Here is a 144,179-nt window from a genome sequence, read left to right as displayed (position 1 = left end):
TGTCCATGGAATTTTCTAAGCAAGTGTACTGGAGTGGGTTGCCATTCTGGCCTTTGAATCCCCATGTTTTCATGATGCCTCAAAAACCTTTACCAATATGATTTTTGTTGTAACATTCATATACTGTCTGGGAGAAAATGAGCAGCATAACAAGGAATGTCTGGTTTAATGACAATGTTGTCTGTTATTATGAAAGGTTTTTAACTTTCCATACTGGCAGCAAGTCAAGTTTCCAGTAAATTTCCAATATAGATGTAGATTTACAGAAATGTGATACAGTTTTTCTTCCTACAGTTAGGGCTGCCATTTTCCCATTATGGTTCTTCTTTGGGGTGTATTTTAGGATGTGACAGTCTTGTATTTTGTTGTCATATCCTTTTGACAATCCTTAGTCCATAAAGGCATCACTCCCAGCTTCAGTGTGATAAGGTCAACTTTAGAGGAACCTGGTTCCCAAGGATGTAAAGGCCATGGTTCATCTTTTAATGGACATAGTTTGCTCACTAATTGGGCTTTTTTTTTTTTTTAATCAGAGATCAACTGCTTAACAATATTTTCTTTGCAAAGATGCTATGCTATCAAGCGTAACTCTTGCTGTGGGGTCTTCTAACAAAGAGCCAGGTGTTCCTTCTCTTCCCCAAGCCCTGAGCAGCACCCGGGCTACCTATGCCTCAGCCCAGTGTGGACTAAAAAATACAGTCACAACCTGAAAGTAGAGAGTTATTTTATTTGGTGGGAATGTTTAGGACTCTGAGTCAGGCAGACAGCATCTCAGTAGCTCTGAGAAAACTGCTCCAAGGAGGCAGGAGGGGACTCAGGTTATATACAAGTTTGCAACAAAGGGAGCAGGCGGTCTAAACATCAAAGATCAGGTTATCAAGTTAAGGAATTCAGCATTCTGTGTATGGGAAGATGCGAGCCTCTGGGCTTGCTGAATTCATTCCTTTCTCATGCACTTCAGCTATCTGGTCTGGTCCTGTTTCCCTGCTCACCTTCCTTCATCCCCCAGCTCCACAGCAATCACCGTGGGCGGTGGCCGCATACTCTGAATCAGTTTTTGGAGCCCTCATTCATATTTGGAGGCCAGAAATTGCTGACATCTGTGACATTTCTTGTTTATTGATATGGAAGGAGATATTTTCATTTCACATCAGCATCTGTGCACTGGTCTGCATTGGCAACCTCCAACCAGGCATCCTGTGGTGGGAGAGGTGTCTTTCTGAGACACTTTGAGGCATCCCACCACTCTGTTTTCAGGGCTCCTCTGCCAAGGGCCAGACATCCGTGAGCTATTCAACCAATGATCTGCTGGTTAGAACTTATTCCTCTTGCTTAACTGAAATTTTGTGCCCCTTAAGTTCTCATTAAGTCCTCGGACGCTACCTCTCGTCCGAGGTCGGGGTGGAGGCCGGGAGGAGCTACCCTACGCCCAAAGAGCAGTGGCTGCGCGGGCGCAGGAGGGCCTAGAGGAGCTACTCCACGTTCAAGGTCAGGAGGGGCGGCTGTGAGGAGATACCCCTCGTCCAAGGTAAGGAGCAGCGGCTGCGCTTTGCTGGAGCAGCCCTGAAGAGATACCTCACGTCCAAGGTAAGAGAAACCCAAGTTGGAAGAGGGCATCAGAGGGCAGACACACTGAAACCATAATCGCAGAAAACTAGTCAATCTGATCACACTAGGACCACAGCCTTGTCCTAGTGTGACAAACCTTTTAGAACTAACACCCCAAAACTCAATGAAACTAAGCCATGCCCTGTGGGGCCACCCAAGATGGGCGGGTCATGGTGGAGAGATCTGACAGAATGTGGTCCACTGGAGAAGGGAATGGCAAACCACTTCAGTATTTTTGCCTTGAGAACCCCAAGAACAGTATGAAAAGGCAAAATGATAGGATACTGAAAGAGGAACTCCCCAGGTCAGTAGGTGCCCAATATGCTATTGAAGATCAGTGGAGAAATAACTCCAGAAAGAATGAAGGGATGGCAGAAACAATACCCAGTTGTGGAAGTGACTGGTGATAGAAGCAAGGCCCGATGCTGTAAAGAGCAATATTGCATAGGAATCTGGAATGTTAGGTCCATGAATCAAGGCAAGTTGGAAGTGGTCAAACAGGAGATGGCAAGAGTGAACGTTGACATTCTAGGAATCAGCGAACTAAAATGGACCGGAATGGGTGAATTTAACTCAGATAACCATTATATCTACTACTGCGGGCAGGAATCCCTTAGAAGAAATGGAGTAGCCCTCATGGTCAACAAAAGAGTCCAAAATGTGGTACTTGGATGCAATCTCAAAAACGACAGAATGATCTCTGTTCATTCCAAGGCAAGCCATTCAATATCACAATAATCCAAGTCTATGCCCCAACCAGTAATGCTGAAGAAGCTGAAGTTGAATGATTCTATGAAGACCTACAAGACCTTTTAGAACTAACACCAAAAAAAAAAGATGTCCTTTTCATTATAGGGGACTGGAATGCAAAAGTAGGATGTCAAGAAACACCTGCAGTAACAGGCAAATTTGGCCTTGGAACACGGAATGAAGAGGGCAAAGGCTAATAGAGTTTTGCCAAGAGAACGCACTAGTCATAGCAAACACCCTCTTCCAACAACACAAGAGAAGACTGTACACATGGACATCACCAGATGGTCAACACCGAAATCAGACTGATTATATTCTTTGCAGCAAAGATGGAGAAGCTCTATACAGTTAGCAAAAACAAGACCGGGAGCAGACTGTGGCTCAGATCATGAACTCCTTATTGCCAAATTCAGACTTAAATTGAAGAAAGTAGGGAAAACCACTAGATCATTCAGGTATGACCTAAATCAAATCCCTTATGATTATACAGTGGAAGAGAGAAATAGATTTAAGGTACTAGATCTGATAGATAGAGTGCTTGAGGAACTATGGACTGAGGTTCATGACATTGTACAGGAGACAGGGATCAAGACTATTCCAATGGAAAATAAATGCAAAAAGGCAAAATGGCTGTTTGGGGAGGCCTTACAAATAGCTGTGAAAAGAAGAGAAGTGAAAAGAAAAGGAGGAAAGGAAAGGTATAAGCATCTGAATGCAGAGTTCCAAAGAATAGCAAGAAGAGATAAGAAAGCCTTCCTCAGCGATCAATGCAAAGAAATAGAGGAAAACAACAGAATGAGAAAGACTAGAGATCTCTTCAAGAAAATTAGAGATACCAAGGGAACCTTTCATGCAAAGATGGGCACAATAAAGGACAGAAATGGTATGGACCTAACAGAAGCAGAAGATATTAAGAAGATATGGCAAGAATACACAGAAGAACTGTACAAAAAAGATCTTCACGACCCAGATAATCACAATGGTGTGATCACTCACCTAGAGCCTGAAATGTGAAGTCAAGTGGGCCTTAGAAAGCATCACTATGAACAAAGCTAGTGGAGGTGATGGCATTCCAGTTGAGCTATTTCAAATCCTGAAAGATGATGCTGTGAAAGTGCTGCACTCAATAGGCCAGCAAATTTGGAAAACTCAGCAGTGGCCACAGGACTAGCAAAGGTCAGTTTTCATTCTAATCCCAAGGAAAGGCAAAGCCGAAGAATGCTCAAACTACCGCACAATTGCACTCATCTCACATGCTAGTAAAGTAATGCTCAAAATTCTCCAAGCCAGGCTTCAGTAATACGTGAACCGTGAACTTCCTGATGTTCAAGCTGGTTTTAGAAAAGGCAGAGGAACCAGAGATCAAATTGCCAACATCCACTGGATCATGGAAAAAGCAAGAGAGTTCCAGAAAAACATCTATTTCTGCTTTATTGACTATTCCAAAGCCTTTGACTGTGTGGATCACAGTAAACTGTGGAAAATTCTGAAAGAGATGGGAATACCAGACCACCTGACCTGCCTCTTGAGAAACCTATATGCAGGTCAGGAAGCAACAGTTAGAACTGGACATGGAACAACAGACTGGTTCCAAATAGGAAAAGGAGTACATCAAGGCTGTATACTGTCACCCTGCTTATTTAACTTATATGCAGAGTACATCATGAGAAATGCTGGGCTGGAAGAAGCACAAGCTGGAATCAAGATTGCTGGGAGAAATATCAATAACCTCAGATATGCAGATGACACCACCCTTATGGCAGAAAGTGAAGAGGAATTAAAAAGCCTCTTGATGAAAGTGAAAGTGGAGAGTGAAAAGGTTGGCTTAAAGCTCAACATTCAGAAAATGAAGATCATGGCATCTGGTCCCATCACTTCATGCGAAATAGATGGGGAAACAGTGGAAACAGTGTCAGACTTTATTTTTGTGGGCTCCAAAATCACTGCAGATGGTGACTGCAGCCATGAAATTAAAAGATGCTTACTCCTTGGAGGGAAAGTTATGATCAACCTAGATAGCATATTCAAAAGCAGAGACATTACTTTGCCAGCAAAGGTCCATCTAGTCAAGGCTATGGTTTTTCTTGTGGTCATGTATGGATGTGAGAGTTGGACTGTGAAGAAGGTTGAGTGCCGAAGAATTGATGCTTTTGAACTGTGGTGTTGGAGAAGACTCTTGAGAGTCCCTTGGACTGCAAGGAGATCCAACCAGTCCATTCTAAAGGAGATCAGTCCTGGGTGTTCTTTGGAAGGAATGATGCTAAAGCTGAAACTCCAGTACTTTGACCACCTCATGTGAAGAGTTGACTCATTGGAAAAGGCTCTGATGTTGGGAGGGAATGGGGGCAGGAGGAAAAGGGGATGACGGAGGATGAGATGGCTGGATGGCATCACCGACTCGATGGACATAAGTTTGCGTGAACTCCAGGAGTTGGTGATGGACAGGGAGGCCTGGTGTGCTGCGATTCATGGGGTCGCAAAGAGTCGGACATGACTGAGTGACTGAACTCAACTGAACTAAGTCCTCATTTCCCTCACCCCCCAGCCCTTCACCATTCCATTCTTTGATTTTATGAATTTGACTATTTTTGATACCTGTTATAGGTGGAATTATGCAGTCATCTGTCTATGATTGGCTGATTTCACTTAAAATAATGTCCTCAAGATTCATGTATCTTATTGCATATTGCAGAATTTCTTTCTTTTTAAAGGTGGAACATCCATTGTGTTTGTGTGTATATATCAATCACATTTTCTTTATCCATTTAGCTGTCACTGGACATTTGTTTTCACATCTTTGCCATTGTGAATAGTGCTACAATGAACATAGAAGTGCTAAGATATTTAAGATCCTGATTTCAGTTCTTTCAGAAATGGGATTGCTGAATCATATGGTAGTTCTATTTTTAATTTTTTAAGGAACCTCCATGACTGTGTGTGTGGAATAGAGCCCAATAACCTGATGACTTCCATAGGCTGTATGGTGAAGGGGGAACATTTATTTACTTGAGACGTAAGAGACTTTAGGGTGTATCTGTTACCTTAACTAGTATGGGTATTTTTAAATGCCTCTGCTATAATTGTTTACCAGCTGGTAGAATCATTAGTATTGACTCCTTCAAGTAATTACATTTTTTGTTTCATTTTTAGTAAGCTAATTTTAGGGGTCCTGCTGGCATTTTAGAATTTTGAAAGAAAAATTTCACTGGCTTGTCAAAGCTAAAGCTTTATAGTATCTATATATAAAGTAAAACAAAGCTTTGAATTATAACATATCTTAAAAATAGGGCTGTTAGTAATTACTGCAGCTGTTATATTTTGGGGAGTGCCTGTACATATGTTCACATGTATGTGTTTTTAATTGAACTATTCCCTGCTTCTGATAATAAGAAAGCCTAAGTGAAAAGGCTTTGTTATATGCAATAAGTGGTATTTCAAACAAGATAAATGTGGCTTTGTTCATTGCTCCATTAAAAGTGATAACTTCAAAAAAATAGGGCTTTTAGTGTTGGTGTAGAGTAGATACTAGTGTGTTCTCCAGGGTAAGACAGTCAAGTCTTCCATCATTTAGCATGATCTGTATAATCATTATAAAAATTATGTACTCAATATGTGCTTATTGTTTAGTTGTGTTGTTTGGTTGTGTTGGACTCTTTGGGACTCCATGGACTGGAGCATGCCAGGCTTCCCTGTCCTTCACCACCTCCCAGAGCTCAGATTCATATCCATTGAGTCAGTGATGCCATTCATCCAATATGTGCTTAGACATTGGGAACCCAAGGATAAATGAGACAGACTTACTTCTTTTAACCATGGCATTTGTAATCACATATTTACCTGGCTGACTATGGGCAAGCTACTAATCTCTGTGAGCTTTAGTTATTCCATTTGTAAAATAAAAGCAATATTACTGTTACATTCCTTCTAGGATTCTGGTGGAGACTTGTTCACTTGCTAAGTTGTGTCAGACTCCTTGCAACCCCATGGACTGCAGCACAACAGGCTTTCCTGTCTTTCACTATCTCCCTGAGTTTGCTTAAACTCATGTCCATTGAGTCAGTGATGCCATCCAACCATCTCATCCTCTGTTGTTCCCTTCTCCTCTTGCCCTCAATCTTTCCCAGCATCAGGGTCTTTCCTAAGGAGTTAGTCCTGCATCAGGTGGCCAAAGTACTGGAGCTTCAACTTCACCATCAGTCCTTCCAATGAATAGTCAGGACTGATTTCCTTTAGGATTGACTGGTTTGATATTCTTGCAGTCCAAGGGACTTTCAAGAGTCTTCTCTAGCACTACAGTTTGAAAGCATCAATTCTTCGATGCTCAGCCTTCTTTATGGCCCAACTCTCACATCCATATGTAACTACTGGAAAAATCATAGCTTTGACTAGATGGACCTTTGTTGGCAAAGTGACGTCTCTGCTTTTTAATACGCTGTCTAGGTTTGTCATAGATTTTCTTCCACGAAACAAGTGCCTTTTACTTTCATGGCTGCAGTCACCATCCTCATTGATTTTGGAGCCCAATAAAATGAAATCTGACACTGTTTCCATTGTTTCCCTACTATTTGCAATGAAGTGATGGGACCAGATGCCATGATCTTAGTTTTCTGAATGTTGAATTTTAAGCCAGCTTTTTCACTCTCCTCTTTCACCTTCATCAGGAGGCTCTTTAGTTTTTTACTTTCTGCCATTAAAGTGGTATCATCTGTATATCTGAGGTTACTGACGTTTCTCCCAGCAATCTTGATTCCAGCTTGTGTTTCATCCAGCGCAGCATTTCGCATGATATACTCTGCATATAAATTAAATAATCAAGGTGATAATATACAGCCTTGTCATATTCTTTTCCCAGTTTTGAACCAGTCCACTGTTACATGTCCAGTTCTAACTGTTTCTTCTTGACCTGCATACAGGATTCTCAGGAGGCAGGTAATGTGGTCTGGTATTCCCATCTCTTTAAGATATTCCACAGTTTGTTGTAATCCACACAGTCAAAGGCTTTAGTGAGGTCAATAAAGCAGAAGTAGATGATTTTTTGGAATTAATTTGCTTTTTCTGTGATCCAGCATATGTTAGCACTTTGATATCTGGTTCCTCTGCCTTTTCTAAGTCCAATTTGTTCATTTGGGAAGTCTTGTTTCAAGTACTGCTGAAGCCTAGCTTGAAGGATTTTGAGCATAATCTTGCTGGAATGTGAAATAGGCACAAAAGGAGATTAAACATGTAACACAGTGCCTGTTGTATACCAAGTACTCAGTAAATATCAGTTTGTCTTTTTTAAAAGATTTACTAATCATTCGTGATAGTTGGTAGTGAAAGATTTCCAAAGAGTAATTCTTAGGTTTAACTCTGCCCCTGAATCAGCTACAGTCCATGGAGTCACAAAGAGTCAGACACGACTGAGCAACTAACACACTCACTTTCACACTGAATCAGCAGCACCAGAACTTTACATCATCTTGGTGAGGAACTTCCTTACCCTGGGGCTACTGAGTCAACACTGTTCTCCACGAAAAAAATTTTATAAGAATATTCATTTGTTGTCGTTGTTTAGTTGGTAAGTCATGTTTGACTCTTTTGCAATTTTGACTAATTCCAATTTATTTTTCTTTGTTTTTGGCTTGTGTTTTGGTGTCATATCTAGAAATCCCCTTGCCTAGTCCAAAGTCATAAATATTTACACCCTTGTTTCTGTTTTGTAGCTTTAGCTCTTACATACAGGTCTATAATCCACTTTGACTTAATTTTTGTGTATGGTATGAGATAAGGGTCCAAAGTGATTCTTTTGTATATGAATATTCAGATGTCCAAGCATCATTTGTTGAAAATTATTCTTGGCATTGAACTATCTTGGTCCTGTTGTGGAAAAACAGTTGAACACAAATTAGTTTTCATTCCAATCCCAAAGAAAGGCAATGCCAAAGAATGTTCAAACTACAGCAGAATTACACTCATCTCACATGCTAGCAAAGTAATGCTCAAAATTCTCCAAGTGAGGCTTCAACAGTATGTGAACTGAGAACTTCCAGATGTTCAAGCTGGTTTTAGAAAAGGTGAAGGAACCACAAATCAAATTGCCAACATCCATTGGATCATAGAAAAGGCAAAGAGAATTCCAGAAAAACATCTACATCTACTTCACTGAATACGCTAAAGCCTTTGACTGTGTGGGTCACAACAAACTGTGGAAAATTCTTAAAGAAATGGGAATACCAGACCACCTGACCTGCCTCCTGAGAAATGTGTATGCAGGTCAAGAAGCAACAGTTAGAATCGGACATGGAACAGAGGACTGGTTCCAAAGTGGGAAAGGAGTACGTGAAGGCTGTATATTGTCACCCTGCTTATTTACCTTATATGCAGATTACATCATGAGAAACGCTGGGCTGGATGAAGCACAAGCTGGAATCAAGATTGCCGGGAGAAATATAAATAACCTCAGATAACACCAGCCTTATGGCAGAAAGCAAAAAGGAACTGAAGAGCCTCTTGATGAAAGTGAAAGAGGAGAGTGAAAAAGCTGGCTTAAAGGTCAACATTCAGAAAACGAAGATCATGGCATTTTGTCCCATCACTTCATGGCAAATAGGTGGGGAAACAATGGAATCAGTGAGAGGCTCTATTTTGGGGGGCTTCAAAATCACTGCAGATGGTGACTTCAGCCATTAAATTAAAAGATGCTTGCTCCTTGGAAGAAAAGCTATGGTAAACCTAGACAGCATATTTAAAAGCAGAGACATTACTTTACCGACAAAGGCCTGTCTAGTCAAAGCTATGGTTTTTCCAGTAGTCATGTATGGATGTGAGAGTTAGACCATAAAGAAGGCTGAACATCGAAGAATTGATGCTTTCAAACTGTAGTGCTGGAGAAGACTCTCGAGAGTCCCTTGGACTGCAAGGAGATCAAACCAGTCAATCCTAAAGGAAACCAGTCCTGAATATTCGCTGGAAAGACTGATGCTGAAGCTGAAGCTCCAATATTTTGGCCACCTGATGTGAAGAACTGACTCCTTAGAAAAGACCCTGATGCTGGGAGAGATTGAAGGCAAGAGGAGAAGGGGACAACAGAGGATGAATTGGTTGGATGGCATCACCAGCTCGATGGCCATCAGTTTGAGCAAGCTTCGGGAGATGATGAAGGACAGGGAAGCCTGGCGAGGTGCTGTCCATGGGTCGCAAAGAGTTGGACATGACCAAACAACTGAACAACAAAAAGAAACATATGGGTTTATTTCTGGACTCTCAATTCTATTCCATCAATCTGTACACCTGTCCTTCTGCATAGTTTTCAGTGTAGTTCTAACTTGCATTTGTGTTTTCCTGATGACTAATAATTGCCCTAGAAGTTCTTTTTTGCCCTTTCCTATCAATCCCTTTCCTTACTCCTTAGAACTGACCACTGTTTTGATAAGTTGTTGTTGTTTTTTTTTTTTTACCATACATCAGTCTTTGCTGTTCTAGAACTTTATATAAAAGGAACCACACAGTATGCACCTATTTAGTATAGGCTTCTTTCACTCAACATAATGTTTTTGAGATTCACCTTTTGGGGTGATGCATCAAGATGAGCATCAAGAGGGGGGAATGTTGGGGCCAGTGTGAGGAAAGCAGGAGAGACTCCATCTTGAAGCCTGTCATCCATCTTAAAGACAGGATGTGAACTGGGCCTGAAACCTGCCCAAGAGTGAGGAACCTGTTGCTAGTGAAAACCAGGTCTCCTGGAGACTTCCCTCCCCTATAGATGACAACCGGAGATTGTAGTTGAGGTCAGGCCACCCCTGTTAGATTAACCATGGAGATATCCCCCCTTGATGTATAATCATTGTTCCCTGCCTTTAACCTTAATTGTTTGTTCTCCTAGCACCTACTTATTGTAAAACTCAACCATATACAACAAAGAGGTTGCTAACATGTAATCAGTCATGTAGTGGGGAGTATAAAACTGGGCCTTTTGGAAACATCAGGGTCCTTGTTGGGAGCGGCTTCCCCTGGACCCGCTGGCATAATAAACTGTACTCCACTGTCTTGAGTGTCCTTTGCAACACTCAAGTGTGTTTTGCGACTGCGGTTTCCACATTTCTGGTGCATTGGCTGGGAAGCCCTTGGCGAGACAGGTCCGTTGAGCCTCTGCCTGTAACTTGCTGGGACGAGAGCCTCTGGGAAAGGAAGGTGCCTCCCCTTCCAGATTGGCTCTTGTTTTAGTGACTCGTCCTTCCAGGTGGACTTCACAAGACTGTGGACGACAGAAGGGAAGTGCGCAGGTAGGTCTCGCTGTAATAGTGGAAAAAGGGGCCTGATCAACCTCTTGGGGCTGGATGAGTCTATGGTGGCTGTGTCCTCACAGGCTCAGTGAGAAATTGTTTATTGAAATAACTGGTACTCTGTTAACCATGCCTGTACTGATTGTCAACGTATCTTTTGGTTTCCAAAGGACTGTCCCCTTTGCCGTGACACCCTCCCATTCTCCTTAAGGACTCAGGGACCTCCTGAGCATTGCTTGGGGTCAGATTGGGAACTGTGGCTTTGGACACGTGTTTGCCTACATCAGTGATGAGACCGTCTTGGATTTTGGAAGGATCAGACTTGTGCAGAGAAGAGTACGTGGAAGCCTTAATTGATTGGATCTGGTTGGCGGCTGACAGAGCAAGAAAAGCATGAGAGGTACTACCATTGAAAGACTTAGCAGGTAAAGCCCTTTTCACCCCGGTCATAGCTGAGGTAAAGTGGCAGATGTCTTGTTTCTCTGAGTGGAGACATTGGCAGTGGCTGGGATATAAGACCCTGGCAAAGGAGCGACGAAATAGAAGTTGGACTTGCCATAAGTGATAAAAGGAAAGTAAAAACAGGATGAGTGGTGGAGAATCTAAGCCGACCATTTTTGAATGCATGATTAAAGACTTCAGAAAGGGCTTTGGAGGAGACTGTGGCATAAAGTTAACCCCAAACAAGCTTAAAACCTTTTGTGGATAGACTGGCCATCCTTTGGGGTAGGATGACCTTCAGAGGGAACCCTAAAATTGGACAAAGTTCAGGCTGTGTACTCTGTGATAACCAGGCAGCCAGGCCACCCAGATCAGTTTCTGTACATTGACTCATGGCTGCTAATTGTGCAAAACCCACTTCCCTGGGCCTGGGTATGTTACCTTAAAAAAAAGAGAAAGCGAGATTTTTCTGGCTCAGGCAGAACCCAGGCAAGAAAAGCTGAAAAAATATATATCATGATCCAGAGGAAGAGGAGCTCCCACTTCCTCCCCCACACGACAGGGACTCCCAGGCGTCTGAGGTCTACAAAGAAACCTCAAGAGAGAAAGGGTTTGCAGATACCTCTTAGGAAAGTCCAGGTGGCACTGCAGACCGGCATATTCATCCTGGCCCCACTGCTCTTTACTACCAGCTGTTCTCCATATATAAGGAAAGGGGGCTATTAACTGCAACTGACAAAGAGATGAAAAATACAGATAAAATTCTGCTGCTGTTGGAAGCAGTGTGGGAAACTGCTGCAGTGACAGTAATGCACTTGTAGGGGCCACCAGTGGTTGGACACACCTCAAAAGAAAAGGAACTGTCTGGCCAACTGAGCGGCAAAACAGGCAGCTTCCCCAAACAATACAGCAACCAAACTTACGGTGACACCTGGGGTGTCTAGACTACCAACCGCCCAAGTGGCCCCAATCTAAACAAGGCAAAAAACAACACCTGGGCACGAACTGAGTGAGATTTTAGCTTAATATTTTGCCATACCATATCTAATAGCCTTGAGTGCAGATGTAAGCCTCTGATGCCTAACCTGTGCCAAGAATAACCCATCTCTCAAGGAGACTGGGCCTCTTGGAATACAATTAAAGGGGACAGCTTCATTTAAACATCTAGAAGTGGACTTCACTGAGGTAAAGCCATGCCAAGGATATAAATATTTGCTGATGATGATATGTGCTTTTACCAGATGGGTAGAAGCTTATCCCACCAAGACTGAAAAAGCGAAGGAAGTGGCCCGATTCTTGCTGAGAGACATTATTTCTAGGTTTGGGTTCCCTCTGAGTATAGAATCAGATAATGGACCCACATTTGTGGCTGAATTTTTCTAACTGGTCTGCAAAGCAGTAAATATTCAATGGAAACTATGTACAGCGTATAGGCCACAAAGCTCGAGAATCGTTGAGAATGAACTGGACCATCAAGGTGACTTTGGCAAAATGGGTGCAAGAAACTGGCGCCCCCCTGGATGGACATGCAGTCATTAGTGTTAGTGAGGATCAGAATGACCCCCTGGTCGCACGGGTATTCCCCCATGAGATAATGTTCGGTGCCTCCCCCACTTATTCGGGAAGTAAAGCGAAATTTATTACAAAGAGAAGGGATGGAGGTATTGCAGCAACTGGAACAGTTGGGGAAGGTGATCTTTGACATCACCCTTTATGTTAAAAAAGAATTCCATTTTCCCTAGACACTACTGTACACCTATACTCACCAGGAGATTTAGTATGGGTAAAGGATTGGAAGCAACAGACGCTGTCCCGACTCACCTGGAAAGGGCCATACACAGTTGTACTAACCACTCGCACTGCAGTTAAAGTTGCAGGTATCACTCCCTAGATTCACCATACCCAGTTCAAGACAGCAGCAGAGGAAAAGGGACCTTGGACTGCCCATTCCAACCCAGAGGAACCACTGAAGACCTGACTTGTCTTCCATCGGCGACCACAGATTGAGGATGGAGCCACTGCGAATAATTCTGCTGTTCCTGATCAGCACGATGATCCTACCGGGACTGCAAGCTCAGGATAATGTGTTCCTGTCCTGGGCCCACTTGTATACAAACTTCCATAGTACTTCTAACTGTTAGGTTTGTGGGGCCATGCCTTTGCCAGTGATGGATGTACTCTCTTGGTGGGTATCTCCTCTATGCAAAGGGGACTTCAGCTCCCTCTGCTCATTTTTGAGACAGCAACGAGAGGTGTTTGCTTCCTCGGTAACTCACAACCTGTCACTTCTTATTTGGTGTAACCTGGACTTTAGCCAAATTGATCAAGGCCATGGGATAATATTTGAGATAAATGCAAGCCTTACAAAAGTGACCAAAGCCTATACCTTTTACTTAAAAAATAAAAGGGATGAGAACTCAATGGCCAGTAAGAAGGGACAGTCCATCAGGTAACTTGATTAATTTTACAAGATATGGGATGAATATTTTTGAATGACCCCAGAAAAAGGCCAACCTATTGTCCCAGCCCATATCTGTTGGGAACAAAGGGAACAAGAAGTTGGATTTGGTGACCATCCCATAGATGGAAAAGGACTAAAATATGTGGGATACTTGTCCTCTGAGCAATGTGAACAAATATTAAAGGTCACCTTTTGCCCAGATTTACCAGCTCGCTGCCCTGGCTCAGACTGGAAGTACAACCCTGGGATCAGATGGGTGGCCCCTAATGGCACCCAGTGACTGTGTGGGTCAAATTTATGGCCTTGGCTTCCAGTCAGTTGGGCTGGCTGCTGTACATTAGGATTTGCCTTTGCTCATGGAAGTATTAGCCATCCTTACAACAAACCCCAGTAAATTTGCCTTATTTACACGTGCAGTGGGCAAGGTCTGTGATGATTAAAATAAAAGCTCGAACTAACTTCACAAAACAGGCCCTCCTGGACAATGCAAAGGCAATCCAATCTTTAAATGAAGAACAGATACAAATGAGAAAGGCAGTCATTCAAAATCAAATGGCTTTAGACATACTTATGGTCACCCAAGGAGGGACCTGTGCTATAATTAAAATAGAATGTTGTGTATATATCTCTGATTTATCTGGCAATATATCAGCCACTCTAGACAACGTGAAAAACCAGGTAAAAGCTATATCTAATGATAATCCTTTTTAGATGTTGATATTTTCTTGGATCAAAGGTGATTGGTGGAAAATCTTTTTGTAATTATTTTGTTAATCATTATATTATTAATTTTGGGGCCTTGTATTCTCCAGTGTATAACTCAATATGTAACGTCCAGACTGACAGCCCTGCCGCAGTTACTTAGTCCCTGTGTGCTGTACTTACCCATGACTGATGCCCATCGTTAAAGATAAGATGAGCATCAAGAGGGGGAATGTTGGGGCCAGTGTGAGGAAAGCAGGAGAGACTCCATCTTGAAGCTTTTCATCCATCTTAAAGACAGGATGTGAACTGGTCCTGAACTCTGCCCAAGAATGAGGAACCTGTTGCTAGTGAAAACCAGGTCTCCTGGAGACTTCCCTCCCCTACAGATGACAACCAGAGATTGTAGTTGAGGTCAGGCTGCCTCGGTCAGATTAACCATGGAGACATCCCCTCCTTGGTGTATAATCATTGTTCCCTGCCTTTAACCTTAATTGTTTGTTCTTCTAGCACCTACTGGTTGTAAAACTCAATCATATACAACAAAGAGGTTGCCAATATGTAACCAATCACATAGTGGGGGGTATAAAACTGGGTCTCTCAGAAACATCAGGGTCCTTGTTGGAAACTGATTCCCCTTGGACCCACTGGCGTAATAAGCTGTACTCCACTGTCTTGAGTGTCCTCCAAGGCGTGTTTTGTGACTCTGGATTCCACAACACACCCATGTTATTATTTGTGTCAGTCATTTGTTTCTTTTAAAAGAAATTTTTATTATGAAGATTTTCTAATTTATTTCAACTTCTTTATTTTTCATGTAATTTCTATGTGAAAAATTCTAGACTACTAGCTAATTTTTTACATTTCTCATCCAGTAGCTGATTCCTTTAATTTTGGTACAGTTTTAAATCTGTTCAGTTTTGAGTCTCTAACTTTTCATTTATTCCTGTTTTTTTTTTTTTAATCATGCCTATGTAGTTTCCTTTTTAGAGTCCCTTGAAGGCTATACCATTTTTTCTTCCTTTCAATGTTCATATTGACATCTTTTTACTAACTTGCTTATTTAAGTATGTATTTATCCAAACATTTTATTTTTTCCAACTTAGATTTTATTTTTCCTCTTGAGTTATTCAAATACATTCTTAGTTTAGGATGCCTACTAATTTCTAGAAAATTTGCCAGTATAATTTGTGATATTTGGGGAAACCCTGTACATGTAGAAGGAACCCAATTCCCTCCCTGCTCTTTTTCTTTTTTTCAGGTGCATTTTTGCAGATGAGTCTGGAAGCATTAGTTGCAAAGATATGCATTTGCCTCTCTGGTTACATGAAAGAAGAGAAATGTACAACAATGCTAAAGTGAGCTTGTGCTGTTAGGAGAAAGAGCTTTCACGGTATTGGCAGATACCTTGGTCCCATTAGAAGAAAGTCAATGGTGCCTCTCTACTCCCACTGCTGCCAATAACTAAAGCTGCTGAAGAAGAGTGAGTTCGTGGTGTGGTTGCCCCACCTTTTCTACCTTTCTTTACTTTGAACTCTCAGTGTCCTTTGAGAGTTTTCTGTCCATTCTTTTCTTTTCCCAAACAAAGACTTCCTTGGGCAGAATTGTCAAATCAACTCCCCTGTCAGCATTCCCTTTTGCTGCTTGCTCCTCTTCCTTTATTTCTCTGTGCAGGCCTCTCCCCTCTTTCTGCCCAGCCCCTCAGTCAGAGTTCAGCCGGAGAAGAAGAACCAACAGGAGATAAATTTAGAAATGTATTGCATAGAATTGGCTTACATAACTGTGGTGGCTGTGAGGGGACAGTGGTAGGGTGGACCATCAGAAAGGGCAGAATGGGACACTTGGGCATCAGTTAAAACTGTTATCCACAGAGGAATTTCTTCTGCTGAGAAACCTCAGTTCTACTCTTAAAAACCTTTTAGCTGACTGAATCAGGCCCACCAGATTATCTAGGAGAATCTTCCTTAAAGTCAACTGATTACAGATTTAATTCACATGTACAAAATATCTTCACTGTAACACCTGAATTAGGGTTTGATTAAATAAGTGGAGACTATGTCTAGCCAGTCGACTTATAGGACTGACCAGCACACCCCATTTCTTTTAAAATTTGGCTTTTATATAGTGGCTTAATTAGTGGTTATTAATGGAAAGAGGGAAGTGGGGAGGGGCAAAATTGTGATAGGGGATTAAGAGACAGAGACTACCATAAATAAAATAATATATAAGGATATAGCTTAAAACATAAAATAAACTACAAGGATATATTATACAGCACAGGGACTATAGTCAATATTTTATTATGACTTGAAATTGAGTATAATCTAGAAAAATTTTGAGTCATTATGTTGCACATCTGAAACTGATATAATTTTTAATCAACTATGCCTTGGGACTTCCCTGGTAATTTAGCAGTTAAGACTCTTTGCTTCCAATGCAGGGGGCATGGATTCCGTCCCTGGTCAGGGAACTAAGATCCCACATGCTATGCTGTGTGGGGTGAGGGGCCCCCTCAAAAATACCTCAATTAATTAAAAAATAGATTTCAGTTCATCACAGTGAAGAACCTCCTAACAATTATAAATCCTCAAAAACAATAGGCCATTTAGTGAAATAATGGATTTTTCATCACCAAAAGCTATTCAAAAAGAGATTGGCTGTAATTAAAGATTTCTGTATTGAAAATGAAATACAGTAACACTTATAGACACAGAGAACAAATGGTGGTTGCCAAAGGGGAGCAGGTGGTTGGAGGGTAGAAATAGGCAAGAAAGATAAGAGGTACAGACTTTCAGGTCAGAATAAATGAGTCACAGGATGAAATGTAGTGTGTGGAATATAGTCAATAATTATGTAATATTTTTGTATGATGACATGGTAACTAGACTTATGGTGGTGATGATTTTGAAATGTACAGTAATATAAGATCACTGTGTTGTATAACAGGAACTATTGTAGTATTGTAGATCAAAAATACTTCAAAAGCAAATAAATAAATAAACTCACAGGAAAAGAGATCAGATATGTGGTTACCAGAGGCGATGGTTGGGGGAACTGGATGAAGGCTGTCAAAAGGTACAAACTTTCAGTTATAAGATAAATAAGTACCAGGATTATAAGGTACAACACTACTGTATGTTATATATGAAAGTTGTTAAGAGCGTAAATCCTATTTATTTAATGTCTTACCTATGTGAGATGATGGTGTTTACATTTATTGTGATAATAATTTCATGCTGCGCATTCATGCTGCACATCTTAAACTTACACAGTGTTATGTGTCAATTATATCTCAATAAAACTGTAAGAGGAAGAAACATTGTTTAAGAGAGCCTTTGGAGGGGGAGACATTGCAAAAGCAGCCTCTATTTGTTGAGAGTGGTCCTTAGTCAGCAGTCAACAAAAAAACAGACTTCAGTCCTCTACCTGCAAGGAACTGAATTATATAAACACTCTGAATGATTGCTTCTTCCATAAGCCTCCAGATGAGGATGCCGCTAGCTGACACTTTGATTTCAGCCTTGCGAGACCCTGAGCAGAGAGCCTAGACAAAATATGCCAGACTCCTAGCTAGCAGAAGCTGTGAGATAATACATGTGTGTTGTTTAAGTTACTAAATTTATGCTAATACATTATGCAGATAGAGCAAACTAAACCAGGCCTTGTTTCTGGATTAGTTTCTCCCTCCAAATGTTTCTCCTTTGTCAGTTGGCATGATACTAAGCTTTGTCAGTTGGCCTGATATTAAGCTTTGTCAGTAGGAGGTGCTGGAAAGACATTGCAAGAGGAGGGATTTTCTCCTCTCTCTCAACTCCCGGGTACTTTTCTCACTGGCGCTCCTGAAGTCTGCACTGCTTCTGCAGGGCCCGGCTCTTGCAGTGCTTGCAGCTTCTGTACCGTCTGCTACTGTGTGCCAGTAACTCACAGTACTTCCCTGTGGGCAGCTTCCTCCAGCATCTTCCAGAGTGGTCTTGCAGTTCTGAGGTAGGGGCTGGTTTCCCTCGGCAAGTTCTGCTGGTGTGATACCATAGCAAATGTCTCCACCATTTAGTGAAAGAAAGAAAGTGAAAGTAAAGTTGCTCAGTCGTGTCCTCTTTGCAACTCCATGGACTGTAGCCCACCAGGCTTCTCTGTCCATGGGGTTTTCCAGGCAAGAATACTGGAATGGATTGCCATTTCCTTCTCCAGGGGAGCTTCCCCACCCAGGCATTGAACCCAGGTCTCCCGCATTGCAGGCAGATGCTTTACCCTCTGAGCCACCAGGGAAGCCCACCATTCAGTGAGCCATGGCTATTCTGTTTCCACCACGATCTGGATCTTAGTTTTGGTGAGGTAGGGAAGGATGGTACTTGCTCTCTAAGCACCAGAGTTGTAACTACTTCTTATATTTGCTATCCTTTATTATTATTATTTTTTAATATTTGTTTTTGGCTGTGCTAGGTCTTTGTTGCCGCTCTTGGGCTTTCTCTAGTGATGGTGAGCAGGGGCTACTCTTCGTTGTGGTGTGCAGGCTTCTTATTACAGTGGCTTCTCTTGTGGAGCACAGGCTCTAGGGCCCAAGGGCTTCAGTAGTTATGGCATGTAGGCTCAGTAGTTGTGGCACACAAGCTTAGTTGCTTCACAGCACGTGGGATCTTCCCGGACTAGGGATCAAACCCCTGTCCCCTGCATTGGCAGGTGGATTCTCAACAACGGGACCACCAGAGGAGTCCTATACTTGCTATTCTTGTGTTCTTTAGATTTCTCTTCATTTCTTATTGGCCAATCCTGCCTTACTCCTGTGTCTATTATAGTGAATAATTCTTTATATTAAGCCTTCTTCATTGACATTACTGCATGGATTTTCTCTCCTGAGTGGACCCTGACTGACAAAGCTGAAATCCTGATAGGATTCTGCAGTGGCGAGCTAGGACCAGACAGGAGAGCCAGTTGTTGCTCCAGTTGCCTCTCAAGGCAGAGAGGGACAAAGACTGGGATTTTCTCTACTTTCTCCTTTCAATCTCCCAGCCTCCAGTCTCTACCAGTGCCCCCAACTGGCCAAACCCATCTGGAAGTCAGTTGACACAGGGGCCAGGAACATAGGAGCCTGTGATACAGAGCAGAAAAAGGAAAGGTAGGGAGTGGATCTGAGGGCCACCAGGGCTGGAAAAGTCCTTCACAATCACTGACATTAAGGAATTAGTTTTACTAGGCTAATGGTGAAATATACACAGATTTTATTTATCTCTCTAAGTAAATTAAATGAATGTATTTTTCTCCTGGGAATGCATAATTAAGACTTTTATGAAATCTTAAAAAGAAAAATGACATTTTAAAACCTTTTGAAATCTTTAGCTTTGAAATCTTTAAAAATAATGCTTTTAGGATTTACCTGGTAGCTCAGTGGTAAAGAATCTGTGTGCCAGTGCAGGAGACACAGGTTCAATCCCTGATCCTGGAATATCCCACATGCTGTGGAGCAACTAAGCCCTTGCACCACAACTATTGAGCCTGTGCTCTGAGCCCAGGAACTGCAACCACTGAGCCCAGGAGCTGCAACCACTGAAGCCAGGGCGCTCTACAGCCCACGCTGTGCAACAGAAGAAGCCACCGCAGTGAGAAGCCAGTGCAACTGCAACTAGAGAGTAGCTCCCGCTAGCCACAATTAGAGAAAAGCCTGTGCAGCACTGAAGACCCAGCACAATCAAATCAATCAATAAATAAAATTATTTAAAAAATAATGCTTCTAAATGTGCTCTTTCATTTAGTAAATCAGGTAAGCAGTGCAGAAAAAATACTAGATGAAGATGAAAGTAAGTGAATAATTAAAGGCAGCACTTTCATAAAGTAGTTCAAAAGACACTGACAAGAAATTTATAAGAAGGCCAAAGACTAGAGCAATAATTTAAAACTAAGGTGATCCACTGGAATTTTTAAATTGAAAAAGGAATTGGAGACTCTGAACTTTCTGTGTTACTGACCTCATCATATTACAAGAAACTGAATTTTTATATATCATATCACCATCTGGTCTGAAGACTCTTTGGAAATTATTTATATCTAGCAACAGAAATACTTTGAAGAGAATATTTAAAGTAACAAATAAGAACTGTTTTGGAAAGCTATTGCATGTACTACTTTTAGTAATTTTGATTAAAGCATGATTAATATTATCTTAGCAAATTAGCTAAGATAATATTATTATTATTATTAGCTAAGAGAATTTATTATTAGCAAATGAATCTATCCTAAAAAGAAAGCTGAGTTCTGGAATAAGTTATGTTGCCTATAGTCATTGAAATTCCACTTTATGCATTATATAGAAAGAGAATATGGTTGGTGGCCACTTTGATATCTACATACTAAGATAAATGAATTTTGTGAAAACTCTAAAGTGGAAGAATTATTGCCTTTTGAATCAATATAAGCATATTAAAAGAGAATTTTAAGATGTAAAGCTCTTGAATGAATAACATTTTTACAACTAGTTTCACTAATAGTCCAAAAACACTGATGATATTTTAAGTGATTTCCACTCAATATTATGAATATTCCTTTACTCATGAATAACACATCATAATGCTAAAAAGAAGAAGAAAATAAGACACTTTGTCCTCCCCTTTTACACCAATAGAAGCAGAATACTGACAGTGGTATTGAGAGTAAGGAAAGTCTTGGGTGTTGGTAGTTCATACATGAGTGTGTGTGTGTGTGTGTGTATACACACATTATCTAGATATTTTTCCATTATATTTCCCATAGTTTTTCCATTATAGTTCTATAATGGAACTATATACGGTGTATCTATATCTATATTCTTTTATCTTGGATTTTTTCCATTATCCTTTATTATCAATACCACTGTCAGTATTCTGTTTCTATTGGTGTGGCGGGGGGACGAATTTTATCTATTTTTTATATGGTATTGTGTATCTGTTAATTCCATACTCCCAATTCATCCCTGCCACCCTTTCCCTTTGGTAGCCATAAGTTTGTTTTCTATGTATCTAAATTTTATTTCTGTTCTGTACATAAGTACATTTGTTCTGCTTTTTAGATTTCACATATTAGTGATATCATATATTTGCCTTTCTCTGTCCGACTGACTTCACTTAGTATGATAATCTCTAGGCTCATCCATGTTGCTGCAGATGGCATTATTTTGTTCTTTTTTAACGGCTGAGTAATATTCCACCACATATAGATGTAGGGCTTCCCTGGTGGCTCAGAGGTTAAAGCATCTGCCTGCAATGCGGGAGACCTGGGTTTTATCCCTGGGTCAGGAAGATCCCCTGGAGAAGGAAATGGCAATCCACTCCAGTATTCTTGCCTGGAGAATCCCATGGACGGAGGAGCCTGGTGGGCTACAGTCCATGGGGTCACATATATATGTATGTACCACATCTTCTTTATCCATTCCTCTGTCAATGGACATTTAGGTTGCTTCCACATTCTATTTTAGATAGTGCTTCAGTGAACAATGAAGTGAAAGTATCTCTTCAAATTATGGTTTTCTCTGGATATATGCCCATGAGTGGTATTGCTGGATCATTTGGTAGCTCTATTTTTAGCTTTTTAAGGAACCTCCATACTGTTCTCCATAGTGACTGTATCAATTTCCATTTCCACCAACAGTGCAGGAGGGTTCCTTTTTTTCCACACCCTCTTCAACGTTTAAGATTTGTAGACGTTTTGATAATGGCCATTCTGACTGGCTTGAGGTGGTACCTCATTGTAGTTTTGATCTGCATTTCTCTAATAATTAGTGATATTGAGCATCTTCACATGTACCTGTTGGCCATCTGTATGTCTTCTTTGGAGAACTGTTTGCTTAGGTCTGTTGGGCATTTTTTATTGTTTTGATTTGTTATTGTTATTGAGTTGCATGAGCTGTTTGTATGTTTTGGAAATTAAGCCCTTGTTGGTTGCATCATTGCAAATATTTTCTCCCATTTTGTGGATTGTCTTTTTGTTTTGTTTATAGTTTCCTTTGTTGTGCAATGTTGCCTCTACTAATGTTCTGTAAAACTTAATCCCTCAGTGTACAAAAGGATCTGAACTCCCCCTAATCCATGATTATCTTCTCTTGAATAAAGGACATCAAACTTGTTACTAAATTGTTTTAGTTTTGTCATTTGACATAAATGAGGTACTAATTAGAGAAATAATACTGCTTCTTCTGACAAATAATATGTACTTAGGGACTGCTGTTATTTGCAATAGTGCTTCACAGCTTACAGATCTTTTCATATGTTTTATTGAATGTTTGTTTCTCACAAGAACTATGTCCAGTAGTGGGGTCTGGTATTATTATTTCCCTGACTTATGAAAAAAAAAACAAAACCCAGAGACGAAGTGACTTGACTAAAACCTCACAACTGATATAGTTGATATCTGTTCCTTTTGTTGGGCCAGCTTACTTTCTCATTTTGGTAATATGACTTTGGTTTTCCTTTAAGGAACTGTTCTTGTGTCTTTCTGTAACCCCTAGCAGGACTGTCTAAGGGACTTTGCCTATCTCTGTTACATATGACCCACACTAGCCTATCAGATCCCACTATATCCCACTGAATGCAGAGACTGAGGTACACGTTGGCATATGGTCCAAGTAATTTGAGGTTTATTAAAAAAAGAGAGAAATAAATGAATTCTAGTAATGAGTTGGCTTCACTTGGGAGCTGTAAGGACTATGAAAACCTAAAGCTATTGTCTAGAAAAAGCTGCTAGAGGGAAGCCAATACAGAGGAAAGCCAAGTGGAGAACCAGAAAGAGAGAGAGATAAAGAAAGAAAGAAATTCCTGATTTTATTTGAAGAAATGAATATAGCTATCTCTGCAGCTGGATTAGCTCCTCATTTTTAAGTTCTTTGAGTCACTATGTTCCTTGTTTTTCTTAAGCAGGTTTGGACTTTTTCACTTGAAACCAAAAAGCTCCTAACTAATTCACCTAATAACTGTCTTAGCTATGATTGAACCATGTCTTTTGACATTAAATCCTTTGTTAATTCCACTGCTGCATACTTCAGAAAGATGTTCCTATCTATAAATGTCAAAACTGATAGGCTGTCTTTGTGGGAGATTTGAGAATCTGCCCTCTTTACATGAAGACATTCTGCCGTGGGCTCCTTTCAAGTTTTCATTTAAAAAATTCTATTAAGAGAATGAGAAGACAAACCACAGACTGCAAGGAAATATTTGCAAAAGACATATCTGATAAAGGACTGTTACCCAATGTATACAAAGAGCTAAACAACAAGAAAACAAGCAATCTGATTTAGAAATGGGCAAGAGATCAGAACAGATGTTTCACCCAAGAAGATATACAAATGGAAAATAAGCATATAAAAAGATGTTCTACATCATATGTCATCAGGAAATACAAATTAAAGCAACTAAAGAATACTACTACACACTTATAAGAAGGCCAAAATTCAGAATACTGACAACTCCATAAGCTTGCAAGTATATGGAGCAAGAGGAACTCTCTTTCATTGCTGGTGGGAATGCAAGTGGTACAGCCAATTTGGAAGATAGTTTGGCAGTTTCTTCCAAAACTAAACACACTTTTACCATATGATGCAATGATCTTGCTCCTTGGTATTTACCCAAAAGGGTTGAAAATGTATGTATGCACAAAAATCTACACCTGGATGTATACAGCAGCTTTGTACATAATTGCCAAATACTGGAAATAACAATGATGTCCTAGAGTGGTGAAAGAATGAGTAAACTGTGTGGTACATCTGGACAATGGATTATTACTCTGTGCCAATAAGAGATGAGCCATCAATCCATAGAAAGACTTGGAGGAACCTTAAATGCATATTGCTGAGTGAAAGAAACCAATCTGAAAAGGCTACATACTATATGAGTTCAAATATATGACATTTTGGAAAAGGCAAAAATATGAAGTAAAAAGATGAGTGGTTGACAGGAATTAGAAGGGTGGGAGAAATAAATAGGCAGTGCACAGAGGACTTTCGGGACAGTGAAACCATTCTGCATGATCCTCTAGTGGTGGATACGTTATTTTACTTGTCCAGTTACAAAGAATATACAACATGAAGAGTGGCTCCTAATGTAGACTATCAACTTTGGGTGATAATGATAGGTTCTTTTTTAAAAAAAATTTATTTTGCACTGCTGCTGCTGCTGCTGCTGCTAAGTCGCTTCAGTCGTGTCTGACTCTGTGTGACCCCAGAGATGGCAGCCCACCAGGCTCCTCTGTCCCTGGGATTCTTCAGGCAAGAACACTGGAGTGGGTTGCCATTTCCTTCTCCAATGCATGAAAGTGAAAAGTGAAAGTGAAGTCGCTCAGTCGTGTCTGACTCTTCGCAACCCCATGGACCGTAGCCTACCAGGCTCCTCCGTCCATAGGATTTTCCTGGCAAGGGTACTAGAGTGGAGTGCCATTGCCTTCTCCGATTTTGTACTGGGGTGTAGCCTATTAACAAACAATGTTGTGATAGTTTCAGGTGATCAGTGAAGGGACTCAGCCATACATGTACATGTATGATAATTATATGTTAATGCATATTCATCAATCATAATGAATGCAGCACTCTAGTGAGGGATGTTGATAATGTATGTGCAGGAGTAGAAGATATCTGTACGTCCCTCTTAATTTTACTGTGAACCTAAAACTGCTGTTAAAAAAAAAATCTATTTTGGACTGGTGGTCCAGTGCTTAAGAGTCGATCTATCATTGCAGGAAACAGAGGTTTGATCCCTGGTCTGGGAAGATTCCACATGCCACAGGGAATCTAAGCCCGTGTGCCACAACTCCTCCATGCTGTAAGTCGTGAGCCACAGCAAGAGAAGTCACTGCAATGAAAAGCCTTCGCACCGCAACTACAGAGTAGTTCCTGCTCGTTACAACCAGAGAAAGCCTCTGAGCAGCAGTGAAGACCCAGTGTAGCCAAAAAAAAAAAAAAATTTTTTTTGTGAGTCTATTTTAAAATGTCAGAGGCCATTGCTTTTGACCTCTGCATATATTTTACAAACTTTCTGGCGGCAAGGTTAGAAGAATGGGTTGGTGAAATAATCCATGGAAGAGTATGTTTTCTGGATAAGGCAAGAAAGGAGTGATGGAAATGTAGCAGAGTTACCATGGGTGGAAGAATTTTAGTACTTTGCTGATGTGAAAGAATATTTCTCAAGTAAATATAAGAAAAGTGGTTAAAACTGCTTAAGACACCTTTTCAGATTGGTTCACCATAGACAAAATGGTAAACTGTTTTGCTTTAATGTCCCAACTTCTCTGATTTTCTACCTCCAATTCCCTTCTTTCCTTTTTATTATTTTGCAAGCACAGCACGCTATATGAATGTTTTCAAATTTTCAACACTTTATCCACTAGAAGGAAAGGTCACGGGCTGTAACATCTCTCTCTTATATACCTTCCTCCTTTCCACCCCTTTTCTTCTGCAGCCCCTGGTCCCTGCATTTTTCTCACTTGAATCTTTTTGTCCTCCCACCTCCATTCTTTCTTTCATTTTTACAAAAGAATGGGGAGCGATGAAGGGAAGGGACAAGCAAATCCTGTGAGAGAATTAGGTCAAATTAGGACAGTTTAAAAAAAAATTGAATCAGCGTATCCTAAATATAGGACACCCTGATCAATAAAAGGAATAGAAAATATTCATGTATTAACATTTTTTTCCTTGACTCTGATATCTAGCTACTCCCCTTATGTTAGCAAAAATGATGTAGTAAAATTTAAGGAAAATGGCAAAACTGAAAAATAGAAAAAAGATTTTGTGTATTTATTGCAATAGGTTTGCTTTCCCTCTTTTGGAGTTCAAGTTTCTTGAAATCCAATGAATTTCTTTTCCTTTTGCTATGAATATATACAGCATTTAGCTCTTTCTGGATATCATTTCTTTGGACTAACTTCTCCAGAGCAATATGACCACACTTTGTGTTATTTTTTGTCTTTGTAAGTTCTTTTGATCTAAAGAATTATACAACACCTTTCTCTTTTTCTTTTTCTTTAATCTATGTTATTTTTGTTTTCCCCAAAAGTCAGCATCTTGAGGTCTTTGAGCCTTAAGTATATTCTTGTTACTTATGGTGTTTTTGTTTTTCCTGTTAGAAGGTTTAAGTAATATTTGCTCTGCATATTACATTGACCTGTCCTTCAAGATATAGCTTGGATTAATTTCCTGTATTAAGTTTTAAAATTTTCTCTGGTTATCTTCCATTCATGCACTATACAACTGCACACCTGTGGCTGGCTGAATAATGCCTTCCCCTCCCCTGCAAGTGTGTTCACTTTCAATTCCCCAGAATCTGTGAATATTACCTTACATGGTGACAGGAACTTTGCTGATGTGTTTAAAAAGAACCATGATGAGATGGGGAGACTATTCTGAGTTATGCAGGCAAGTTCAATGTGATCACAGGTCCTTATGAGGACCAGAGGATCAGAATAGAGGAGGAGACGATGCAACAATGGCAGTGGAGGGAGAAAAGGCAGTGTGAGGTGGGGTCATGAGCCAAGCAATGTGGCTACCCTCCAAAAGCTAAAAAAGATAAGAGAGAGGATTCTTTCTCAGAGCCTGCAGAAGTAAGTAGCCCTGCCAAAACCTTGATTTTTAGCCCACAAAGGCTTATTTTGGACATTTGACTTCCAGAATTGTAAGGTAATAAATTTGTGTTGAGTTAAGCCACCAAGTCTGTGTTAATTTGTTACAACAGCAGTGGGAAACCAATATGACATCATGATGTATTTTATATTCTTCTAGGTCTGTCCACATAATTTAGTACTTTACCATCATGCTCTCTAATTCTACTATGTAAATGCTAGAATATAAATTCCTGGTGAACAGCAAGAAGAATTTTTGCCTTTTTTTTTTTTTTTAAATGGCACCCTACAGTGCCTAGTCCAATCTCAGGTACTCAGTTACTTTAAGTGGATTATAACTTGGTGCATAAAAGAGAATGGCCACTACCACTGGGGAAATTAAAGGTACTTCAAAAGATGTATATAACTCAATGAACTGTTTACTTCTTTGGTATCAAATTCCAACCTTTTGGTTTTGAGAGGTGTTACATGCAGTACTCAGAGAAGGCAATGGCACCCCACTCCAGTACTCTTGCCTGGAAAATCCCATGGATGGAGGGGCCTGCTAGGCTGCAGTCCATGGGGTCGCTAGGAGGTGGACACGACTGAGCGACTTCACTTTCACTTTTCACTTTCATGCATCGGAGAAGGAAATGGCAACCCACTCCAGTGTTCTTGCCTGGAGAATCCCAGGGACGGGGGAACCTGGTGGGCTGCCATCTATGGGGTCGCACAGAGTCGGACACGACTGAAGTGACTTAGCAGCAGCAGCAGCACATGCAGTACTAAGTGCACAGTATTTGATTAATGGAGGCTGGAACACAGAGTGTCCTCAAGAAGGACTACATGCATTGAGTTGAAATCTGTGGGGATAAAGAAGAAAAAGAAAAGAAAAGCAACATGGGTCTGGCATAAAGTCCTCCTTGTCATTTTTGTCACACTAAGTAAAGTTAAAATGCTTTAAAAGAACATTACTTCTTTTAAATGTTCTTTTAAAAAAACATTTTAATGAAAAAAACATTTTAATGTTTAATTAATTTCATCTATTAAACTTAAATATCTAGTATTTTAAAACCCAAGTAATATGCTTAATACTGTGCTAAGAGATAAAGAGGTTACAGACAATTCATTGAACAAGGGTCTGTTCCAAAAGGTTTTAGTATCTGGTTAGGAGATAATGGTGACAATCAACTAAGGTTACCAGGATTTATTAAGTGCCATCTCATGTAATTCAGAATTTGGAGATTACAGATACTTAGAATCTGGGGCTGGAGAATCAATACTTAATTCAGTAAATATTCATTTAGAACCTATTTGGTGCTCTGTGAATAAGTTTCTGTTTGGAGTTTGCAATCTGATACAGGAAGTCAACAGAAGCAACTAATACAAGAATGGATTAAGTGCTAAATAGCAGGAGGATGCTTTGTATTTGGGAAAAGGTTATTACTGTAATTCCTGAAAGCAGAGTTGAAAGGGGAGGAAGAATTGTGAATGATTTTACAGTAGTTATTATTTTGGCCAAGCCTTGAAAGATGAGTAAGACTTTGAAAATAATAAAATATTCCATGCATGAAAGGGCATAGTTTTGGGGAGTATGCTCAGATGAAACAAAGGATGTTTGAAAGTGCATTATTTTATTATTCCTATTCCTATTACTTTCCAAATGTTATTATTAACAAATAACCACAAACTTAAGGCAATACAAATTTATGTATTATCTTAGAGTTCTGTAGGTGAGCAGTCCAATACAGATCCCACTGGGGTAAAACTGAGACATGGCTGAGTTCCATTCTAGAGGCTCTAGTGGTGAATCCACTTCCTTCAATTTTCCAGCTTCTAGAGGTCACCGCAATTCTGGCCAGTAACCCTCATCCTTTACTTTTGAAGCCAACATTGCATCTCTCTAGTCATTCTTCATAGTCACATCTCCTCCCTGACTCTCTTCTCCTGCCTCCCTTTTCCAGGATTGAAGCCCCCTGTGATTACCTTAGGTCCACTCAATAACCTCGGGTAATCCATTTTACAGTCGCTGGGACTAGCAACCTTAATTACGCTTTTGTAGTGAAACAACATATTCACAGGTTCTGGGGATGAAGTCTGTGGACATCTTTGGTGAGGGCATTGTTCTGCTTACCACAGGTAGTAAGGAGACCTAACCCTGAGAGGAGAGAAGGCCAAAAGGGGAAGGGGTGTAAATGCACTGATAAGGTAATTGGGGAGCAAGTTTCTGAGGCTTGATATAAATTCTCATTTTTTTTTTTTTTAACAGATTTGCCTGTTGAATAGAAAATTGTTTGGACAGGCAATTTGGAGGTGCAACATTAGGAGGCCACTATTACAGTTTAAGTGAGGGTGACTAAAGTAAGGAGGTAATCATTTTATTGGTCTGAGGCAGGTTCTGCCCATTTCTGTTTTTCATAAAAATTCATGACATCATCCCATAGGATCTCAGTAAGTGCAATTTACGGTAATTTGGCTGAATTTGTTCAGTAGATATTAATAGATGTTACAAGCCAGGCCGTACATCGTTCACCTACAATCAACAAGAGGAGAGATGAATCTTGACAAACTCCTAGTTAGCAAGGCTGAAGAGAGCTAAACGTGAATTTTTAATGGGTTCAAATTGCAGTCCTTAAGGTATTTCCTTAATAAGGACACAAAACTGAAAAGCTGCGCCTGGTCTACTGATCAAAGTCCGACTGCTGGCCCAGGCTCAACACACAGCTCGCTGGTCTTGGAGACCAACCTAGCCTCTTCCAGACACCGCCTTTTTCATCCCGCCCCCCGACCACCAGAGTCAGTGACAGGAGCCCCGAGGCTGCTGACTGATTTATCAGACTCCCAGTCCCCACCCCACTAGCACTTCAGCTGGAACTCCTAGAATCCCCGGAGGCGGGGGAGGGGAGGATAAAAGGCTGTGGGGGCGCAGGCCCGCGGTCACGTGACCCTAGCCTGCCATCTTCCGCTGTCGTCACTTCCGGGTGCGACCGTCGCTTCTGTCCGGGTGGGCTCTGCACGCATTCGGTGCTTCCTCACTGCGTCTGACAGTCTGTGCAACTGCCCCTTCCCTGTTCCCAGCGGGAGGGACATGAGTGTCCCTGGGCCACCTTCCCCGGACGGGGTCCTGGCAGGGCCACCCGAAGGCCTGGAGGCCGGGGACCTGACGCCGGGTAAGTGCTATTGAGCGGGGCGGCGGTCTCACCCAAGTGGGTGGGTCTCAGGGCTGCCCAGCGGGAGTAAGTTGCTTTCAGCAGTTGCTGACCCGAGACTCTGGCCGCGGCGCGGTATAAGGGAACCTTGCCCTGCCGGCCTTCCTACCCAGAGGAAGGGGCGGGAAACGAGATCTTGTGGGTGGAGGGGAGTGGGAAAAGATGGCGTTTGGGGTGCTGTTCGTGGGGGTTGAAAGTGAAGCAGTTCTGAATTTGCTTATTGACTCTAGCACACTGTTGGCTATTTGTTACAAGTTAGTGGTTGAAGATGGATTTGCCAGGATGATTTGTTTGTTATTCAGAGAGCTGAGGTATCCGATATTACTGACCACTCACTCATGAAATGCTTGTCTTGCTTGTTGACCTTATTGCATCCCTGTTTCATCCAGCAGTCTTTCTCAACCCGAATTCAAGGAAAGATTTAAACCTGAATGACCTAAGGCATCTGTTGAATGTAATGAATCGACTTGTACTGCATCCGTAATGGTACTATGTATGTGTATGCACCATCCTGGGGGGAACTGAGAAACAGTTTCTGTGTTCTGTGGTTCAGATGAGGAACCCTAGATAAGAAAGGCTGCAGGACTTTGGACGTGCCTTTACTTGTACTTCCTGTTCCAGAAATATAGAACTTACCGCGAAATAGTGCTCTTAGGTCTTTCTTGGTCATGCTTTTCCTCAGTGATCTCCCTCTTCACACACACCTTCATAAGTTGCTTCTATAAATTTGTATGTAAATGCAGATTGGGTCTCTCTGCTGCTTGCTCCTGCATCTGCTTTCTGGGTACTTTAACACGGTCATTTTGCACTAATCTTACCCTACAGCATGTACTTAAATAAATGTAGATGTCTGATGCTATTAATGGTGCCAAGTCATGAGCTCTTGAAACTTTGACATTATTCTTAACTCTTTCCTCCCACCCCTATCTATTCCAAGGGATTCTACCCTACAAGTTCCTTCTCCCCTTTGTATTTTCACCCTTTAACAATAACAGTTGTAAGGCTAGTCCACCTCCAGTCTCTTACTCTTCCATCCCATCTATCACACTGTCACATCACTGCCCCAAGATATAGGCCCCATCATGTCATTTACTTGCTTGGAAACCATAAATGGCTCCTTACTAAATTAAGGGCCAAACACATTAGCTTGGCACTCAAGGGTCGTCATCGCTGGCCGCATAGTCTTAGAGCTCACTACTGAACATCTCTCATGCTCCAGACACCCCAAACTAACCTCTCTTTCCAGAGCAATCCTATGCTTCTTCCTTTACTCTTGTTGCATCCTTTCTTCTCCAGTCTTAGAATTCTTCCCCATTTGGAGATAGCCCTCTGTAGGTTGTTGGTGGAAGTGTAAATTGGTGCCATCTCTTAGGAAGGTAGTTTTCCAATGTCTGTTAACAAATGCATAAACCCCTTGTCCCATTAACCTAGTTCTAAGAATTTATTCTACAGAAACAGTGACATGAATATGCAAAGACAAGCACAGCTCACTGCAACATTGTTTGAAATAGCAAAAAATGAAATAGATGTCTTACTTTCTGTAGTGCTGTAACAAAATAACATAGACTGAGTGGCTTAAACAGACATTTATTCCTTGAAGTTCTGGAGGCTGTGAAGTCCAAGGTGTAGGTGTGAGCAAAATACGTTCCTCGTGAGGACACTCTTCAGATCTTGCAGATGGCTGCCTTCCACTGTGCTGTCACAGGGTGGAAGGAGAGAGTACTGGTCTCTCTTCCTCTTATTTTAAGGCCAGTAATCCCATCATGGGGGCCCTATACTCACACCCCATCTAAACTTAATTATTTCCCAAAGACGCCCACCTCCAAATACCTTTACACTGCAGGTTAGGACTTCAATGTATACATTTTGGGGGAGGACATAAACATTCAGTCCATAACAGCAGGGAACTGGTTAAACAAAATATGGTGGAGTTGTATTATGTTGAAAACAATGGAGTAAATTCATATATGTTGATACAGACGATACCTGAGATACATATTTATGAGAAAAGTTACAGTATAAGCAGTATTTCATTTGTGATAAAAACAGGGTTTAAGCCTGAGTTTGCAAAGACGATTTCTTGAAGGCTATTTAAGAAAACTCCAGAGTGACTCTGTCTGGAATAAGATAGCGAGAAGGCATATTTTTACTATTCAGGTTATGCCCTCTTCTATTGTATTTTAAGTTTTTTTTACAATGAGTAACATTTAAAAAGAAAGAAAAAAGAAAGAAATGAAAATTCTATCCCATTCTTCAAGCTTCAGCTCAAATGCCCACACCTCCTTTAGAATTGTTCCCCAATATCCCTGGTGAAAGTAGTCTTTCTCTCATCCAAGGGCACCTCTCACATTCTCTGATTGCCCTGTATTGAGCCCTTTCACGGAAGGGGACTTGCTTCATTATTGTTGTGACCTCAGAAACTAGTGCATACAGTACACGTGGAGCAAAAGTTTCTTGTCTCTGACAGTAAAGTACCTTGAACTTAGGGAATAAATGTGTGTAAAAAGACAAGTAACTTAGACTCTTCCAAATACTAACCAGAAGTCTGGGGTTGGGGTGGGGGGGGGGAGGGTAGTGTCTGTGAATTAAAATGTTTATATAGAGTAAGGAAGGTGTATTGGTTATTTTTCCTTAAGGTTGAAATATTCTTATTTGTTTCTGCTTATTTGTGATACTTTTGTTTTCTATATTTTTTTAAAGAGGGTTGCTGCTGTTTGCACTATTTTGTAAAGAAGGCTTTAGCAGTGGCATGAATCATCAGATATATTTTATTAGGTTCCCATCTGATGGTACATCAACGGCAATATCTGTACCTACTTCACTTTTCCCATTACATTTTTATTTCATTTGTGGAGTGCTTCAGTTTCTAGCCAGCTCTTGTTTTAATATTGCCTTGCAACCTAGGGAAATCCAGTTTGTTCATGTGTTTCTCAGGATCCAAATAAAAACCCTGCTATTTTATTTTGATCTCTAAAAGCTAATTTTGAATATATGACAGCATGTTGTTTTTCTCAGTCTTGCCAAAATTTAAATCTGTGGTAAAAACTATACTTGGAAAAGAGCTATAAACAGTGTATTGTGGTAAATGTATTCTATATGATGACCTAATTTGATATTATAGGTTATTACCAGATTATGATTAAAGATAGGTATTTCAGAGTTTAATATTAGTTTTAAAATGCTTTGGACTACAGTTTTAATAATGTGACCATTCACCATTTTTTTTTTTTTTTTCATTCTAGACCAGTGATTCTAAAATCTTACAATTCACTGAACCCTATTTAGAAAATGTTTTGTATCTTTCTTGGTACGAGTAGTGATTGATGGGTATTCATATTAGACATTTTTGAATGCCTGGCACAGTGCGTACACTGTTATTATTCAAAGGAAGAGTATGAAAAAAATATTTCCTGGCATCATGTCTGGATTTACACAGCAACGATTACTATACACTATTTTCTATGATAAATTAAGGTACTGAATCTCAAGAGAGGAGAAATTCTTAGAAAATCTCTCTCTTGCTGTCTGACAGCTGACAAAACAACTGTCCTTTTACATGTAAGTAATATATCAGGCTATCTGCAAAATAAATGTTCATCCGTTTCAATCCATTGAATTGAAAAAAATATTTTTAGGCATTGCATTTGAAATATGTATAATTTGAAAAAGAAGAATTTCTTGCTTCCATTCAGTGATTATTCCTTCCTTTTAGGACTCAGACTCCTTTAATAATTCATTGAAAACTCTAAATCCTCTACCCTGAAAAATACATAAACATGGAAATTGCATGTGTTAATGTTCTTTTAATCTAGACCTAACCTTGTGCTAGTAACTTAAAAATATTTTTTGAGTGTTCATAGCTTAATTTATTGAGGCTTCTCAGAAGGTAAAAATTAAAAAAAAAAAGATACAGTATCCTGTGTGTGTGTACTCTGAGCTCCACTGCCAGCTTCCTTCCCCCCATCCCTACTACTCTCTTATCCCTGTGTCAGTTTAAAAGCTTCCTAAATATGATTTTTTGCTCGGGGACAGGTTTAAGTGACACTTCTCCAGATGAAGGGTTAATAGAGGACTTGACCATAGAAGACAAAGCTGTGGAGCAACTGGCAGAAGGCTTGCTTTCTCACTACTTGCCAGATCTGCAGAGATCAAAACAAGCTCTCCAGGAACTCACGTGAGCTGACAAAAACCACTGATGCCCTCATCTCTCCTCTGGCATGGTCATAATTTACTGTAGAAGTAAAGTATATATCGTATTAGGCATAATACTTTATAGCATATAATACAATAGAGTATTTCTTTATCTTTTGTGATAGCAAATGGACATGGAGTAATTAAATTACACATATACTATACTGTAATTTAAATGTAAAAAGTGAAATGAATGCTCCTAGAGTATTTGGTGTCTTCTAAGAAGTGATTAGTTTTGGTTTCTCACCACTATTTTAGGAAAGTACTGTCTCTTGGGAATGTTGCAAATGGGTTTATATCTATTTCTGAGTAGAGTTGCAAAATTGTCTCCATGAGAGTCACATTTGTTTTCTATTGTTGGTTCACATGAGTTGCCAGAAATTTATAATTACCTCTTTTTGAGATGACCCATTTCAGTCCTAGTTAATGGAATGGAGCTGTACTAGCTAACTAAAAGACTGGGGAATAAGCTAAGAGAGGAACAGGATAAGGGAGAATGGAACCCGTAGTGTGTGATCAGAGTGTGAACCCAGAGTGTGATCAGTATGCAGAAATTACACTCTGACTTTATCAGTTCCCACCCAGAAACAAATAACCTGAGTTTCTAATTCCTCTTGGGTTAGGACCTCTCTGAATTGCCCACACTGGCCTATTATTTCTTTTTTGCGGTGGTCAGTTTTAAACTCGCCATGAACAGCTGCTGCTTACTCTTTGAAAACTGATCTCACAAGCCTTTATTAGGGCAAAAGGAGAGGAGTAATCAACAACTGTGTCCATTTTGTAAATATTAGTAACCAATGTTACAATCCTTGGGTTTGAAGATGATAAATGAGTACAAAGATGATACTGTGTTCTATTATACTGTGTTCTATTACATGTGGTACCCTGCTGTAGTTAAGGGAGTTTGTAACATTCTTAGTTTTCTGCTAGTTCCAAGTGAGATATTTTTTTATTCCTTGTGTGTGTTATGTCTTGTGTTTTAACACCAGTCAGTGCTTGTGGCAGAAAAGTCATAAAGATTTTGTGAGTGAGTTTGGATGATGTATGATAGACTGAAGGAGGGTAAGCAACTCTGCAAGCAAAGCACATCTAGATAACACTTTATGTATAAAAAGCTGGGAATCAAGTAAATGGAAAGTGTAATTGGTGAGGACATTGGCTGAAATTTAGTGTTTGAACACGACTGAGCGACTTCACTTGCACTTTTCACTTTCATGCATTGGAGAAGGAAATGGCAACCCACTCCAATGTTCTTGCCTGGAGAATCCCAGGGACGGGGGAGCCTGGTGGGCTGCCGTTTATGGGGTCACACAGAGTCGGACACGACTGAAGCAACTTAGCAGCAGCAGCAGCAGCCCCATTTATCTTCTTAGGCATCTGGACAATGATGATGAGGATGATAGTAATTTCAGCTACTATTTATAACAGTTGAATATGATAAATAAGCAGTTAGTAAAGTTCTTAAGTGTTAAGGAAAGATAAGCACTCAGTATGCCAGCAAATTTGGAAAACTCAGCAGTGGACACAGGACTGGAAAAGGTCTGTTTTCATTCTAATCCCAAAGAAAGGCAATGCCAAAGAATGTTCAAACTATCGCACAATTGCACTCATCTCCCATGCTAGCAAAGTAATGCTCAAAATTCTCCAAGCCAGGTTTCAACGGTACGTGAACCGTGAACTTGCAGATGTTCAAGCTGTATTTAGAAAAGGCAGAGAAACCAGAGATCAAATTGCCAACATCCGTTGGATCATCGAAAAAGGGAGAGAGATCCAGAAAAACATCTACTTCTGCTTTATTGACTATGCCAAAGCCTTGGACTGGGTGGATCACAACAAACTGTGGAAAATTCATAAAGAGATGGGAATCCCAGACCACCTGACTTGCCTCCTGAGAAATCTGTATGCCGGTCAAAAAGCAACAGTTAGAACTGGACATGGAGCAACAGAGTGGTTCCCAATCGGGAAAGGAGTACATCAAGGCTGTATATAGTCACCTTGCTTATTTAACTTATATGCAGAGTACATCATGAGAAATGCTGGGCTGGATGAATCAAGCTGGAATCAAGATTGCTGAGAGAAATATCAATAATCTCAGATATGCAGATGGCACCACCCTTATGGCAGAAAGCAAAGAAGAACTAAAGAGCCTCTTGATGAAAGTGAAAGAGGAGAGTGAAAAAGTTGGCTTACAACTCAGCATTCAGAAAACTAAGATCATGGCATCTGGTCCCATCACTTCATGGCAAATAGATGGGGAAACAATGGAAACAGTGAGAGACTTTATTTTTTGGGGCTTCAAAATCACTGCAGATGATAACTGCAGCCATGAAATTAAAAGACACTTGCTCCTTGGAAGAAAAACTATGACCAACCTAGACAGCATATTAAAAAGCAGAGACATTACTTTGCTGATAAAGGTCTGTTTAGTCAAAGCTATGGTTTTTCCAGTAGTCATGTATAGATGTGAGAGTTGGATTATAAAGAAAGCTGAGCACTGAAGAATTGATGCTTTTGAATTGTAGTGTTGGAGAAGACTCTTGAGAGTCCCTTGGACTGCAAGGAGATCAAACCAGTCAATCCTAAAGGAAATCAGTCCTAAATATTCATTGGAATATTCATTGGAAACTGATGTTGAAGCTGAAACTCCAATACTTAGGCCACCTGATGTGAAGAACTAACTCATTAGAAAAGACCCTGATGCTGGGAAAGATTGAAGGTGGGAGGAGAAGGGGACGACAGAGGATTGGATGGTTGGATGGCATCACCCACTTGATGAACATGAGTTTGAGTAACCTCCAGGAGTTGGTGATGGACAGGGAAGCCTGTTGTGCTGCAGTCCTTGGAGTCGCAAAGAGTTGTACATGACTGAGCTACTGAACTGAACTGAGCTGAAGCAAACTTCCGAGAAAGAAAAAAGAAATGTATGGGTCAAGTTAAGAGCTTTCTAGACCGTCCCATTGATCAGTGTTTCTGTTCTTTCAGTAATACCATGCTATCTTGATTTTTGTAGTTTCTGTAATGAAATTTGAAATTTGGTAATGTAAGTAATGTAAGTCTTCCAGTTTTATTTTTCTTCTGTATGTCTTGGCTAGTCTGGGTCTTTGGCTTTCCATGTGAATTTTAGAATCAGTTTGTTGACATCTACAAAATAACTTGCTGGGATTTAGATTGAGATTGCATTGACCCTGTGGATCAAGTTGGGAAGAATTGATATCTTAGCATGTTGAGTTTTTTATTCCATGTACTTAGAATATCTCTTCCATATTTAGATCTCATTTATTTCTTTCATTAGACTTTAATAGCTTTTGCATATAGAGCCTATATGTATTTTGTTAGATTTATACCAAAGTATATTTTATCTGACAGGGATTATTGTCAGTGGTATTGATTTTTTATTCTAAGTGCATTGCTGGTATGTATGAAAGCAGCTGATTTTTGTATATTAACTTTGTATTCTGAAACCTTGCTGTATTCATATTTTCATTCCTGATTTTCTTCTGTTGTTGATTCTTTGGGATTTTCCACATAGGCAATCATGTTTTCTGTGAATGAAGACAGTTTTATTTCTTCCTTTCTGATTGTGTATTTTTTATTTCCTTTTCTTGTCTTACTGCATTAGGACTTCTGATACAGTGTTGCCTAGGATTACTGAGAGTGGACATCCTGATATTTAGGTGGAAGCATCTAGTTTCTTACTGGATGCTGTGGCTATTTTTTTTTTTTTTTTTTAAGATATTGTTTATCAAGTTGAGGAAGTTTCTCTCTTCCCTATTTGATGAGAATGTTTTTAATCATGAATGTGTATTGGACTTTGTCAAATGCTTTTTCTGTATCTGATAAGACCATATGATTTTTCTTCTTTAACCAGGTGATGTGGTGGGTTTCATTGATTGATTTTCAAATGCTGAACCAGCTTTGTGTATTTGGAATAAATCCCACTTGGCTGTGGTATATAATTCTTTTTTATACATTGCTGGATTTGATTTGTTGATATTTTGTTGAGGATTTTTGCATCTATGTTTGTGAAGGATAATGTATAGTTTTCCTTTCTTGTAAACTTTTCCTTCCTTTCTTCCTTTAGTTTTCCTTCCTAAAGTTTTCCTCCCTTTCTTGTCTTTATCTGGGTTTGACTTTAGGATAATGCTGGCCTCATAGAATGAATTGGAAAGTGCCCCCTTTGCTTCCATTTCTAAGGGAGAGGGTGGAAAATTGGTATAATTTCCTCCTTAAATGTTTGGTAGAAACTGTCAGTGAAGTCATCTTTCCTGGTACTTTCATTTCTGGAAAGTTGCTAATTATAAGTATAGGCCTACTTAGATTATCTGTTTCTTCTTGTGTGAGTTTTGGTAGTTTGTGTCTTTCAAGGAATTAGTCATTTCCATTCTAAGTTATCAAATTTGTGGGCATAGAGCTATCTGTGGTATTCCTTTATTATCCTTTTTAACGTCCATGGGATAAGTAGTGACGACTCCTTTCCATAAATTATGTTAGTGAGTTGTGTCTCCTCTTTTTCTTTGTTAGTCTAGGTAGAAGGTTATCAATTTTATCAGTCTTTTCGGAAGAACCCACTTTTGATTTCTTTCTGTTTCTGTTTTCCAGTTGTAACACTGTGTTTTTGCTGTCCTACTTGTCTTGGATCATTGACTTGCTGAGTTCTCCTCTCATCCATTCAGTGTTTCACCCTCCGTTATCTCCAGTCAGAGCTGAAGGGATACTTATGACCTGTGGGGTTTGTGTGCTGAATGAGGAGATGTTATAACTGACCTTCAGTCTCTTCATTGCTATTTCTTTTTGTCATTATTGTTCTCTGTTTAACATAGTTTTGCAAGCACATCATGTCATACCGTTTGTCTATATTATTCTTCACAGTATTTAATTAAATGACCCCCCACCCCCACCCTGTGTCACTTATTCCTGTGATCCTAGCATTGGTTGATCTGGAGAAGAATATCAGAGAAGTTGGTTTCTCTTCCTTAATAGAAGTTTTTTTTTTTTTTTTTTTCAATAGAAAGTTTTGAATCAGATTTTAATGAGAAATCTTAGAAATTACCTAATGTGACCTTGTTACTTTGTAAATGAATTTAGGTCCAGAAAAACTAAATTTCCAAGATCACACAACTGGTTATTATCCCTTGATACTGCATTTTCCCAGCTCTAATCTGAAAATTCATGACTTCTTTTCCTTTATGGTAATGTTACAATTTTAATATATATAAAACATCAGATTCTTGGGCAAGATAGTATAAAAAACCTTTTTCAGGGATAATACAGAGAATTGCTAGAAATAAGTAATAAAGTTTATAAAGTAATAAAGTAATAAGTAATAAAGAAATAAGTAATAAAGTAAATAAGTCTGATGTTACTGGAATCTGAAATTGAGGCCAGAATAAAAGACATATTTACTTATCAGAATGTGGCTTTGGAATATTATTTTGAAAAAGATTATGTTAAACTAAATAAGCGTTGGAAAGTCAATAATTTCCAACTTAATCTACTTTTAACATTAACCAAGATGAATGTGATGCCTTTTACTGAACAGTCACTTAAAGTATATAGAGTTTATTTTGGCTGTATGCTTTTGTTTCAGACAGAACCAAGTTGTATTATTAGACACACTGGAACAAGAAATTTCAAAATTTAAAGAATGTCATTCTATGTTGGACATTAATGCTTTGGTAAGTATGATTTGGGGGTTTCCCAGGTGGCTCAGTGGTAAAGAATCACCTGCCGATGCAGGAGCCACAGAAGATGTGGGTTCAATCCCTGTGTCGGGAGGATCCATTGGAGGAGGAATTGGCAACACACTCCAGAATTCTTGCCTGGATAATCCTGTGGATAGAGGACCTTGATGGGTTACAGTCCATGGGATCACAGAGTCAGCACTTACTCTCAAGTATGATTTATTTGACAACAGCTTAGAGACAGATTGTTTTAGAAATAGTTTAATCCTCCCAATTTTGTACTTGGTATGTTTGAGATTTTTTTCTCTAATTTTTAAAATTTAGAATGTGTTGTTTAACAGTAAACCTTGATTTACTTTATTAGATCTTCTATTGTCTTGAATTGTTAACTTTCAAATGTTAAACTTGTGATAGGAAATTGAACTTGTATATGAAAGTCTGGAGTAGATCTGCTCTTAAGTAAAGACTAATAAAGGAAAGTAAACGTAAGGAATTTTTGGGGTGCTGTTTTTCCCCTTAAGGAAGACCATCTCTCTTTATCAAGTACATGGTTTTTAAAATTACCATTTATTTAATTGTATGGTATTTTTGTAATGCATCTGATCTGATAACAATGCTGAAAGAGACTGACTGTCCTTCATGGACCCTTTGTATCTTTGAATATAAGTGACAACAGTTGAATTTCACCAGAAGCTTTTTAGCTTTTTGATGAGAGGAACTGATACACTTTATTTTAAGAAATGGAGAATTGACAGAAATAAGGAACTTGTGGCTGCCTTTCTCTTTACCCTGAACATTAGAAATAGTGTAGTTTGCATGATTTTGTGGGCTTTCATATATATGTCAAAAAATGGACTTTTCATTGGAAAAATGTGGCTGATTAATGTTTTCCTTTTATAACAATCAAAAATCAAGTCCACCTTCTCTAGTGTTAGGCAGTGACGTGTGGTCATAAGTACAGTCTCCTAGTCAGTAGTCCCTGATTTGTGAAGGAAGTGGGCAAAACCCACCAACTTTTGTCTTTCCCACTGAGTTCATATAGCAGCAGAGCACATATTTGTTGAATGAATTAAGGATAAATGAAAGAACCAAGCAGATGTAATACTGTTGCTTCCATATGAAGGGGCAGAAACTAAGTCTTTTTCCTTCTCTCAGCCCAAGAGTGGTTTTGATTGTCATGTAGGAATTGATAATAGAAGGCCAGAGAGAGAAAGAGGGGGTCTGTAAGCTCTCGAGCTCATCAGACTCTGACTTTACTTGTAGCTATGTTAAGGCTGCTAAGCTCACTACTGACACACCTTTCGTTTTTGTTACCTGATCTTCTCTCTCTGTCATCTTGCTTCCTGAGAAAGAAGTGCTTTTTTCCTTCTCTCCTATCTCTGGCTAAAATGGAAAGTCTGTACATCATTCATTGGGAAGAAAAGTGTCCTTACAGAGGTTATTCTCCTTGGTCTGACTTCAGAAGCCCAAAGAACATGACCAAGCTTGTCCACAGCCTTCTCAGGGCTCTCTGGCCGCAGCTTGGTTTTTCCAGATGGGAACTGTCCTGTGTACCCTGCTCGGTCTTTCCCTTGTAAAGGCAGTACAGAGTGTTTTACTTTTCTTGAATGAAACTGGTAACCATTGTTGGATAGTCTTACTAAAATTTCAGGATTATACTGCATGTTTTTAAGGCAAAATGTTATTTGTACAGAATATAAATGTCTGTTTAGTAACTTTTTAATCAATCTGAACTGAATCCAGTATTCTCAAAAGCCCAACTAGGGGTTTAAATTAAATTTGAACTTTTGGAATTAAAATGTGGAGATAATTAAAGCTTCAAAAGTTTTGACTAATTTAGGAAGAATGAACTATAACTTAGATATTGGTTTATTTATCCATTTTGATATTTCAGTCTGTTTTAAGTTCACTTTTCATTTTACTTTTCCATCTTAAGTTCACTGAAGCTAAACACTATCATGCCAAGTTGGTGAATATAAGAAAAGAGATGCTGATGCTTCATGAAAAGACATCCAAGTTAAAAGTGAGTTGAAAATTCTTTTACAGTCTTTACAGAAGTAGAGGATTGTCTCTTTTTCTTCAGAATTCATTTTCTGACTTTTTATATATTCATATACAAGCACATATTTAATTCATGGTACATTAGTTTCTTTTAAAACACATTCTTATGAACCCCACTGGGCTTTTCTACTAATAGCTGGGCTAGTGGGCTCACATTCTCTGAATATGTCACTGTAATTGTCATTTAATAGGAGTTTTGAGTAACAAACTTTTTATATCAAGGAGACTTTAAATTACCCAGAACATTAAAAATTGTGAATCACTATATTGTATACCTATAACTTATATTGTACAGCAACTATACTTCAATAAAAAAATTGCCCAAGACGAATTTAAAAGTTAAATATGAAATTTATTACTATATAAAAGCACCATTACTTAAATTTTTAAAAAAAACTTTTAAAGGTTATTTTCCATTTACAGTTATTACTAAATACTGGCTGTATTCCCCCTGGGTACAGCACACCTTTGAGCCTGTCGTACACCCGGTAGTTCATACCTCCCAGTTGCCTCTCCCCATAACCACTAGCGCTACTGCTTTTAAACTAGGCCATAACCTACAAGCCTTTTGTTCTCTTGGCTTTTAATTTTTTTGACTTAGAAAAGAGCACTTAAACTGCAGCAGAAGAGGCAAAAAGAAGAGTTGGAAAGGGAGCAGCAACGAGAGAAGGAATTTGAAAGAGAAAAGCAGTTAACTGCCAAACCAGCTAAAAGGACGTGAGAAGTCAGATGTTTGTATCCTTCCTTTTCCTGTTCATGTTCTGGATTTAAGACGATCTGGTGTAGAATTAATGTTAAGGTAGTGCCTTATACCACTGTGTTCTGTTCTGAAATCCTTTTCCAGGAGTGCTGTTTCTCTTCATTTCAGCCATTCAAGAAGCTTTTTTTCTGAGTAGAAGACATAATGTTGCCTGGTTTGGGTATTTGTATATTTGGATATTTGTATTCAACTTTGTTTTGCTTAATTTTTAAATTCATTATTTTGGCCTTAGGTCATTTATAAACTGAAAAATGGTTTGATTGTTTTAATAGTCTAGACTCTTTAAATGGTTAAAATTTATTATGCATTGTTTAGCTTCTTAAAAACTGTGGATTTGAAAGTTTCAGTTTCTTATTTTATGAAATGATTTGCCTTTCTGACAATACAATACTGGGTTTTGGCAGTTGCCTTTTCATTGTTTGGTTAAGAAATGCCAACTGTTTAATCACATATGCCACTGGAAAAGAGGTGGTATAAGCCTTTGTGAAGAACATGATAGAAAAGTATGTACACAGGAAATATTAGCATCTTAGACATAGGATAAGTGAACAAGATGCCATAGAGGTTCCACTGACCATATACTTTTATCTGTTTCCTAGCTTTGTTGTTGCTGTTTAGTTGTTATGCAGTTCTTGGGTTCAAAGTAGATTATATCTATTCCTAAAGTTGGGTGAGGGTGGTGTAGCTTTCACACAAATGCACTTAAATATTCATAATTTTTAGTCATCACACCCTGTGAGATACAGTTGTGAAGTTGATAAGATAATGAACTTGACTTCCCAAGTGGAAAGTGTTACTGCTATTTCTAGCTATCCTCTGATTTGCTGTGTGGCCTTACGTGTGGTTACTTTTTTGTGCTTTAAAAAAAAATTCTTAAAGTAGAATTATACATGGCAACTATCCATTTTACAGATAGTGACAAAAATGGTAGAAAACTAGTAAATAGCTTCTTCGCAAAGGAGGCAGCATGATACCCTTGGTGTTTTCTAGATCCACCCCCTCCCCAGTATTAAATGTAGAAATTTATTATGTGAGGGAAATATTATGAAGTTTCATTATTTTAAATTGAGAGTGTATTATTCACTGTTTTAATATTGTTTAATATCCAACTGATGTCCAATCTCTGTTACACAGAGACTGTACAGAGTAGGTTGGGTTACAGATTATGCTTAGAATGTATGTCTCTCATAAACTACATTACATTTAGTGGGCTGGAAGCACCACCTCTAATCACATCCCAGGATGGAGAAAGCATTTAGATTTATGTTAAGTGCTAAGAACCAGTCTATTTAAAGATTTTTCCTTCTTTAGTGAATTATGATCTCACAGTTCACTTGACTTTGACCGTATGTGTAAGAGTAGAAATATATTTTATTTTTAAAGGCTAAGTGTTACCCTCAAAACACTAGTTAAAACTACAGGGGTGGCAGGATCATGAGTACTGGCAGGACGTCACCTAAACTGCGGAATGTGCTCATTCACAACCCGACAAATCTGTGCATTGTTTCTTAAGAGTGGTTTATGGTCCACCTGCAAAGATTATTTGAAATACTGGTTCTTGGATACCACTCTCAAACTACTGAAGCAAATCTGTTTGCTTTTCTTTTTTTTTCCCTGTTTTTTTAAAAAGTTTTGTCAAATGACTCAGATGTACTTTATAAGTTGAGAACCACTGGTCTGGTGATCCAGGGCAGAGTCTTCCAGTCTAGGCTGCATATTATCACCTGGAAGCTAAAAAAAAAAAAAAAAAAAAAATGTTTCTGGAAGATTTTTACTCATTAGTTCTTAGATAGGGCCCATGCACATTTTAAGGACCCTCCTAGATATAAGTCTGATTCAAGGAACCACTGGTTGAGACTTTGTAGTGATTTAGATTTATAAGGAATAAAATAATGTGAAAGCTACCCAGTAACTCTTGGGATTACTCTTATGAATGAATTCTTAAACTACTGCTTTTGATACAAAGTCAGATTTAAGACTGAAATAAATAGTCAGGAAATAGGTATAGAATTCTGGTAAACTGAATTTTTGTGATCTATTTTAAAACAGATCATGTTTATTGAATGAATGGCAAGGTACATGTATTTTTAGAAATGTATTTACATTTTGAGGATTTCTTAAAATGTCGAGAATATGTATTGGCATCCACTATTTTTGGGGCTTCCCAGGTGATGCAGCAGTGAAGAATCTGCTTGCCAATGCAGAAGACTTTTGTAAGAGACTTGGGTTTGATCCCTGGTTTGGGAAGATTCCCTGGAAAAGGAAATGGCAACCGACTCTGGTATTCTTGTCTGGAAAATTCCATGGACAGAGGAGCCTGGTGAGCCCCAGTCCTTGGGTTTTAAAGAGTCTGACACTACTGAATGACTGAGCACACAGCACTATTTTTAGGTCAATTGTAAAACAGAAGTACTTTTATCTTGGTAATTAAAATCTAAAACTTGCGCTGTATTTCAGTAGCATACATACATATCTTGTTGACTAAAACTGAGCAGAACCCTTAAATTAGTCTTGCTGTTTTTTGTACAAAATAATGAATTGGTACTTAAGTTGAAAAAAATTGCCTTTGGTGTTTTGTTTGAAAAAAACTGCCTTTGTTTTATGTTTGTATATGTTTCAGTACGTATATCATGTACGTACTAAAGTGATGGGAATTAATTTTGTATTTACTTTGCAGGAAATATCTTGTAAATATGCAAGATGTTGAATGTAGTATGGATTGTGTCCGCAGTGAGCTTTTTGGTGGGTATAGTTTATACATGCCAATTATATACCCTCATGTACTTGTCTGATTTTGAGCTTGTAAAAATGATAACTCGTTTTTACACATTTAATAAAGAAAAAAAGGTCTGTGAATTATCCAGTATCATCTCTCAAGCACTGGTGTGCACACAGCACTGTACACTTCACTTTATGTACTTTATTCAGACATTCTGTTCCTTTGCTTTCCTCTCCTGTCATCTTCCTCTCAGTGTTCTCTGTAGGTGTGTCACAGAATGACTGGTGTGCTCATGAGATCCTTTTCGAAAAGGTGATGGCAAGTGTTACGAAAAGATTCTAGCTGAAATAACCCAGCTTTATAAAATTCTTCTCTATTTGAGAATAAATTATACTTTCAGTGGTTTGGTAAAAAGTGCTTCATGAAGACCATATATAGCCTATGGAAACTCCAACTATGATAGAATATTTTAGGTCAGATTTTTTATTTTTTTAAGCTGGTAGTCCTTGGGCCTCTGGAGGAGGGATTTCTGTGGATGGCTTTTGAAAGAGACATGAATTCTCATAAATTTCTCACAGAGATTTGTATATATGAGTTTCTCAGGATTGAGTCTACAGATTTCATTAGATTCTTTTACAAATATATATATATATATATATATATATATATATATATATAGTTTCCTCTAAAGCAGTGATTTTTAATCATTAACATTCAGACCTCACTGTGTACATATTTTAAAAAGTAGTTTCTAGGCTTTGCTTTTGAAGAAGATTGTTCCTATGTTATATATTTGTTCAGAAATTATGCTTGTACAGGTGACTCAGACATTTAAGACTTGTTCTGGTTTAGCTCTGCTTGCATGTATGAGGCCAGGTGCCATCTAGTCTTCAGGTTAACATTTGAGTGAAGCTATTCAGTAGGTTTGTTTTCAGAGCCACTAAGAGTGTTTAAGGGAGTAGTCAAGGGAGACGGTTCTAATGACTAGTTTAAAAAGCACTTAAAGGAAAAATTCCAAAGAAATACAGGGTAAAGGAAGGGCAGTCAAAGAGAAGATAAGTAAAATTTGATATGGGTTGAGTATGGTAGTTGAGTAAGAGAAAAGGAAAGGCTAAGACTGAAATAGAAGGGAACAGTGATGTATCTTTTGTGAACCCTGAAATAAGGGAGGCTTATAGGCATGTGAAGAATAATAAATCAATAATATTCACCTGTTTTAGATTAACATCTCCCCCCCGTCCCTTCATCTTAAACTGAAGAAAAAGTTGTAGCTAGCTGTTCAGTCTGGTGTAGATCATGCATATTCCCAAAGTGCTTCAGGAGGCCTGCAAGGCTCAAATCTGGGTAAGTGTACAATAGGTGCTGCTCACTTTCATTCCAGATTTGGCTTTTATTAGGACTTTGAAAAAGAGAGTCAAAAAAGCATATTGAATTTGGTACAAGTGAATGAAAACAAAATCTTAAAATCTGATTTATATTTTAGTCTCATCTAGAAAATACTGTCACAGCAACATCTAGACTGGTATTTGTCCAAATAACTATATAACATGGTCTAGCCAAATTATCAGAGAAGGCAGTGGCACCCCACTCCAGTACTCTTGCCTGGAAAATCCCATGGATGGAGGAGCCTGGTAGGCTGCAGTCCATGGGGTCGCTAAGAGTCAGACACAGCTGAACGACTTCACTTTCACTTTTCACTTCCCACTTTCATGCGTTGGAGAAGGAAATGGCAACCCATTCCAGTATTCTTGCCTGGAGAATCTCAGGGACGGGGGACCCTGGTGGGCTGCCGTCTATGGGGTCGCACAGGGTCTGACATGACTGAAGCGACTTAGCAGCAGCAGCAGCAGCCAAATTACTGGGGCTTTCCTGGTGGCTCAGACGGTAAAGCATCTGCCTGCAATGTGGGAGACCTGTGTTTGATCCCTGGGTTGGGAAGATCCTCTGGGGAAGGAAATGGCAACCCACTCCAGTACTCTTGCCTGGAAAATCTGTGGACGGAGGAGCCTGGTAGGCTACAGTCCATGGGGTTGCAGAGTCAGACACAGCTGAGGCAATTTACCATGTAAAATTAGCCATCACAGTTGAGACTGAATTGAATCTAATAGAGATAAACGGATACTTAAAATGGCTATAATAAAAACCTGTATTACATAAATGCCAAATAGGGAATATTAAAAAGATTAAGTTCCTGAAATTGTAACATGGTTTAGGAGCCGGTAATCCTTGGATAATCCAAGCCATTGCTTCTATTCCTGATTACATACTCTACTAGATTTAACAAGATAGGCAGTCCCAAGATCTTGGGAGTAAAATGAGCTCAGAGATAATGTGTGTACTAGGCTGTAGAAGAATTGATGCCACATCTATTGTAGCATTATTCCTTCTGTATTAACTACGGGTCTGTTCAGTTTTCTTAAAAATGGCGTCAAGGAATAGGTAAAGTTTTAGAAAAGACTCAACGGATGAACACACCTTAGACTTAAAACCGGATGAAACACAGGGGACACTGCTGCCATCTTGTGGTACTGTGCTCCCCTAGTCTACTAATTCTGTATTGTCTCAACTAGTTTGATGAAGTTTGGCCTAAGCATTTTCAACTATAGTTTTTTTGTAAGTCAAGATTTTCTGTATGATCTGAATTTTTGTTTAAGCAGTGAAATGTTTGAAAGTGATCTGTGAAATATTTGATAAGGTTTAAAATTACATTTTTCTAACTTTTTGAATCTTTTAGTTTGATGTTAGGCTTGAAGTTTCTTTCTTTCTTTTTTTTTTTTTTCTTCTCCAATCATATAATTTGTCATCATCCACCATGCTTGGAATCCTGTTCTAAGAAAAGCATTCTAGGCCAAAAATAGATCTGATTGTGGGCAAAGATCCCAAGAGTTCTGTGCTTTGATTCACCTGACTCTTCCCCTTGGTCCTTTGTTGATAGGATCTGGGGTGAGCACCTGGCCCAAGGGCAACCAACCCGTGGGCTCAGAAGTGGAAAAATTAGTCTGGCAGTAAAAACTCTGGCTAGATGGGGACATAGAGAATCTCTTTGGCTTGGTCAGTTACTGTTTTGGGAACATGTAGATCAGAGTACTCACTTTTAGTACTTGAAGGAGAAATGAGAACATACATGGAAACAGAACAGCTGAGTGTTATGGGTGAGGGGAGGAGTAGGGGTCCATGAATTTCTGCTTCTGAAATGGGACAAGGTCTTAGGCCCCTCAAAATGTCTTGGATCCTGAGAGCTATTTTCCTGTAAAGGCTTTGTGCGACCTGGGTGCTGGGTTTTTCTTAGCTTCCTATGGACTTTGATTACTGGGCTAAGATTGCTATTTTCCACAGATATTTTACAGTACCACCCTTCTGTTCCCTACTTCCCTTATTTATGAGACAGCCTTAACAGTTCTCTATTTATTACAGCTTTAAGCATCTAACATTGTCATTGTCTCCTGGGTTGCTATAGCATATTATATTTTTCAAAATGTTTTAATGTGCATTATCTAGTTTCATAAGGAACTCTGGCTTCCCAGGTGGTACAGTGGTAAAGAATCCACCTGCCAATGCAGGAGACGCAAGAGACCTGGGTTTGATCCCTGGGTCAGGAAGATTCCCTGGAGAAGGAAATGGCAACCCACTCCAGTATTCTTGCCTGGAAAATTCCATGGACAGAGGAACCTGACGGGCTACAGTCCATGGGGTTGCAAAGAGTTGGACTGAGCACAAACGCATGATCTAATTTAATAATAAGGATGCTGTTTAGGAGATTATGTGTTTCCATGCCTGCTAATCCAGGAATTCAAGGCGGAAGGCAACACTGGCCAGCGCCCAGGTGAGTCCTGCCACTAGCCCACACTTGTTCTCATTGCTTGCAGCGTTTGTTTCTTGTTTTGTCCAATTTCTTAGAGAATTCTCATCTCTAGCTGGATCCATAATCCCATGTTCGCTTCCAGCTCATTCCCAAGCCTGAAGTTCAGAGCTCCAGCTCGGTTGAGCATCTGTCACATGCCAGGTGCTTTATACGCGTCAGCTTGTAACAGCAACCTTAGGAGTTGCCACCCAGCACCATATACTTACCCGCATTTTATCGATGAGGACATTTTGCAGTTGAGGACAGCTGAGACACACTGAGTCTGAGTAACTTCCCAGATCACACAACCACAGTTGGTGGAGTGAGATTTGATTCTGGGAAAAAGCCAAAGCTACCACATTGCTGGGGAGTTTTCCTGGGCCAGAGACCCTAGGAACAGAGATAGAAATAGGCTTAGGAGTTTTACTTTAAACCTTCTGATAAAACTATTCCAATGATAGGGAATCATGTGGACCCCCCATTTCATCTGCTAATTTGTTTAATCCAGTTTGATGATATCGGAAGAAATGGAGGAGGCATGTTTTCCTTGTTAGGAGAGAGCCTAGTGGGAAGAATGCACAGAACTCTTTGGTTTTCCTGCAAGGCTGTTTTAATTCTAGACTGACTGTAAAGCTCCACATTTACTCAATAGAAGCAAGCAATAGTGAGACCACCTGGCTGAGATGTGGCTCGGAAACCTTCCTTTCAGATGCTGGTGCTGCTGGAGTCAGGAAAGGCAGAGCTGCTGGGAGAAGTGAGCGACTCCAGAAGGGCCAGAGTGTTCCCTTTGCAGCTGCTTTTGGACATTTCACTACCACCACCACCTTGAGAAAGCTATCATGGATGTTGCCTTGCTGGGCCTGCATTGCTGGGTCTTCAGCCTATTGCCCAGTTTCATTTCTTTGTGCATCTTTATGGCTTTGGGGAAAGAACACAGGATGAGAAGCCAGGTTCTCTCACTGGAGGCTTCCAAGCAGTTCATTTCCTGTCAGGGGTAAACATGCAGATACGGGGTGATCCCTGACTCTTCCAGCATTAACATCATGAGATACCTTGTATCCCATGGCAGTCAATGAATGTAGGCTTATGGCTGTTGTTTTCACTTGATGATGGTACCAGTCCATCTGCTTGGTACAGTGGCAGCATTTAGGCAAAAGCATTCATCACAGATGAGATGTTTCTAGCCTTTAACTACCTCACAGCTTGGGCTCAGAAGAATCCTAAGGTCTGTGAATTTACCCTCGCACAGTGAGGGAGCTGGGAAGAGATCACTTCTGAATGAAGGCAGAGGATCCTTTTCTGTCTGGATTGCAAGAATAATGGTGAGGAGAGAGAAGGAGACACACATGTGAGTCACCCTGCCTTTGCAGTCTGTCCTGGAGCCTCTTACTCTATTGATCACTCTCCTCTTCTAAGGTGTCACTCTAATCGACAGCTTGTGCCCCCTTAGAAGTCAGACTTCTTACTAAAGATGCAGACTGGCATTTAAAGTGGGTTTTGTCACACACACCATAAACTTCATTCTGGGCCCCTATCGTAACCATGAGACTACATCTCACACACCTCTAACTAGAGGGGCCATAGTTGACCAAGGGCTCCAGCCACAGTGTTCTGAGGCCCACCTACATTTGTACTGGGGCATGTTTCCTACAGGCTGCTTCCAGCCAATGTCCACTCCTGGGAGACATGGGGTATCTCTGATGTCAGCTTTGGCTCAGGGACTCCACGTTGGCTTGGACGAAGCTCAGTAGTTTAGGATGCTTCCCCCATCCTTCTCTCCTTCACTCCAGAAGACCGTCCAGGAAGGAATAAAGTGGTTGAGGAAAGTGGACATGCTGGAAGGGCTCTATGTAAGCCAAAAGACCCAACTAGAGAATGCATCCCACGAGAGGATATACCAGTCCCCAAACCATTGAAATGCACTGATGAGAGGGACACCAGCATCACTAAGAAGTTGTGCAGGCTGGGGATGATGGAAGGAGAAATGCTTACAAACTGAGCTTGTTAGCATCTGCAGAAGTGATATAGGCCAGGAGGTGGCGCTTACCTGCCAGAAGCCAGGAGGCCATAATTACCTCACTCTTCAAAAGGTAAGGTCGGAGGGCAGTCAGTGGGCTTTATCTGCAGAGGGTTATGGAGAAGGTTAATGGGGTGACGTGTAGATTTGCACCTAGAGGCAAAATGGTTGGCAAAGATGCTGCTTAGCATCTCTTAACGGGATGAGCAGACTTTAAAGGTCCAGATAGTATTTTAGGCTTTGCAGGTCACATGCTCTCTGTCACAGCCGCTCAACTCAGCTGCTGTAGCACAAAAGCAGCCTTAAACAATATGTAAACAATTGTAAAGCTGTCTTTCAATAAAACTTTATTTACAAGAACAAGTGGTTGTCTGGATTTAGCCAGTGGAGCTGTATTTGCTAATCTTTTGCCTATTAAAAAAAAAAAAACAAAAAAAACCCAAACTAAAATTGGATTAAGAGGCTGAGAGCAGTCACTTTAATAAAAAATCATGATCTCATGCTCAGTTCCCAGACTTGAGTCAGTTTTCAGATCTGAAACCCATTGACTGTAGAAGTAGCAGGAGGAGGGACCTTGCAACACTATCACAAGTATATACTGTGGCAGTTGTTCCAGACTTTCCTCAAAAGAATCTGCTCATGGCCATTTAGTTACATGACTATACACTAATACTATTGGACAAAGGTTTGGAGTTGATGCCAATACCTGCAGACCCAAAAGGTGCATCCTGGCCATCCTGTTGGATTGGGGGGCCTTTGAGGGCTAGGTGAAAAATGAAGTCCTGTATAAAGTCCAGCTTAGAGTGGACCCACATGTACAGATTGATGCAGTATCTTCTCCCACCACCGACCCCTCCAACACCATGGGGTCAGCTAACAGGCCTACCTGCACTGGGCCCATTGGACCTGTTGCAACACTGTTTCCTGCTCCAGCCCCACTCACTGCTGGCAGCCTCTGTGTCACTTAGTATGTGGGCCAGAGAAATATCCCTGGGGAACACAAAGAGGCGGTGTACTTCCTTCTTTGAGACATGACTGTCAGGTGTAGTGTTTGTCTTCTGCTTTAAAAGGGGCTGTCCCATAATACCCTTGACCACTAGACTTTTAAAAACATCATTGAAATGGCCTCTTTCTGTCTGCCCATAAGGTTTATTTCCCATCTGAAGCACAAGTATCAGTACTAAGACCTGGAGCATTCTAGCTTACTCCCCTTGTTCTGTCCTGACAGGGTCATTGGTGTAATGGATCAGTGTGATATTCTCTTGGATGTCAGCACTGAAGAGTTCTCAGTCTATAGCATGAAAGAAGGTGGGAGAGTTAACATAACCCCGAGGCAAACTGTCAGTGAGGCAAACTGTCAGTGAACATTGTCTTTATCCTGCCTACAGATCCTCAACCAGCCCTTCTATCTGGAGGCTTACCGAATGTCTGATCCACAGGAATGGAATCCCATACAGCAGAGCATCCAAGCAGGGGCTGTACTTCAGATGCAGCTGGTGTGGAACCAGGGGCCCTCTGGCTGTGTCATGTACTGCACCACCCAGAGGTAATTTTGGGAGAGGGCCTTCTCAACTGGAAGGCCAGCTCTGAGAAAGCACTCTGAAAGGATGGAGTGCTGTCCTTCAGCACACAGTGTATTAAATCGCAGACCTCTGTGGTGCTGTGTCCTCAATAGGAAGAAATCAAGGGTCTGGAAACCAAGAGGTGGAAGCAGGGATGGGCTTGGTTACCGTCATTCTGAAGGACCCACTGTGGAGTTTTGTGCTGCTTTTCCCTGCAACTCGGCTCTAAATAATTGTAGTTTCTGGTCCCTAAAGAGAACACACTCTTGCCAGGGGCACCATAAACGTTCCAGTGATCTATATGGTAAAGCTACTGACGGGACACTGGGAAATTTCTGTGTCCGGGGAGCAGCAGGCAAGAGAGGAGTTGCCGTGCCGGCAGGTCTGATGGACCCTGGTCATCAGGAGGAGGAAGGCTGCTTTCACACGAGGGGAGCGAGGAGGAATGTGTGTGAGACTTGGGTTCAGGTGGGCACCTCCTGAACTCCTTGCCCTGATTTAACTGTGTGAATAGACATGGGCAGCCACCCAGCCTGAGGAGGGTTTGATTATCAAGTGTTCAGACCCCTCAGGAGTAAAGGTTTGGGTCACGCCATCGGGTAAGACACCAGGACCTGCCAAGACGAGAGCTGAGGGCGAAGGGGGTTGTAGAGTGGATAGTGGAGGGCAGGAAGGGGAGATGGTGAGAAAAATGTGGCCTTGGGATCAGCTCTGTGCTCTCAGAGGACAGTAATTTACCCAAATACTTCCTCTTCTCAGTTACCCCTCAAGGAAGGAAAGCCCACAGGTCCATGGGGAACTGCTCCCTGCACCTGTGAGGAGAAGTAGCTCTATATGACACAAGGGTGGCTGGTGGACAGGAGACTTGGTTCCTAGCCCCTCCAGGGAAGTGCTTGCTGCCAAGAACCTCACTGTGCAACTCCATGGTCTCCCAGTGCTCCATCATTAGATGAACTCTCCTGTCCTGTTCAAACATGCAGAGAAAAGACACAGATGAAGTAGTGGAAGAATTGCTACCTGCTCCTGGGATCAGGAAGGCCTCAGATCCTCACACGCTCTGCGACTCCTGAGTTTTTCACTGAATGCTATTTTCCATGTGCTTATCAAATGTGAGCGGTAAGTTTACTAGATTTCTGACAGTCCTTTGAGGCAGCTTGTTTTAACTTCTTTAGACACTTGTACTCTTACCTGGGAACCGTTCCATGGAACCCAATACACACTTTTGTTGGGAAAAAGACACTGCTAAGTCCTGGGGACAAACAGATGGAGAAGACACAGTTCCTGCCCTCAGTGGCTTCATGTTTCTCATGGAGAGACAGTGTGTCACTATGCATAACTTTGTTAAAGAGGGTAATAATTAACCATGACACCAAGTACCAGAGGAACAGAAACTGGGAACCATGGCGCTCACTGCCACGAAGGCAGGTTTGGGAAGAGATGTCTTGAAGGAACTGTCACTGACAGGGAGCCAGAGGAAGGTGAGTAGGAGGGGCTCTTTTGATTTTGAGGCAGAAGGAACACCCATAAGCATTTGCCCTGGATGATAGATTGAGACCTCCTCCACTCTGTTTCATCACTTGGGAATATCAGTTCCACTCTCAGATTCAATTTTATGTCTAAGGGGCACTTTGCAGTGCAGTCTATCTGCCTATACTGTAAATAGTTAGCTTTTCTACATCTCTGATCATTCTAATCTTTGAGAAATGAAGTCTACCGTTCTGATACTAAAGGACTTCCCTATAGCTCAGACGGTAAAGAATTTGCCTGCAATGCAGGAGACCCAGGTTAAACTTCTGGATCAGGAAGATCCTCCGGAGAAGGAAACGGCAACCCACTCCAGTATTCTTGCCTGGGAAATCCCATGGATAGAGGAGCCTGGTGGGCTACAGTCCGTGGGGTCACAAAGAGTTGGACATGATTGAGCGATGAACACTATTACTACTACTATTCTTATCAGTTCAGTTCAGTCACTCAGTTGTGTCCGACTCTTTGCGACCCCATGAACTGCAGCACGCTAGGCCTCCCTGTCCATCACCAACTCCTGGAATTTACCCAAACTCATGTCCTTTGAGTCGGTGGTGCCATCCAACCATCTCATCCTCTGTTTCTCCTCCTGCCCTCAATCTTTCCCAGCATCAGGGTCTTTTCAAATGAGTCAGCTCTTTGCATCAGGTGGACAAACTATTGGAGTTTCAACTTCAACATCCGTCCTTCCAACGAACACCCAGGACTGATCTCCTTTAGAATGGACTGGTTGGATATCCTTGCAGTCCAAGGGACTCTCAAGAGTCTTCTCCAACACCACAGTTCAAAAGCATCAATTCTTCAGCGCTCAGCTTTCTTTATAGTCCAAATCTCACATCCATACATGATACTGGAAAAACCATAGCCTTGACTAGATGGACCTTTGTTGGCAAAGTAATGACTCTGCTTTTTAATATTCTGTCTAGGTTGGTCATAACTGTCCTTCCAAAGAGTAAGCGTCTTTTAATTTCATGGCTGCAGTCACCATCTGCAGTGATTTGGGAGCCCAGAAAAATAAAGTCTGACACTATTTCCACTGTTTCCCCATCTATTTGCTATGAAGTGATGGGGCCAGATGTCATGATCTTTGTTTTCTGAATGTTGAGCTTTAAGCCAACATTTTCACTCTCTTTCACTTTCATCAAGAGGCTCTTTAGTTCTTCTTCACTTTCTGCCATAAGGGTGATGTCATCTGCATATCTGAGGTTATTGATATTTCTCCCGGCAATCTTGATTCCAGCTTGTGCTGCTTCCAGCCCAGCGTTTCTCATGATGTACTCTGCATATAAGTTAAATAAGCAGGGTGACAATATACAGCCTTGACGTACTCCTTTTCCTATGTGGAAACAGTCTTTTGTTCCATGTCCAGTTCTAACTGTTGCTTCCTGACCTGCATACAGGTTTGTCAAGAGGCAGGTCAGGTGGTCTGGTATTCTTATACTAGGCCCAATACTCATACTATTTCATTTGTCTTAAAGCAGGCCTGTTGAACTACTTTCTCTTCAACTCCTTATATAATGCCTATCCAAACACTGGATAACAGTAATATCTATAAAGCTATAGTTATTTTGGTGACTGTTGTTGTTTAGTTGCTAAGTCATGTCTGATTCTTTGCGACCCCATGGACTGCAGTACACTAGGGTTCCCTGTCCTTCCCTCTCTCCTGGAGTTTGCTCAAACTCATGTCCATTGAGTCGATGATACTCTCCAACCATCTCATCCTCTGTTGCCCCTCCTCCTTTTGCCCTCAGTCTTTACCAGCATCAGGTGTTTTTGCAGTAAGTAGGCTCTTTGCATCAGGTGGCCAAAGTACTGAAGCTTCAGCTTCATCATCAGTCCTTCCAGTGAATATTCAGGGTTGATTTCCTTACTGAATACTTATTCTATGCCAGATATGGTACCAATCACTTTCTATATATTAACTCTTAATTTTCATAAGGATACTATGAGGTGGGTATACCCATTTTACTGATACAGTTAACCAAGGCACACCAACTCATTCTCTCTGAGAGTGGTGGTGTATGAACCCAAAGATAACCTCTGGTCTTTGTAGTTCCACATACTCTGAGGGTTTTGTGGCCCAAAAGACATAATGTTTATTCTTCCAGAATATCCCTGAGGTAGGAGAACACATTTATTCCTATCATATAGATGAAGAAATTCAGGCAAACGTTTTCCATAACGAAGTTTAAAGCTAAGTTTCTTAGAAAGGCTTGATTCCAGATCCAGTCTTTCTCTTATGTCCTCAGAGACCCCTTTGGATGGAGAGTCTGAGCCTGCCCAAGCCATGCCTACATTCTCCAGCACTCTAATGTACGTGTATTTGGCAGAAGTCTTTGTTGCTCTAAGGCAGAGTATTTTTACTATCACACCACCTTGCTTATATAAGTACAAAACAATATATAATAAGATCTAATATTTACAGGGCCTAGAGTTGACATTTTCCTTTTTCCTTTTGGAAATTAGTGTCTGTTTACCAATTCCAAACTCCTAATTTATCCCTAATTTAACTCTTAATTCATTCCACTTTGGTAATCATAAATTTGTTTCCATAGTCTGTGAGTCTGTTTTGTAAATAAGTTCGTATGTATCATTTTTTTTTAGATTCCACATATAACTGATATCATATGATATTTTTCTTTCACTGACTTTTCTTAGTATGATAATCTCTAGGTCCATCAGTGTAGCTGCAAATGGCATTATTTCATGCTTTTTATGGCTGAGTAATATTCCATTTCATATATATGTACCACATCTTCTTTATCAGTTTCTCTGTTGATGGACATTTAGGTTGCTTCCGTGTCCTGCCTGTTATAAATAGTGCTACAGTGAACACTGTGAGGCAAGTATCTCTTTGAATTAAGGTCTTCTCTGGATATATGTCCAGGATTGGGATTGCTGGATCATATGGAAGTTCTGTTTTTAGTTTTTTAAGGAGTCTCCATACTGTTCTCCATAGTGGTTATACCAAATTACATTCTTACCAACACTGCCGGAGGGTTCCCTTCTCCACACACTCTCCAGCATTTATTGTTTCTAGATTTTTTAATGACGGCCATTCTGACCGGTGTGAGGTGATACCTCACTGTAGTTTTGATTTGCATTTCTCTAATAATTGGCAGTGTTTAGGCAATGGCACCCCACTCCAGTACTCTTGCCTGGAAAATCCCATGGATGGAGGAGCCCAGTAGGCTATAGTCCATGGGGTCGCTAAGAGTCGGACACGACTGAGCGACTTCTCTTTCACTTTTCACTTTCATGCATTGGAGAAGGAAATGGCAACCCACTCCAGTGCTCTTGCCTGGAGAATCCCAGAGATGGCAGAGCCTGGTGGGCTTCCGTCTATGGGGTCGCACAGAGTCGGACATGACTGAAGCGACTTAGCAGCAGCAGCAGCAGCATCTTTTTACGTTCCTGTTGACCATCTGTATGTCTTCTTTGGAGAAACATCTATTTAGATCTTCTGCCTATTTTTTTATTGTGTTTTTAGAAGAGCTGCATGAGGTGTTTGTATTTTTAGGGATTGATCCTTTGTCGGTTGTATCATTTGCAAATATTTTCTCCCATTCTGTGGGTTGTTGCTTATGATTTCCTTTACTGTGCAAAAGCTTCTAAGTTTAATTAAGTCTTATTTGCTTATTTGTTTTTATTTTCATTAGACGGTGGATCCAAAAAGATACTGCTGCAATTTATGTCAAAGAGTGTTCTGCTTATGTTTTTCTCTTAAGAGCTTTATAGTTATCTGGCCTTACATTGAGGTCTTTACTCCATTTTTAGTTTATTTTTGTGTATGGTGTTAGAGAATGTTCTAATGTCATTCAAATGGTGAGACTAGGAGGTGAGGTAGGGCATTTTGGAAACACTCAAGGACATTTTTGTCAAGATGACTGGGAAATAATCTATTGGTGTTTAGAGAGTGGGAGCCACGAATGCCAGTGTCCTGTGCTGTGTGGATAGTTCCACACACAGGTAATTTTCTTGCATGATTTCTGGTGTTCCCTCTTGCCCTAACATTAAGTATGAAAAAAAAAAAAAAAGGAAAAAAAGGTGGTTTGACTGTAACACAGAGAAAAGGTAGAACCGAGGTACCAGTGGAGTTGGTGCCTGTAATCCTGGCCTTCCAACCATGGAAGCTGAGACTGCAGCCCCAGAGAACCCACTAGTGGCAGCGGAGGCAGACACATGACTTGGGCTTCCTTGGCCATGGCAGTGCCTGCAGCACAAGAAGCTGGGCTGCAGTGGCAGTTGTACATGGGACACTGGCCCACCAGCTGCTGAGGTGCCTATGGCTCCAGCACCCTGGTCTACCCTGCGAACCTGACACCACCACATGGCAGATGCACCCGCCCATCCCCAGCCTGCTGCCACTGTCCGCCCCTCAGTGGTGATGGAGCCTGTGATTCAGGGGATCCTGGATGAAAAGAGGAGCCTACCATCCTGGTGCACAAGGCAGCCACACCAGCAACACTGACCCCAGAGGAACAGATGTGATAAGGAGGGCATAGGGCCACATCTCTGACAGAAGTGGTAGAGAGTGCAAAGTACTGATTCTTGAATATAATTTATCAGAAGCACTGCATGGAAAAGAAACCAAAAACTTATGCTGTAGTGCCACCTACAGGAAAACGAAAGAAAGGCCTTTAATTTCTAATCGGTTGAATTGTTAGAATCTGGCAGAAAGGTGTTGGCTACTTCAGGAATCCCCAACCCCCAGTACTGGTCCATAACCTCTTAGGAGGTGAGCAGTGGATGTGAGCAGTGGGCAAGCGAGTAAAGCTTCATCTGTATTTACAGCTGCAGGAAAACAAGTTCATTGATTCTGCATTATGGTGAGCTATATAATTATTTCATTATACATCACAATGTAATAATAGAAATAAAAGGTGGCAAAGTGGTATAAAGAGTCTGAGTGTCAATGCAAGAGATTCGGGTTTGATCTCTGGGTCAGGAAGATCCCTGGGAATAGGAAATGGCATCCCACTCCAGTATTCTTGCCTGGAAGATTACATAGACAGTGGAGCCCAGCAGGCTACAGTCCACGGGGTTGCAGAGTTGGACATGACTGAGCGACTGAGCACACACACACACAGAAAGTGCACAGTAAATGCTTGAATCATCCTGAAAGCATTCCTGCACCCCTGGCCAATGGAAAATGACCTATGGAACTGGTCCCTAATGCCAAAAAGGTTGGGGACCACTGGGCTACTTCAAATGCACTGGCAGAAGAACTTGCATCAAGCACCATATGACGAACCACAGTAACAACATACCACAAATTGAAAATGACATCTCCAGAAACCAAACTTAACGTCGTAGAATATTGCAGTCACACTGGTAGACAATTCAGTGAAGAAACTCAGTGAGCTAAAAGAAAACTCTGGCAGTTCAATGAGCTTACTAATAAAATTAATGAACAGAAGGAGTATTTCACCATAGACAGTGAAACTTTAACAAAAAAGAACCAAACAAATTCTGGAGCTGAATAACTCAATAAATGAGATTAAGAATGTATTAGACAAAGCATCAGAAATAGAGCAGACCGTATGAAAGAAAGAATTAGTGAGCTTGAGGACAAATCTAGAAATGATACAACTGGAAGAGGAAAGAGAAATGAGATATTTGAGGAAATTCTGTGAGAGTTATCTGACTCTCTTAGGAAGTGTGACATTAGGGTAATGACTATCTCAGAAAGAAAAGCTTGAGAAGGGAGCAGAGAATTTAAATAATACCTGAGAATTTCCCAAACCTGGGGAAGGAACTGGATGTACAAGTCTGTGAAGCTAAGAGAGCATCCAAGACACATGCCAAAAGACCTTCTTCAAGACACATTAAGGCTGTCAAAGTCAGTGACAAAGAATGAATTTTAGAGGGTCCCCTGGTGGCTCACTGGTAAAGAATCCACCTGCCAATGCAAGAGACACGGGTTTGATCCCCAGTCCAGGAAGATCCCACATGGATCAACAAAGCCTGTGCACTACAACTACTAAAGCCTGGTAGTCTAGAGCCTGTGCTCCACCACAGGAAACAACTGCGATGAGAGACCCATACACCACAATGGAGACTAGTGCCTGCAATTAGAGAAAGCACACTGGCAGCAACGAAGACCCAGCACAGCCAAAAATAAATAAAATTATTTTTAAAAAGAATGGATTTTAAAGGCAACTAGGGAAAAAAGGATGGTAACATACAAAGGAACCCCAATTAGGCTTTCAGCAGATTTCTCAGCAGAAACCCTGCAGGCCAGGAGGAAGTGGAATGACATTCTTATAATATTGAGAGATTAAACACTGTTGCCCAAGAATACTCTATACAGTAAAGTTATCATTCATATATAAAGGAGAAATAAACACTTTCCCAGGCAAACAAAAACTGAGGGAGTTCATCACTACTACACTTCCTTATAAGAAATCTTATAAGGAGCTCTTCTACCAGAAAACAGAAAGGCAAAATACATAAAACTTTGAGCAAGGTGATACATAGAACCTAGATAGCATATTCAAAAGCAGAGACATTACTTTGCCAACAAAGGTCCGTCTAGTCAAGGCTATGGTTTTTCCAGTGGTCTTGTATGGTTGTGAGAGTTGGACTGTGAAGAAAGCTGAGCGCCGAAGGATTGATGCTTTTTAACTGTGGTGTTGGAGAAGACTCTTGAGAGTCCCTTGACTACAAGGAGATCCAACCAGTCCATTCTAAAGATCAGTCCTGGGTGTTCTTTGGAAGGACTGATGCTAAAGCTGAAACTCCAGTACTTTGGCCACCTCATGCGAAGAGTTGACTCATTGGAAAAGACTGATGCTGGGAAGGATTGGGGGCAGGAGGAAAAGGGGATGACAGAGAATGAGATGGTTGGATGGCATCACCGACTCGATGGACATGAGTTTGAGTGAACTCCGGGAGTTGGTGATGGACAGGGAGGCCTGGAGTGCTGCAGTTCATGGGGTTGCAAAGAGTCGAACAGGACTGAGCAACTGAACTGAACTGAATACATAGAACCAGAAAATTGCAACTCTCAATAAGATTAGGTTTTAAACACTATTATAGCATAAAGGTTAAGGAGGAGAGCAGAAAAAAACACACACACACAAAACTAGTGTATACTTCAACTTTGTAACAACGTAAAGAGATAATGTGAGACAACAGAAATAAAAAAAAAAGGAAAGGAAAAGGAAGAAGCCTATGTAGGTAAATAAAGATAAGATACTACCAGTAGAAGGATTATTTTACCTATGAGACATTTTATACAAATCTCATGGTGACCAGAAAACAAAAATCTAGAGCAGAGACATGAAACATTAAAAAAAAAAAAAAAAAAAAGAGGAAATTGACAAAAATATCACAGAAAACCACCAAACTAAAATAGCAGACAGAAACAAAAGGAAAAGGAACAATGGAGATATAGAGCAACCAGAAACTAAAGGATAAAATGGCAATATTAAGTCCTCATTTATCAATAATCATCCTAAATGTAAATGGGTTGAATTCACACATTGAAAGACACAGAGTGTTGGATGGATTAAAAAATTAGATGGAAACAATTTTTGGTGGTAAGTGTGCTGTAGGGAGAAGGCGATGGCACCCCACTCCAGTACTCTTGCCTGGAAAATCCCGTGGACGGAGGAGCCCAGTAGGCTGCAGTCCATGGGGTCGCTCAGGGTCGGACAGGACTGAGCTACTTCACTTTCACTTTTCACCTTCATGCATTGGAGAAGGAAATGGCAACCCACTCCAGTATTCTTGCCTGGAGAATCCCAGGGACAGGGGAGCCTGGTGGGCTGCCGTCTATGGGGTCACACAGAGTCGGACACGACTGAGGCGACTTAGTAGCAGCAGTGCTGTAGGGTATACAGACAGAAGTGGAACACATAATATAAACCAGCGTTACCTCAAAAGATAAACCTAACAAGACAAAACCAGAGGGAGGAGCTCAGAAGTTCAACTTTATTAGGCTCCTACTTCTCTGTGATTGCCTCAATTTTTGGTTTGCTAGGATTTCACCTTAAAAAGTTGACTGAAACAAAAAATTCAAAAGAGATTATTCAAAATTCACAGAATGAAATGTAAAAGTAATAATTAAACTTTCAAGGCACTTTTTAAAGGAAAGTTTGTTAACTCACATCTGAAATTATTAAAGCTTAAAATTGCAGTAAGACTTCTGGACATCCTATATGTTATAAAAAGGCGTTCTAGATCTGACGTAGTGGAGAACTATTCACCTGCGTTTCACACCTACTTAGAAAGAGCAGCCAATTGAAAACGTCCATTCATGAAAGTAGGACCCAACGTTGCGTGGAGATCAGTGTCTGAAAGCCTGCTCACCGTGACCTCCATCCTGGGGTTGAGAGCGCTGCTCTGGCGCTTGCTTACCAAGGCAAGTTTGGGGGCTTCTCTCAGCCTCGGTTACCTTTTACGTGTTAAAGAAGCGCGGGAAAGCGGTCTCTCTGGACAGCCCTGGGGACCAGATGAGAAGCACAGGGCTCACTGGAGGACCCGACACAAACCGCCAGGCCTCTATTCCCCAGACCCGCCTTCACCTTTGTCCCTCCCAGTTACGCAACAATGTAGGCACACGGGATGGGGGGGGGGGGTAGGGGGTGGGCGACAGGTGGCCTCCGTGCCCTCCTCTGAGGCACCAAGGGGTCCCGCTGCACCGCACGGGGCACTGTGTAGGGGCGAGTCTGCCCTGCCGGCAGTGCCCCTAACCCGCTTAACCCGCGCCCCCGGCTGTCCCCCATGCGCCCGGGGAACCAAGGCCAAGTGCAGGCTACACCCGGGCTGTGGCGCCGGGCGGGGCAGCGGCGGGACCTTTCCGGAACTTTCCGGGGGTGGGGGGAGGCTCGCTCTCCCCGCCTCCAGCCTCCGCCCGGGGACCGCACGGGCCCCAGCAGAGGCCGCGAGCCCTTGCAGGAAGCGGCAGCTTTTACTGCGCCAACGCTGTGGCCCGAGGCTCCACGCACCTCTGGGTAAGAGGCATCCCGCGGCCGGTATGAGGCACTTGGCCAGGGAAAAGGGACCCGGCGGGAGAGAGGTCACCCCTAAAGCCGATTGTTAACCCAGCTCTGTCCCGCATCTGGGACAGCGCAGCCCCTGTGCATCGCGTTCCATTTCGCTTCCCACTTTTTTTCTCCACCCGCGGCATCCACAGCTCTTGCAGCCCCTGCTAGAACCCGGGTCTTGCGACGTGCTGGAGTCGTGGAGCTGCTGCCCTGCGAGGGGAGGTTGAAAACCAATGTATCCGTGGTCTTGTGTATGGGAATTTCTTGGTACCCTGGTGTGTAGGAATTTCTGGCATCTTTCACTTGTTGATTGTGTCACTCCGGCGTGGTCCCAGTGCGCAAGGGGTTCTCAGCCCCCGGGGGTAGGAGGTGACGTCTGCTGGTCTGCCCACAGTAGGGCGCGTTTATCCACACAGCCTGTGGGATGGAGGGGCGGGGGCTCAAGAAGTATCCTTCAGCTATGGCTGGAACCAGCCGTGGAGAGAGCATTTAGGGCCTGTGCTAAACAGGAACTGGTGGAAAGGGTTCTCTGGTGAAATTGGGGTGCTTTCCTTTCTCTTCGTTTCTCTCTTTTAATAATAAAAATCCCAACCTAGCCTCTTACTCAAAAACACAGGGAGCAGAGCTCTGGATTTGCCTGGGCTCCCCATTGCTGTGGTGTAGGGTTCTGACCCATTTTTGTGCCATGTACCACTTTGGCAGTTTTGGGGAGACTAAGGACCACTTTTAGGTTCAGTGCTTTTGAAGGTGTAAAATAAAAGGCAGAGTGTTATAAGGGAAACCTATTCCAAATCACTTGTCCAAATATTAAGAGAATTGATGTAGTAGTATATATGCCTTTTAAAAATAATGCATTAAGTAATATCATCTAGCAGTGGATCTAATAGCTATCATAATTTTGAAATAGTAACAAACATAAATAATATTTCAAGATTTGGGTAATACCTGTAATATAAGAAAATATCTGTGATTTCTATTGGTGATAAAGTCATAGGTACTGCATGTATCTGCTGGGGTTTGTTGCCTGAGAAGAAAGAAGTGTTTGTTACTCAGTTGTGTTAGACTCTTTGCAATGCCATGGACTGTAGCCTGCCTGGCTCCTCTGTCCATGGGATTCTTCAGGCAAGAATGCTGGAGTAGGTAGCTATTCCCTTCTCCAAGGGATCATCCCCACTGAGGGATCAAACCCAGGTCTTCTGCATTGCAGGTAGATTCTTTACCATCTGAGCCACTGTATAAAATTCAAGAAAGTGCTAAATTTCAGTTAGAAATTAGTGAAGATGTAAATGTTTATTTTCTACCCAAGTTCCTGGTTAAGTGGAAGGTCCTGCCCAGGAAGTCAGGTCACATGACTTCTGATCTTGATGCTTCCACTAACTAGCAGCATGAGCTTGTCTTTTGGACTTCTTTTCACCTTGACTTCTTCATTGTACCGTGGAGATAATCATACCTTCCCCTGTATTTAAGGTGTCCAGTGCTATACCTGGCACAAGGGAGTGAAATAAGTACTGTCTGCTAGAACTTGTGTCCCTCTCTGGACTCCAAGCCATTGCCATTATGTCCCCAGTCCTGGTACATAGAATGTGGTGGTGGTTCAGTTGCTGAGTCGAGTCCACCTCTTGCCATCCTATGGAATGTAGCCCTCCAGGCTCTTCTGTCCATGGGATTTCCCAGGCAAGATTACTGGTATGGGTAGCCATTTCCTTCTCCAAAAATTAGTCAATAAATATTTTTTGAATGAATAAGTACATTGGAAATTATTGCTTGTAACTACAACTAAAACACTCAGAATTTATCCAGGGGACAGCTGCTGGTTTGTGAAATGACTCTGCTTAAAATAATTTGGGTTTCTTTTTCCTAGTGGCTGAACACATCTGGAGCTGGAATGCTTGAAATGTCAGTCAGGGCCCTTGGGTCTATGTGGGTCTTTGTGTGGGTCTTTGTGACTAGTGTTCTGCCAGAGAAAATGAAATTTGATGTTTATAGGAAACTAGAACTCTTTTGCAGAACAGTTTCTCCTCCATCTTACATGTGTCTAGGCTCGTTAATTTGATGTGATGTAACACAGGAAGTTGTCTTATAGGGAGTGGAGACTGACCCATGATGAGGCATTTCTGGGCCCAGTGGCACATTTCTCTTTCCTCTTTTCTTTTCACCTTCCCCTGCCCCATTGAATATTACCTGACTCCTCTATGACCCTTAAAGATTTGATAAATAGGAGCAGTAGATGGAAGTTGCTACAGGCTGGCCAGATTAGACCTAAAGCCAGCTAGCTGCTTCTTAATGCCCGACCTTAAAAGTCTATGTAATCCAATAAATGTGGATGTTAATAGGAAGAAGAAAATCAGACTCAGCCAGGGACCCCTGTGATTTACTTTGTAAAATTGCTAAGTTGGGGTGGAAAGATGGGGAGATAACTTTGTAAAGAACAGTAAATTTAGAGCACGCTGGGGCTCTCTATGGCCGCAACTTCGGAAGGGGCAAATACTGGTATTATGGACTGAATTGCATCCCCTCAAAAATTCGTATGTTGAAATCCTAATCCCCATAGCTTAGAATCTGACTATTCAGAGAGAGGGCCTTTAAAAAGGGAATTAAGGTTAAATGAGATCATAAGGGTAGGACCCTAATCCATTATGACTAGTGTCTGTATGAAAAAAGAAAAAGACACCAGGGGTGCATGTAGAGACAAGACCACACGAGGACGTAAGGAGGCCCAGGCCTAGGAGAGAGGCCTCAGGAGAAACTATACATGCTGACACCTTGGTTTTGGACTTGCAGCTTCTAGAATAGTAAGAAAGAAATTTCTGCTGTTTGAGCAACCCAGTTTGTGGTATCTTGTTGTGAAAGCCTGAGCAGAATACTATACAGGCTGAGGAATGTTAGATGGAATAATGAGCTCTTTTTTCCTTCCAAGCTCTTTCTTGAAGGTTACACTGACCTTCAAGGCTCTGTGTTCCAAATGATGTTGCTAAAAGATGGAGGAGGAAGGCTCAGATCAAATAAGTTTTGTTTTGCCGAGCCACTGACATTTCTGGTTCAATTTTTGCTATAGGATAGCCTGATGAGGCAGACTAATTAAATCTGGACTTTGCCTTTGAAAACAAAAGCTTAAGCATCTGACCCTTTGGTTCTGCAGATCCATGGGATGAACCCTCTGTGCCACATGTCTGGTTGCCTGAGTGGGGTTGACTCTCAGGGTAACTAGGAATATCAAAGTGAAAAGAGTTGGTTAATATATCAAAATATTATACTGCTCCTTTTACATAGGGCCCCAAGGGACCCTGACCTTGAATTTCTAGCTTCCAGAACTGTTAGAACATAAATTTCTGTCGTTTAGCCTTTTTTTCTTTTTTTCTTGTTTGGTTTCGTTTTTAAGGGCAGCTCTAGCAAGTAAATGAATCTGGGCACTCTAAGTCATGATCCCAGAAGGTCCTTCAGTTTCTCTTAGGACCCCTCTCCCTTACCTACCCAAGAGAATCTCATATGCTCTTTCTAGAGATACTCTGTATTGTCCCTTGGATCCTGTCTGAGGTTGTTAAGACCTTCTTCCCCTTCATGATCCTGAAAGTTAAGAAAAAACAGAACTTGACATTTTAAGCAAATCACCAGCCTAGTCACTGAGCCATGTACAGAGCAGATGCTTTATAATTGCGTGGTGGGTGATGGGTTGATGCTGCCGGTGATGATTCTTAAGGACCATGGGGTAATTCCTTTCTAATCATAATGATTTTCCAAGTTTTGACCCTAGCTTGGTCCTCAGGGAGCTTTCATTTCATGCAGCAAGCTCAGGCCCTATCTACAGTAATGGAGAGGAGATACCTCTGTTTTTATCCTGGGACCAGTCTCTGACTTCTGGGGCCTATGGTGATTTCACTCGATGTACTTTCTCTTTTCCTTGGCAGTTTGCTTTAAGGCAGCCCATGATAATGGGTTTAAATAATCACCTTGCTTACAGTACAGAATGTGAGAGCATCCCAAGGAGGTTCTGGGTTTAGTAGATGTGGTTTTGCGTTTCTGTGAGCCTGTGAATGGTGCTCAAGGTGGAGGACTAGACAACTGGGTTTGGACAGTAATCATGAGCCTTTCAAGGTCTAGGTGGTCAAATCTAAGCTTGTTTTGAGTCACAGAGAAGGAGGGGCCTTTAAAGTCAGCTGGACACAGTGACTTATTTTACACCTGGAAATGGACTCAAAGTGGTTGTGACTTGCCCATGGCTCCACAATGTCTGTTTCCTTACTTATAAAACAGGGATAATAATACCAACCTCTCAGGTTGTTGTGAGAAATTACGTGAAAAACGTAGCCTGTCCTGTCACATAGAAAACCTTCGGTGATTTTTTTTTTCTGGTGTTTTCCTTGTGTCTGGGATAGTGCACAGTGACTCCCAGTGAATCATCGTCAGACTTGGGGGAACAGAAAGGGAGATATGGTTCCCATTCTGATTATGTTCAAGCCCTGGCAACAAACCCTTGTCATTCTTTGCTGCAATAATTCAGAGCCCAATCTGTTTAAAGAGTTAGTAGAACAAGTATTCCCATTTAAGTATCTGCTTGTGAACCTGTTTCCCTTTCCCCCTCATTTAGTGGGTCACAATGTTTAGAGAAGGAAGGGACCTTTGAACCTATGCAATTCAATCCTTTATTCCGTTGTTGAAGAAAACATGACCCAGAATAGTTAAGGACAAGCTCTACCTGGCACTACCTGGAAGGTGGATTTGGGTCTCTGACTGCTGACATGTCCTCATACAAGGCTTATGCAGTAATGGGGAACTGTGTCATTTATCTAGATGCAGGGAAGACATGAGCTTGAGGAACCTGGCACACCTGTTACCTGGCACCCCCTTGTTCTGTCCTAACCGTTAAAGGATTGAATTTGGCATCTCTTCAATCACATTCAAAGAACACTTGTATAACTTATATTTAAAGAGTCTCTTCTCATTGTGTTAAGACCTCACATGCTGGATTCCAGGCAACAGTATGCCTGACAAATTGGCCAGTCCCTATTTATAATCAAACTCCATTCCTCAGAGTCTTCTTGTATGTGAAACTCTGAGTGGGAATCACAACACTCCTGAGGCTGATGCATACTTTTATTGTGATCACTGAGTGGGTTCAGGAGATCAAGGCAAAGCTGGATCCTTGCTGTGTGACTGGAAGCAAATTAATTCTATGTTAGGCTCCCCCTCCCCTGTGTGTCTTGTTCTACAGTCTCAGGATGGACATGCACAGGCTTGTGCACATGTTGAAACCTTCAGTATACTTATTTGACTGAAGGCCAACTGTGAATGGTGGGGTTAAAGGGGAGCTAAATTGTGATGCTTTATGCACTAGAACTTAAGCGGTCAAGCTCCCATTGGCTAAAGCAAGCAAGGAAACAAGACACTTCCCCCCATATAATTCATTCAAAACCTGAAATTTTTCAGTTGCAATAATCCGATTGACTGACATTTTCCCCTTTTCTGGAGCTGCAATGTGAGCTAATTTCCCTCCCATGAACAGAGTTTCTGTTTTCTGCTTAGTTAATGTATGGTTTGGGGAAATCGTCAGTCCTTCCCTATTATAAGGCTTTCTGACTGTAAAATGTATGCTGCTGCTAAGTCACTTCAGTTGTGTCCGACTCTGTGTGACCCCATAGACGGCAGCCACCAGGCTCCCCCATCCCTGGGATTCTCCAGGCAAGAACACTGGAGTGGGTTGCCATTTCCTTCTCCAATGCATGAAAGTGAAAAGTGAAAGTGAAGTTGCTCAGTCGTGTCCGACTCTTAGCGACCCCATGGACTGCAGCCCACCAGGCTCCTCCATCCATGGGATTTTCCAGGCAAGAGTACTGGAGTGGGGTGCCATTGCCTTCTCTGGGAAAATGTATATAGGCTAGGAAAACTTGTAGGAAACTTCTCAGCAGCAAAGGGAGCCAGTGTTTCATTGCTGCGTCCTCATTAGTAACTCTTAATCAGCAATTCTTTAAAGAAAATTCCTATAGTTCCCTCCTAAAGAGTTAGGGAACCAAAGAACCCCAATGTGATTCTAAGCCCTGAATCATCAAGGAGCTGTGTGGAATTGTTTCCTGGATCTATTTGCTCCTGGTCCACTCCTAGAGCACTAGTCTCACAGCTTAATGTTTAAACAAACATTTGGCATTGCAACAGCTCTAGAGGTAGAGTTCTGACATGGCCCTGCAGGCCTAAATGAAGGTTGCTCCATTTTCTTTATTTGTTAAAATAGTAATCCAGTTCCTGAACACACAGGCGATGTCATTACTCAAGGGGAGGTGAGCCAAGAGGAAGGGTGCTGCTTGTGTAATACCTCCATGGGCTTCACTCCTTTGGTTCTCAAGGTTCTCAGAGGGTGTGGTTTCTTTCTCTCCCCTGGTGCTTTGGACCTTTGCTGCACTTTGCTGCACTTACACCCGCTCTTCCATATAGCCACCCAGAGCAAGGTCCCATTTCACATCCTTCCTTCTTTATCCCTTGTGCATAATTTGTCACAAAAATGGCTTCAATATTGGTTTTGCATTCACACCTTTATCTCTCTTCTCATGTCTATTCCAAACCCTGGCTGGTTCCTAAATTTCTGAATCAGCTGCTGAACGACCTTCATATCCCTGGTCTTACTCATCCCGGTGTGTCGTAGCACAGTGCCTGGCACATAGTGAACACTCAAAAATGCTGAATTCATCTATTGCCTAAGTCATCCTCTCAACTCCCCCGTGGGGGTCTTCTTCAGTTTCCTTAAGAACTTCCAAGGGCTCTCATTGCCTTTAGCAGGACCACAGCTCACACACAGCCAGGGCTGAGCGGTAACAAATACGAATCTTGGCTATGTGGGGCTGGGTGAGCTTTAACTTCGTTCAGGGTGTAGATTGTCAGTGACCAATCTATAGATGGGCAGTTCCAGCTGAGAGCTGACATGAGAGAATGTGGGCTTAGTGTTGTCAGAGAGGCCAGCGATCTGGAATTTTGAAGTTGTGTGCGTGCTCCTTTCAGTCGTGTCCGACTCTTTGTAACCCTATAGACTGTAGCCCTCCAGGCTCCTCTGTCCATGGAATTCTCCAGGCAACACTGGAGTGGGTTGCCATGCCCTCCTCCAGGGGATCTTCCCAACCCAGGGACTGAACCTGTGTCTTTTATGTCTCCTGCATTGGCAGGTTGGAGAAGGCAATGGCACCCCACTCCAGTACTCTTGCCTGGAAAATCCCATGGATGGAGGAGCCTGGGAGGCTGCAGTCCATGGGGTCGCTGAGGGTCGGACACGACTGAGCGACTTCACTTTCACTTTTCACTTTCCTGCATTGGAGAAGGAAATGGCAACCCACTCCAGTGTTCTTGCCTGGAGAATCTCAAGGACGGGGGAGCCTGGTGGGGTGCTGTCTGTGGGGTCGAAGAGTCGGACACGACTGAAACAACTTAGCAGCAGCAGCATTGGCAGGTGGGTTCTTTACCAGTAGCGCCACCTGGCATATTCAAATTTTTAATGTTGGGTTAGTAATGTTCTCACATTACTAATTCAGAATTTAGGCAGAATTTGTGAGTCAAACAAAACACAGCTCTGGTCTGCATTGGGCCTGCAAGTTGCTTCTTTGTGACCCTTAGATTAGATGACTATTGTTTAGGATTAAGCTTCCAACCCCAAACTTTACTTACGTATGCCCACCCAGTGTTCTTTCTCCCTTTTCCCAGCGGACTCTGGTTTAGACTCCCTTCCTCCTTGCCCACAGTTGTGCCATGCTTATTCTAGGTGATTCTGTTTCCTAAATCTCTTAACTGTCCCAGACTAGCTCAGACAGGCCCTTGCCTAGACTTCCCTGTTTCTGCCCAAACAATTCCTCTGTCTTCAGCTGCCTAGATATCAACTTTGGCTTTTGTTTTCCTGAAGGGGCCCTTCCTACCTCTCATTCAATCATTCTCTTTCCCTTTTCTCTGTCTTATCTAAATTTTTATTTGTATTTCTAATACTAACACTGTATTAGGCCCTTATCATTACACCTGGACCTCTGCACTAGTCTCCTGACTTCCAGACCTGGTTTTGCCTCTCCTTCGATTTAATTTCTCCCTGACACTAGATTCATTTTCTCAATGCTGCCTCCTCTGTTCTATCACTTCTTAAAACTTTTTTTTTGTTTTTCAGTATAAAGCCTCAGTTGCCTAGCATGGCCCTTTATAATTGGACTGTGGTGTTTCCTTATTATCTACTCCTCTCAATGTCAGTCAATTCTGGTTGGCCTTCCCAGCTTATTAGTCACGGTCTTGGGAAATACTTGGCATGCTCAAGGCTGTTAAGAGGGTTTAATGAAACAACTGTTTACAAAGGTGTGGGCAGGGTTAAGGGGAACCAGCAAGAGTAGTGAAGCAAATGTATTGATTTGGGGCATGAGGAAGCAAGCAGAGGGAGTGATTACTGGCACCTTGAGAAAAAGCTGTAGCTGAGGAGAGGGCCACCCCACAAGAGCCAAGGTCTTTGGCTAGAGCAATCCAGTATTGCTGAGCTGAAGCTTGGTTGGGAGGGGTCCGGGCAACAAATATACTAATTTCATTCTTTTCCCATCCTCTAATCTACTGGTGCCTCCCACTGACTGAATCCAACTGGAAGCCAGAGGACCAGGGAGGCCAGCTGATGCCCATCTCACAGTTTGGCTCTCAGAGCTTGGAGAGAGCAGAGAAGGCTGGGGAGAGGCCTGGAGGGTGGTATCCCACTCTTTTACTTACTTACGCTGTTCCATCCCCTTGGTGTACCCTTGCGTAGCATCTCCACTTGTCCAAATGCTGCTAGTCTTTTATCTCTTGCTCAGATCATGTCTGTTTCACCAAACTGTCATTGGTTATTTCTCTCCTCAAAACACCAGAGGTGTTTAGCTCCTACTGATTACATTGCATTTTGCTTCTTCAAGTTAAGTCTAAGAACTGGGATATAAACCCAGAGGTTTGGAAGCCAACCCCAACTTTCCTCCCCACTGATCCAGAGATGATGTAGGTGGTGAAAAATACAGATGCCTCATCTTTTGGCAGCTGTTCCTGAGAAGGTGGCTAGAGAGTGCTACACTCTTGGTAGGGTACAGAGGTTTTCTGCCTGCTTCCCCCAACTGTCTGGACCCAAGGGATGACAAGAAGGACTCAGATACTCTGTAAGTGTTGTGAAGATAGATGGGACCAGAGTCTTGAACCATTGAACCAGAGTCTCAAACCATCAGGCAATTTCAGACTCTCTGGGAAAACAGATGCATCAAAATGCCAACAAATAAATGATGACCACAAGAAAGTTCTAAGAAGGGCAGGATAGGTACCACAGTTTGTAGACTAGCCTGGCTGGAGGTACTACAGAAGCTGGGACTTGGGCTGGACTTTGGGCCATGGCTAAGATGAAGAAACGGGAGGAGGGAGCATTTCAGGAAGGTGTTATAGTAGTGGAGGGTGAGGGACTAATGTGTTCTCCATTCCACTAGAATGCAAGTTCTGTCAGCACAAGGACCTGATGTGACATGTTCACTATTGTATTCCCAGCATCCAGCACAGCTCCTGTCATAATGAAGGATAAGATCTCAGTCACTGCCTTAGTCCGCTTGGGCCCCTATAACAAATATAGCAGCCCCCTCTTATTGGTGGGGGAATATGTCCCAAGACCTCTTCAGTGAATGCCTGAAACCATGCATAGTACCGAATCCTGTATATACTGTTTTTCCCTCTACCTACACATCTGTGATAATGTTTAACTTATAAATTAGGTACAATAAGAGATTAACAATAAGAATAAAATAGAACAATTAGAACAATGTAGTATAATGAAAGTCGTGTGAATATTATCTCTCAAAATATCTTATTTATGAATTTAATATGAATTTAATTTTCCATCCCAGCTAGGCACATATCACTCTGGGGTTGTAACTTTTACAGTTTGAGGTGTGAAAGCAAACTAGCATGAATTTCTTTTTCTTCTTCACAGTTTCACGATAGGTTTGTTCTTACCATACCACTTACCAGTCTCAGCATAGGTTTTTTTTTTTTTTCCCCTTTATTGAAAACTTTCATCTTTTCATTTAAAGGAAGCACTTTATGGCTTTTTTTTTTTTTTCCTTATTCATATTGTCAGAATCACTACTCTTGTGTTTTGGGAACTTTATTAAGTAGAAGAAGGGTAACTTGCACACAAGCACTGCAATACAGTTCATCTGATAGCTGAGGTGGCCACTAGGTGACTAACTGGCGGAATAAGCTGGACGAAGGGATGTCATGTCCCAGGTGGGATGCAGCAGGATGGTATGAAATTTCATCACTCCACTCAGAGTAGCATGCAGGTTAGACTTTGTGGATTGTTTATTTCTGAAATTTTCCATTTAATATTTTTGGACTGCCATTCACTGTAGATAACTGAAACCACGGAAAGCCAAACTGTGAATAAGGGGAACTGTAGAACCACAGACTGCTGCTGCTGCTTAGCTGCTAAGTCATCTCTGACTCTTTTGTGACCCCATGGACTGTAGCTTGCCAGCTTCCTTTGTCCATGGCATTTCCCAGGCAAGAATACTGGAGTGGGTTGCCATTTCCTTCTCCAGAGTATCTTTCAGACCCAGGGATCAAACTGGTGTCTCCTGCATTGGCAGGTGGATTCTACCATTGAGCCACCTAGGAAGCCTGTACCAAAGACTAACTGGCTTATATACAACAGAAATTTATTTCTTGTAGTTCTAGAGCCTGGAAAGTCCAAGATCAAGGTACTTGCATGATTGGGTCAGGGCTGATGTCGTTTCTTTGTGTTCTCACATAGTAAAAGGGGTGAGGGATCTTTCTATGCTATACTATGCTATGCTAAGTCACTTCAGTCGTGTCCGACTCTGGGTGACCCCATAGACGGCAGCCCAACAGGCTCCCCCGTCCCTGGGGTTCTCCAGGCAAGAACACTGGAGCGGGTTGCCATTTCCTTCTCCAGTGCATGAAAGTGAAAAGTGAAAGTGAAGTTGTTCAGTCATGTCCGACTCCTAGCGACCCCATGGACTGCAGCCTACCAGGCTCCTCCATCCATGGGATTTTCCAGGCAAGAGTACTGGAGTGGGGTGCCATTGCCTTCTGGACCTTCTTTAAAAGGGCACTAATACCGTTCATGAAGGCTCCACCCTCAGGACCTAATCAACCCCAGAGGCCCCACCTCCTGACTAACACCATAACCTTTGGAAGTTAACATTTCAACATGTGGATTTTTTTTGGGACACAAATGTTCAGGCCATAGAGTGAATTAATAGATGGCTGGATTTATTTAGTACCTTTACATGTCAGATGTACACGTGATGAATGAAAGTAGAACTTCATTCAGAAAAACTGTATTGGGTGTGGAGGAAAACATTAACAGTTTCAAGCTAGGAAAAAAAAGATGTGCATACATCTCATTACCTTTACTTTTCCAATATTTAAATTAGATCTTCTAACATTAAAAAAACAAAACTTTCCCCTGAAATTTGGCTCACCTTGCTCTTGGCCTGCATTATCAGCAGCTGGCAAGCTCTGCTGTTCCGTTAGCATCTAAAGCTACTAGACTGGGAATGGGACCAGGGCGGATGGGGAAATTGCTGTGTGTCACAGGTCCTTGTGAGTAGCAAGTATGCAATGCATACTTGTGGAAGCACTCTTAGCTATAGCAGAACTGTGATGATGCAAATTTCATGTAACTCTTTCCATAAGGATATGCTTGCACATTTAGTGTTGCTAAATGTAATTTAATCTGAATACCTTTTGTGTAGGAGACAAATCTGTAAATAAAAATATAGCTTAGACAGTGTTTTTTGAGCACTTCTGATTGATGACATTTCCCTTTTTATTAAGGTTAAATGGGTAAAAAGGACGAGAGAACTTTCCTTGGTGGAGAAGATATCTTGTTTCGATACTGCAGGTGAAAGAGTGTGACAAAAGAAAGGAAGGCCCCATGCTGTATTCTTCAGGAGTAATTATTGCATTAAAAAATCACACCGTAGCTGTGTTATTTAATTGTAAAGTTTGGCCCACTCATTCACATAATTATAGCATTCAACAGTAATACGTAATTAAATTGCTTTTTAAATGCCACCTGACAGTTGAGCAGCTTTGTAAGGAGGAGCAGAGCAAAATTTGTTAAACATGTAAAATCTTCCATCTGACTGAATAGTAGTGAATGCATTTTAGTGTAAGTATATTAAAATGTACCTGAGATTTGTTTTCAATCAGGCATGGTGAGGCCAGCCCATCAGGAGATGACTGCCATGAAAGACGAAGCTTTGACTCCCAGTTCTGTAGGAACAGGAGGCCTGCTCCACCACACTGGGTCTGGTGGGGAAGCACCCAGATTGGTCAGGAGGCAGGCAAATTAAGAGGAAAGCATGGGCATAAACCTGGGTTTCCCTGGTGGCTCAGATGGTAAAGAATCAAGACCTGGGTTTGATCCCTGGGTTGGGAAGATCCCCTGCAAATGGGAATGGCTACCCACTCCAGTGTTCCTACCTGGAGAATCCCATGGACAGAAGAGCCTGGAGGGCTACGGTCCATGGGGTTGCAAAGACTTGGCCATGACTGGGTGACTAACACTTTCACTTTTCATGGGCAAAACCTATGGTGTGATTTTCATGAGGCAGGGGGAGCAGACTGACCAGGTTTGGTGCTGGCTAATTTGAATAATTTTAGTGGACTCTGGACTGTAGGGGCTGCACTTGTTGTCTTGATGTCTGGCCCTGGGATGATTAGGGGTGAGGAATATTGCCTTCTGGAATGTAAAATCCAGATAGAGGAAGTGGTTCAGGTTTGGGCTTGTTACCCAATTACCTAATTACCAAAGGTGTGCTTCCAGACTGAGGTGTTTACATTTTTAGAAGTTGGCTAGTCCTAGAAACAGCATTTCTTTGAGGTCTAATAAAGCCCCCAGATGTCAAACAATCATAAAATACAGAAATTAAAAACATGATTAATACAGTAGGATTCAGAATATCTCCAGGAAGGTTTCAGGAAGTGTCTTATCCAGTGCCACTGATAAATGCTGCAGATATGCCTACAGACTTGACTTGCATGTGCTTCAGATTGAGATGTGATCACATTAAGGAACCATAGCATTTTGAGCAGAGAAGGCAGTGGCAACCCACTCCAGTACTCTTGCCTGGAAAATCCCATGGACGGAGAAGCCTGGTAGGCTGCAGTCCATGGGGTTAAGAGTCGGACACGACTGAGCGACTTCACTTTCACTTTTCACTTTCCTGCATTGGAGAAGGAAATGGCAACTCACTCCAGTGTTCTTACCTGGAGAATCCCAGGGACTAGGGAGCCTGGTGGGGTGCTGTCTATGGGGTCACACAGAATCAGACACGACTGAAGCAACTTAGCAGCAGCAGCAGCAGCAGCAGCATTTTGAGGGGCACTGTGTGTCATTTTCATGACAATGCAATCATGGTGACAATTTCCCTTTGATAGTTTAAGTCAGAGGGTGTGATGGCTACTGTTATGTATCAACTTGACTGGGCCATAGGGTGCCCAGATATTTGGTTAAACATTATTCTGGATGTGTCTATGAGAGTGTTTCTGGAGGAATCAGTAGACAGGGTAAAGAAGGTTGCCCTACCCAATGTGGGTGGTGTCATACAATTAGCTGGAGGTCTGAATAGAACAAAAATGCTAACACTCCCATGAGTAACAGAGATCTCAGAAGAATCCTGAATCACCAAGGATCCAGACATTTATTGTGACTTATTTTCTCATTCAATATTATCTAATTTTGTATCTGTAAATTTGGTCCCCAAGTTGTATAGACGTCCCTGCCCAAAAAACTTGGATCTGCCTATAAGGCTGCGCTTCTGGGGCATGACATGTGAGGGCCAAGCAAAGAGGTCGTCCAGAGATCTAGAGCTGGAGAAGGTCCAGACTGGGAGCTTACCACCTCTGAATTGCTGGCTCCTTCTAATGCCTGCATTGCTGCTCCTAAGGGCATTCAGGAAAAGTTACTTTACACAGAAAGAACTCATTGTGGCTCTGGTCTCGCTGCAGATTCACGTGACTTTCGGGAGATCACCTTGGGTCTCTGAGCCTCAGTTTTCCTATCTGTAAACTGGTATCAATACCTCCAGTGTAGGCTCACGTATGGGCCTTGTGAATTGTAAAGTTCTGGGCACATGGGAAGGAAGTATGATTATAATTGTGTTGCTACTTGTATTTCCATTATCTTGCTATTACTTGAAATATTCATAGATGTAGCATTTCAGTGACTAAAGAGCAAAGCTAATGTCCATCCTGACACACAGTTTTTTGCTGTTTCATTTGTTCTAATTTTTTATTGTGGAAACTTTCCAGAATATACCAAAAAACCACAGATTACCACAAGGAATGCCCATATAAATCCATAAATTGGCTTCAAATTATCAACTCTGAAATAATGCCATTTGTAGCAACATGGATGGGCCTAGAGATTATTATATTAAGTGAAGTAAGTCAGACAGAGACAAATATCATATGATATCACTTATATGTAAAATCTGAAAAAAATGGTACAAATGAATTTATTTAAAAAACAGAAATAGACTCACATAGAAAACAAATTTATGGTTACCAAAGGGGAAAGGAGAAGCAGGGATAAATTTGAAATTTGGGATTAGCAGATACAGACTACTGTATATAAAACAGATAAACAACAAGGACCTACTATTGTACAGCACAGGGAACTATATTCAATATCTTACAGTAACCTATAAAGGAAAATAATCTGAAAAAGTATATATACATACATACACACATACATATATATCTGAATCACTTTGCTATATATTTGAAATGTAAATCAACTATACTTCAATAAAAAATTAAAATTTAAAAAATATTATCAACTCATGGCCAATCTTGTGTCATCTACACTCCTACCTACTTGCCATTTGTAATATTTGCAAGCAAATCTAAATGATTTCAACTGTAAGACTATCAGTATGTATTTTTAAATTTTAAGAGCCCTTAAAATTATATTAATATCAATACTATTATTCTACCTGGCTCATTCCCCCCAAAACTTAAATTTTTTCTTCCAATTTGCTTAGTAAGCTAAAATTTAATATATTCCCTCCCATATCACTCCATGGGGTATAATCTATATTATATCTGAATGTAAATAAAATTCAGCTGGTAGGCATTTTCCTTGAGTTATCTCTTAAGTCTAATGCTGTGAGACTCCTCAACGGAGGAGTCAGTTTGAATTAAACTCTCCTCTTCAATTAGTCATGTGACCTTAAGCAGGTACTCCACTTTACACTAAACTTCAATTTTCTTTTCTGTAAAATGGGGATACTAACACTGTCTTTACAAAGTTATTGTAAGGAGTCTGTCTCTGAGATACCATCAGAGCAGATCAGATCAGATCAGATCAGTCGCTCAGTCGTGTCCAACTCTTTGTGACCCCATGAATCGCAGCACTCCGGGCCTCCCTGTCCATCACCAACTCCCGGAGTTCACTCAAACTCACGTCCATTGAGTCAGTGATGCCATCCAGCCATCTCATCCTCTGTCATCCCCTTCTCCTCCTGCCCTCAATCCCTCCCAACATCAGAGATACCATAAGTACAACTAAAACTCTCAACAAATGTTAGCTGTTATGTTATGACAGTCTCTCCATACTTTTTTTTTTTTTATTGAATTCTGTCTTCTGGAAGTAATTTGGTGGAGAGATGTAAATAACTGATGATAGCCTTAGATAAAAGGTCCAGAAAGCCCAAGGGGGAGGAGCTAATGAAGGAGGCGGAGCCTTCCAGACATTTTGCCACCTGGGCACTAGGTGTAAGCCCAACCCATGCTGTGTGTAGATGAGGTTCACTTGTGTCTCAGAGACTGGGACCCACAGAGATCCAGAACTTCAGGACTTCACAGCTCTGTGTAAGCTTGATAGGGAAGCTGGAGGCCCAGAGTGCAGGTAGGAGAAATGGGGTAGGTGGTGAATGCTGGAGGCTGCCTGTTGTCTGTTTTTCCTCTTTGGTTTTGAAAGTTTATATGAAGGTGATATGTTAAAAAGATGGCCTTGTGGTTATTGAAACCCCAAGCAAAGAGGGCCCAGCCTATTGTGGGCTTGAGATAAAATACTAGTGACCCATACAAAGACCCCTCAGTTTCCTCAAGAGCAAAAATAACTGAAAGATTGACTGTAAGTCCTGTTGGCCTCTTGGATCTTTTGTTAAGATGCTCTGAATAATCCTTGTTTAGAGGCCAGCTCTGTTTGAACTCAGCCAAGTGTCCTAGCTGACACCCAGTGAGTGGCATGTCACATGGCCCAGGATTAGGGAACTCTCGACACTGGCAATCTGCACTGATTTTCCCAGAAGGGCTGGCTGTGGAAAGGTGTGGAGTTCCAAAGACTTGTCTGGACCAGGACCCCAGATCAGCAGCCAGAAATGTAAGTAGGAGGGGCCTAGCAGGCCGTCTTATCTTTCAGTTAGCAGGGGTTTTACTTCTTCAGTCAGACTACAGATATATCAGAGCATTTATTTTGATTCTTTGAAGGAAGCACTCAGCTGATTTAGGATTAATTGAGGAATTTTTATCTAACTTAAAAGTATGACATTATTTAATTAGAACATGTATTTGATAAATGAAATACATTAAATAAATGTGGCACTTGTTAAAAGAAAGTTAACTTTGCCTTACTGATTCTTTTAAAAAGAGTGTGTGTTTCACTTTGTAAGAGTGTAGAGAAAAAGCAGCTATGTTTCCTGCATTGTTGGTAATTCTGATTTCTTAACTTCAGGTACGTGTGTTTCAGACTACCTTTTAGGGAGACTCAGAGACTTAGATTTATGCTCCTTAGTTATTTTGTTGACAGATTTTTTATTTCTTTGCTGTTGACTTCAGGGTCAAGTTTGGCCTTTTTTTTCTGTTTTTTTTTTTTTTTTTCATTCTGGTTCAGATTATGTGACTTTCTTCCTTCAATTGTCTGTTTTTTTAATTGTTTCTCCAGTCTTGGTTTAGGTCAATGTTCCAACATTCCAAAGTGGGATCTAAATTATGATTTTGCATTATTGTTCTGGTTTCTTTCTGGTCTTTGACTTTGTATCATGCCCTACCTTCACTACCAATAACATTAGATTATGGTTCTGGTTTTTCTGATCTGAAAGTTAGGATGACATTATATTGTTAGAATGAGTGTGTTCCTGAGATTTTCAAGTGTTTTGAAACTTGGAACATTTCCTCTAACATGGTATTTGTGTTTGTGAAATTTTTGTTTATGGTTGAAATTTGACTGCAAAGGCCGGGACATTCTGCTTGATGATGATTATTAATGAAGTTGATAGAATTAGTGCAGAGGACTTTGTGTTTATTAATACAGAATCCAGAAATAAGCTGTGGGGAACTGATGAAATAAAATAGAACTTGCCTTCTTGGCTGAATAAGGGAGGTATTTGCATAAACTTTTCCTCTTTCAAGAGGAGAACCATGGGGTACTAGGCTGGAAGGCAATTAGGAGGTTGAAGGGCCTCAGATTGCATGGCTTGAAATCAGAAACTTAGCCAGGCCTCCTTTTAGGTCATTATTTTGTAACTCCATGGAGTTAAGGTTCTGTGTCAGGGGAATTGCCTGGCAGTCTAGTGATAAAGACTCTGCACTTCCACTGCTGAGGGCCTGGTTCAGTCCTGACTGGGGGACTAAGACCCCACAAGGCATGTGGCCAAAAAACCCCCCAAAAAGATGTTGTGTAGGGACCATGAAAAAGTGGTTTTCCTAAAAGTCAAGTGAGGAGATTTGCTGTCATATAGAAAGGCAGAATATGAGGACTGTCTATTCACCATAAAGTATCTTCTTCCCAACCAGAGAGTAACATTCTACTTGGTGATTTCCCCCACTCCTCAATCATTCAGTTCGGTTCAGTCGCTTAGTCTTGTCCGACTCTTTGCGACCCCATGGACTGCAGCACGCCAGGCCTCCCTGTCCATCACCAACTCCCGGAGTCCACTCAAACCCTTGTCCATCGAGTCGGTGATGCCATCCAACCATCTCATCCTCTGTTTTCCCCTTCTCCTCCTGCCTTCAATCTTTCCCAGTGTCAAGGTCTTTTCCAATGAGTCAGCTCTTCGCATGAGGTGGCCAAAGTATTGGAGTTTCAGCTTCAACATCAGTCCTTCCAATGAACACCCAGGACTGATCTCCTTTAGGATGGACTGGTTGCATCTCCTTGCAGTCCAAGGGACTCTCAAGAGTCTTCTCCAACACCACAGTTCAAAAGCATCAATTCTTCTGCACTCAGCTTTCTTTATAGTCCAACTCTCACATCCATACATGACTACTGGAAAAACCATAGCCTTGACTAGACGGACCTTTGTTGGCAAAGTAATGTCTCTGCTTTTGAATATGCTATCTAGGTTGGTCATAACTTTCCTTCCAAGGAGTAAGCATCTTTTAATTTCATGGCTGCAGTCACCATCTGCAGTGATTTTGGAGCCCAGAAAAATAAAGTCAGCCACTGTTTCCATTGTTTCCCCATCTATTTGCCATGAAGTGATGGGACCAGATGCCATGATCTTCGTTTTCTGAATGTTGAGCTTTAAGCCAACGTTTTCACTCTCCTCTTTCACTTTCATCAAGAGGCTCTTTAGTTCTTCTTCACTTTCTGCCATAAGGGTGATGTCATCTGCATATCTGAGGTTATTGATATTTCTCCCGGCAATCTTGATTCCAGCTTGTGCTTTCTCCAGTCCAGCGTTTCTCATGATGTACTACTCTGCGTATAAGTTAAATAAGCAGGGTGACAATATACAGCCTTGACGTACTCCTTTTCCTATCTGGAACCAGTCTGTTGTTCCATTCCAGTTCTAACTGTTGCTTCCTGACCTGCATACAGATTTCTTAGGAGGCAAATCAGGTGGTCTGGTATTCCTATCTCTTTCAGAATTTTCCACAGTTTATTGTGATCCACACAGTCAAAGGCTTTGGCATAGTCAATAAAGCAGAAATAGATGTGTTTCTGGAACTCTCTTGGTTTTTCAATGATCCAGTGGATGTTGGCAATTTGATCTCTGGTTCCTCTGCCTTTTCTAAAACCAGCTTGAACATCTGGAAGTTCATGCTTCATGTATTGCTGAAACCTGGCTTGGAGAATTTTAAGCATTACTTTACTAGCGTGTGAGATGAGAACAATTGTACAGTAGTTTGAACATTCTTTGGCATTGCCTTTCTTTGGGATTGGAATGAAAACTGACATTTTCCAGTCCTGTGGCCACTGCTGAGTTTTCCAAATTTGCTGGCATATTGAGTGCAGCACTTCCACAGCATCATCTTTCAGGATTTGAAATAGCTCAACTGGAATTCCATCACCTCCACTAGCTTTGTTTGTAGTGATGCTTCCTAAGGCCACATGATTTCACCTTCCAGGATATCTGGCTCTAGGTGAGTGATCACACCATAGTAATTATCTGGGTCATGAAGATCTTTTTTGTACAGTTCTTCTGTGTATTCTTGCCACCTCTTCTTAATATCTTCTGCTTCTGTTAGGTCCCTACCATTAGGAAACAAAAAAACAAAGAAAACTCAAACAAACAAAACCAAATTGACTGATTTTTAAAATTTAAAACTCATTGAAGAAAATGTGAGAAAAGCACATGAAAAGAAGAGGGAAAAAATCAGTTATAGCTATATCAAAACATTGCTACTATTTTAGGTATCAATACCGTGAAAAAAATGGTTTCCCTTTTGTGGAAAGTATGGAAAATATCTGGATTTTTTCATTTAAGATTTTCATGTTAGCACTGTTTGTTGTTGATAGAGATAGTAGGTATAGTGGTTTAAAGCAGACACCCTGGCACTAAAGTGCCCAGGTTCAAATCATAATCCACATGTGAGCTCTGCCTCAATTTTATCACCTGTAAAATGGTGATAATGATAGTCAGCTCACAGGTTAAATGTTTGTGTAAAGGACTGAGAACATGTTTGTTATTGTCATCAAAATAGTTTATTATTGTAATATTAATGTATGCATATAGTAGAGAATTTATAAGATACAGAAAAGCAGAAGAAATAAAAATCACCCATTATTCTAAAACCCAGAGAAAACCACCAGTGTTAACATCTTATTTTTTTTTAATGCATTTTTCTCTTACATAGTTAAACTTGTATTTCCAATTAATATTCTGATCACAACATAAGTATTTTATATGCTCTTTGTAAACATAATTTGAAAAAACTACATATAGACCATCTTGTGTAACAATATTTTATGTAACCTTTCCTCAAAGTTTGACAAGTGGATGGCTATCTCTGTTCCCCCTACCCATTTTAAATAGAAGCAATCATAAATTAGCCTTGGTTAGAACAGTCTGGAACCTGAGCCTTCCCTGGCCAGTCTAGAGCCTGCAGTTGTTTTTTCTGTAACCAGGATGAAATCAGATCCAATCCACAGGCCAGTTAACTCAGATTTGACTGTTTTATGAATGAATATGTGAGATCTATCTTTGTAGAGTCTTGTCTTCTTAAGTATTAGAGGTTATTTCTTTAGACCTGAGTCCCAGAAATGGAAGAGCAGAGTCAAAGGATGAGAAATGTTTTTGGTAAGAGTCATACTGACTTAAATTTGTGGCAACCACGAATGAGCCTTCCTCAGTTTCTGTAACCCCGTGTACCCTCCCCCAGATCTGGGTTGCCTGTCAGATCTGAAATACTGAGGAAATTGTCACAGGTGCCAAAACACTGGAACAGAGTTAATCCTAATTAAGATCATCACTGGCTCCTCCTCCTCACTCCTCCAGGGCCCTTCCGTCTTCCTTTCTTAGCCTTTCCCCCTCCCAGCTTTCTCTAATTCCCTTGTGTAGCCTTCCTCTTCTCCACTGGTGGGAAGTCATATAATTAAATTGTTCCCATTTAGAAGTTAGTGATCTTAGCAGCTAGAAGTGTAATTCCCCAGCTGGGTACTTGCTGGGTACCCCCAGCTGGGTACTTTTTATAAAGGGTTCGTGGAACATGGGAACCCACAGGATGGCGCTAGATGGTGAAATTTAGGGCTCTGTAATACACAAGGTGGGGGGTATTTTGGCCGGGGCCCCTCAACTTACATGATAGATCACATCCAAGATATAAAGCCTATCTGGGGATGGGATGAAGTCAAGGCCAGTTTCTGAGTAGCCTTCATTTCCTCACTGCCAAAGCACCAACTGCTGGAGCAGAAAGGTGAAGTACATCTCTTAGAAAACCTATCAAGGGGAGATTTTTACTGAATTGGATATAATAAAAGACTTGTCAGAAGGATATGCAGATTCTTTACACAAAATATAGCTTTATGATACTAGGGAAGGGCTCCTTTTATGGCTTTTTAATCATGTGGTTGACATTTCCAAAGGTGTGGAGGGCCTTTGCTCATGTATAGCCAGTGATCTGATTAAATTGCATGTCTCTGGCTCAGCAGATCCAGGTACTTCTGAGTGGGACCGAGGCTCTGATTTCTGTGACCTGAACCCTGAGCTGTAGAAGGTGGGTTTCTTGCTGAACTCTCTGTTTTCAGCAAGGTCTCAGGTGGCAAGGAATTGTAGACTCATACATCTCTGATGGACCAAAAAGCCAAAGAAAGAGTTGAAGAATGTGCCAGAGAGAAGAGGGTGACAGTGGGTTACCTTAGATGATGCCCTCGTTTTAGGGATGGACAAGGATGGGGACAGGCACGTTATGAGAGAGAACTTAAAAGGTGAGGTTTACCTGGTTCAAACAAAGCCTGCGATGTCCTGAAGGAAGGAGGAGAGGGAGAAATGGAAAGCTTAGCTGGTGGAGCATTCTCAAGAAGCTCTTGATCATGGCCAGGTGGGAGGGTGGCCTTGAAATGGTGGGAACCAGCTGGAGCCGGCCAGATGCCAGTCTCCCCTTCCTCCCTAAAAGAAAATGCTTCAGTCTCATAGTGGCTCTTGCCTTATTCGGAATCTTCTCTGTTCCTTTGTAGCCTGACCCGGCCTGAAGATGACATTGCTGGCCTCTGTGGTGTCCTGCTCCCGTGTCCGGCTCTTCGCCTGCTTCCTCAGGCTGGGCTCTCAGCAGGCCAGCCCCCTGCAGCTGCACACAGGGGCCAGCCTCGCAGCCAAGAGCTACTATGAGGTGCTGGTGCTGGGTGGGGGCAGTGGTGGGATCAGCATGGCCGCCCGCATGAAGAGGAAAGTAGGCGCGGAGAACGTGGCCATCGTTGAGCCCAGCGAGGTAAATCTCCCCCTTATGAGTGTGTGTGTGTGTGTGTGTGTGTATGTGTGTGTGTGTGTATGTGTGTTGTGCACAGGCACGTGCGGGTTAGGGGCTGAGGTGGGGATGACTGTCATGCCCTGGGCCTCCATGTTCCCAGGTTCATGCTTCTCTTTCTGGGCATAAAAAGCAGGTCGTCCAAAAGGATTGGGAGAAGGTGGGGGGAGGGAGAGAGCAAGGACAGATCTCTTGGCTTCTTATGATCTCCTCTGTGTTAGTTTCTTAGAAGTGCCATAACAAATGACCATAAACAGTGTGGCTTAAAACAGATACTTTATCCTCTCACAGTTCTGGAGGCTGGAAGTGCAAAACCAAGCTGTTAGCTGGGCCATGGTTCCTCTGAAGGCTGTTCAGGGCAAGGGGAGGCTGTCCCATGCCTCTGTTCTAGCTTCTGTGGTTGTGGACAGTCCTTGGTGTTCCTTGGCTTGTCGTGCATCACTTCAGTCTTCTGTGTGTGCCACTAGTGTCAGCACAAGACCTTTCTACAAGGACATCAGTCATTGGATTAGATTTTAGAGACAATCCAATGGATAAACATTAGAGAGTTGAGGACACTCTAATCTAGTATGTGTGCATGCTAAGTCATTTCAGTCATGTCTGACTCTTTGTGACCCTATGGACTGTAGCTTACCAGACTCCTCTGTCCATGGGTCTTGCCAGGCAAGAATATTGGAGTGGGTTGCTGTGCTCTCCTCCAGGGGATCTTCTGGATCCAGGGATCGAACCTATGTCTCTTACATCTCCTGGCAGGCAGGCTCTTTACCACTAGGGCCCCCTGGGCGTGCCCTAATCCAGTATGACCTCATCTTAAATTGATTACATCTGTAAAGACCCTATTTCCAAATAAGGTCACGATCACAGGTCCCAGGGTTTGGATGTCAGCATATATTTTGAAGAGAGACAGTTCAATTCACATCACCCTCTACCTTCAATCTCATGTCCAGAGGAAAATTGGTGGTCGTTGCACTTTCCTTTCCCTGTTTCAGTCTGGAGAAAAGATGATGAGTTGATGGGTGGGGAGGACTCTGAAAAGGTGTCAGTAAGTCTGAGAAATTTAAGTGTAAGGGATTATAAACAGGTTATGAAACAAAAAGGTAGCAGACACCAAAAGGCAAGTTGGGAAGTGTTTGTAAGGCACTAACATTTTGAGGTTGTCCAGAGCTTCAGAAACCCACTCCAGTACTGTTGCCCGGAAAATGCCATGGACAGAGGAGCCTGGTAGGCTGCAGCAACTTCACTTTCACTTTTCACTTTCATGCATTGGAGAAGGAAATGGCAACCCACTCCAGTATTCTTGCTTGGAGAATCCCAGGGACAGGGCAGCCTGGTGGGCTGCCGTCTATGGGGTTGCACAGAGTCGGACATGACTTAAGTGACTTAGCAGCAGCAGCAGAGCTTCAGAAGAATAGTCAAGATTTTTGATGGTTTGCCTAATATTTCCTAAGGAACCAGACGTGCACCAGTGAGGAGTTGTATCTTTGGGAGGTAAAATCAAAATGGACCTGATGCCTGTTTAGTGGAGAGGGTGGGGCAAGAAAGGCACACTTCTTTTCAGCAAGTCTTCCCTGTACCATATGAGGCTGCCCAGGGCTTTGCTGTATTCTCTGATTGGTATGCTGTGATCTGTGGGGAGATGGTAGGGCGCTCTCTGTCAATTTCCCCCCTTTTTAAATAGAAGAGCTAAGTTTAAGTTTCAGCTCTCCCCACCTTTTAAAAAATTATTTTTAAAAATTTTATTTATTTAGTTTTGGCTGCGCTGGGTCTTTGTTGCTGCACCCTGGCTTTCTCTAGTTGCGGTGAGTGGGGCTACTCTCTAGTTGCAGTGCAAGGGCTTCTCACGGCCGTGACTTCTCTTATTGCAGAGCGCAGGCTCTAGGGTGCTCAGGCTTCAGTAGTTGTGGCACATGGACTCAGTAGTTACGGCTCATAGGCTTAGTTGCTCCAAGGCATGTGGGATACCAACCTGTGTATCCTATATTGACAGGTGGATTCTTTACCACTGAGCCACCAGGGAAGCCCCAATTTCCTTTTTAAAGTGACTTTAATTCAGGGACAACATTTAAAATGACAGTGGTTTGAGAGCTGTATTAGGTGGCCTCTGGTGGATTGTAGTTATCCCATGGAAGGTCTCCCGTGGGGCTGCTCTTTGCAATGCGACAGGCTCCTCTGAGGCACTGGACACAATTCAAGAGACCAGGATGGAGTCTGCCTTGCTCCGTGAGGATGTGCATGACAGGGCTTCTGAGAGGAGCTGCCAGTGGCTCAGGTATTTGGTACTTTCCTTTCTGTGTCTGGTTTAGGGATTGCTGGAGCTCATGCTTGTTGGCAGTCTAAAAAAATGATCCGAGCTTGTATTTTCATTCCCTTTTCTGTTCAAGATGGACTTCACATCATTGAGCTCTCACAGCTGGTGACCTCTGCCCCCGTTTGATCCTATGCGTTATGGCTGTAGGGAGATTGCAAAGCTGGTCCTATGTCCTCTTCACTCTCTGGGGCTGTTGGCAATTCTGTCTGGCCAGTTTGAGGCGTTTTGATAATGTTGAGATCTCTTGGTCCTCCAGTCTGCTCCATGGATACATGGTAATTCTCAGAGGCCATTAAACCAATCTGCCCTTTGACCCTGAGTCTAGGACTTTCACAACTAACTGAGATCAAGAGTGGACCATCTAAAGCAAGAGAACTCCAGAAAATACTGAAAGTTTGGGTATCAGGGGGTACGATCTGATGCCTCCTGGCTTTGGGTGTAAAAACCTCTGAGAAAGGAGAAGAGGGACTCCAAGGACTGACTGGGGATATCTGCTGTCCTCCTCATGGGCTTGGGAAACACAGGGGGAAGTTAATAAAGTTCTGAGCATCCCCAAAGTGGCAGAAAACTTTTCAGACTCACCTCACAAACTTCTGAGTAACCACATTTAGCCTTCTGGACTTAATTTTTCTTTAATGGACTCATAATATGTGTGTGTACATGCTAAGCGCTAAGTCACTTCACTTGAGTCTGACTCTGTGACCCCATGGACTGTAGCCTGCCATGCTCCTCTGTCCATGGGATTCTCCAGGCAAGAACACTGGAGTGGGTTGCCATGCTCTCCTCCAGGCGATCGTCCCAACCCAGGGATCGAACCTATATCTCTTATGTCTCCTGCACTGGCAGGCAGGTGCTTTACCACTAGCCCCACCTGGGAAGCCCGTGTATGTATGTATGCTTGTTTATATAGCATGTGGGTTTTCCAGGTGGCTCAGTGGTAAAGAATACACCTGCAAATGCATAAGATGCAGGTTTGATCCCTGGAAGATCCAGTGAAGAAGGAAATGGCAACCCATTCCAGTATTCTTGCCTGAAGAATTGCATGGACAGAGGAGCCTGGCTGGCTACAGTCCACAGGGTTGCAAAGATTTGGATGTGACTTAGTGACTAATGCAACGAATATAGCATGTACATGTTAAACACCAGATCTATTTTATGTTAGTCGTTCAGTCGTGTCCGACTCTTTGTGACACCATGGTCTGTCCATGGAATTCTATAGGTAAGAATACTGAAGTGGGTTGCTATTCCCTTCTGCAGGGGATCTTCCTGACCCAGGGATCTAATCAAGGTCCCCTGCATTGCAGACAGAGTCTTTACCATCTGAGCTATCTTACCTACAAAAGAATTCAGCCAAGATCAGCAAAAAAAATCATAAACTATCTTTAGTGACCACTGTATTATCTATTGCTTAAAGTGAATTTAGGGTAACTGCCCTTCAGAATTTAACATAGTAGGAAACACCAGTGGAGTTGGTGGGGGAAGACTAACCTTTTGGAGACTTCTCTGTGATGCTTCAAGGGTCAGGAGGGAGGAATTGGGAGAGTCTAGCTCATGTACCTTTAGCTATGACTCTTTTGATCAGTCTCACCTTGTAATGAATCTCCAAATACTTTGTTTTTTAGACACATTTCTACCAGCCCATCTGGACCCTGGTGGGTGCTGGTGCCAAACCATTATCCTCATCTGGCCGTCCCACAGCAAATGTGATTCCATCTGGTGTGGAGTGGATCAAAGCTAGGGTGGTTGATCTGAATCCAGACAAGAACTGCATCCACACAGATGATGACAAGAAGGTAACCACTGGAGTCCTTTGGCTTTTGTTAACCTGAGGGTTTAAGTGAATGCACATTGTATCAAAATGGACAGCTTCTTGGTGAGAGGGTGGGGTATCTCTGTGTGTGTGTGTGTGTGTGTGTGTGTGTGTGTGTGTGTGTGTGTGTGTGCTGAATACTGTGTGAGATGGGACGGGTGTGGGGAAAGGAGGATGGGATAGATGGAAGGACTGAGTGAAGCTGAATTAATAAATGAACAATGAAGACAAGCATTCGTTGAAAACCAGTTTGCCCTGTTGCTTACTACAGTATCATGTACCTGAATTCTTATTGAACAGACACTATTGCTCTGTGTTAAAATACCAGGTACCTCACTCCTTTTTCCTTTGAAGCAGTGGGCCTCTCCACCTGACAGATGGCCCTGCAGAGGAAGGGGATGTTGGAGAGTATCCGTCTCGGTCACACTAGTGGGTGCTCTGCCGTGTGACTGCGGTTGGTGTTAGGGCTAAGAATTGCTGCTGCTGCAGCTTGAGGGTCACTATTGCTCAGCACCATAGACGTCTCCTCCCATCCCCACCATACTTCAATCCCAACTTTTCAGCAGCTGCAGCCCCTGGGTTTGACTGAGGGGATGAGGGCAGGATGGTGAGAAGACAGGCTCAGAAGCCATCCTGTTCCCTCATCTGCTGCTGAGCCCGGGACAGCCGCCATGCTGTCCCCGGCCTGTCCCAGGGTCTGGTGGCTCTTGGGCCCTCAGGGTGTTATTGGCCTTAATACTCTGATTCATATCCCTCCAAACTGGGCACTCCAGCATTTTCACAGAACTGTAGAATCAGAGTTGGTAGAAATCTTTCAGCTCTAATCTCTTGCTCTAAGCAGGGACCATTTGCTGCAGGCATTCTCAGCCTTTCCTTAGGTCATGGATCTTTCCAAGCAGGACTTTACCCTGCTCTACAGAATGCATATAAGTGCCTAATTTTGCATTAAATTTCAAGGAGTACAGAGATTTTTTGTAGCCTTTCCCTGAACCCTGATCAAGATTATCTGCCTAGCTTCTGTTCGTCCTTTCTTCCTTCCTCCCTCAGTATTTATTTATATTAAGCATTATTATAACCTGTGTATACAGTTTTAAGGATATACAAGTGAACCAAAACAGACAAATATCTTTATTGTTCAGGATTTTGTATTCTAGTGGAGGAAGACATACAATAAACAATAATCGTAATAAGTAAGTTATATAGTGTGTTAGAAGGTGATGAATGTTAATTAAAAAATAGAGCTGAGTTACTTGGACTTGGGCACAGGGGTCATGGGGTTGAATTTAAAGTGGGTTAGAGAAGGAAATGGCAACCCACTCCAGTACTCTTGCCTGGTAGAGGACGGAGGAGCCTGGTAGGCTATGGGGTTGTGAAGAGTCGGACACAACTCAGCGACTTCACTTTCACTTTTCACTTTCATGCATTGGAGAAAGAAATGGCAACCCACTCCAGTGTTCTTGCCTGGAGAATCCCAGGGACAGAGGAGCCTGGTGGGCTGCCGTCTATGGGGTCGCACTGAGTCGGACACGACTGAAGCGACTTAGCAGCAGCAGCAGCAGCAGTATTTACGTGTCCCACTTCTCTGAAAGTTAGCACTCTTCTTTCATTTTTTTAGGCAGACAGGTTATATGAAAGTTCTTCCTTTAATGAGTCAGAACCCACCTTCCTGTAACGTCTTTTCTGTTTTGTTTTTGGCCTCTAAGGTGTTAGTGGCCATAGTACTTTTCTTATTCCTTATTCTTCCTGTAGTGTGGGAGAGAAGGTCTTCTTTCTTTTCAGTGGAGAAACCCTCCAGCTATTTGAAAGTTGCTCTCAGATTCTGTGTCTGTCTTCTTCTCAGGTAGACTTTTCCTCCTGTCCCCACTTTCCTCAGATCTCATGGGCTCCAATCCCCTTCCTACCCTCTTTATCCTGCATTGGACATCATCTGGCTTGTTAGTACTCTGAGATCCATGGCCCCAGTAGGTGTCTGGGAGAGTAACCAATGCTACAGAACAGCCCAGAATAGTGTGGGACCATTCTCTTCAACAGCTGGCTAGAGCCCAAGCTAGCGTTTGCCAGTGACATTTCTCAGTGTTGATTCATGCTGGCCTAGAGACCATGGGCCTTTTATTCACATGATCTACTGTCGAGTCAGGCATCCCCCATCCTAAAATATAGACATATTTATATATATGTGTGTATATATAAATATGCAAATATATAAACATACATATTTATATGCATGTATATAAATATACAAACATACAAATATATATGTATATATAAATATAAATATATTTGTATATGTATATACAAATAAATATACATTTATTTACATTAAATTAAAAATTTTCTATATTCTTTATATATTGTTTTTCCCATGTTGATAAACTTCCTTATTTTCCCCAACATCTCCAGGAGAACAGACTGAATTAAACACAAGACTGTTTTCAGTTCACAAGATTTAGCTTTGGGGCTGCTTTTTCTCACCAGTCTGCTGCCAGTTCAAGGGACCAGCAGACCTGTATGTTTGAAGACACATCACCTCTTTGGTACAGCAGTGCCTGCCTCCTAGTCAGACCCCTCTGCACTGCAAGAGTAGCTCAGTACCTCTGTGATTGGCTTTGTTTGTATCTTAAGGAACATAAACTTGTCTCACCTCTTGAGAATGAGAGGTACTGGGAGGCGCCCTCACTTCTGAACCCTGCTTAGACTCTGGTCTAGACGCTTGGGAGAGTTGCAGTGCTTTGTTAGCGCTAAGGAATAAGGTGGTACATAAACTGGTGAGACTTTTGTCCAGGATTTTTTAAGCAAAAGTATTCCAGAACCAGGGCTTCCCTTGTGGCTCAGCTGGTAAAGAATCTGCCTGCAATGCGGGAGATCTGGGTTCAGTCCCTGGGTTGGGAAAATCCCCTGGAGAAGGGAAAGGCTACCCACTCCAGTATTCTGGCCTAGAGAATTCCGTGGACTGTATAGTCCATGGGGTTGCAAAGAGTCGGACATGACTGAGCGGCTTTCACTTTTCACTTTCTATTCCATAGCCAAGTATCAGAAATCTACATATCATGTCTCATCTTCTTGCTTTTGGTTCATCCTCCCAGCTTGCCTGGATCTTTTACATTTGTGATTCTGTCATCCAGTTAGCAGTTTTTCCTTGCCTTTATCCATGATGGGTTCATTTAAGTTCAAGGTTTGAATTCTTTAACATGTCCCTAGAGAACTTTTTTCCTAGCATACATGAATCAATCAGTATTCTTTTGAAATATTAAACAATTTACATACTCGTTTCCATCATTTGTTTACACTTTCCTATCCTGTCCACAATGCGAGGGCACTGCTGCAGTCCAGACCCAGTGTGTCTCCGACTCTTCCCGCCCCAGGGGTCTGTCTGTTTGGAGTGTGTTCCACAGGCCCAGTGTGTACATGGATCCTTGCTCCTTCTCCAGACTTAACCTGGTTCTGTTCCTTGTTCCTGCTCCAGCACACTGGCCTCTTCTCTCCTCAGACGCCTCAGCCGCCTTCTTCCCTGGTACATGTGCACAGGCTGCTTTAACCTCTTCCTCTGGCTAACTCCTACTGATCTTTATCTTAGACATGGCCTTCCCTCTAGACTTGCCATCCCAGCACTCTGTGGTTTAGTAATTGTCTGTGTGGCTATCTGTTGGCGTATGTCTTGCCCACTAGACTGAATTCCTGGAGGGGTAGGAACTGGGCCTTTCTTGTTCGGTGTTCTGTCTCCAGGACTTAGCATAATATCTGTCACATAGAAGGTGTTGAGTCAATCTTTGTGATCAAGTTGTACCTCAATTTCTTCATCTGTAAAGTGGTACTAATACCTACTTCACTGGGTTGTTGTGAGGCTTAAATGAATTAAAACATGTAAAATAGTCAGGACAGTGCCTTGTACAAAGTGAATGCTTAAGAAATGTGGCTGTTATTACTTTTTAAAGAATACATGAGGGACTTACCCAATGGTCCAGTGGTTAAGACTCCATGCCTCCACTGCAGGGGGTGTGGGCTTGATCTTTAATCAGGAAACTAAGATCTGACATGCTGTGTGGTGCAACCAAAAAGTTAATAAAAAAAAAAAAAAAAAGGAAAAACGAGTATATGGGAAAAAAAAGGAAAAGGAAATATTTATTGAGTATCCACTCTGCTCACAGAGTTCTTGACTGCCGACTGATGGGAAGCAGGTTTGCAGTCTGCAAACACTTGCTGATGTCCTTCTTTTTCTAAATTATTATGAGACATCATTTTGTTAGATGAGCCTGGAATTTTGAAGTGCATAAACATCTTGTTTACTAAATTATTAGTGTCATAATTTACCTCTCCCACCCCATCATGCTGCTGCTGCTGCTGCTAAGTCGCTTCAGTCGTGTCCGACTCTGTGCGACCCCATAGACGGCAGCCCACCAGGCTTCCCCGTCCCTGGGATTCTCCAGGCAAGAACACTGGAGTGGGTTGCCATTGCCTTCTCCAATGCATGAAAGTAAAAAGTGAAAGTGAAGTCACTCGGTCGTGTCCAACTCTAGCGACCCCGTGGACTGCAGCCTACCAGGCTCTTCCGTTCATGGGATTTTCCAGGCAAGAGTACTGGAGTGGGATGCCATTGCCTTCTCTGCCCACCCCCTCATATAAAATTACAAAACACTTGTCCATATTTAGCCTTTTGGCAAGGTCTGCACTGTTCTCTGAAACTGCTCAGAAGTTTTGTTTACAAGGTTTTGTAATTCCTTAGAGTTTAGATCATCTGGCCTAGAAGCTTGAACTCATTCAAAATACATGAAGTGTTCTTTTGTACTTTGCTACTTTAGGATTTATTCTCCCTTATTTTTTTCATAATCTTAAGCTTGTATATTATTAGTCCATAAAAATAATCAATATTATGCTCTAATAGAACCATCAATGCATGCACAAACCAAAAGCTTTTCTTTACAGTGCTCACATGTCTTACCTGTGGGTCAGGAACCCCAGATCCTATGCCATCTCTGACCTTACATCCTGAGGAGTTCACTTAACCATTTAATGAGCCTGGTACACTTTCCTACAGAACAAGGAATTTAAGGGCACTCGGTCTCTATGGGTGGGCAAATCATACAGTTGAAGATGTATCTATTATCTGTCCATTTTGATAGATTGTATTTTTCACAAGCAGCCGAAATCAACCATCTACCTATCCATTCATCCAACAAATATTACAGACTTCCTCACTTTAGTGTCTTGTGTTAGATTCTAGGACTATAAGGAATAAGATATAACCTTTATCCTCTAGGAGTGTTGAGTGTAGTGAGGAGGACATTGCTGCTGAATAACACAAGGGCTAAAAAGCATTCAGTCCACTGTGCTGAGGGAGCTGCCGGGAGGGGCCAGCAGGGAGGGGGACTGAGTCATAGGCAGGTCACACAGTGGAGGTGACCTTGGAGCCGAGTCTCCTAGGGCAGGACCTCTTCAGCGACTTGCTCCCCTTGGCTCCCCAGCCCAAGCCAAGCTCTTTCAGGTCTCGGAGGCCCCTCTCTTCCACTGTGATCTGCCAAGCTGGCCGCTCTGCTTCTCTACTTGTGTTTTTCACAAGCAACTGAAACCAACCATCCACCTCTTCACCTAGCCAGCCTTCTCTAAAAGGCTGTGGCAGTCACCACCTGTGGCCACAGGCTGGGCTCCCACATTCACTGCTGTCGTTCTCCAGTTCTGTAGGCAAGTCCCTTTACTTTATATCATTTTTGCTTACATTTTTGTACTTCAGTTTGTCTTCCTCCTGATCCAGAACCCACATTTCCATCATAATAAGTATGGATACTTTTGCCCTCAGCATGGATGAGCACAATGCCCATATTTAAAGAGAAGAGTTTTAAATTCCAAACAGCTCGTTCAGTAGGATCAGGTAGGTTCTATCACATCTTTTTCAGTGTCCCTCAAAAGAGCAGTTTCTCAGTTATGCTGTTGATCCAGTCTATACCAGTAGGACAGATTGGCCTGAGATTCACACATTACCCTATAGGTGGGACTTACAGGTTAACTTTTAAAGAAAGTTAATTGTCAGCCTTCAACATGAAACAGTCAGTTCAGTTGCTCAGTCATGTCCAACTCTTTGCGACCCCATGGACTGTAGCACGCCAGGCTTTCCTGTCCATCACCAACTCCCAGAGCTTGCTCAAACTCATATCCATCGAGTCAATGATGGCATGAAACAGTGTTAACACAAATAACTGTGGTCTCTTTTCTGTTGTGCTCCACTGTGTAAAAGTACAGGTATCTCAAGCTCCCAGAAGCCAGGCGTGTTATATATTTGTGAAGCACTGACATGTGAGGCGGCAGAGAACGGGCAGCAGAGAGGTGGGCATAATGGCACACTGGAGTGTTCATCCCTGCCCGCTGGCCTGCCCACCATCCGCAGCCCCACGTCATCATGTGACAAGATGGAGACGCAGTAGGGGCTACTGATGTCTGGGGTCTGAGTCAGTTCTGGGGCTGCCACTTTTTGGGTCTTGGTCTAAAATGTCATTGTTTGTGTTGCAGATCTCCTACAAATATCTTATCATTGCTCTTGGAATCCAGCTGGACTATGAGAAGGTACTTAAAAATTTTTTTTAATTTATTTTTGGCTCTGCTGGGTCTTTGTTGCTTTTGCACCGGCTTTCTCTAGTTATGATGAGCAGAGGCTACTCTCCAGTTGCAGCGCATGGGCTTCTCATCGCAGTGGCTTCTCTTATTGCGGAGCATGGGTTCTAGGGTGCACAGGTTTCAGTAGTTGTGGATCACAGACTCTAGAGCACAGGCTTGATAGTTGTGGTGCACAGGAATAGTTGCTCTGTGGTATGTGGAATCTTTCCAGACCAAGGATCAAACCCATGTCTCCTACATTGGCAGGTGGATTCCCATCTACTGTGCCACCAGGAAGTCTGAGAACGTACTGTTTTAAGCTACTTCTATTACTATGTCATGGGCTTCCCAGGTGGCTCAGTGGTAAAGAATCCACTGCCAGTGTGGAAGATGCATGAGATATGGGTTTGATTCCTGGGTTGGGAAGATCACCTGGAGTAGGAAATGGCAACCTCCTCCAGTGTTCTTGCCTGGAAAATGATATGGACGGAGGAGACTGGTGGGCTACAGTCCATGGGGGTCACAAAGAGTCAGACACAACTGAGCATGCGTACATAAGTATGTTATATTGGCCTACTTATGCTATGATCAAAACTGCATTTAGTTGTTTTATACTCATTTGAACAAGAAAGAGTATTAAGAAATCCTCTTTCAGTTTTATTTCTCAGCAGCCTTTTTATGGTTTTAAGAAAGTCTTCTCTAAGATTCTGTCAGTGATCATGATATGTTCTAGCTTTAGGCTTTAATCAGAGTTCAACATATCCAGGGCCTGATGGTAATTCTTAGAAAACAGCAGCCTTTCCCACACTTACAAGAAAACTACCTTTCTCTGTAGGACTGAGTTGGTTGTATTTCCTTAGAAAGTAAGATTTAGATTGTGAATTCTTAAGCAGACTTTAAGGGTAGAATACTGGCAGTTAGCTTATCAGGCGCTGAAGGGATGTCTAAGTTTTGTTGTATAGAGGCTGGGTTTTTGGTAAAAAGTGACTGACACAATATAAATGCTGCCCCAGCAGTTCCTTAGACCTCACTTTTCAGTGAGCTAGGGAGCCAGATGCCCTCTGACAGTTTGTGAGATTCAAATTTATTTTCCTAAAGCATAATAGAGTGAGTTAGTAATTATGATTTCCAGAAGCTTCTTGGGGAATATGAATAAGTAGTTGAAGCACATAAAGCATTGTGATAACCAGGTCAGAAATTTCAGGAAAGTGGTTTAGATGAGGGCCTCATCTGAGTTGCATCTGCAGGGTGTTTGATGTGTGTTTCTGGATTAAAAACCAGAATAGGGACATGCCCAGTGTAGGAAATAGAAGGAATGACATGGGACCTGGTCTGTGAAGGTTTAAACAAGCCATGGATTAGTGTGGAGGTTGTGATGAGTTTGGTGCCATGGGTCATGAGCCTCATATAAACAGTAAACCATGGAGGACTCTATGGAGAAAGGTGCCAGTGATAGTTTCTGGGAAGTCCATGCCTCTTCAAAAGGTCCACCAGAGTCGACTTAACAAAGGTAGCCTATCTCTATGGTCATGGCACCCTGATGGCTTGCTGTGTGAGAACTGTCTGAATACACCAGTGCTGAGAGTGTTTGCACCCTCTTGCAGTAAACCAAGAAACAATAATATTTAAAAGGAGCTGTTATTATGGAGTCTCTACCATGTGCCAGGGACTATGCTAAGAATCTAATATTGATTCCTCATGACTGCTTGCGAGGTAGAAATTTTTTATCTTCTCTTTGATAGATAAAGAAACCGAGGCTAAGAGGATATGAGTAATGTTTCCAGGGCTACTGTGTTACTTAGCAGTCTTGGAGATACTAGAAAACTACCCAGGTTAGTGTAAACAAAGGAGAGATGGCTTTGATGAGGATGCCAAGGTGTGTGGATCTCGGGGGCAGGATGCTGTTGGGCCTCCAGAAGGACTGATCTCTGATCTGGGTTTTGTTGAATGTGAGCAGCTTCTCTCTGACCACCTGCCTCTGCCTCTTCCCCCACTAGCTCCCGGTGAATCTCTGCAGTGCCATGTCCTGCTCTCTGGTCTTCTCAGTGTGGTAGGATGGTCCACAGCTCCCCACAGGGCGGGGGTCAGATCTCATCTCTTTCTTAGACTTTCCTGCTCCTTCTGCTTCTGGGTTCCCAGGGAAGCACCTTGGATTCAGTGGTGTCATAAACTGCCCTTTAGGAACAACTGTCCTTGAAAGGAACTTGGTTACTACTTTATGGCACCGTTTTCCTTGATAACGGCTTCTTCAGACTAGAGAAATATGATGAAGACAGATTGGCTATATATCTCCTGGATCCTGAGTTTTGCTTTGGGAGCTGGAAAGCAGGGAGGTCCTGTGGGAAGGGCCGCAGGCAGTGGGCGGGGCCTCAGTATCTAGTTGTATAAGAGTCTAGGTAGGTCTCTCAACCTTGTTTCCTCATCTTTGTCTGTGGGTCAGTAATATTCCATCCCCTCCCTCAGAGGGGCTGTAGTGAGTGGAGTGAATATTAACATAGATGTGAGACGGCAGAAACATTAAAATGCAGGGTGATTTTATAATAATAAGTGGTTACTGTTGTTGAGACTGCTAATATTACAGCTACTTAAACTGTAGCAGAAGATATGGTTAACAATCAGAGGAATACTTGGCTGTTAACATGTAATGGAGGAGACCACAGGACTCTTTCCCTGAGACTTGAGGAATAGGTGTTGGGTGATTCCATGAGTCACGAGTGGGTGCCCTTCAGCCTGGAGAGGTTTTGAAAGACTGCTCATCTTGAGACTGTTTTTGATGGTTCTCTGATCATCCTTGAGTCTCTTAACTCACTCATTCCCATCTCCATTGTGTTATATGAACCTTCTCACATTTAAGAGAAGGACCCAGTTAATCTTCCTGACAGGAATACGCTGACGTGTACAGAGCATGTACCATACACGTGCCATTTTTCTAGTCGTCTTATACCGTGGTCTCTTTATTCTTGCCAGCAATCCTACAGAGCAGTTACTTTTATCCCCATATCACAGATGATGAACATAAGCGTTTCAGTGAGCATCAGAATTACCTGGAGGGCCTGTTAAAACAGATTTCTGGGCTTGTCTCTGAGTTTCTGATCCAGTGAGTTTGAGCTAGGGTCTGGTAATCTGTATTTATAACAAGTTCCCATGTGGTGCTGTTTTGGGGACCACACTTGAGACCCACTACCTGATTTACTGGGCCATTTACTGGGGATCACAGTGCTTGTAAATGGAAGAGCTAGGACTCAAACTGGAGTCTGTAGGTTTTCAAGTCCATGCTTTTAATTTCCTGCCTTTGCTGCTTTTATTAAGCGCTTGGCCTGGTCCAACCTTATACAGGGTAATTTAATTTTGTTATTGCTGATAGTGTGGCTCTTGGTTCTGCCTGTTGTTCTTCTCCCTCCTAATAAGAAAACTTGTTCTCCACAAAGGAAGTAAGGCTGGCTTCTTGTCCTCACTCTGATGATGGGAAGAGAGGTTCAAATTCTGGTCTCCAGGCCACAGAGGCCCAGGGTTTCCCTTCAGCCTTGCCCGTTCTCCACTTTGGCAGATGACTGCAGGCCCCACAGCTCTGGGATTAGCAGACCCCTCACTCACCTGCTAGCACCACTGTGTGTGAGTCCAGGAGGCTCAAAATTGTGCTGAAATACATGAGAGGTGGTAGAAATGACAGCCAAGAAGGATTCTAAACACAGATTCCATTTTCACTTTTGTTAAATAATAATTTCTTTGTGTGCTTTGTTGCAGATCAAAGGCCTCCCTGAAGGTTTTGCCCATCCCAAAATAGGGTCCAATTACTCAGTGAGGACAGTGGAGAAGACATGGAAAGCTCTGCAGGACTTCAAGGAGGGCAATGCCATCTTTACCTTCCCTAACACTCCAGTGAAGTGCGCCGGGGCCCCGCAGAAGATCATGTACTTATCAGAAGCCTATTTCAGGAAGGTATGCTTCCTTTCCAGGGATGGGCAAGGAGGGCAGAAGTGATATTATTTTTATCCATGTCAAAATACCATTTTTGTTTCTAAATTTAGTAGTTCAGTTGCTAAGTCGTGTCCGACTCTGCAACCCCATGGACTGCAGCACACCAGGCTTCCCTGTCCTCCACTATCTCCTGGAGTTTGCTCAAATTCATATCCATGGAGTAAATGATGCTCTCTGACCATCTCTTCCTCTGCTGCTCACTTCTCCAAAGTATTGGAGCTTCAGCGTCAGCCTCAGTCCTTCCAGTAAATTTTCAGGGTTGATTTCTTTTAAGATTGACTGGTTTGATCTCCTTGCTGTCCAAGGGACTCTTGAGAGTCTTTTTCAGCACCACAATTGGAAAGCATCAATTTTTATTTTTTATTTCACATGTATAAATTTATGTAACTGAAAGTTTGCAAAATAGAAGAAAGATGTCATTCATAATCCAATTGCTTTGGTATAGCTACTGTTATCAATTTGATATGTACTTCCATTGTTTTCCCTATTTTTTAACATGGTTATAATCATACTATCAGTTCAGTCACTCAGTCATGTCCAACTCTTTGCTACCTCATGGACTGCAGCATGCTGGTCCTCCCTATCCATCACCAACTCCCAGAGCTTGCTCAAACTCATATCCATTGAGCCGGTGATGCCATCCAACCATCTCATCCTCTGTCGTCCCCTTCTCCTCCTGCCTTCAATCTTTCCCAGCATCAGGTTCTTTTCAAATGAGTCAGTTTTTCACATCATGGGGCCAAAGTATTGGAGCTTCAGCTTTAGCATCAGTACTTCCAATGAATATTCAGGACTGATTTCTTTTAGGATTGACTGGTTTGATCTCCTTGCAGTCCAAGGGACTCTCAAGAGTCTTTCCCAACACCACAGTTCAAAAGCATCAGTTCTTCGGCACTCAGCCTTCTTTATGGTCCACCTCTCATATCTGCACATGACCACTGGAAAACCATAGCTTTGACTAGAGGGACCTTTGTTGGCAAAGTAATGTCTCTGCTTTTTAATATGCTGTCTCAGTTGGTCATAGCTTTTCTTCCAAGGAATAAGCATCCTTTAATTTCATGACTGCAATCACCATCTGCAGTGATTTTGGAGCCCAGAAAAATAAAGTCAGCCACTGTTTCCATTGTTTCCCCATCTATTTGCAATGAAGTGATGAGACTGGGTGCCATGATCTTTGTTTTTTGAATGTTGAGTTTTAAGCCAGCTTTTTTACTCTCCTCTTTGACTTGCATCAAGAGGCTTTTTAGTTCCTCTTCACTTTCTGCCACAAGGGTGGTGTCATCTGTGTATCTGAGGTTATTGATATTTCTCCCAGCAATCTTGATTCCATCTTGTGCTTCATCCAGGCTGGCATTTCTCTTGATGTACTCTGCATATAAGTTAAATAAGCAGGGTGATAATATACAGCCCTGATGTACTCCTTTCCCAATTTGGAACCAGTCTGTTGTTCCATGTCCGGTTCTAACTGTTGCTTTTTGACCTGGATACAGATCTCTTAGGAGGCAGGTAAAGGTGGTCAGGTATTCCCATCTCTTGAAGAAAGGCTTTGGCATAGTCAATAAAGCAGAAGTAGGTGTTTTTCTGGAACTCTCTTGTGTTTTCTATGATCCAGCGAATGTGGAGCACTTAGAATAGTACCTCATTAAATGTTTAATTAAATAGGACCTCATTAAATGTTTACTGAGTGAATTAACAAATGAACACATGAATAAACAATTCAGGTATATGTTCCCTTGGACCTGACTTTCATCTCTGGACCTCACTGAACAGGGTCCACCTCAGCCCCTGAATCAAGTTGGACTGAGGTGCTGTGTCATTGATGGAAGATTAAAGGAGGAGGAGGCTGTGATCCACACCTCATCCCACCAGTGCATAGTGATGGAGAAAGCTGATGAGGTCTCTGGAGGGTTTTAAGGCTTGTCTAGGTTAAAAAAAAAGGGTGGTTGGAGTAAATGCTTTGATGTTGATTGTTTCTATGTTTTTCTTTTTTTCAGACTGGAAAGCGACCCAAGGCCAATATCATTTTCAACACTTCTCTTGGAGCCATTTTTGGGGTCAAGAAGTATGCAGATGCCCTACAGAAGATTATCCAGGAGAGGGCCCTCACCGTTAACTACAAGCAAAATCTCATTGAAGTCCGAGCTGATAAGCAAGAGGCTGTTTTTGAGAATCTGGACAAACCTGGAGAGACCCAAGTGATTTCAGTGAGTGTGGAGGCGAAGCTATCAGCTGAGCAGTGCCATGGACGCAGGCGACACTGAGGGCCCCACTTTTTTGTCCATCATTGTCCTGTGCTTGGGAGGCTGGTTACAATGAGCATCTTAAGGTTGTGATGGGAAAAGGTGGAGCCAAATGGGGAAGAGGAAGAGATAAGAGGTTGTGTCCATGGGAGATGAGGAGGGTTCATCTACTGTTGTTGTTAGTCTCTCAGTCGTGTCTGACTCTTTGTGACACATGCACTGTGGTTCACCAGGCTTCTCTGTCCATGGGATTTTCCAGGCAAGAATACTGGAGTGGGTTGTCATTTCCTTCTGCAGTGGATCATCCCGACCCAGGGATCAAACCCACATCTCCTACTTGGCAGGCAGATTCTTTACCACTGGGCCACCAGAGAAGCCTTCATATACTGGTACCAAGTGAATTTTTATCCTGTTTTGTGTCTGTATTTTTGGCACGGAGTCATTTGAGGCAGCCAGAAACATTTCACAACTTTAGTTGCCTAGAGTTCAGGAAGGGCTTCTTAAGTGCAGGATATAGTGATTGTCTCCATTCATGGTTTGTGACAGCCAGGCCTGCTTGTGGGTAGTTCAGGAATGATGGATATCTTTTACCTGTGAAAGAGGATGTCTTTAAACATCTCATACCTGTGCATCAAAGGAAATGCTTACAAATCCTTGAAAGATCTGGCAGAGCCACATCCTACTTGGAGAGATCTAGTCTTTGTATGTGGGCTTGGCTTCTGTGCATCTGTTTCTTCTGTGAAGTGGGAATAGTACATTAAGAACAAGATGTAAAGGCATCCAAAGAAGATGCAGAGAAGCATCATTTGTTTATATCATTTTGGCAAGAGCTGTTAGCAGTGAGGAAACAGTACACAGTCACATTTCATTCATCCAGCCTTTTTAGAGGAATGAAGGATTCCATAAATGGAAATTTTGAAGTGAGCCAAAGATTAATTTTCTAAACATCAGAACTTCACAGTTTAAGCTTTTTATTGGAAGCTCTCTCTAAAATGTATTGCCTACATCTTTCCATTCTTAAATGGTATGTCAGTTCAGTTCAGTTCAGTTCATTTGCTCAGTCATGTCCGACTCTTTGTGACCCCATGAATCGCAGCACGCCAGGCCTCCCTGTCCATCACCAACACCAGGAGTTCACTCAGACTCATGTCCATCAAGTCAGTGATGCCATCCAGCCATCTCATCCTCTGTCGTCCCCTTCTCCTCCTGCCCCCAATCCCTCCCAGCGTCAGGGTCTTTTCCAATGAGTCATCTCTTTGCATGAGGTGGCCAAAGTATTGGAGTTTCAGCTTTAGCATCATTCCTTCCAATGAACACCCAGGACTGATCTCCTTCAGAATGGACTGGTTGGATCTCCTTGCAGTCCAAGGGACTCTCAAGAGTCTTCTCCAACACCACAGTTCAAAAGCATCAACTCTTCGGCATTCAGCTTTCTTCACAGTCCAACTCTCACATTCATACATGACCACTGGAAAAACCATACCCTTGACTAGATGGACCTTTGTTGGCAAAGTAATGTCTCTGCTTTTGAATATGCTATCTAGGTTGGTCATAACTTTCCTTCCAAGGAGTAAGCATCTTTTAATTTCATGGCTGCAATCACTATCTGCAGTGATTTTGGAGCCCCCCCAAAAATAAAGTCTGACACTGTTTCCACTGTTTCCCCATCTATTTCGCATGAAGTGATGGGACCAGATGCCATGATCTTAGTTTTTTGAATGTTGAGCTTTAAGCCAACGTTTTCACTCTCCTCTTTCACTTTCATCAAGAGGCTCTTTAGTTCCTCTTCACTTTCTGCTAGAAGGGTGGTGTCATCTGCATATCTGAGGTTATTGATATTTCTCCCAGCAGTCTTGATTCCAGCTTGTGCTTCTTCCAGCCCAACGTTTCTCATGATGTACTCTGCATATAAGTTAAATAAGCACAGTGACAATATACAGCCTTGACGTACTCCTTTTCCTATTTGGAACCAGTCTGTTGTTCCATTCCAGTTCTAACTGTTGCTTCCTGACCTGCATACATATTTCTCAAGATGTAGGTCAGGTGATCTGATATTCCCATCTCTTTCAGAATTTTCCACAGTTTATTGTGATCCACACAGTCAAAGGCTTTGGAAGAGTCAATAAAGCATAAATAGATGTTTTTCTGGAACTCTCTTGCTTTTTCGATGATCCAGCGGATGTTGGCAATTTGATCTCTGGTTCCTCTGCCTTTTCTAAAACCAGCTTGAACATCTGGAAGTTCATGGTTTACATATTGCTGAAGCCTGGCTTGGAGAATTTTGAACATTACTTTACTAGCATGTGAGATGAGTGCAATTGTGCGGTAGTTTGAGCATTCTTTGGCATTGCCTTTCCTTGGGATTGGAATGAAAACTGACGTTTTCCAGTCCTGTGGCCACTGCTGAGTTTTCCAAATTTGCTGGCATATTGAGTGCAGCACTTCCACAGCATCATCTTTCAGGATTTGGAATAGCTCAACTGGAATTCCATCACCTCCACTAGCTTTGTTAGTAGTGATGCTTTCTAAGGCCCCCTTGACTTCACATTCCAGGATGTCTGGCTCTAGGTGAGTGATCACACCATCGTGATTATCTGGGTCATGAAGATTTTTTTGTACAGTTCTTCTGTGTATTCTTGCCACCTCTTCTTAATATCTTCTGCTTCTGTTAGGTCGATACCGTTTCTGTCCTTTATCGAGCCCACCTTTGCATGAAATGTTCCCTTGGTATCTCTAATTTTCTTGAAGAGATCTCTAGTCTTTCCCATTCTGTTGTTTTCGTCTATTTCTTTGCATTGATCGCTGAGGAAGGCTTTTTTATCTCTCCTTGCTATTCTTTGGAACTCTGCATTCAGATGCTTATATCTTTCCTTTTCTCCTTTGCTTTTCGCTTCTCTTCTTTTCACAGCTATTTGTAAAGCCTCCCCAGACAGCCATTTTGCTTTTTTGCATTTCTTTTCCATGGGGATGGTCTTGATCCCTGTCTCCTGTACAATGTCACGAACCTCCGTCCATAGTTCGTCAGGCACTCTGTCTATCAGATCTGGTCCCTTAAATCTATTTCTCACTTCCACTGTATAATCATAAGGGATTTGATTTAGGTCACACCTGAATGATCTAGTGGTTTTCCCTACTTTCTTCAATTTAAGTCTGAATTTGGCAATAAGGAGTTCATGATCTGACCTACAGTCAGCTCCCGGTCTTGTTTTCTCCATCTTTGGCTGCAAAGAATATAATCACTCTGATTTCGGTGTTGACCATATGGTGATGTCTATGTGTAGAGTCTTCTCTTGTGTTGTTGGTGTGTAGTGACTATCATTTAAAATGCTGCTAATGACTCAAGGTCATAATTTTAAAAAACTTTCATTTGGAAATAATCTTAAACTTAGAGAAGTTGCAAAAATAAAAATAGTAGAAAGAAAACTGTGTATAGCCTTTACCTAGATTCACTTGTTGCAGAGTTTTACCCCATTGCTTTATCATTGCCTTCACTGCTTCTCTCTCTATATATAAATATAATGTAATGTAATATATTTTCCCTAAAGCATTTAAAGGTGAGTTATGTACATCACAGGCTTCCCAGGTGGTGCTAGTGGTAAAGAAGTGAAGTTGCTCAGTCCTGTCCGCCTCCCTGCAACCCCTTAGACTGTAGTCTGCCAGGCTGCTCCATCTATGGGATTCTCCAGGCAAGAATAGTGGAGTGGGTTGCCATTTCCTTCTCCAGGGGATCTTCCCAACCCAGGGATTGAACCTGGGTCTCCCACACTGTAGGCAGACTCTTTACCATCTGAGCCACCAGGCTGGTAAAGTGGTAAAGAACCTGCCTGGTAATGCAGGAGACACTAGAGATGGGTGTTTGATTCCAGGGTTGGGAAGATCCCCTGGAGGAGGGCATAGCAACCCTCTCCAGTGTTCTTGCCTGGAAAATCCCGTGGACAGAGAAGCCTGGTGGGCTACAGTTCATAGGTTCGCAAAGAGTTGGACACAACTGAAGCAACTTAGCACACACTCATGTACCTTATGTGTCATGGCCCTTTACCCCTAAATATTTCACCATAATTTTCCTAAGAGTTAGGAGTATTCTCTTATATAACCACATTACAGTTATCAATTCAGTAAATTTAGCAAGGATACAATATTTTAATCTATGATTTGTATTCAAGTTTTGTTGATTGATGAATAGTATTATAGTACTTCCTGTCCTCCAGAAGTTGGTCTACAGGCAGGTATTGCATTTAATTGTCATGTGTTTTTAGCGTCCTTTAATCTGGAACATTTCTACAGCCTTTCTCTGTCTTCCATGACCCTGCATTTTGAAATAATACAGCTCCCTCCCTGACTTTTATTTTTTAATAGGGTGTCCTCGTTTTGGGTTTGTCTGTGTTTCCTGGTGATGAGTTTCAGGCTCGGCATTTTGGGCTGAAATGCTGCATAAGTGATGTCTTTCTAGGATAACACATTAGAAAGCACACAGTGCTCATCTGCCCCTTGATGATATTCATTTTGATCACAAGTCCAGATATGGTCCAGTATCTTCACTGTAGAGAATTATTATTCTTTTTCTTTTTTGCTACTAATAAGGACAGGGGCACTCTAAGACCATGCAAACACCCTACTCCCTACTCATTAAAGTTTCCCAATAGATTTAGCATCCATTGATGATTTTTGCCTAATCCAGTCTTTACTATGGTGGTTGCAAAATGATATTCCAGTCTAGCATTCCTTCCACCTGTACTGGTAGATTCTTGGCATCCTATCAGCAAAAGCTCTCCCTTCCCAATTAATTATTAGTATGAACTTAGGTGGAAAATTCTGAAAGAGATGGGAATACCAGACCACCTGACCTGCCTCTTGAGAAACCTGTATGCAGGTCAGGAAGCAACAGTTAGAACTGGACATGGAACAACAGACTGGTTCCAAATAGGAAAAGAAGTACATCAAGGCTGTATATTGTCACCCTGCTTATTTAACTTATATGCATAGTACATCATGAGAAATGCTGGGCTGGAAGAAGCACAAGCTGGAATCAAGAGTGCTGGGCGAAATATCAATAACCTCAGATATGCAGATGACACCACCCTTATAGCAGAAAGTGAAGAAGAACTAAAGAGCCTCTTGAGAAAGTGAAAGAGAGTGCAAAAGTTGGCTTAAAGCTCAACATTCAGAAAACGAAGATCATGGCATCTAGCCCCATCACTTCATGGCAGATAGATAGGGAAACAGTGGCTGACTATTTTTCTGGGTTCCAAAATCACTGCAGATGGTGGTTGCAGCCATTAAATTAAAAGATGCTTACTCTTTGGAAGGAAAGTTATGACCAACCTAGATAGCATATTAAAAAGCAGAGACATTACTTTGCCAACAAACATCCGTCTAGTCAAAGCTATTGTTTTTCTAGGAGTCATGTATAGATACGAGAGGTGGACTATGAAGAAAGCTGCCAAAGAATTGATGCTTTTGAACTGTGGTGTTGGAAAAGACTCTTGAGAGTCCCTTGGACTGCAAGGAGATGCAACCAGTCCATCCTAAAGGAGATCAGTCCTGGGTGTTCATTGGAAGGACTGATGTTGAAGCTGAAACTCCAATACTTTGGCCACCTCATGCGAAGAGCTGAGTCATTTGAAAAACCCTGATGCTGGGAAAGATTGAGGGCAGGAGGAGAAGGGGACAACAGAGGATGAGATGGTTGGATGGTGTCACCAACTCGATGGACATGGGTTTGGGTAGACTCTGGGAGTTGGTGATGGACAGGGAGGCCTGGCGTGCTGCGGTTCATGGGATCACAAAGAATTGGACACAACTGAGCGACTGAACTGAACTGATGAACTTATGAATGCCTGTATTTTCCCCCACTGGTTTGTCAACTAAAACATATAGTCACTTAAAAAAAAATTTATATAGTCACAACCTAAAAGTAGAGAGTTATTTTATTTGGTGGGAATGTTTAGGACTCTGAGTCAGGCAGACAGCAGTAGCTCTGAGAAAACTGCTCCGTGGAGGCAGGAGGGGAAGTCAGGCTATATACAGGTTTTCAACAAAGGGAGCAAGCAGTCTGAACATCAAAAATCAGGTAGCAAGCTAAGGAATTCAGCATTCTGTGTATGGGAAGATGCAAGCTTCTGGGCTCACTGATTCATTCCTTTCATGAGCACCTCAGCTATCTGGGGCCCATCCTGTTTCCTTGCTCACCTTGCTTCTTCATTCCCCCAGCTCCTCAGCAGTCAGCGGGGGGGTTGGGGGGGTGGCTGCATCCACTGGATTGCAGTTTTGGGAGCCCTCATTCGTATTTGGAGGCCAGAAATTGCTGATGGCTGTGACATTTCTTGTTTATTGATATGTCAGCAGATACTTTCATTTCAGTTTATGATTCATTCTGTCCTTAAGTATTTCGGTGCTCAAGTTGTCCCAGATTGGGTCAGCAGGAACCCTTTCAGAATGGCCCTTAATGTCCTTGTGACATGTCCCCATTACATTTTTGAGCACTTCCTTGCTTTCTGGTGTCCTAGGATGTCCCAGGCTTGTCTCCTTGCCCCAGCTCACGGTCATCATTTTGAGTAGCTCTTATATAGTTATGCATCTAGGGCCTACTGGGTTGTTTAGGGCTAATTATCCTCTTATGAAAGGATGTCCATCTACTCTGTTATTTGATTTTGTGTGCATCCTCTTTGTAGTTTTCTTGTTTTCTTCCTTCCTAGCTGTCAGGCAGTTGTGACTGGGAGATCCTTCTAGCTCCAGCATTTTAAAACTGCTACTTCTAATCTTTTTATTGGCTGGAAAATGAGATAGCCAAACTCATTAAATTCTATGTAAAGTAAAAGCAGATGGGTGGTGTGTGAGGGCCCACAGCATATTTTTATGCACCAAGTGTATGAGCTTGAGTGCATGAACTTAATTTTGTTATTAGGTCCTTTTCTCTCTGGTTCTCTGCTGTGCCGTGGTTAGTTGAGGCTTGCAGATAGGGACTTGGATAAATAAACGGTTATTGTTCTTCCAAGCCAGGCTTCAGCAATACGTGAACCGTGAACTTCCTGATGTTCAAGCTGGTTTTAGAAAAGGCAGAGGAACCAGAGATCAAATTGCCAACATCCGCTGGATCATGGAAAAAGCAAGAGAGTTCCAGGAAAACATCTATTTCTGCTTTATTGACTATGCCAAAGCTTTTGACTGTGTAGATCACAGTAAACTGTGAAAAATTCTGAAAGAGATGGGAATACCAGACCACCTGACCTGCCTCATGAGAAATGTGTATGCAGGTCAGGAAGCAAGAGTTAGAACTGGACGTGGAACAACAGACTGGTTCCAAACAGGAAAAGGAGTATGTCAAGGCAGTATATTGTCACCCTCCTTATTTAACTTATATGCAGAGTACATCATGAGAAATGCTGGACTGGAAGAAGCACAAGCTGGAATCAAGATTGCCGGGAGAAATAATCAATAACCTCAGATATGCAGATGACACCACCCTTATGGCAGAAAGTGAAGAGGAACTAAAAAGCCTCTTGATGAAAGTGAAAGTGGAGAGTGAAAAAGTTGGCTTAAAGCTCAACATTCAGAAAACAAAGATCATGGCATCTGGTCCCATCACTTCATGGGAAATCAATGGGGAAACAGGGGTAACAGTGTCAGACTTTATTTTTTGGGGCTCCAAAATTACTGCAGATGGTGACTGCAGCCATGAAATTAAAAGATGCTTACTCCTTGGAAGGAAAGGAGTAACCTAGATATGACTAACTTAGATAGCATATTCAAAAGCAGAGACATTACTTTGCCAACAAAGGTCCGTCTAGTCAAGGCTATGGTTTTCCCTGTGGTCATGTATGGATGTGAGAGTTGGACTGTGAAGAAGGTTGAACACTGAAGAATTGATGCTTTTGAACTGTGGTGTTGGAGAAGACTCTTGAGAGTCCCTTGGACTGCAGGGAGATCCAACCAGTCCATTCTGAAGGAGATCAGTCCTGGGTGTTCATTGGAAGGAATGATGCTAAAGCTGAAACTCCAATACTTTGGCCACCTCATGCAAAGAGTTGACTCATTGGAAAAGACTCTGATGCTGGGAGGGATTGGGGGCAGGAGGAGAAGGGGATGACAGAGGATGACAGCCATCCAGAGGTGGCTGGATGGCATCACTGACTTGATGGACATGAGTCTGAGTGAACTCCTGGTGTTGGTGACGGACAGGGAGGCCTGGCATGCTGCAATTCATGGGGTCGCAAAGAGTTGGACACGACTGAGCGACTGAACTGAACTGATAGTTCTTCTGAAGGGTTTATAAAGAAAGAAGATTATTTGTGTCCCTTTTGAAGTATAGGCTTTTAGATTAGATTTTCTCTTCAGACCTAATTCTACTGTTTAAAATATGAATTTCAAAAAATCTACCGAAAGGCTTTAGAGCAGTGACTCTCAGCTCTGGCTGCACATTTCAATCACCCAGAGGACTTTCAAAACATGCTGATGCCTGAGTCTAACTCCCAGAGATTTTGATTAATTGGTCTGGGGTCTGGATTGAGGATCGGGAGTTTCCAAAGTTCCCCTAATGATTCTCATGTGTAATCAGGACTGAGCACCACTCCTGTAAAGAATTAAATGTACCCAAAGTCTCTAGTCTCTGATCCTTCATAGAGAGCTTGTGAACTGGCCCAAGTCTCCCGTTTTTAGAGATCTGAACTTGTTTTATATCATGGCATCCTAGAACTAGAAGAGATTTTGGAGATTATCCAGTACAGTGCATCTCCTTATAGGAAAGGTGAAGTGACTAAGTAATAGCATTTCATTTTTCATTATAAATGAACCTGTTCCTTTAAGCCAGAGTTTCTAATACTGTCATCTACAGGTTTCATGTTTCAGAATCATTGGGGTGGAGGTTGTTAAAGTACACATTCCCGTTCTTCTCCCAGACCTAATGGATTGGGATCTTGGGGTGGTAGGGCCCGGGAACCTGAATTTTCTACAGATCTTCTTTATAAACATAAAATTTTGAACACCACTACTCTGAATAGGTTATTTATGTTAATGAAGGAGAACCATGTTATTCACTAGATTCAGTTTATGGAAATAATTGATAAAAAACAAGCTATAACTGAATGGCAATATTAATTTCCAACAAATCTATAAAATGACCCTAGTAGTTCTTTTGCTCAAGTAAAATGTCATCCCTTTATGATGATTATGTGGAAATATTTAACCTCCCTTCTAGAAAAGATGTATGAAATTCATGTGTATTTGTGAAATTCAAGCACATATTAACTCTAATAGATAGAGATGATGCTAATAAGATTTGGCCCTCAGTTCTGCTTAACTTCAGAAATACAGACATGGCCTTAATAATTTGGTGGATGATGGTTGTTGACTATTCCATCTGCTGTCCTGCAGACATGTGCTCAGTTTGCATGTAAATTAACAGGCAGCCTTAGGGACCCAGGCCACTAGAGAGCCAACTAGAGTACTTTGCAAAGCACTGCACATTCGCTCCACTTCTTCCACCTTAAGGCTGACTAAGCTCATAACTGAGAGTGGGAATAAATATAAGTCACAGCCCTAACTCCCTCTGCTATCATGACTCCCAGGCCCTGGTGAAGATGCAGAACTTGTTATGAAAATCAGGGGCTGTTGACTATCGCAAGGTTAGGATTGTCCTAAGATGCTAAAGTTTTCACTGTAATGAAATGTTTTATGAACACTTAATCAAGTTGAAATTGCTAGATGGAGTTGGTTAAAAGAAATAGAATAAACTACAAAATATTATGTAAACAAACAAACAAGCATATCACATAAACAAAAGAGTTACATGAGCCATCAGAACTGATTAGGTTGGGTCAGTGCCTAATTGCCAAGGGTAGCCTTCCTTGATAAAGGTTTTTTGGGGAAAAAAATCCATCCTGCCTCCTACGCAGTTCAGTAAACCCAATACTGAATCAGACCCCTCCTTCTTCATTGTGCTAGCCAATATTCTTGCTGCCTTTATTTCACCTTAAATTGGTGTTTGATGGTTTCCTTTTCGTGTTTTGAGAGTTGACTCATATTTGAGAATGGTGCTCACTTATCAGCTCCTAACATGGGTTTTTACAAGTTTTACGCACTCTGAGAACCTCTTTGCAGAGTAAACCTGGTGTAACCAGACTTTACAAGTCATCAGTCGAGGGTCAGGAAGACAGCAGCTGAGATACATCACCCGCTTCATTTCAGTAACAGGTAGAAGCATCAATGAGTTCTTTCAAAATGTTAGTGAAGTTCACTCCAGTTTTTCAGATTCCCCCATGCCAGCTGCCAAAGGGATCCCATGAACTCTGTACCAGGAGACCATGTTAGTTATTTTATCACTGCCTTGCACGGGAGCATGGATGATCTTGGCAAGCATGTGGACCAGTACGAGCACTAACTGTACAGTGCTCTGTGCAGCCATAGTCCATGTGTGTGTCAGGGAGTCGGGGCCAGAGCCTGTGGGGCTATGGAAATAATGGAACAAACACATTTGGATGCTCTCCTTTTTTGCAGTATGAAATGCTTCACGTTACACCACCCATGAGCCCACCAGATGTCCTTAAGACGAGTCCTGTGGCTGATGCTGCCGGCTGGGTGGACGTGGACAAAGACACTCTGCAGCACAAGCGGTACCCAAATGTGTTTGGGATCGGGGACTGTACCAACCTGCCGACATCAAAGACCGCTGCCGCCGTAGGTAAGGCCTTGAGCTATGTTCCCTTCTCACTCAAAGCATGGATGCCTTCTGCTAAGGCACCGCCATAACAAAAACAAAACTTGGACACCAGCAGCATTTCATTATATACTAATTATATTAATGAAGAAACTTTTGTGCCTAAAAACGCCTTTGGCCTCCCCAAAACAGAAGTGTTGTCAATGAACCTAGTGTTGTGTAAAGAAGACAGTATCTGTTGAATGCTTTGCACCAGAGTAGCATGACCTCATCTGCCTTTTCTGGGTCAGAGGGGTGGTTTTCAGGGGAGGGGGACATTGGAGAGAGTGGTGCCACTTTTCCAGCTCTCTAGAATTCTGTTAACTTCTCATACTACCGTGCTCACATCCGTGGTCTTCTTTGGAACATCGCTGATGCTGGGCAGGTTGGCTGTTTTTCTTCTGCCTGAAACACTGTAAAACTAGGGAAGCATTTGTTTCCCCAGAAAACACATGCAAGTCAATGAAAGCTTGCAGAGCAGAAAATTGCTGTGTTAAGACAGATACAGTGAAGAGTGCCCTGATTGGTACACGATTAAGGCCTCAGCCTGGGCAACTAAATTCTTCACGTCGATGTTCCACTCTAGCAGTGATGGAGAGAATTGCCTTTTGGATTCTGTTTTCTGTAGACACGAACTGTCTTTTTTAGATGCTATAAAACACGAACCTCCCTGCCGGTGGGTATGGGAGCGTTTCGTGTGAATTACATACCCACAGAACATGTGTTACTTTTGTTGACTATATCAACCTAAGAAAGGCATTCTAGGAAATCCACTGAATGTCCTTCTTATTATTTATAGTCATTTCCCCCAAACTTTTCATTTCAAAAATCTCAAACCTATGAAAACTTTGAAAGTACAATGAATACCCATATACCCTTCAGGTATTAACCAATTATTCATATTTTGTGACCAATATAATAATTATCCAATAAATGAATATTTTGTTTGATCACTCTATGTACCTTTTTAAAAGTCATCTGAAAGTAAATTTTGACATCATGATACTTCACCCTCAAACACTTCAACTTCTGTCTCCTAAGAAAAAGGACTTTCTCCTTTATACCCACAAGATCATTTTTATGTCTAAGAAATTGAACATTACATTATGAAATCATCAATACAACCCATTGTGAATTTCTCCAGTTTTTCTAAATATGTCCTTTTTAGCTTTGCCTATCCACTCTTCCTCCCACCATCCCCAATTCCCCTTAAATCTGTGAGCCAAAGGCCACACTCCACACTGATTGCCATGTCTCTTTGGTTTTCTTTAATCTAGAACAAGCCTCTGACATTTATTTTTTCACTTACATGACATTGACATTTTTGAAGAGTGCTGGTTGGTTATATGGAAAATACCGCAGTTTAGAATTGTCTGGTAGTTTCCTGTGATCAGATTCGGGTTGTGTGTTTGTGCCTCCCACTGTGTCACCTCAGGAGCCTGTCCTGTTAGTTTGTCTGGTCCTTGGTGAAGCTACAGTCCATCACTGGGTTGAGTTGTGTTCTAGTTACAATCTAGACGGATGGGATTTGGAGCCTTCTTAACTTCTTCACGTTAAAATTATTCGCAAATTAGTTTTCCTGGAAAATCTAGACACTTCTGATTTTCTGACTTTTCCATTTCTTATATAGCTGCCCAGTCAGGAATACTTGACAGAACAATTTCTCTGATTATGAAGAATCAAACACCAGTGAAGAAGGTTTGTATGCCTTATAAGAATCACTGTCTCAACTTAGCATCTTCCATTCCTCATGAAAACTTTTCCCACAATTTTGCTGCTTTCTTAATTGGTTTCTCTATTACGGGCACTTCAATTTTTGCCTTTAGTATATCCTTGCTATATAATTTCTATATTTTCATTGTACAAAAAGTAGAATATACAAAAAAGGAAAACATTACCACTGCTCAGAGTAAATGATAAGTTCTAAGATGTCTAGGTGGTTGTTGTTTGGTCGCTCAGTTGTGTCTGACTTTTTGTGACCCCATGGACTGTAGCCAGCCAGGCTCCTCCATCCATGGAATTTCCCAGGCAAGAATACTGGAGTGGGTTGCCCTTTCTGTCTCCAGGGGATCTTCCCAACCCAGGTAGAACCTGCATCTCCTGCATTGTCAGGCAGATTCTTTACCATCTGAGTCACCTGGGAAGCCAAGGTGTCTAGATAGCACATGAAAAAAAGCCGCTTTCCAACTCTGTCTCAATCACAGTATGATGGCTACACGTCGTGTCCACTGGTGACTGGCTACAACCGTGTGATTCTCGCGGAGTTTAACTACAACGCTGAGCCCCTGGAAACCTTCCCTTTTGACCAGAGTAAAGAGAGACTTTCCATGTACCTCATGAAGGCTGACATGATGCCGTTCCTGTATTGGAATTTGATGCTGAGGTAAGTACGTCACCTGGGGGAGAGGCATACCTGTTAGCAGATTGCAACAGCCTGTACAGGGGGGTTGTTTCAAGGAGGCCTTCCAGCTTCAGGAGATATGACCCTGAGCAGGATGGGCAAAGGGGATGTACCTTGCTAAGTCATGTCTCAAGGATTGGTAATGGCAGTCTGAGAAGGGTTCTGAAGCCTCAGCCAGACGTGGTGGGCAAGAGGCTGCCCTGGGTGAGAGAAGGAGCCATAGCACAGCTACCACCCACCCAAGGACACAGCCTCTTCTTTTTATAATCGGCAGTGACCAGTTCTCCTGTCTTTCATGTTCTGGCACTCTCTTGCTGCTGGATACACCATCATCATCATCATAATCATAGTGAATCACTTTGACCTGTCAAGTACTTTATCATCTGCCACCTTAATTTTGTTTTTATTATAAGAAAAAGAAAACATACTAATTAAGAGCTAAGCTTTGGAGACCTGTGTTTGAGTCACATCTGCCACCTACCAGCTCTGCGTCCTAGGGCAAGTTGCTTAAACTCTCTGTGTTTAAGTGTCTTACCTGCAAAATGAAAGGAACACTGTCTTCCTCACAGGATGGGATGAATAAGACAATATATAAAGAGACAGGTCCATCGTAGGCATTCAATAAGTAAACAGTGACAAACTTAATAATTCCTCTTCATTGTTGCAAAAAAAAAAAATCTCATTTGACTTTCCCAAACCCTTTGAGAAAAGTAAGTCAAAATGTAGACACCAGTGTTTTTCGGCTAGGGATGATTCTGCTCCCCAGGGGACATGTGACAATATCTGGAGATATATTTTGTTGTCACAGCTGGAGGGGATGCTACGGGCATCTAGTGAGCAGAGGCCAAGGATGCTGCTGAATAGGACTGTCCCCTACCATTCAGAAGTATATGGTCCAAAATGCCAGTAGGTTTGGAAACCTGGACCTGTACCTAATTTATGAGCTGCTCAAGGTAGAGAGGACTGCAGTTTGCGCGTAGTAGAGGCTTGTTACAGGTTTGCTGAATTGAGTCAGTATGTCCAGGCTCACATAGCAAGTCAGTGTTAAGGTCAGTTACACCCTCCTAGACATGGGTTCTTTCTACCTTGCTGTCAGTCTTGCTTTATAGCCTGAGAAACAGTGTCTGTGAGCAGCCTGGCTTCTCTTTAAATATCCTGCTGCCTGAAGTCACCCCCTTTTTCTGATGCAAGGAACTGTTCTGTGTCATTTCTTACAGGGGCTACTGGGGAGGACCAGCGTTTCTGCGGAAATTGTTCCATCTGGGTAAGAGCTAAGGATGGCCCAGCCCTTGCTCTCCCTGGGTGGCTTCTGGACCAGAATCACAGCCATGGATTGCCAAGAGCAGCACGAAGAACTCAAAACCCAACACCATAAAGAATTTACTGCTGGATGACAGTGACCAAATGCCTCCCATCTCAGTCCCTCCAGGCAGCTCCCATGCAGGCTGCTCAGGACAAGCTTAATTATTTGGAAACATTCAAATGAAAAAATAGACTTCTATTTTTTAAATAAAAACTCCCACTGATTGAGATTCTATGAGAAAATTTGATCTTGATTGGTGGTATGAAAAGTTCTAGCTGTAGGGAGGAAAAGATTGTGGTGGTGGGATAGTTTACTTGTTACCTACTTTGACTATTCAACTGAGAGCTGGCATAATTTCACCAGAGCCTGTCTGGATTTATAAAAACAAGAGTTATTTCCAGGGAGAGTATTATTTGAAACAGTGCCTGTGAAGGCTGTGAAGACATGTGGCCTAGAGCTGGTGCTGTGGGGGCACAGGGGACTGGCTGCTGCCCCTCTGCTCCTCCACTGTGTTCGTGCCGAGGCCACGTTCTCCCAACCCGTGACGGACACAGGGAGTGCTCGTGCTGGCCTGTTCCTACGGGACACTCAAGTCCTCCACTGGCAACTTTGGCTCCAGAATTGCCCATCAGTCTGGCCAAAGCATCAGGCCCGACTTAGAAGTGCATCAGGCCCGAGGTGGTTCTTCCCCATCCCTCCTTCCTTCCTCCCCCTCTTCCTCTCCCTTCCTCTCGCAGGTGTCCCTCTCACATCATGGTCTGAAAGCCCTCCCTTGCCTTCTCCTGTGCCTTCTCCTTTAGCCTTGACAGACATTTCCTCCACTAAATCTCTTGCAAATCCAATTCTGTCATGGCCCCTGCTTTGCAGAGAATGTACACTTAGTGAGGATGGGGTTGATGCAGTACCAGTTTTAGCCAAGAAGATTTTTAATGAGATCATGTTAGAAACACTTCAGGACGTAGTTTCAGTTGACTTGAAGTTCAGCAGCAGCTTCAAAATCATTTTTTCTCCAATTAGTTTATTTGGAAGCTTACAGTTTCAGGTTTAAGTTCAACCTGGTATTTGAAAGCCTTGCATGTTTCATATTTATTTATAAATTCCATGAAAGGGCAATGCATAACTGTTTATGCAATAGAGTTCAAACCTAAACTGTTACTCAGTTTGAGGAACAGTGTTATTTAGGGTTGTTAAGTCTCTCATTTCCTGAAGTTCCTGGATGGCTTTAGAAGCTCTGCTCAGGCATTTGTTCATTAATTTAGCAAGGATTTACTGAGCTCCTCCTACGAGCTGCCAAACACTGCATTGGCCCTGGAGATGCAGCTGTGATCCAGACAGATACGGGCCCTGCTACAGCCTCGTTGTTCCCGTGATAGTCTCCTCTCCTTTCCCTGGGATGCTGGGAAGCTTGCTGAAAAAGGCCTTGGTTTGACTAGGAAAGTAGATTTTCTTCAGTAGCACATGTTTCTGAGGAGGAAAGGGAGTCCTCGCAACAGACTTCTCATCTGGCGATAGAAGTGGGAGATGTTTTCTGGATGGCCACATTCTGGCTTGTCTGGGGTTTCCCTGTTTAGCATCTATTATTCTGGCATAGCTTTAATAGCACCGCTCCCCGCCCCAGTTTTCACTTTCCAAATGTCCCGTTGGGACAAAAGATTTTATTGACCACGGTAGTGATCGCACTCCACCCTCCCACCCTCACCCGGGTTCTAGAATAAGAGCAGTGCCACAGTAGGTGGTGCTGTTTCTGTCTGTGCTGCTGGAGAACAGGCAGAGGTGGGGGTTTTCTGTCCTGCTCTGAGTCCCTGGGTCTTCACAGAGCTCCTGCCTGAGCCGGCTGCAGCCTGGCCCCTGGTGGGCTGCTGAGTCAGGGAGAGCTGGGGGCTGTTCACCCAAAATGATCTTTCTCTGCAAGGTCCACGCAGTCCTGGGAGTAACGTCCCTAAATGTGGACACAAATGCATTTTTACAGAGTGAAGCTGTGTTTCTGGGAATGGCTGAGGCTCCTGGGTGAGTCACTTTGAAATCCCTCACAGGGTGAGCTGGCGTCTCCTGTGTCTGTTTATGACTGTGTATTCTGAATAAACCTCCAAGCATCAGGAAGTTGCTTCAGTTCACATTATGCTGGGCAGAATTGACTGCCAAGGGTGGGGGTGGGGGGCAGTAACCACTATTGACCAGTACATTGGTCTCTAGCTTTCACTCCTTTGATATGGGAAAGATCAGAAATGTGCTGAAGTCCAGAAAAGTTTGACTTCTGAAACCATATCTTCTAACCACAAATATGGGCTTGCTCAAGGGAGAGGCCCTGCTCTGGGACTGCCTTCAGTTTTTCCAGTCAGCAGCAGTAAACGGGGAGGGGTGAGACCAGGGTAGCTGGCGGTTTCTCCAAAGATGGTGCCTGGGGTGGGTGAGGTTGCAGGTCCCATCCTGCTGATGCCTCCAGAGTCCAGAAGTGACACAGGGCTGGACAGCTGGCTTGGGAAATCCCTTCTTGGCTTCACCCCCCACCCCCACCACCGCTGCCACCCTTTGTCCCAGAGCTTCTTCCCTTTCAATTTCTGCCCTGGCGTCAGCCCCTGGATGAGCTGAGGGTACAGTGCAAACAGACCTGGGTGGCAGCTTGGGGACCACTGAGCTCCAGGGAGAGAAGTGAGACTGAAGTCAACAGGGGGAACACAGGGTTTCAGATTGAGTAGATTCTTTTATTTTGGTATGAAACCTCTTATTTCTAAATTTTGTAGACAAATTCAGAGAATGGAGATCAATAAAAGGAATAGAAATCACTTCAAATCCATGACCCAGTTGTAACAACTAATAGCATCTTGGTATCTTTTACTCTAATGTCCTAACGATTGCTGTTAAAGTTCCTGAAAACAAGTAGGATCATACTGTAAGTACTGCTTTGTGACCTGTGCTTTACACTTAATATGTGTTGAAGGCCCAGTGGTTGGTTGTAGGGAGGAGAAGATTGGTGAGTAAGTTACTCACGGTGTACAGATCATTTATCCTGGCTGAGAAAACCGCGAATTAATTAATGTAGCAAATATATGTAAATGTATAATTTTCCAACAATCCTGAAGGTAGAATTATCAAAGATACGGAATATTGTTCTTTTGAGGAACGTGGCTTTGTAATGTAACATTTAAGAGTGGGTCCTCTGATTGTTTGCATGCACAGGATAACTTTAGTCTGATTTTAAAGCAAAGTCCCCCTTTATGCCCTAAGACCACAGATGAAGCTTTCATTTCAGATAAGCTCATTGTGATCATTTCAGGGAGGGAAGGATCAAGAGCAATGGTTTGGATGAGATAAGGCTTTCTGAAAAGATGAGTGAAAACCCGGTCTCTCTGGTTTTGTTCACTGCTAAGTAGTTAAGGAGATTGCTTGTCTTTATGCTGGAGAAAGTCAAGGTCAATACTTTGCAAAAATCAGGTAGAAAGATCACAAGACACAGCTGAGAAGGATGGATGGTGACATATGGAGCAGTTTTCTCCCCCAATATTGATTTTTGAAAAATAACTTTCCTGGAGGAGTGCATGCTATGAACAACCCTAAATGAAGTTAAAATTTTCCATGTTTGCATGTAGTAAAACTATTGTAATTGCACCCCTCAGGTACCATTTGGGGCCACGCCCAGGCCCACAGAAGTGCAGACAGGCAGGAACCCTGGTGCTGTTCTGTCACAAACTGGGTTCGGATCTCTTGAGGCACAGATGGATAGAACACAGGATTTGGAGCCATAGACCAGGATTTGGGTCTTGGCTTTCCCACTGACTGCTGATAGCATCCCTCTCACATGTTTTAATCACCACCTTGTCCCCTGTAGAGTGGGTTAATGATCCCTACTTCACAGAGCTAATGCTAGCATTAAATGAATTGAGGTAGCTTTTAGCAGTTTGGCACATAGACTGTAAGCTATTATTGTTGACATTGACTCTAGTAGTTGAATGAAGCACTCAGAAATACAGCCTCCCCTTAGACTAGAAATTCCTCCCTGTCTGGGAGAAATGGGGTCATGACAGCTCTCCAACATCCTTATTCTAGCAAGAAAGATGGATTCTGTCACTTGTTACCACCGCAACTCTGTGCCTCATTTTGACAGACTTTCAGAGTTGGGAAATTGTCAGCATTATAGATTAGCCCATGCAGGGTGATGGGTAAGAATACATGTTTTGGATCCAAGACTGGATTTGAATCCCAGATCTGCCTCCCATTGGCTGTGTGACCCAGGGAAACCCTTTGGGCCCCTGGTAGGTTCGGATCACAGAAGGACCTGTTTTCAGTCTCTTAATATCAGTCAATTCATCTCTCCAGGGTATATAAATACATATGATATATACTATTGGCTATAGGGCTTCACTGACTGCAAGAATTCATTATTAGCTACTTCCACAATTATTTGGGGGGCATCTTATATACTCAAGGCCCCTGGGTATTCAGAAATCCAAGTCCTTATCCTCTGGGAGCTCTGTTTGATTTTTTCCATGAAGCGTCAAGCTAGAGGTCCCATCTGTATGTGGTCATAGCATTCAAACTGTGCCGTCTTACACCAGGCATTCAGGGAAAATACCGAGAAGAAGGTAACGTTTGAGTTGAGTCCCTGTATTAACCAGGTCTCATTTGGTTCCAAGTGACACAAATCAAAGCCAAATAAGCCTAAAAGAAAAAGGGGTAACTTACTGGCTCATGTAACTGGGAAACTCATGTGTAGACTTCAGGCTTGACTAGATCTAGGCATAACAAGGTAATCAAGGTGCTCTCTTTTCATCTCAATTCTCTTCCCCTCCGAGTCACTCTCTGTGACCGATATGCTTTCTCACTGTGGCCAGGGAGGAGGGCTACATGCATGTCCTCCTGGCTTGGCCTCCTTAGTGGAACAAAGAACAGGGCTTTCCACATGTCAATAGCCCAGTTCTGGGGGCGGATTATGATTGTGTGCTTAGTCAGTCAGTCGTATCCGACTCTTTGCGACCCTTTGGACTGTAGCCTGCCAGGCTCTTCTGTCCATGGGATTTTTCAGGCAAGAATACTGAGGTGGGTTGCCATTTCTCCTTCCAGGGGATCTTCCTCACCTAGGAATTGATCCTGTGGCTCCTGCATTCTTTACCCGCTGAGCCATTGGGGAAGCCCATAATTATGATTACCAGTCAATAAACAAGTGTTTCCCCTATCTGAATGAGTATTCTTTTGTTCAGTGCTGTATTAGCAGTACCTAGAACACTATGACCCAGAACAGCACATACTAAATTCTCAGTAAATATTTGTTAACTAAACGAACCAACTAAATTTTGGCCGTGTGCTTACTTCATATGTAGGGAAGTGGGGTTTGCTACTTAAAGAAGGAGCCTGATGGACAAATGTTCTGAGTACCCTAGACCATGATCACCTCTAAGGTCCTGAGGCATGAGGAAGACTTGGCCAGGAGCAGAGGAGTAGAAACTTCCAGGCATGAGGAACAGTACAGGGCTGTGGGTGGGGGGCTGTGGGAATATGGATAATTTGGTTTGGGTAGGAAGAATATTGGACGACAGGAAGAAGACAGGGTGGAAAATGGGATTCTGGGGTACCTTGGGTTGGGCTCTCTGATGTTGGTTTTTGTTCCTTGGCCCGCCGTTTGCATTCTGCATCCCGCTCTCTGCCCTGGGAGGCTGCCCAGCAGGCAGTGTGAATGATCTTCGCTGCTGTCTGATTTCTGGTTGGGTTTGACCAGTGGGGCTTGGTAGGTGGTGGGAGTGAGAGGTGAGTAAGGAGTAAGGCTGGGGCACTCAATCCTCTGGCTCTCTCCTGGTGGGCCTATCTTGGCCATATGATAAGAACAGAAATTGAGAGAGTTTATAAACTTTTATAGCAATTTGAAAGAGATATTTTATATTTGTTACCTGTTGAATCTAATAATAAAAAATTGGGGCTTGTATTTTATGTGTGTGTTCAGATTTTATTTTTTTCTAATAATCTTTTATTGTATTTTACAGAAGAACTAGTCTGAGAAGAATTAGATTTAAAAAAAAATCAAACAAAATGAAAACAAAGCCCACAAATCTGGTTTCAGCGCATGGCTGGAGAAGCCCCGCTTTCCTTTTGGGCTTGATGCCCCCTCCCTGTACCCATCCTGGCAGGCACAAGGGTGGAAACAGCTTCCTGGCTACGAATCCCGAGGGACTGCACTGTGCATGCAGTTCCTCCAGCGTGGCTCACCTTTGTACATAAGCTCACTGTGAATTATTTTGACTTGACCCTGTCATCTGCTTCCTGTTGAGACAGCTGACATAAACTAAAAGAAGTGCGGAGCTATTGAGGGAGTTTACATGTGAATGACAGGGGGCTGTAGGAGCAGCCTGGGTGAGCTATGGATTGAGGAAAAGACTCCAGACAGACTGACCAAGGCCAGGACCAACTAGCTTCAACAAGGAATGGTGAGGGCTTGAATGAAGGCACCAAGGGAGGAGAGGAGGGGAAAGATTCATGAAGATTTAGGAGACTGTATCAGTTGGTCAAACAGAAACCACTATATAAATAGTGCAGGCAGAAAGGAATTAAAAATTGCAGAGGTTTGCCAACTATGACCTGTGAGCCAGACTCAGCCCACTGCCCATATTTATAAGTAAAGTTTTATTAGAGCACAGCCATCTTCCTCCATGTCCCTATTGTCTTGGGCTGCTTTTGCACTATTGTGGCAGAGGGGAGCAGTTGTGACAGGGACTGCATGTAGGCCTCAAGGGCTAAAATATTTACTAGCTGGCTCTTTACTGAAAAGGTTTATCAGCTCCTGGAAAACTGGGAAGTTGGTACATGCAGAACTCCAGGGGCAGCTGAGGAAACAAGCATAAAGGACAAGAACTGCTGGTTTTCAAGGGACTGCAGAAATTGCAAGAATATTGGCCCCGCTGATCTCAGCATTTGTCCCACCAATGCAGGTGAGTATTGGAGAAGGAAATGACAAGCCACTCCAGTGTTCTTGCCTGGAGAATCCCAGGGATGGGGGAACCTGGTAGGCTGCCGTCTATGGGGTTGCACAGAGTCGGACATGACTGAAGCAACTTAGCAGCAGCAGCATGCAGGTGAGTGCCTGCAAGCCTGTGCAAGTCTCGTGTCTACAGACCGAGAAGCCTGCCATTGCCAAAAGGTTAAGCTTCTCTTTCATCTTCCAACTATATTGAATCATGCATGCTAAGTCACTTCAGTCATGTCTCTTTGTGACCCTATGGACTGTAGCTTGCCAGGCTCCTCTGTCTATGGGATTCTCCAGACAAGAATACTGGAATGGGTTGCCCTCCTCCAGGGAATCTTCCTGACCCAGGGATTGAATTCATGTCTCTTATGCCTCCTGCACTGGCAAGTGGGTTCTTTACCACTAGCACCACCATTAAAAGGGCAGAGGTCACTTAATTGCTGTATGGGGGGAATGGGAGGATGTGGAGAAGGGGACAGTGCTGACCTCTACCCCCACATGTTTACTGTCTCAGTGGTCAGTCAGGGCTCTTCCTCCCAGAATAGATAGATGCCCTGTTGTTGACTGGGGACCATCCCCTTGAAATTTAACAAGACTGTGGCAAAAAACTCTCTCCCCACTATTTCTTCCTTATCTCAGCAAATGGAGGCCTTTTCAGTCCAGGAAAACTGGTTTCATTGCTTGCTTCCTCCAAATTGGTGAGTCCTCTTGTAAATGTATTCTTACATCCTACGAAGCCACCATATATCTGACTACTGATTGGTTGTCTTCTAAATGAGGAATGCCTTCTTATGGTTTATGCGCAAATACAATACTGCAGGTACTTAAACATCAATAACTGTACAAACAGCATAGTAATTGAAATGGTTGTGGTTAAAATGAAACTCTCCTAGAATCCAATTTATAAATCTAGGAAAGGGCTGTTATTTGTGACTAGGAACTCTGTGTTCATGGTTTATAGAAAATACAGAAAGATTTTCAAGACCACATAGCAAATGCGAGACAGAACTGGAATTTGAATCTCAGTCTGTTCCCACAGTGTCTTAGGGTTACTCTGAAAAGCTGCTCTTAGTTCAGTACTGTCGTATTTCTTTTCAGGAGTAAAAGAAAAAAGAGAAATTTATTAGTCTAAGTTCTCTTATTTTTCCAAGTAGCAAAACAGCAATTTATTGGCTTATGTACTTAGAAGTCTGGGAAGGAGATCAGGCAAGGCTGGATCCAGAGGCTCAATTTCTTCCTCTCCTGTTTCTGCTCTGCGTTTCTTTGTGTTGGTTTCTTCCTCAGGTACACCACCTCATAGGCTGAAGAAGTGGGGCAGGGTCAGGCTTACTTGGTCTGTAGAGCCCACACACCCTCTGTTAAAATGGCAAAATTCTTAGATTTGAGGATCCAAGCTGAATTTGTGATTTTTATTGAACCAATCACAATGCCCACTCTTGGGGGAGAGGATTGGGTCAGCCCTGTAGGAAGCACTTGAGCTGAGAATGGGGGTGGAGGTGTTGATTCTCCAATGAGACATATTCTGGGGTTAAAAACGTCTTTTTAATACAAGAAAAAGAAGGTGGACACATCCTATCTTCTCCATTGTCAACATTCATCTACTTGTTCACTCATTCTCTGGCCGACTGCTGGGTCTTCAGGTGAGTAAGATGCATTTGCCCCTCGGAGAAGCCTAGACCCTAACGGAGCCTGCGCTCTCGGGAAGGGTGCTTCTGTGCACTCGCGAAGCATCCTCCGAACTGGACAGGGGAAATGCATCTCCTCCAGGATGCACTTTGACACGAGGGATTCCTGCCAGGACCTGGCAACTAGAGTCCTTTCAGCTTCCCAGTACCTCTCAGTGGGCGCTAAGACAAAGCCAGTGAAGCGCTGGCCCTGAAGAGGGAGCGGGGAAGGGGAAAGAGCACCTGGGGAGGTCCTAGAGCCGGGTTGTGGGCGCCTGGAGCGCCTGCACGCGGCCTAGAAACGCGAGGTTTGAAGAAGTAACGGCAAGCAGCGAGCGTTCACCACCTACTTCTGATTAGCTGGCGGCCAGGTGAGCGCTGGGTCGAGGAGCCAAAACTCCGCGTCGCTGGGAGTGTCTGCTCGTCCTTCCAACCACTTTCCCCACCGCCCCGCCCTGCACAGGTGCCGCGGGGACAGCGGGGACGGCGCCGCGCTCCTTTTCCCTAACTGTTCCTGTGAGGTGAGTCGGCTCAGCCCCAATCATAACTACAATCATAACTAAAATATTAATTGGTGTAATTTGAGTATGCTGAGACAGACACCTGGCTAGGGGCTTTGCGTCCAATTTCTTAATCTTCGTGATTGCCATAAGGGAGGGCATTTTACTTGTGTTTTATGAAGGACCGAGGCTTAAATTAGAGAAGTTAACTTGCCCGGCGCACGTGACTAGGAAGCAACAAGGTCAGGGCAGAGTCACAAGAGGGCGCGCCTCTTTTTTCTTCATTGTCCTATCAGTCTGCCTTTTGCTTGGGGAAAACCCACGACCTGAGAAAGTAGGACTGACATATATACACTCCCAAGTGTGAAATAGATAGCTAGAGGGAATCGGCTGTATAATACAGGGAGCTCAGCCTGGTGCTCTGTGACGACTTAGAGGGGTGGGGGAGGGGAGGGAGTAGGGGGAGGCTCGAGAGGGAGGATATATATATACTTATGTATGTATGTATGCATATGTGTGTGTATATCGGAGAAGGCAGTGGCACCCCGCTCCAGTACTCTTGCCTGGAAAATCCCATGGACGGAGGATATGTATAGTTGCATTATTGTAAGGTAGAAACCCGGGGCTTCCCAGGTGGCTTCAGCGGTAAAGAATCCTCCTGCTAATGCCAGAGTCGCAGAAGACAGGGGTTCGATCCCTGGTCTGGGAATATTCCCTGGAAAAGGAAATGGTAACCTACTCCAGTATTCTTGCCAGACTAATCTCTGTCCATGGTGGGCTACAGTTCATGGGGTCGAAGAACTGAACACAGTAAGCATACACACACTCAGGGCAGAAACCAACACAACACTGTAAAGCAATTATCTCCAATTAATAAAAAAACAAGAAATGGCCACCTCCCAAAAATCCCCCACAATGTATTTTGACAAATGTAAAACCCACATAAACACCATATATATGTGTGTATGTATACATGTATGTATTGTTTATTTATTTGAGGAAATGAATAGCATTGGGAATATGGGGCTGTAGGTAGGATGAACACATTTCTGAAATTGGGAATTTGGCTATATCTGGTGTGACAGGCAGAATTTTTTTTTTTAACTTATTTTTTTTTAATTTTATTTTATTTTTAAACTTTACAATATTGTATTAGTTTTGCCAAATATTGAATTTAGGAGTCTTGTACAGTCTGGGATGTTGGTCATCAATAACATATGGGGTGAAACTGTAAAGCCACAAGAGGCCTTGGTGAGTTATGGCTGGCAAGCCACACCACCTGCCCACACGTGCTAGCCTCACACTTACCTGGAGCTTCCTCTCAGGCTTGTCCTGGACTATCCAAGACATGTACCAATAATATATCAAGTGTTATAATTGATAACACTTGGGATTAAAGTCTGGAGCAGCTCCTTCCTCTGTAGAAGATAACCTAAAGGCACCAGTCTTCCTCTTTTTCTATTTCCCTCTCCCAATTTCTCCTTGCTCCCAACTACTTGGTCTGATTCAGAGGTCTACATGTCTAAATTACTTATTCTTTACAGGGGAGAATATTGGTACTGGCCATTTCTGATTGCTTCATTTCACCAGGCCATTTCTGATTGCAAGTAACCACTCTAGTCTAATTATCAATCCATTTAAAGTGATTGTTTGTACCCCTTCACTAAGGAAATTTATATCCACTGATTTCTCCAACCAGACTTTAGGCTTCTGGAGGGCAAAGACCTATCTACTTTCTGCGATGAAGCCTTACTGTGTGCTATGTTGAGCCTTGATGCTAAGTAACTGTGTATCTGTGGTTCCCAAACCTGGTGGTACATTGCAATCAGCTGTGTGTGGCTTTTTTTTCCCCCCTTCTTTTTAAAAGGACTTTGGGGATTGTGTCTAGATGGCTTTGGCTGAAGCCTGGAAATCTGTATTATATGTGAACGGGTGACGCCATCCCTGTGTCATCTCCTCTGCTGCACCTCTGTCTCACCCACCTCTCATCATGGCTTCATGGGGTGGGGTGGGGGTTCCCTGCGGCACTGGGAGAAGAGCTTGGGTCTATTGGCAGGGATTGAAATGGACTGCTGTCACACTACTGCCCCATTCAAGAGTTGCCTTGGGGCTCTGGTGAGGCGGACACTCCCAAAGGGCAGAGCTGTGAGTGGGACCCTTGTTTGTCTGTTTTGCTTGGAAAGAGAGGTGGCCTGAGGTTGTTTCTGTGGACTTTTGGGCAATGGTGAATGCTCTGGTTAGGTGTGTGGAGCAGGAGTCCGGGGAAGAAGCCTGTGACTGAATTATGGGAGTAGGCACATCTTTGTGTTGACCATCAGTACTCAGCAGAGGATACTCCTGGTTGACTCGTCTGGCAGATGTCTGTCAGCCTCTGCTCGGTCGCCCCAGTGCTCACATGGATGAACGAGCTAGAGTGTAGAGATGGAGGCTCTGCATGGTATCCCTCCCTACCAGAGCTGGTCCAGTTCTTGTCACTTCTGAATACCCGGTATGTTAATGGCAGAGACAAAAGATGAGCCCTTGATATGGTACCACTTCTAAGAAGTCCAGCCAGATGTTTGTTGCCAAGTTGATGCCCCCAGGCCTTTATCACCCCGTATGGAACAGTGATTTGTCCTTCTTGGAATTGATCCCACCAGATATTCATTGGCCTTTCCTGTGCTTCTGATAGTATCATCTGAGGGTTCAAAGAGTGCCTGTTTACTGACAAGGGGTCCTACAAAACAACTTTTCAGCTCATTCAGCTGTTTCAGCTAAACAGCTCATTTTACCATTAAGGGAGTATGATAATTGGCCTATCAGCACAGAATCCTCTGGGCCTACCATACGCCCATCATCTGGGAGTGAAATAAAAGGTTGGACTGGCCTAAGGGGCCTTTTAGCCCCCAGCTGGAATCAGCTAGCCATAGATGTCCTTGGGTTAGTGCCCTCCAGGGGGCCCAGGGACTCTGGATGCCTGTGTTTCCATAGAGGAGGCCAGAGGCCAGATGGGAGGGTGTGTCTGGGGGGACACTGGATGGCTAGGAGCAGGGACAATGGGGGAGCCTAATGGGAGCAGAAGAGGGTGGCAGACAACCAAGCAAAACTGGAAACAGGCCTCCAGATCCCCTTTCTGGTGGTTCTGACTCGTGAATCTGAGGGAGGACTAGGAAATCTGGACTTCTTGAGTAAGTTGGGTGCTCTTGCAGGTTTGGGAAGCATATGGGTTGGAAAAAGGAACATAATCAGAAAGAGGCAAGTGTGAGTACTGACTTCACCACTTACCCAAGGTGACCTCCCTTCACGGAGCGTTGTAGGCTAACTTGTTTATACTCTCTCTTTTTTTTTTTATTCTCAAGACACTCACTTTATTTGTTTTTTTTTTTTAAATTTTATTTTATTTTTAAACTTTACAATATTGTATTAGTTTTGCCAAATATTGAAATGAATCCGCCACAGGTATACCTGTGTTCCCCATCCTGAACCCTCCTCCCTCCTCCCTCCCCATACCCTCCCTCTGGGTCGTCCCAGTGCACCAGCCCCAAGCATCCAGTATCATGCATCGAACCTGGACTGGCGACTCGTTTCATACATGATATTATACATGTTTCAATGCCATTCTCCCAAATCTCCCCACCCTCTCCCTCTCCCACAGAGTCCATAAGACTGATCTATACATCAGTGTCTCTTTTGCTGTCTCGTACACAGGGTTATTGTTACCATCTTTCTAAATTCCATATATATGCGTTAGTATACTGTATTGGTGTTTTTCTTTCTGGCTTACTTTACTCTGTATAATAGGTTCCAGTTTCATCCACCTCATTAGAACTGATTCAAATGCAGTCTTTCTAATGGCTGAGTAATACTCCATTGTGTATATGTACCACAGCTTTCTTATCCATTCATCTGTTGATGGGCATCTAGGCTGCTTCCATATCCTGGCTATTATAAACAGTGCTTCGAGGAACATTGGGGTACACGTGTCTCTTTCCCTTCTGGTTTCCTCAGTGTGTATGCCCAGCTTTTCTTATTTATAAAGTTGGGCTTATGACATCAAATGGGATAATAGTATGTGAACCATTATTACATGAGTTAAATATACATTAGGCTCGTAAAATGGTGTCTGGTAAGCTCAAGAATGCTATTGAAGTGCTAGTCATTTTCATGTAAATTAATGTTATTGTTAAAAAGTTTAGGGCGCTAAACTTTTAGGTTTAAAAGTTAGGTTAGACGTTTAGGGTAAAGGGTCTGATGAGGGCTAAAGATATACCTGAATTCTTGCTCGTTTGTTTGTGTGCTGTGAGCTCAGTCTCTCAGTGGTTCTGGACTCTTTGTGACCCCATGGACTGTAGCCCTCCAGTCTCCTCTGTCCATAGAATTTTCCAGGCAAGAATACTGGAGTGGGTTGCCATGCCCTCCTCCCGGGGATCTTCCTGACCCAGGGATTGAACTCGTGTCTCCTGTGTCTCCTGCATTGGCTGGCAGATTTTTTACCACTGCACCACCTGGGAAGAATCTTGATCATTAGACTTTCTTAAACCTTGCCCTGAGGGCCAGGACTACCGTATCTCTCCTTTTCTGTCCTCCAATTGTTTTGGAAAATAATTTCAAACTTAAGTTTACAAACATAAAATAATGCAAAAAGCACCTATATACCCTTTACTCCAATTCACCTGTTGGAACATCTTACTCCTGTTTGCTGTATCATTCATGGCCTTTATCTTTCTCCTTTGCTCTCTAAATATATGGAATCTTTGTACATACATATTTATATACATATACACAAATTTATATATGTGATGGCATCACTGACTCGATGGACATGAGTCTGAGTGAACTCCGGGAGTTGGTGATGGACAGGGAGGCCTGGCGTGCTGCGATTCATGGGGTCGCAAAGAGTCGGACACGACTGAGCGACTGATCTGATCTGATCTGATACATATATTTATACATAGTATACATTCATTGATATATATTTTTTCTGAGTAATTTAAAGGTAAATTACATGCATCATGGCTTTTTACCCTAAATACTGTTAACACAATGTACTAAATACTGAACTATATAATACTTGGTGTACTACAATAGGAATAGTCTCTTATGTAAGCACAATACAATTAACCTTACAAATTTATAGTGATACAGTATTTTATCTAAGCCATGTCCATATTCCAATTTCACCAGCTGTCTTTTCTAGCACTTCCTACCTTCTCATATAGAATCTAGCCTAGTGTCAGGTATACAATTAGTTGTCATATCTCTTTAGCTTTCATTAATCTGGAACATTTCCACAGCCTTTTTTTTGTCTTTTGTAACATTGACATCTATTTCCTGCTTTATTGAGATATAATTGATATATAATGTGGTACAAAGTGTTGATTTAACACACTCATACATTGCAAAATGATCACCATCAGAGCGTTAGCTAACCTATTGCAGCACATAATTACCACTTCTTTTTTTTTTTTTTTGTGGTGAGAACATTTAAGATCTACTCTGTTAGCAACTTTCAATTATGCAATAGTGTGTTATTGACTATGGTCATTATGCCATACATTAGATCTCCAGAACTTATTCATCTTCTAATTGGAAGTTTTTACCCTTTGACAATGTCATCTTTTCTCCACCCACCAGTGCCTGTTAACCACCATTCTACTCTCTGTTTCTATGAGTTCCACATATAAGTAATATTATATAGTCTGTGACTTAGTTTTCTTGATTCCTCTGTTTGTGTCCCTTCTAATCTCTGTTGATGCATTCTTCCAATCTCAGCTCCAGAACTAAAGCAAGTGTGCTGTGTTGGAGAAGGGTGCCTGTGGAGGGAGGGCATGGGGGAAACCAGAGAGACATGCAGCTGGGTAGGGAGGGTCACTGACTGCGTCCGTTCTCAGGAACATAAGGTCGGGCTGGACTAGCTCCCTACTAAGTACACAATTATATCCTTTTCCTTTGGGTCCTGAGAGGTGCAGAGTCTAGGGAATATTAGGCTTGTGGCTATGTATGTGTGTGTACAAGTTTTGAGTACAATCTTGCTTCTCTCCTTGAAAAGGGAAGCCATCATTGAAAATATTATTATTTATTATAAATATTATTTATTTAGCCCCACTCTGAGGCCTCTGAACTGCCATTTCTTCATACTAAAAACTGTAATAATAATATAAAAAATAGCAAAAATAAGGATAATTGCCCATCTCTCCAGGGTACTCTGAGGATAAAATAAGATAATGAACTCAAAAGTGCTTTGTAATCCAAGAAGAGCTATCATTATGCTGCATGTTGCTAAATACCAGTTATTATCACTGCCGTCTTCCTGGGCGCCTTTCTCTTGTATGTTAAAGAGAGTTTATGTGATATCAGTCTTTTATTTCAGACAGTGTGTAGAACAGCCTTAGTATTTCCTCTGAATTTCTTGAGGCGAGACAACTAACTTGAAGTAAGGATCTACCATGTACCATATGCTTTACACATAACTCATTGTAACTGAAAAAAACCCTTGTTATTGTATAGTGTCATGGTTTTTCTTCCTTTTTTCTGAACTACTTAAGAGTAAGCAGTGAATATGATGCCTCAACACCTCTGAGTAGTACAGTGGATCTTTCTCCCGCAAACAGCTCTTTCCTAAATAACCACCATGCGTGTGTACGTGCTAAGTCGCCTTAGTTGTGTCTGTCTCTCTGTGACCCCACGGACTGTAACCCACCAGGCTTCTCTGTCTATGGGATTCTCCAGGCAAGAACAGTGGGGTGGGTTGCCATGCCCTCCTCCAGGGGATCTTCCCAACCCTGGGAGTGAACCTGCATCTCCTGCCTTGGCACTGGGTTTCTTTACCACTGTGCCACCTGGGAAGCCTGATACCCTCCATGATGGTTGCCAAATCGTGATTTTCTATTTCCATCATTCCAGCTGCATTTACTAATTGATGCTGTACTGTAAGGAGGAGCTTTCCATTTTTCTTTCCCTCTCTTCTTTCATCCTTGAGGTTTCATGGATTTTCATTTTATTCAATGGACTGTAAACCCCATTATTACTTTAAAGTTCACATTTTCCAAGTTTGGGTCATGGAACTTCCTTCAAGTTGACTTCTGAGTTATTTTGACATGTCTTCATTAAACTTTGAGCACTGTCTTACTCTTTTTAAAGGTCAAATCTGTTTCTTTCCCCCACCCAGTTTTATTGAGAAATAATTGACACATCACTGCATTCATTTAAGGTATGTAGCATGATGATGTGATTTTTATACTGTGAAATAGTCACCACAACTGCTTCATCTAACATCCATCTTCTCACAGAGACGTAACAAGGAGAAAGGAAAAAAAAGAAAAAGGAAAAAATTTTTTTCTCCTTGCAATGAGAACTCTTAATAACTTTCCTATATATTGGATTGACCAAAAAGTTCATTTGAGTTTTTCCATAAGACGTTACAGGAAAACCCGAACTAACTTTTTGGCCAACCCCGTGTCATCCTGCAATGTTAGCTATAGGCATCAATTCTGTATTGCCCCAGTACCTCTTTATCTGATACGGGCAAACCTCAGAGATATTGCACATTGAGTTCCAGACCACCATGATAAACTAAAGCAAGTCATATGAAGTTTTTGGTTTCCCTATTCATATAAAAGCTTTATTTACACTATACTATAGTCTGTTAAGTGTGCAACAGTGTTGCATCTAAAAACACAATGTGTATATCTTAGTTAAAAAATATTTCATTGCTGAAAAATGTTAACCATCATCTGAGACTTCAGTGAACTGCAATTTTTTTTGCTAGTGGAAGGTCCTGCCTGGATGCTGATGGCTGCTGACTGGTTAGGGTGGTCATTGGGTTGTCTGTGGCAGTTTCTTAAAATATGACAATAATAAAGTTTGTTGCATTGATTGACTCTTTCCTTCAGAAACAATTTCTCTTTAGCATGCAATATCAATGATATTTGATAGTATTATTTTACCCACAATCAGCATGCACATTTATCAGTTAAGTTTGTTATCTTATGTGGGTTAGAATCATGGTGCCTGAAAACAGGATAGTCACATCACAGATCACTATAACAAATAATAATGAAAAAGTTTGAAATACTGTGAGAATCATCAAAGTGTGACACTGAGACATAACATGAGCACATGCTGCTGTAGAAATGATGATGACAGACTTGTTTGACTTCAGGGTTGACGCAAATCTTGAATTTGTAAAAAAAGTATCTGTGAAGTGCAGTAAAGTGAGGGGGAATAAAAGGAGGCATGCCTGTATCTGGTAGTTTTCGCCTTTTGACCATCTTCCTCCAGTTCCCTCGCCCTTCACCCTCTGCCTCTCACAGCCACAAGTCTGATCTCTTTTTCTGTGTGTGTGTGTGTGTGTGTGTGTGTGTGTGTGTGTGTGTGTGCTTTCTTAAAAGATTCTGCATATAGGTGAAATTATATAGTATTTGTCTTCCTCTTTCTGACTTAACATAGTGCTTCCAAGGTCTATGCATATTGTTGCAAATGGTAGGACTTCCCTTTTTTTTTTTAATGGCTGAATAATATTTCATTGAAATATACAAGCATTGATGGACAAGTGTCCATGTCTTGGCTAATTGTAAATAATGCTGCTATGAGCATGGGGGTGCAGATACCTTTTTGAATAACTGTTTTACTTTCTTTGCATATATCCCCATGAGTGGACTGCTGGGTCTTATGGTAGTTCTATTTTGACTTTTTTGAGGAAACTCTATACTGTTTTCCATAGTGGCTACATTAGTTTACATTCCTACCAGCAGTGTACTAGGATTCCTTTTTCTTCACATCCAGGTCAGCACTTGTTATATCTTACATTTCCCCACCACCCCCCTTTTTTTGGCTGAGCAGTTAGGCACGTGGTATCTTAGTTCCCTGGTCATGGATTGAATCTGCACGCCCTGCAGTGGAAGCACGGAGCTAACCACTGGACCACCAGGGAAGTCCCTGTCTTGCCTTTTTGATGATGGTTATTCCAACAGGCGTGAAGTGTTATCTCATTGTGGTTTTAATTTTCATTTCCCTAATGACTAGTGATCAGACAGAGTTAGCGACTGAACAACAACAACAGTGACTAGTGACGTTAAGCATCTCTTTAGGCCCTTTGTGTATCTTCTTTGGATAAATTTCTATTCGGGTCCTTTGCCAATTTTTTTATTGGGCTATTTGTTCTTTTATGCTGTTGAGTTATATGAGTTTTTAATATATTTTGAATATGAATCTCTTATCGGATATATGGTTTGAAAAATTTTTTTCCATTGCTTAGGTTGTTTTTCACTTTGTTGATGGTTTTCAAAAGCTGTACAGAGGCTTAATTTGATGCAGTCCCATTTTATTTTCAATTTTCTTGCTTGTGCTTTGGGTGTCGTATCCGAAAAAATCGTCATCAAGGCCCATGTCAAGGAGCTTTATTTCTGTATTTTATTCTAGGAGTTTCAGGGTTTCAGGTCTTATATTTAAGTCTTTAATATGCTTGACTTAATGTTTGTGAGTTGTGTAAGATATGGGTCTAGTTTTATCCTTTTACATATGAACATCTAATTATCCCAGTTATTAACTATTTATTGAAGAGACTATTTTTTTTTCATTGAGTTTTCTTGGCTCCCTTGTCAAATATTAGATAATCATATTGGGTTATTGGGTTTATTTGGATTGAGTTTATTTCTGGGCTTTTGATTCTGTTCTATTGGTCTATTTGTCTGTTTTTATGCTTGTACCATAAACTGTTTTATGCCAATTTTAACGACAATAGCTTTATACTGTAACTTGAAATCAGAAAGTATGATTCCTCCTGGTTTATTCTTCATTCTCAGGATTTCTCTGGCTATTTAAATAACCATTTAAATATAAATTTATATGTAAATATAAATTTAGGAGTATTTAAAATATAAATATATATAAATTTAAAATATAAATTTAGGAGTTTTTTTTTCTCTTAGGGAAAAAAAAAATGCCATTGCAATCTTGATAGGGATTGCATTGATTCCTTACTTTCTGATACAGGATGTTCCAGGTTCATCTTATACTTGTACTCACTTATTTATATCTTTAAGGCCTTATATGTTTCCATTTTATTCAATGATTGTAACCCATCACTATCATTGTTTATTTTAAAGTAACTGTTTCTTTAATCTCCAATTTCTTTCCCCTCAAATTCATCCTATACTTTCACCAGATTAATCTAAAATTTTAGCTTGGCTACTGTCATATCTTTTGATCAAGCTGGCAACTTTGAAGAAGCAAGAAAAAACCCAAGCTTATTACCTGTCATTCAAGACACTGTACACTCTGTCCTCATCATTTCAGGAATTAGTGGGAAGGTGATGGTAGCAAACCCTTTTTAGAAGTCTCACCTCTGATCACATCCAAGTCCAGCTTCTATGAATTTGAGGACTTCTGTTGAGTTTTATTTTCTAAATTTCAGAGATGGTAGGTATGATTGACTGACTGTTTCACATCAGATTTCAATGTCAGCTGCTCTTGACAGTTATTTTTGATTGATTTTCCTCCTTGGTGAACTCTTGCAACAGATATTAGAGAAAAAAAAAATCATGTCAGAATTCAACGCTGTTAGCCTGAAGCCAGCCAGAAAGAAAATGGACAAGCCTATAACCAGTCAGCCCAACCTTCTCCCTGTTATAGAACATGTCTCTTTTTCCCATCCCCGAATAAACATAATATTTGCCCAGTTTGACGTTTGGGTTAGATTCTTTCTGCTCTGAACAGATTGCTGAAGGTTTTCCCCAGACTGTTCTGCTATTTATTTCAAGGCCACCTGTGAAGAGGGCTGTGATCAGTTGCACCAGTAGTGCTGTAGGTGGCGCTGTGTACTCGGTGCATGGTGGTCAGCGTCTTCCCAAGATTTCCGTTTGGAGAAGGCAAGGCGTCTGGCATCCTTTTAGTTAAACTTGATCTATCTGCTCGGTTTCTGTGGAGCAGGTCTGAGAAACAGATTAGCCAATTTCTGACCCTAAACGGAAGGTCAGCCGTTCTGCGCTCAAATGTAGCTTTCACCGTAGGCTGGATCACATCCTGGGCTGAGCTTTGGAATTATGCCCACAGGCTGTGAAAATGACCCTGAGGCGTTTCTTCCCAGCCTCTGCCTGGGCAGTCTTTTCTGGGTTTTGTACTTGGAAGCAGACACTACATTAGAGTCACATCCTGAGCCCGTGAGGGTGGGGGAGTTGGGTTGACCATAACTCTGGCTTTTAAGCAGCAAGGTTGCTTGGTGTGTTTTAGCTGACAAAGCTTAATTTCTAAATCCGATATTGCCTTTTAAAGTGGGGCCGACTTGACCGAGGCCTTTGTTGCTCCCACCCCAATCCGAATCTTTGAGCTCTTTTTTTTTTTTTTTTGGCTAAAAACCGTCCTGATGGTTCAGGAGAGCCAGTCTCCCAGCATTATGGTGGCTGTGATCGTGCATTGCACAGCACCTAATAGCAGGGTGCTGAGTGTATCATTTGTCAGCCAAGCCGCAGGATCACAAATTCCTTAATTAAATGTGGGGGTTTCAGGTTTCACAGAAGGAACCCGTCTTATTTTTACAAAACCTGAGCATGTAGGATTGAGAGAATTGAAAAGCACCTTAGAACTGTGTGCTGGATGACCTGCTAGTATATTATAATAATAATTCCCTAAATACATTTACTCAAGGCATATCTAACTTCCATGTCTCTTATAGTTTCCTGCATTGGAGGGAATGAGATGACACATCCTATCACATTTCTATAATGAAGTTATTAGAGTAGAATTTGATTATTTTTATTTTCCCCTGTTGATTGTTTTCAGGTGACTTCCCTTTTCACTTGTGACCAGTAGATGGCTCTATGGCTTTCTTGTATCTGACACACATTAGTTGAATGCTGCTTGCTGTATTCCTGGAGAAGGAAATGGCACCCCACTCCAGTACTCTTGCCTGGAGAATCCCATGGAGGGAGGAGCCTGGTAGGCTACAGTCCGTGGGGTTACAAACAGTCGGACACGACTGGGCTTACTGTATTTAGTTCATTCACTTTTGCCCTGGCCGTTGGGGAAATCTTGAGCTGTTTCATTTAGTCCCATAGGTGAGGAGAATGGTGGATGAAGGTTCTCTCCCATCTGCCACCAACCTGTTCCCATCTCTGCCCTCGGTGTCTGAATCTTTGAGAACTGCAAGTTGTATATGTGTGTGTGTGTGTGTGTGTGTGTGTGTGTGTGTTGGGGGTTGTCCCCTGGAGCAGTCAGATACTAAGTCTGGGGCACATGGGCAGCAGTCCCTCTGGATGGTTGGTGGGCAATGTGCTCGCTACTGTTGATAGAAAGACCCTCTCCAGATGCAGAGGGCATGATGACTAGCATGGCTTCTCAACTCTGGGGTGTAGAGTGCTTACTCACTTGGAATAGAGTCTGGGCTGTCTGTGAACACAGACTCAGCTCCCATTTGCCTTCCTGGTCCTGGGGTTGTTGCTTGAGCACAGCAGGAGTGGGGGCATACCTGTGGAGGCCACCTGGGCTTCTGTCCACATGGTCTCTCTAAGGGAGGGCCCTTTGTTGAATCCCCTATTACTTTTTCATCACCCTTTCCCCCTCCTTTGCCATCACTCACCCAAGGGGTGGGGAAGACTGTGCCCCAACCACATACTTGTCTAAATCTTTTTGTGTTGCCTTTGTGAGGCAGAGATTGCTAGTGCTCATCTACCTCTGGTTCTCCTTTTCTTTGTGGGCACATGTGAAGATGAAGCTTTCTGGTCTTTCTTAAAATTAGGTGGGCCATGTAACTTATTCTGGTCAATAAAATGTGAATGGAAGTGGCATTTTTTGATTCCAGGCGATTATGGATGGATTGTGTCCCCTCCGCCACCTCCAATCTTCCCAAATTCATGTGTTGAAGCCCAGCCCCCAGTGTGACTATATTTGGAGAGAGGGCCTTAAAGAGGTGATTAAGGTTAGGTCAAAAGTGTGGGGCCCTAATCCATTATGTGTCCTTATGAGAGAAGGAAGAGACCAGGGATGTGTATGCAGAGGCAAGGCCACGTAAGAACGTAGGAGGATAGGAGGCGACAGTCAGCAAGCCTAAGAGAGAGGCCTCAGGAGAAACCAAACCTGCTGACACCTTGGTTTTGGACTCCTAGCCTCCAGAAACTGTGAGCAGTCCGTTTCTGTTGTTTGAGCCACCCAGTCTGGGGTATTTTGTTATGGCAACCTGAGCAGAATAACATACAGGCTGAGGAATTTAAAACTGAATGTGAGCTCTCCTTTCTCTTTCTTCCTCTGCTACACTTACCTTCAAGGTCATGTGTTCCAGAGGACACAGCTAAAAGATGGATGAAGAAGGCCCAAGCCAAGGAAGTTTTCTTTTGCCAAGTCGCTGACGTTTCTGGCTCAATTTTTGCTGTAGGGTAGCGTAATGTTAATTAGACAGACCTGGACCTTGCTCTTTGAAAACAAAAGCTAAGCTTCTGACCCTTTGGTTCTACAGGTCCATGGGATGAACCCTCCTTGAGGCAGTGGCTGCCTCAGTGTCTGGATGCATTAATGGGGTTGACTCTCAGGGTAACTGGGAGTACAGAGATTGAAAGAATTGGTTAATACATCAAAATATTATACTATTGAGGTTTCATCAGGTCCTAAGGGACCTAAGAGGTTTCCTCTTGGTGTTCAAGCTGTGCCCTCCTGGTCTCATAGACCTGTTAAAATTTTTTGAGGTGAAGGTCAAGGACAAGGGAGCCTTTAGCTTTTCTCTTTATTCAGAGCAGCTCTGCTTTTATCTGTCTAGGGTTCTGTGTGAGATTTAATTTAAATGAAGCATTCCATTGCTAAAGAAATTTTAGTTCCATGGTCAAAGAAATACAGCTTTATGAGTATCTGAAGCTCTTTCAGTTTGAGATTTAGTTTGATGCAGCCAGAGCTCTAAATTGATGGGTTCAAGGTCATAGCCTTCAGTTTAGCTCAGTTCCTTAATTCTCGAAGTGACTAGAAACAAATATCTCTGACTCATGGAAATAGAATTGTACAAAGTACGGGATTTACTTACTGTGGGTTTTCATGTATTAATTTTTGTTTATAAAAGGTGTTTATGGAAGACCCCAGTGGCATACATATAGTGATGCAGCGGTGATACTAAAACCATGACCTGAAACGGTGTATGTGTGTTTCATATGTTGCCACTTCCTGTCCTGTGTTCACTGCAGACATTACTAATTGACCACAGAACTCATTCCTACAGAGCCCAGATACAGCTCTGCAATTCTCAGTATAGTGCTCTAGGCAACCTCTTCTAACTAATTGGTGTTAGCACATTAAATTAAACCTCTTTTTTAAAAATCATCTTTAGCGTAATCAATAGCAATTGGGACTTGATGCTGGTTTAGAGCTGTGGTAAAGTTGGTAACAGAGTGGTCAGTACTTCTGGAAGCCCTCAATGACCATTCTGACCACAGTTTTCAGAATTAAAATTAGAAATGTGTTCCATGAAAATATATCAGTCAATGACCTGGTTGGTAACAGATAGTGTCCCCAAGGTGGTGAAACAGCAGAAAATTTACTGAAGGGGCTGTTGACAAAGGGCAGGTCAGGTTAGGGGAACCAAAAAGGGACAGTGAGGCATCCAGGAGCTAACAAAAAGAAGCTTTCTCATCCCTTGGCCTGACTGGGCCAGTGGAAGGGACAGAATTACAGGATCCTGAGGAGAACTGGGGACCTGGAAGAGAGGCTCCCTCTGTAGGAACTGTGGCCTTAGGCTGAGGGACACAGCTGAGGCAGATGAGGCAGGGAAGAGGCTGTGGAGTAAGCAGCCTGACCCTTCTTTACTGCTGCTACTTGATCTTTTGGCATCTTCTAGTACTTTTGCCTGGAAAATCCCATGGATGGAGGAGCCTGGTAGGCTGCAGTCCATGGGGTTGCTAAGAGTCGGAAACGACTGAGCATCTTCACTTTCATGCATTGGAGAAGGAAATGGCAACCCACTCCAGTGTTCTTGCCTGGAGAATCCCAGGGACAGGGGAGTCTCGTGGGCTGCCGTCTATGGGGTCGCACAGAGTCGAACATGACTGAATCGACTTAGCAGCAGCAGCAGCAGCAGCAGTGATTGAACCCTGTTTACTGAACAGCCCCTTTAGTAAACTCTCTGCAACTTAAAACTCAACATTCAAAAAACTAAGATCATGGCATCCAGTCCCATCATTTCATGGCAAACAGATGGGGAAAAATGGAAACAGTGGCCAATTTTATTCTCTTGGGCTCCAAAATCAGTGTGGATGGTGACTGCAGCCATAAAATTAAAAGATATGTACTCCTCTGAAGAAAAGCTATGACAAGCCTAGAGAGCCTCAGAGATATCACTTTGTTGACTAAAGTCCATGTAGTCAAAGCTATGGTTTTTCCAGTAGTCATGTATGGATGTGAGAGTTGAACCATAAAGAAGGCTGAATGCTGAAGAATTGATGCTTTTGAATTGTGGTGCTGGAGAAGACTCTTGAGAGTCCCTTGGACAGGAGGGAGATCAAACCAGTCAATTCTAAAAGAAATCAATCCTGAATATTCATTGGAAGGACTGGTTGAAACTGCAGTATTTTGACCACCTGATGCGAAGAGCCAACTCACTGGAAAAGACCCTGATGCTGGGAAAGATTGAGGGCAAGAGGAGAAGGGGGTGATAGAGAATGAGATGGTTGGGTGGCATCACTAACTCAGTGGACATGAGTTTGAGCAAACTCTGGGAGATTGTGAAGGACAGGGAAGTCTGGCATGCTACAGTCCATGGGGTCACAGAGTCAGACATGACTTAGCAACTGAACAGCAACAACTGCAGTTTATTGAGGGAGCCAGAGGGTGAGGAGCTCAGGTGATGCAGACCACAGAGGTTAACTGCTGGATACAGAGAGGGGAGGAGAATGGGTCTGCTGGGTGGGGCAAAGAGTAAGCAGCACAGAGAGGTATCTGCACCAGGCCAGGGACTTCATCTGACCTGTTCATCACTATATCTCCGGCATTTGGAGCAGAGTTGGTCACATAGGAAGTACTCAGGGCACATCTGTTGAATGAATGAATAAATATCTTGAGTAACAGGACATACAGTCTTTATAACAAAATGCCCTACTAAGAATTTAGCAATTGTCCAGGGGGATTAAAGCAGTGTCAGATGTGGTCTTTGTCCACAGGGAGCTTGACTTTTGGGATATGGCCAAAATGATATGTTTGTTTCAGTCTACTCATTTATTAAGAGTTGATAATGCCATATAACAAATCACCCCAAAACTTAGTGGCTTAAAACAACTGTTTTATATTGCTCACAATTCTGTGGGTCAGGAATTTGGGGGAGGACTCAGCTGAGTGTCAGCTGGGTGACTGGCTCTGGATGGACCCATTTCCCAGATGGCTTCTTCACTCAGATATCTGTGCCCTGGGGGTTCCATGGTCTCTCTTTCTCCACATGGCTTCATCCTCCAAGGCCTCTCCACATGTCTTGGGATTCTCATAGTATGTTGGACTCAAGGCAGCAGCATTAAAAAAAAAACTTTTTGTTTTATATTGCAGTATACCTGATTAGGACTTCCCTTGTAGCTCAGTTGGTAAAGAGTCTGCCTGCAATGCAGGAGACCAGGGTTTGATCCTTGGGTTGGGAAGATCCCTTGGAGAAGGGCATGGCAACCCACTCCAGTATTCTTGCCTGGAATATCCCCATGGACAGAGGAGCCTGGCAGGCTACAGTCCATGGGGTCGCACAGAGTCAGACACGACTTAGCACTCATGCACATACCTGACTAATGGTGTTGTGACAGTTTCAGGTGGACAGCAAAGGGACTCAGCCATACACATGCATGTATCAATTCTCCCCTAAACTCTCCTCCTATCTAGGCTGTCATATAGCATTGAGCAGAGTTCCATGTGCTGTACAGTAGGTCATTGTTGTTTTTCCATTTTAAACATAGCAGTGTGTACATGTACATCCCAAACTCCCTAACTATCTGTTCCCCCTATTCTGCCCACCTCTGGCCTGGCAATAATAAATTTATTCTCTAAGTCTATGAGTCTGTTTCTGTTTTATAAATAAGTTCATTGTGTATCATTTCTTTTTAGAGTCTGCATACAAGGAATGTCACATGATATTTCTCCTCTGTAATAGTACTTTTTAATGTCAGTTGGCCCCCTAAGGATGAGAAGCAGAAGCTGTCAGGAAGATTAAGGACTATGCCTAGAAGGGCCCAGTAGCCTCTGCTGAAGTTTATTCTGAGCAATCGCACAGCCAGATCAGATTCAGGGTGGTGGGGACACAGATTCCACCTCGTGATGGGGGAGTAGCCAGTTCACACCACAGAAGAGCTGGTGGGACAGAAAATATCATTACTGCCAACTTTGCAAAGAACAGCCTTTTGCAACTCATTCACATAGCTCTTTATTCCACTTGTTAGATGGCTCCAGTTCTTTCTCAGGGCCCCTCTCTTGATTTTAGTGACAATTTGTTGAACACCTGGTCACAGTCACCCAGGGGGTAGATTCTGTCAGCTCCATCTCACTGATGAGGAAGAGGAAGTATGGAGAGAACAGTGAGTTATCTTGCCTGAGGTCGGTCAGGTAGTAACTCAAACTGGCCTTGTTTCTGAAGGGATTTATTATGCTTAAAAATACACAGAACACCACAAAACAGAATGAAATAAATGGGCTAGGGAATTGCGGCTGAGAGAAACATAGGGTGAAGTGATGAGAACTTGTCTGGGGCTGGCCACACGTTTGGCATTAAGATGGCTAGTGGCCGACACAACTTGAGGGAAAAGGGAGAGAGAAGGAGGAACCGTGTCACTACTAATTCCTAGGGCTGCGCTCAGGAAAGTGCCCCTCTCACAGACCCTCAAAAGAAGCCTCATCTTCAGAGGTCCTGTGGTTTTGAGTCCATAGGTCTGTTTCTTTCAAAATGCTTCATGTAGGCTGAGGCTTGGGTCAGCCCCAAATGCAGACATGGATTTTAAAAGCCACATACATGGTATAACATGAGATGTTATGAAGCAATGCCTTTAGTAAACCCATTGTGGCCACTGCCCCACCCCAACCCTTCGGAGAATGTTAGCCTTGGAGAGAGTTACATGAGGGGCTCTCAAGTCTCTTTAAAGGGACTGGGGGATTCACGGATGGGGGACATCATAGGGACAGCTGTAGAGAGAACTCCCTGGGGGAGAAGCTTTCCAGTCTCTGCCTGAGGGAGGTGGGACTTTCTTCTGTTGCTGCTGGTGATTTTAAACCAAGTCATGAAATAGATGAAAAGTAGAAGAAAGAGAGAAAACTTATCGTAAAATAATAAAAGCAGGGTAGAAGGCTAAGAT

General features: G+C 42.3%; 2 protein-coding genes and 1 long non-coding RNA gene across 6 annotated transcripts; 2 read left to right on the top strand and 1 right to left on the bottom strand.

The window, feature by feature from the left end:
- The first annotated feature begins 29,785 nt into the window (after positions 1–29,785).
- On the top strand, positions 29,786–44,423 carry BLOC1S6 (biogenesis of lysosomal organelles complex 1 subunit 6). The gene is given in 5 exon segments (NM_001076325.1): positions 29,786–29,936; positions 34,008–34,149; positions 39,754–39,841; positions 41,784–41,870; positions 42,510–44,423. Coding segments are annotated over 5 exon segments (519 nt in total). The 5' UTR covers positions 29,786–29,854; the 3' UTR covers positions 42,630–44,423.
- An 8,215-nt stretch (positions 44,424–52,638) lies between these two features.
- On the top strand, positions 52,639–117,045 carry SQOR (sulfide quinone oxidoreductase). Of its 4 annotated transcripts, XM_015473181.3 has the most exons (11): positions 52,639–52,791; positions 53,788–53,923; positions 85,205–85,455; positions 89,422–89,592; positions 96,108–96,161; positions 99,936–100,130; positions 102,164–102,373; positions 112,901–113,084; positions 114,730–114,797; positions 115,304–115,482; positions 116,718–117,032. In XM_015473181.3, the coding sequence occupies exons 3-11, from the start codon at positions 85,222–85,224 to the stop codon at positions 116,773–116,775; spliced, it is 1,353 nt and encodes a 450-aa protein (XP_015328667.1). In that variant the 5' UTR covers positions 52,639–52,791; positions 53,788–53,923; positions 85,205–85,221; the 3' UTR covers positions 116,776–117,032.
- On the bottom strand, positions 62,249–63,125 carry LOC132346378 (uncharacterized). Its single transcript, XR_009496218.1, has 2 exons — positions 62,446–63,125; positions 62,249–62,339 (listed from the first exon to the last, which is right to left on the bottom strand). It is a non-coding gene; the product is annotated as an uncharacterized lncRNA (long non-coding RNA).
- Positions 117,046–144,179: the final 27,134 nt, after the last annotated feature.

Source organism: Bos taurus, chromosome 10 (assembly GCF_002263795.3).
Source record: "Bos taurus isolate L1 Dominette 01449 registration number 42190680 breed Hereford chromosome 10, ARS-UCD2.0, whole genome shotgun sequence".
Lineage (NCBI taxonomy): Eukaryota > Metazoa > Chordata > Mammalia > Artiodactyla > Bovidae > Bos > Bos taurus.
Note: the sequence above shows the minus strand (reverse complement) of the source record. Positions and strands in the feature narration are given on the sequence as shown.

Bases quoted from the DNA above. Each gene is read 5' to 3' on its own strand.
- SQOR (XM_015473181.3), top strand. From the start codon at position 85,222: ATGACATTGCTGGCCTCTGTGGTGTCCTGCTCCCGTGTCCGGCTCTTC. The intron at 96,162-99,935 runs GTACTTAAAAAT...GCTTTGTTGCAG, and splicing joins TCCAGCTGGACTATGAGAAG to ATCAAAGGCCTCCCTGAAGG. The intron at 100,131-102,163 runs GTATGCTTCCTT...TCTTTTTTTCAG, and splicing joins CAGAAGCCTATTTCAGGAAG to ACTGGAAAGCGACCCAAGGC.